Here is a 144,179-nt window from a genome sequence, read left to right on the forward strand (position 1 = left end):
GAGGTTTTGATAATTGTGCTATATCTATTAAATGATTATTATGTCTTTTCAATAAATTGCGCCTTGATTTGAAGTACTAAAGTGTATAGAGCATGTCAGTGAGGTCTGAAAATCCTGGAAAACCCACATTCTAGCGTGAATAGTATCCACATTTATGATAAATTATTAATATTGTTGTTATATAAAATTAGTAATACTACTAATAATAATAATTTATAATTAATAACCACAATTAAGCAGAAATAATCAAAATACTGTTACCATGCTACAACAGGGAATTCCATTGTAAAATCATATGCCTGTGGTCAAAAGCTTGTCGGTGCCTGTTATGGTGGCAGCCTAAGAACCTGTTGGTGAACAACAAGGGTGAGGGAAGCTGTGAAGCATGGTTCAGAACCTTGGATAGGTTCCAACAGGAATATTCCTTAAGTCTTTTTCTTTTTAAATGTCATAAATTGGGTACAGGAAACGTCCAATCAGGAGCAAGAGATGCTCCAATCCTAGGCATTTAATGTGGGTTTCCTAAAATCTGGTTAACGGTTTTGATATAAAAATTCCCATGACATGCAGTAAGGATGATTTCTGTCTAATGCGATATGACACATTAGCATACAAAGTAAATTTTTATCTCAGCATCATTATTTGTCAAAAAAAAAAGGATTTGTGTAACCTGCTGTAAGGATAGGTCATGCTCAGGCATTGTTGTCAACAACCACTAAATATCCTATATATTGACAGACCCGCTGGAACACATGTTTCTAACCAAGAAAATTTGTTCTTGGGGACTCTAACAAAGTCTATGATAATAGCGAAGGTTGATAATGATGTTGGAAATGAACCTACCTATGACAAGTTCCCTAAAATGATTAGCGATTTTCTTAAAACAACATGCATAACATTACGGTACTATACCAAATACGTTCAAGACTTTACATCAACCACATGCGGTCAACACTGTGTTTTTTCTACACCACATGGCTAAACGGTATAGTTATGAAGGAGCGATGTCCAAATATAGTTTTAATTTAGCAAAAAATGACAATATGATTTTAGCCTTTGTGAAACATTTATATCCATGTATTTGTAAGAACAAGTTGTTTATATGTACAACATGTTCAAAAATTAGAGATGTTTATTGTATAATATGGGTCTCTGTATAATGTAAAGCTGACAAATAAAAACAAAGATTTTCAACTCTGACTCATTTATTTACAAATATACATGTAACAATACTAAAACATCAATTGACAGTTTTCCAAGTAAACATCAATTACATCAGATAAAATAAAATAAATAACATTTAGAACTTTAACCAAACACTTCTGTCTAGAACTTGGAAGACAAATCTGCGGGTTTCAACATTCTTAACAGGTGTCTTTCACTGATGTAGCATAATCAGACTTTTTATTTTTTAACAAATTAATTTTGTCTAACATACTTGTTTGGTATGGTAGAAAGAGGAATGTTTAAAACAGCAAAAGCCTCTAGAAACGCATCCCAGCCCTGAGGTCTATGATCATCACTAACACTGTGTGCAGCTGTGATGCTTTTCACCTAGTACAGAATATGTGACACTGGGATTATACAGCCATTTAAATACTCCTGATTCATTCCATTTGATTTAGACATTGTATCTAAAACATACTGAACATCTGCTTCATGAATATACATTTCAAAGAACATTGATTATGGTATGTTTGTCACCAGTCTGATCAGTTTTCCTTATTAACAGTATCCGCAAGCGGTAATGACAGTGTTAAAGTGTCTCCTAAATCGCTATGTTTAGCAATGGTTAAATATCTCTGCCACTTAATCCTTCTCATGGGGGGGCTTAACAACGGTAGAAGAAAGCCCCCCTTTCTGATTATTTTCTTTTTCCGTGAAACACTGACATTTTTATCTGCAATAAATTTAATATAACCTATTTGACATATTGATCTATCAGCGTATTTTCAGAAAGTAAACAACTGGTGTATTTGAAAGCAGATCTTTCAGGAGGTTTTCAGGAGGCTTTGCTTATTAATCAAGTAAAAGGTGCCCAAACGGCTTACCTGATGCGTTTTGAAAATATGCCATCAAAAATTTGGTGTTGCCAGGGTACATCTGTCTACATAATACACAAACCTGATTGTTATCGCTAGAGTTTTTAAACAATATGAGATAGTTTGTGTTCAATCAAATTGTCATAGGAACTAGACATTTCTTGAAAAAACTAATTTTGCATTAGGTAAACGTCGCTTAAATTTCTATGATGTACATATTGTGTAAACACCTTTTCCACCTCGACATTATTGCTGGCGTCTTTTTATCAATCAATTATTAACAAACGATTTCCGTTAAGTGGTAAAAGTGTGTTGTCACATAGCAACGTTGGTATCTGTTGAACAAAAATAAAATTTCTTATCTTAAACATTTCATCATAAATGGGTTGCCAGCAGTCATATATGTATACTATGTTTTCAGTTTTTTTTAAATCAACTCATCAGAACGCTCAATCAACTGTTTTACAAAAGAAGTTTTTCTGGAATTTGATGGCCCCCTTATTACACATGAACATGGATGCTGTAATCAGTACTGGCCATCTTTAGTACCCATAAGGAAGTGTAGGCAACAGGACGTGTTTGTTGTACACAACTTTAAAACACTTCACTACTGACTTGTTTTTAAGTGTGAGGTCCTTTTTATTTCTCACAATGGCGTATGTGCGAGCAAGTATGTGTCAGCTACTATCACAATTCACCACATAATGATCAACAAGGTCAATAAGCGTGTCAAGTCTAATCACTTTCATGCATGTTTTACCGCCAGCTGTAAGATAAGCGTACGTATTAGGACCTCCCGAGCAGAACTCTGAAATGTAGTCACCACCACCAATCTTGTCTGTCAAATCGCGTAAATAAGGCCCCAGATTGGGTTCCCAGTCATCTTCACGAAAAACCTTTACCTTCACTGTCGGTGTCACTGTTCAACGATCTGTCCCTCAATTTATCCATTAGATTATACACTTCTAAACGGGCATGCACTGTTGTAAATGCGCAGAAGAATACATTAAAATGTCACGTGTCGGGCAGCTGTCTCCAGCGGAATAGCACCACTGAATCAACGCTGCGGTGTCGGACACAAATGAAAACTGTTTAACCTCATAGCCATCACCAAAGATGTGTTGTGAAAACTGTTCAGGGTCCATCAACACTTCAGACACAGGCAAGTTTTCCCTCATAGAGTTAGACCCCACAAACTGTTTAACAACAATTTGTTAATAGAGTGACATGCCTGGTTAAGACATATCTTGTCAGGATTCAGCTGGATATTTTTCTTTTCAAAATATTCCCTGATGTATTCAGCCCTCTCTTCCTCTGTGACAGCATGTGCTGGATAACCGCTGGCCTCCTGCTTGTATTATAAAACAGTCTTTACATACTCTCAGAACAATGTCTCTGAACTGTCTGGAAAGTGCCAAACCTTGTGGAATTTTGCAGCCACATACCCTTTCTCCACAGCCTTCACTAGTTCAATACTGGCCCATGCCTCTGTGCTAGATCTCTCTTCATCACTATGCATACATGTATGGAACTGGTTTTCCTGTTCTGCACATATACGACACAGTGGAAACATTAACTTGCCATTGCAACGGTATGGTAAAACGATGTAGGAGTTTTCTTGGTGGATGTACTGTTGAATATAGTAATCCTCAAGAGGTAGTCTTTTAAAAATATTTGGGGGTGACCTACTAGGCAATCTTTTCTGGCAGAAAGGATACAAACTGGTGAAGTCAAAATATCTAATAAGCATTCCTTTGCTTTGTAATACAAATTTATACGTGTTTGTTAAATTGTATGCATCTCTTGGTTTTCAAGAGTCTTTCAGGAGCTGTGTAATTAGACATGAATGTGACAACATCCAAATCATCCCTCTTAGCAACTGCCCACTGACTTTCCCACATTACTTCAACATCTAGATCATATGCTCAAACAAGCGCCTCCACCTTGGCATCAAACTGCTTTTGCATATCACCATACAACACCTTTGATGTAGGATGACCCAAGGCTTTTAGCACATCATCTTTTTCATACCTGTCCACATATTATGCACCAAACTTCATTTCTCTGTGAGTTAAGACGAGGTATACATCAACATCTCTTACACGCTTAACATACTCAAGCCATTCAAAAGAGACATAATAGAATGTTTTGTGTTGGTTGGAATGCTGTGTGTCAGTGCCAGCGTGTCTTTTGGTAGAAAAACGTGTTTTGGACACAGCCATACAACATGATGCTAAAGTCATATAATTAAACAGATCTAGCTTTGTACACACACACAGCTCCAGGGACCTGGAGGTTGTGGGTTCGATTCCCGCTCCGGGTGACTGTCTGTGAGGAGTTGGTGTGTTCTCATAAATATACAAATCCTTTTTGTATAAAAAGTTAAAAACACCATCGGAGACATTGTTATACCATTCGGCAAACTCTTTTCTGCCTGTGTCATTCATTGTGTCATAACCATAAAAATTCTTTTCAAGGTATGGGCTGAAGATAAAAATGTTCTTTTGGACCGTTCTCAAAGTATTTAAAATTTAGAAAATATCAAAAAGGTCCAAAATACACCCTCCCTCTTCAGGGAGGCGTGTTCGTTACGGAAGAGTCGCAGACACCAGTCGAGTGAAGTTCAAAACAAATCAAAGTATTTATTTAACAATACTGGATCCAGGAGAACCAATACATTGAGAACAGTGTAATACCCCTCCCAAGTAAAGCTATGACCTCTCAAGATCTGACTCCAACAGTTATACCCCAAATGACGTAAACCCTGCCGGTGAGGCGTTTTCTGGCTGATTAGCGTATATTAATATGCATAATTTCACGTGTTAGTACTCAGCTCTTCACGTGCAAGATTCAGGTGCATGTTGTGACCTTGAAGACATTCGTTATCCGGCCAGGCTGACAATGGGCCTCTCTTCCCAGCACTCCTCTCCCGAGAGACTAAAATTTAGGGAGTCAGAAATGCACTTCAAGGCCACAACATGCACCTACACATCAGCCCTCCGTGACCAACACTATGATTGATGTCAGTGTGTTAAAAGCCTGGAGTGCACATCTGTTCAAGGTTAGACGTTAAGAATTAAGAATGTGTAAATATCACGTGAGTTATCATGCCATAGAGTTAGCTTATAATATGTCTTTTAAGAGTAATTATCATATAAGTTAGTAGTGCAGGATCAAGCAAAATGTTTAACTACATGTGTAATACATAATGTAAATGCTGGTTAGTCATTCATATAAATGCATATAAGGTACAAGATTTCACACAATGAGTATGTAGTTATAAATGCTAATTTAACTAATCATCATTTAAGGATATTTGTCAACAAACATAAAGTAATAAAATTGTTTCCCACGACAGGGCCCACATAGTTCTCATTTTGTTTTCAATTTAATTTCTGTGGAAAATGTCATTTCTCAGAGCATGTTAGATTTAAGGCTAATGTTGTTTTAGCCAAGCGCATTGGAATGAATGAATATGAGTCTATGTAGCGTTGTTTATATGTTTCATTATACATGGTGTAAGAAATTACAGCATGGGCCCATATGTGACTGGCTTACCTCAATGCAATCAACAATATTAATATCAAAATAAAAGTTCCAAACCAGTGTGATGCCCCAGAGATAGGGTGACCATTTGACTTATTTAGCATATGAACAGACAAAACAGGAAGGGCACAAAGTGCTCTGAACATGAGCCCAAAAGACCTAATCAATATCAAAGGAATTAGAACTAGAGTGATATTTACACATGGACTGTATTCAGATACAACTTGCATCGCATCCTTCAGGAGGAGCTTAGAGTAAGGCAGTGTTGTCAATCAATATAAGCTGTGTTTTTCTATTACTCAATGTCCAGTCCAGCTTCACTGAACCCATTGTACATCACTGCATCTTGCAAATGCTTGAGATAATAAAGGTTTTCCATTTTTCATCAATTTTTGAGAGACGCCCCGTTTTTCATCTACACTCCATCGTATGATTTTGACAGCAATACCCGCTCTAGAAAACAATATTAATAAATATTAATAAATAATTATTCCAATAATAGAACATTTCTGTTTTTATGCTGCTCATAACAATAGTTGGACTTACAGTAATGTGAACAAGCATCACAATATTTGACAAGTCTGGGGTATTAGTGACACACCACATCTTGACACACATTACAACTATGATTTCTGACATTGGTGTAACCCGTATAACAAAATGCCCAAACATATGGCATGCCCATGAAAGCTTTCTACCAAGCTTTTTACCAAGTAATAATGATTGTCATGGAGGTACAGAAACACTGTCTTGGTGTGAGGTTTGTCTTTGGTTTGGTACTTACCAAACTTAACCCCAACAACTCGTGGAAAAAAAATATTTTAACACCATACTTATATTCAACACAAACAATATCATTAAACCCAAATTTATGGTCGCGCCTATAGCCAGTGTATGTCTGTATCTGTTCAGCTATAGATTCTAATGTGTTATGTGGATTATGTGGGTTTAGAAAAAGAGCAATGCAGATCACAAAACACAGATTGTTTGAGATGTTTGTTCATCGCTGGAATGTGGTGATACACTTTTGACCATCCCACAAACCTCATAAGCCAGAGAATCAAATCGATTAAATTTAACATCCCTTAAGTACTCATGAGGACTGCTACAAAATGTTATACCTTGCCGTTACTTCCTTGGCACAAAAACCAAATTGGTTTCACTAGCACTAGAACTAATGGTTGGTGTAACTGTAGAATCACTGTAGAGTCTGATTTACACACGCTGTAGATGTTTTAAAGCGGTTAGCCATAGAAAACCACCAGTGTCAACTTAAATACCACATGCAAACCCCATATGTTAGGGGATGTGCGGTTAGGGAGGAGAAAATGAGAGGATATGCCCATGTAAGGGCAACTGTACTGACCTATCATCTAAGTCATAAATCACAGGGTTATAAATCATTCACAGAGGTGTTTGACCAAAGGTGTAGGATATATACTACTCATGTGCATCCGGCTCTATGTAATGTGTTGGAGTTTGTCATAGTTTTACCATTATAGGGCTTCAAGCTCCACGGCACACACCTGTGTTCACTTTCTGTGCTTTGTTCTCATTGGCTATTGAAGGGACTCATTCAGCATTGAGTTGGTGAAGAGTTTACGCTATGCAAGTACGTTAGGTAAATTAAAATTTTAAAACTAAAAAAACAAACTTGTTTGATATGCTAATTGATATGCTGCGACTGGTCTGAAACACAATTTGGAGACAAAAAATCATATAAGTATTTTGTATTTAACACTACAATATTTAACATTCATTCATTCGTTCATTATCTGTAACCGCTTATCGCGGTGGGTCCAGAGCCTACCTGGAATCATTGGACGCAAGGCAGGAAAACACCCTGGAGTGGGCGCCAGTCCTTCACAGGGCAACACACACACTCACACATTCTCTCACACAGTCACACCTACGGACAATTGAGTCACCAATCCACCTACCAATGTGTGTTTTTGGACTGTGGGAGGTAACCGGAGTACCCGGAGGAAACCCACGCAGACACAGGGAGAACACACCAACTCCTCACAGACAGTCACCCGGAGCGGGAATCGAACCCTCAACCTCCAGGTCACTGGAGCTATATTCCTGCACCATATAAATGATATATGTAGCATGTTTTGATTACTGAGAATGTTCTGAAAATGAACAACTTCCTACTTACAAGTTTAGTAAAGTATTTAAAATTTATTTGAATGCCCTGATTGCTTTCCAATACACCAGACTGCTGTTATTAATTAAATACATTTTACTTCATGTGCTGAGTTTACAAATAACCTAAAGATAGAGTTGTGTCTCCTAAACTATTAACAATTAAAAATTCTGAGTCTGAGTTATTATTCTACATGTCTCTGGAACAGAACATGAGAAAAAAGAAGATAATCAATGTTGACTTGATATTTTCATGATGGAGAATGTTGTCTATTTTGCGTATGCAAAATCTACCATAAGCATTTAACAAGAATGAGGTATGGAGACTGAAGACATAGCATACATAATTTTATATTGTCATTTAACAATCCTGCACTCTCATACCCTGAAGATCAGGATATTGTCAAACTAGAAGATAACATTTTTATAGTATTTCTCACAAAATAACATTGCAATGTTTGCAATGTCTCATCCCCTGATGGAAATGAGCACAAACTGTATCAGCAAAATGCCCCTTCAGAGCAGAATAGAATCATTGGACAGAGTCACTGATGCAGACTCAAGTGGCCATTAAATTTAATAAAGTAAAAAAATTTGGTAATTCAAACAAACCCTAAAACCAATGATAAATGTTTGGCAGAACAAAAATGACAAGTGAGCAGAAACACAGTATGCCATCAAGCTACTCTCTAATAACTGTATGCTAATACACAGTTGACACTTCATGGAACCCAAAACTGTTTTCCTGTTTGCCAGTGACACCCAACAGAATCACATCAATACTTTATTCAACGTACTTATATTGAAGATTTTTGATTCATTTTAGACCAGAGAATTAAAGGGGAAAAACTATTTCCTTTTAATAAGGACAAATTGTTGATTGTTTTTAAATGTAATAGTAATGTAAAATGTAAAACTGCCACATTCATTTGGAAGGCTAAAGCTAATTTCATATTATCTTAGGACTGCTGCCGTTTAAGGAGGGCTACTGGCACCATGAAGGGATTCAATACACACAGGCCAGTTTCTACCCAACTGCTATTTTTTTCTTCTGGGTTTATTTCAGATGACTGGCTAGAGGTCACACTATCACTGGTAACTCAGTACTCATCTCTTGTCTTGATGGTACATTTGAATCACCATCATTCTGAATAGTCTTTTCAGCTGCAGTCTGTACGTTTTGGTTTTGTAAAGATGCACCAAGCTGCAGGTCTCTGGTCACTGCTAATAATAGATACCGTCTTCATGGGTGCTGCTGTCAGGTGTGTATGTACCTTAAGCAAATGGTGCTGCAGTTCCTTACAGTCCAGGAGAGTGAGCTCCTCAGTTAATGACACCAACAGATCCAAGACCACTGCACTCTCTGAAGTTAATAAAAAACAACATTTCAGTATATAACAGTAATATACATGAATATGTTAATTTATTTGATACATCTTCTTTTAGTTAGTTACACTTTGATTGATCTATCCAGTAAGTGGCAATGGTATACAGTGGGGCATTAAAATTTGTGAAGATTTTAAAATTGTCTGTAGTGTATATGAATATAACCAAAACATATATATATATATATACATACATATATATATATATATATATATATATATATATATATATATATATATATATATATATATATATATACAAACTTTAATCAGATGTGGTGCTTAAAGTAGATGAGACAAAATTATTACTTGTACAAGATGGTCTGCAATGTTTAAATAAAACAGGATGCAATAGTGTGCAAAATATTTAAAACCTAATTTTAATTGAAAATAATACAAACACTACATATCAAATTATAATAGAGAATTTATTTTTCTTGGAAAATATATGTCCATTTTGAATTCAATGTCAGAATGTGCTGCAGCAATTGACTTTAAGATGTAATCTACAGGGTGGGCCAATTATATGGGTACACCTTAATAAAATGGGAATGGTTGGTGATATTAACTTCCTGTTTGTGGCACATTGGTATATGGGAGGGGGGGGGGGGGATTTTCAAGATGGGTGGTGACCATGGTGGCCATTTTGAAGTCAGCCATTTTGGATACAACTTTTGTTTTATCAATGGGAAGAGGGTCATGTGACACATCAAACTTATTGGGAATTTCACAAGAAAAACAATGGTGTGCTTGGTTTTCAATGGAAACCTCAAGGCCAATGGATATACAAAATTGCTACATGATGATGTGTTTTCCTCTTTATGCACTGAAGCTAGCACATTCCCTGAGATTTTCCAGCAAGGTGGTGCACCACACATTATGGGTGTCAGGTCCGAGCATTTCTAGATGAACAGTTTCCTGGAAAGTGGATTGGTCATTGTGGGCCAGTTGAATGGCCCCCCAAGGTCTCCCGATCTGACCCCCTTAGACTTTTATCTTTGGGGTCATCTGAAGGCAATTGTCTATGCTGGGAAGATACGAGATGTGCAGCTCCTGAAACTATGGATACTGGAAGCATTTCTCCTGTGGTGTTGCTATCAGTGTGTGAAGAGTGGGAGAAGAGAGTTGCACTGACAATCCAACACAATGGGCAGCACTTGGACACATTTTATAAGTGGTCAAAGACTTGTAAATAACTCATGAAAGAATAAAGTTACGTTAAAACCAAGCCATTAAAGTTACATTAAAATCCAAGACGAATTGACGCTGTATTGGCCGCAAAAGGAGGCGCATCTGTGACCAAGACAGCAAGTCTTTGTGATCAAATCAAGTCAAGAGAGTTTTATTGTCAATTCTGCATATGTACAGGACATACAAAGGATTGAAATTACGTTACTCTCCTCTCCAAGATGCAGTAACATTTAACAAAAAATAGACTAAATTCAACTAAGCTAAGAATATAAATATATGAAAGTGAACAAACACAAGAAAAGTGCAGGACAACAGAAGACAAGTGGAGGACATCAAGTTCAAGTTCAAGAAGTTTATTGTCATTTCAGCAGTATACAGTGTTTACAGTACACAGTGAAACGAAATAGCGTTCCTCCAGGACCAAGGTGCTACATAAGACAATACACAACATTAAAGTGCGACTAGTGTAAAGCTAGTGCAACATGAAACAGTGCACACACATTAAAGTGCAAAGGACATAGAACACAAAACAATACACAACATTAAAGTGCAACTAGTACAAATCTAGAGCAACATACGATACCAGCAGCTCACTGATAGACATACATGAGTCAATGGGACACTGACTGAAGACAATAACCTGATTTGGAGGTAGGATAATGGATGTACAAGGCAGTGTAAACAATAGTGCAAAAAAATTGTAATAGAAGGAGGTAGGATACTGGATGTACAGGGCAGAGTAAACAGTAGTGCAAGATAATCGTATAACAACTAAATAAAGTGAACAAGTGCATACCTATTGAAAAAGTCACAGTTAGGTCTGATGAAGAGCTTAAGTGACAGTACCAATATAAACAGAGCCGGTGTAAACAGGAGTGCAAATACAGAGATTGAGTGCCTGCCTGATTTTCAAAGTCACAGTTGGGTATTGGTGGTAATTGATGAGGTTGCTGAGTAGGGTGTGTGGGGTCAGAAATGGAGGGGGGGGGGCTGTGGTTAGGGAGAGAGTTCAGCATTCTCACAGCCTGATGGATGGAGCTATCCCTCAGTCTGCTGGTCCTAGCCCTGAGACTATGCAGTCTCCGCCCTGATGGCAGCAGGCTGAAGAAGCTGTGTAGCAGGTGGGTGGGATCACCTGTCAAGCAGAGGGCTTTTCATAGGAGACGGGAGCTGTATAAGTCCTGAAAGCAGGGGAGAGAGGTACCAATGATCTTCTCAGTGCTGATCTTCTTGTAATGTATCAAGAGCCACGGTATCCAGGGTAATGTCAGCATACCACAAAGTAGGACGAAACACATCCAACAGGATTAACTGTTGACTCAAGAGGAAGCTGTCTGAAAGGGATGTTCGGGTGCTAACAAAAAACATAAAACCACGACTGCCCAAATCACGGCAGAATTAAATGTGCACCTCCACTTTCCTGTTTCCACCAGAACTGTCCGTCGGGAGCTCCACAGGGTCAATATACACGACCGGGCTGCTATAGCCAAACATTTGGTCACTCATGCCAATGCCAAACGTTGGTTTCAATGGTGCAAGGAGCACAAATCTTGGGCTGTGGAAAATGTGAAACATGTATTGTTCTCTGATGAGTCCACCTTTACTGTTTTCCCCACATCTGGGAGAGTTACGGTGTGGAGAAGCCCCAAAGAAGCGTACCACCCAGACTGTTGCATGCCCAGAGTGAAGGATGGGTGTGGATCAGTGATGGTTTGGGCTGCCATATAGTGGCATTCCCTTGGCCCAATACTTATGCTAGATGGGTGCATCGCTGCCAAATATATGAATATTTTTTATGTCTTATAAATCTTATTATATTTATTTATACAGGGGTTGGACAATGAAACTGAAACACCTGTCATTTTACATTTTAGCCTGGTGGCCAATCTTCATTAATTGCACATTACACCAGTAAGACCATGTGTATCCAATGGTTCAAACATTGTATCCTGAAGGCGGTGCCGTGTATCAGGATGACAATGCACCAATACACACAGCAAGACTGGTGAAAGATTGCTTTGATGAAAATGAAAGTGAAGTTGAACATCTCCCATGGCCTGCACAGTCACCAGATCTAAATATTATTGAGCCACTTTGGGGTGTTTTGGAGTGAATCAGGAAATGCTTCCTCCACCAGCATCACGTAGTGACCTGGCCACTATCCTGCAAGAAGAATGGCTTAAAATCCCTCTGACCACTGTACAGGACTTGTATATGTCATTCCCAAGATGAATTGACACTGCATTTCCCGCAAAAGGGGGTACTACACCATACTAATAAATTATTGTTGTCTAAAACCAGGTGTTTCAGTTTCATTGTCCAACCCCTATATATATATATATATATATTTTTTTTTTTCTCACCACCACACAGCAGGTATGATTTGGGTGGTGGATCATTCTCTGCAGTGACACTGATGCGGTTGTATTGTGTCCTTTCACTGTCCACTGTAGACACACCTACCATGCTGTTCCATTTTGTAGATGATGTAAAGTCAAAGACAGTAGCTCATCTGTGCACAATATAGAGTGCACAGCACTGATGAGTTTGACCCACTTGTACCAGCCCAGTACCAGATTATTTTGTTTTGTTTATTATTTATTATTATTATTATTATTATTATTATTATTATTATTATTGTTATTATGTTTTTATTAAAATTTATTTAAAAAGGTTAAATAACTAATGGAGCAATATGGTCACACATAATCAATATACTCAGTATGTATATTTCATAAATTTAATTAGCATTTTCATGCTCTTTTTGTTAGTTTTTTCTTTCTGTAAAACAGGATATTTCTAAAAACCAAAGCCTTTTGTGGTCATTTGGCATACATTATTATTTATTATTATTATTATTATTATTATTATTATTATTATTATTGTTATTATGTTTTTATTAAAATTTATTTAAAAAGGTTAAATAACTAATGGAGCAATATGGTCACACATAATCAATATACTCAGTATGTATATTTCATAAATTTAATTAGCATTTTCATGCTCTTTTTGTTAGTTTTTTCTTTCTGTAAAACAGGATATTTCTAAAACCAAAGCCTTTTGTGGTCATTTGGCATACATTTGTTGTTAAGAGTCAACAAGAGTAATGTAAAGTCATGTCAGTATTGGGCTTTCGTTGATTTTTCAGGTGCGTTAAATTTTATCACAGAAAACATTCGCAAATTTGATGCATTTGCTTTTAATGTAGGTTCACAGTTCTGGTTCACAACTTGACAAACACCTATGTAAATAAGTAATTCACATGCAGTGATTTTTATTAATATTAATTTTTTATATTTGGTTTTAAAAAGTTGAGAGTAAACGTGGGCTTACTAGGGGAATTATGCCACATTTTTCAACCACTGACAAACTGTACCTTTTATGGGTGAATGTAATATAGACAAGATTTGTGTATGTGGTTTTGCACTGTGTATGCTCTCACTGAACTCAGGTGTGGATTTTTTGTGTTGGGGATTCATAAGGGCCTGGAGAGAATTTCTCACACATCTTCTATATAGGATTTAGATCAACTACATTCACCAGCATCACGGCGAATCCCACTGCAATTTTTTTCAATAATCCAAATGTTATTCAACAGTTTTTTGTTTGTTTGGACAATGTTGTATAAAAGAGTTAATCTACTTAGTTAAAGGGGCTTATTTTATTGAACTATGGCCTGCCCTGTACTCAGTGTTTCTCAGATTAAGAGTGCTGGCCTGGATTATCTTTATTATTCTGAAAACCAAAATACATTGTGGGAACACTAAAAGGTATGTGTGTTCATATCTTATAGGACATATTGCCAAACAGAGTGGACTATGTTCATGAAACAAAACTGATTTACACTTTGTAGTGTAAGGTGTCACTTCCACACAGCTTTATGCTCCTGGAGTTGAGAGTTTAACCTTGGGTCACTGTCTATGAAGAGTTTGGTGTGTTGTCCCTGCTTGGGGGCCGTTCAATATTTGGTGGACTGGATGATTTGGTGGACATTCTTCAGCCAGCACTTGTCACAAGACAGCCAACGTGGTTATGTTGGTCACCCTGCCACGAACACCACGCCCAAGCTGATACCACAAGTGTTCGATGGGGTTGAGGTCAGGACGCTGGCAGGCCATTCAATCCTCTCCACTCCCATGTTCTGAAGGCAGTCTCTGATAAACCCCACTCTGTGAGGATGAGCATTGTCATCTTGGAGGATAGAGTTCTGTGCAAGACTTTGGAGATATGGGATTGCCACTAGTTGCAGAATTCCATCTTGATAACTCTCTTCATTTAGATTGCCTCCAATGATGACAAGCCTTGTTTTTCCAGTGAGGGAGATGCCGTCCCACACCATCACAATGCCTCCATCAAAATCAGCATAGCATTCTCAGCGTCTTCTCTACATTTTGATTCTACAATCGAACTGCCGTAGGCAGAATCTGGACTAATTGCTGAACATAATGTTTCTTCACATGTTCAGGTTCCAGTGCATGTGTTGCCTAAACCAGCACAAATGGCCTGATGATGAAAGGCAGTCATGGCAGGCCTCCTGGCAGCCTGATGAGACTGGAGATTGGCTGCGTGCAGTCTGTTCCAGATTGTCTGGGCGGAGAGCCATCGGCTATATGGTCCTGCAAGCCTTGACTGCAAATCTGTAGAAGCCTATGGTACCTAAGTGCTGACAAGGTGAGGAAACTGTCTTCTTGGGGTGTTGTCTTCTTGAAAACCCTGTCTCTGACATCCCCTGTTATATGGAATGGTACTGGCCTTCAATGGTACTAGGAGATGGTATTAGGACTCACTCCAAAAAATGCCACAGCTTGGTTTTGCGGAAAACCAGCTTGAAGTTGCCCTATCACACTGGCCCCATCCAGATTAATCAAACGTGGCATGCCAATTCTTGGAGCAGACACCTACTGACCAGTGTAGCAGGGCCCATGCTCACAGTTGCTGCCAATAAGGCACCTGATATGCAGCACCTGGGGATACCAGAAGCTCAAAACAAGTGTCAATAGCAATAGCAAAATAAGCTGTTTTGCAATGGCAGAGAATATTTAGCAAATTTTTCATGGGTGCAACCCACATATTCAACTCTACTTATCATCCCACAAATGCATGTTCCTTATATGTGGCACCATTGTGGGCACTTAACAGGCTTTCCAACGTTATAAGATTTATTGCCAAGAAGCATTGTTTCAACAAAAAATAATTTATATTTCCTTACTTTTTGAGTTTATATAAAATATTTTCCACGTTGCCTCAGTCCATCTAAAATGAGCTCAGGCCCAGAGAAAGTGACAATGTTTCTGGATCCTGTTTATATGGTTTCATCTTTGCATTTGTGAGTCTTATGCCTGGAGCACACTACACAATATTTTTGTCTTTCAGATTAGCACTAAGGGGCGGCACAGTGGCTCCAGGGACCTGGAAGTTGTGGGTTCGAGTCCTGCTCCAGGTGATTGTCTGTGAGGAGTTTGGTGTGTTCTCCCCGTGTCTGCGTGGTTTTCTTTTGGGTGCTCTGGTTTCCTCCCACAGTCCAAAAACACGCGTTAGCAGGTGGATTAGTGACTCAAAAGTGTCTGTAGGTGTGAGTGTGTTGACCTGTAAAGGCAACTGGTGCACCCTCCAGGGTGTATTCCCACCTTGTGTCCAATGATTCCAGGTAGGCTCTGGAAGACTCCTTCGCATGCTTGCACATCACACAGCAGTAGATGAGTGTAACAAATTTTTTCCTGTTTATAAACATGTTAAGTGCCTAAAGCACTAGCTGTATTTCACTGAACAAGCTAAAGTCCTTTTGTTGAACAGTTTTTGCAAAATAATATATAAAACTAACTAATAGCTTTTTTTAAAAAAAATCTCTGAATAAGGACTGGGATAAACAAATTAAAAGTGTGCTTGTGTACTGAGTTTTTACACATTTTGTTGGTGACAGCATTATACTGCCAAGCACACCATGACAGCTGAGCAGGACTGACAAAGGAGGCGGACGTAAACGAGGAATATTATTTAAACTAAGAATCAAAATAAACACAACACTTACAGATTGAATAAAGACAAAACTAAACAGAGTTAAACAAGGACAGACAGGGAAGAGCCATGAACCAGGGTAGACACATGTAAACAGAAAGACTGAGACACACAGACAGGACAAATGAGGAACACCTGCAGACAATAATGGGACAGAGGCAGGACTAAGGTGGGGCTCAGTATAGTTCTATACATTCATGTGGCTTTTGACTATAAAGCAGCTCACTAGCGTTTCAATCATTCAAAGCAGGACTCATATTTAGTGATTTTTACATTGATTTTTTATCATGTTTGGAAATCAAGTCTTTTTCATAATAAACATGGCTGACTATCTATGCATGTTTTTGTTATTCATTTATTTTTAGTGTACCCTTTACCAAAACACTATAGTGTGAAAAAAGGAATGAAGAAAGAAAAGGAATGTATCTTGCACAAAGATGCGTAACGTCGTGCATTGGACGACACGTGATGCAAAGAAACAGTTGGTGTCACATACATTGATCTAATTGTGTTTTAATTTAGCATATTTATCAGTCATAATACATTTAATTATATTTTTCAGACAGACGCTTCATATGTTCACTTTTTTGCTTGTCGTTGTACAATTGAAAATGAATCCTATTTTGTATAAACAGATTGTCAGTTATAAAACTAACTGTACATATCCCGATGGATATACTAAAGTGAAAAAAAACACTTTTTGGAAAAAGACTCACAATTATAAAATTGAAGGTGAGTTGACTCTCAGTTTCTATAGATTATACAAAGATTTTTGAAGCTGTTGTGCGTGTTTGAAGATGTCTTTGGCCTACAGCGATCTCGTACACTTATTTAGCCTATGTTTCAGCCTTATACATTGTAGTAATACTGTACATTTTAGACCATAAACAAATCAATAACAAACATTTTTAAGAAGAAACCTAATCAAAATTATCAAGAGCAATCAATACCTACCCAAAATATGTTTAATTTGTGAGAATTACTACCTGCCGTTTTTGGCCAAAGATGTTTCCCTCTGCAATTCCAATCAGTATTCATATTTCTTCAGACATTGACACATGGGTGAATTTTGACTTTGAATTTTTTTTAATGATAACTTCCTTAAACACTATATGAGATTTAGAACAACTACTAACTCCTAATGCATATAAACTGCATTATCACTATCACCTGCCTTGTACCTATAGTCGTTGTCCATTATCTCAGCCCCACTGACCTCACAGGAGCACTTTGTAATTGTGCAATTGGTCGTTGTACAGGCTGTAGTCCACCTGTTCTTCAGTGGCCAGGGCTGCTACAGGACCACTACAGAGCAGGTATGAATTGGGTGGTTTATCATTCAGTACTGAAGTGACACTGGCATGGTGGTGATGTGTTAGTGTGTGTTGCATAGGTTTTTTGGTTAAACTAACATGCACATATAATCGCATATACAAATCATTTAGCCATGTTTATTTAGAAAAAAACTGCTTTTTAATTTAACAAGAAAGTGCTGTTGAATAACAGTTGCATTTATACCGTAATGCTTGAAAGTTTATGAATCCTCCAGACATTTCTGTATTTTTAAATCTAAATCTGATTTTCACAAAAGTCCTAAAATTGATAAAGAGAACTAAATCAAAGTAATGAAGCATATTAGACATGGTCATTTATTAAGGACAATTATCCAGTATTACATATCTGTGAATGGCAAAATATGTGAACTTTTAGGGTTAGCAGATAATGTAAAGGTAAAACTAGAGTCAAGTTTTATTAATCAGTGGGATGGGAATGAGATGTGAGTGGGCACTCTGCATAATTTAAAGAAAGTCTGATTTGCACAACTTTTTTTGTGGAAGTGTATCATTACACAAACAAAAGAGATTTCTGAGTACATCAGAAGAAGGATTGTTGATGCTCATCAGGCTGGAAAATGTCTGCACTTTGCACAAGATCACATTCTAAAAGAAAATGCATGGGCATCTGTCTGTGAGTTGAATCTCAAGAGAATGTGGATCATGCAGCAAGACCATGACCCTAAGCACACAAGTCGTTCTAACAAAGAATGGTTAAAAACATAAAGTTTATGTTGTGGAATGGTCAAGTTAACATCCTGACCTTAATCGATATAAATCAAAATAAAAATGTGGAAGGACCTGAAGCAAAGTGTTCATGGGAGGAAAACAGAAAATTGAAAATAGAAATAAGTGCTAAAGGGTACAAAAATGTTCAAATACCACTGTTATATGGGATAAAACTGGACTATTGCATTAAAGAAAATAAACATTACTCCTAATATGTGAATTTACAAAGGTGCATAGTACATATTTAGTGAGTCTTACAACTGTTCCATGTTGATTTTGTTGAAAAAATTAGTATTCTGATTTAAGCGTTGACATGGTCCAGTATTCAATAAAGTGGCACAGTGTCAGGCCAGCCAAATGTCTATAAAACAAGAGGCAGAATACACACCTATTGTGGTATGTTTTCTTTCATATGTGGAGTCTATTATAGTGTAATAAATTGTATTTTTAATAACATGTTTAAAAATATAATTACGTTATTAACACAGTAAGGATATATTTTACTAAAAAGTAAAAGTATTAATCAAACACAGATACAGTTGCAAGAAAAAAAATCCTTAGGAATGACCTGGATTTGTGCATTGATGACAAATAAAATGTATTCTGAATATTATCTGTCACAATTATAAATTAATACAATACAACTAAATTACACACAACACTAACACTGAATTACACTGGCACATAAAACAATTGTATTGTCCATGTCTGTTATTGAAAATATTATGTAAATATCCACAGTGCAATACAAAGTAAATTAAACTCAGTGTTAATGACATCTCCAAGAGATACTTGGCAAAATGTTTCAATTAAATAGAGGAGATTGGTAGTGTGAACCATGCCTCAAAGGTAACAACACTGCACACCAAACTCTGAAGCATGTAAACTAAAACACATTGCAGGTAGGAATGGCCTAAAATTCCTCCTCTATGTTGTTCAAATTGAATTGAATTACATAACAATCAGACCACATTTTGTTAATACTAAAATAAATCTACCTAACTCCAGAGTGTTCAGTTATTTTTTTCTTGCAGTTAAATAAGGTATTCATAATCATATTACCCTTTGTCACATGTTAAGCATAATTCATGGAATGCAGCTCTACATATTTTTCATTGACATTTGGATATATGTGGTGGCACAGCAAGTAGTGTCACAGTCACACAGCTCCAGGGTCTGTGAGGAGATTGGTGTATTCTCCCAGTGTCCGCATGGGTTTCCTCAGATGGTCTAAAAACACATGTTGGTAGGTGGATTGGTGACTCAAAAGTGTCCATAGGTGCAGTGAATGTTGCCCTTTGAATGACTGGTGCCCTGCCTTGCTCCTGTGCTCCTGCCTTGCACCCAGTGATTATGGATAGGCTCCGGACCCACCATGACCCTGAACTGGATAAGCGGTTACAGATAATGAATGAATTAATCTGGAAAGTATCTTATCCTGAGCTATAAATGTATAGTTTTGTAGTTTATGTTTGCTTTGTTTTCTATGCAGATATAATCTACAAAGTCAAAGCTTGGAAAACTCCAGAACAAAGATTTATAATATTAAAAATCATACTTGTAATTTGGTTTTGTGTTTCACTTATTTAAGGTGGCCCAACCATTTGAATTAATTGCAATAGACCTTAAAAGCAAGCCAAAAGCAAGCATTTTGGATCCAACTTTTGATTTAAATGGGAAGAGGGTCATGTGACTTCAGACGTATTGGGGATTTCACAAGAAAAACAATGGTGTGCTTGGTTTTAACGTAACCCTCTTCTCCCACTCTTCACACACTGATAGCAACACCGCAGGAGAAATGCTAGCACAGGCTTCCAGTATCTATAGTTTCAGTTGCTGCACATCTCGTATCTTCACAGCATAGACAGTTGCCTTCAGATGACCCCAAAGATAAAAGTCTAAGGGGGTCAGATTGAGAGACCTTGGGGGCCATTCAACTGGCCCACGACGACCAGTCCACTTTCCAGGAAACTGTTCATCTAGGAATGCTTGGACCTGACACCCATAATGTGGTGGTGCACCATCTTGCTGGAAAAACTCAGGGAAGGTGCCAGCTTCAGTGCATAAAGAGAAAAACACATCATTATGTAACAATTTCGCATATCCAGTGGCCTTGAGGTTTCCATTGATGAAGAATGGCTCCACCATCTTTGTACCCCATATACCACACCATATCATCAAATTTTTTGTTCCAACAGTCTTGGAGGGATCTATCCAATGTGGGTTAGTGTCACACCAATAGCGGTTGTTTTGTTTGTTTGTTTTTTTTTTGTTTGATTTTTGTTTTGCCCTTTGTGCAAATTCAGTGTGCCAATCTGAGTCATCCTCATTGAGATGCAAGGGTGCCATTTGTGAGTAGCTAATATCCGCCGAAGGGATGTGTGACTGATGCCACTCTCCAGTGGCATGCGGCGAGTGCTACGCTGTGGGCTCTTGCTGAATGAAGCTAGGACAGCCACTGATGTTTCTTCATTAGTGACAGTTTTCATGCATCCACATTTTGGCAAATCCAATACTGAACCAGTTTTACGAAACTTGGCAAGCAGTTTGCTAACTGTATCATGGGAGATGAGTCTCGTAGGGTGTCTTGCATTGAAATCTGCCGCAATGACCAGGTTACTGCTATCACCAGACATCAACACAATTTCTATCCTCTCCCCAGGTGTTAACCTCTGTGACATGTCAATGGCTGTAAACAAAGAGAAACTTGTAAATAACTCATGAAAGAATAAAGTTACATTAAAACCAAGCACACCATTACATTGTGAAATTCCTAATAAGTTTGCTGTGTCACATGACCCTCTTCCCATTGAAAAAACAAAGGTTGGATCCAAAATGGCCAATTTCTACAAACCAGATTCCAAAAAAGTTGGGACACTAAACAAATTGTGAATAAAAACTGAATGCAATGATGTGGAGGTGCCAACATCTAATATTTTATTCAGAATTGAACACAAATCACAGATCAAACGTTTAAACTGAGAGAATGTATCATTTTAAGGGAAAAATATGTTGTTTCAAAAGTGCATGGCATCAATAAATCCCAAAAAAGTTGGGACAAGGCCATTTTTTACCACTGTGTGGCATCCCCCCTTCTTCTTACAACACTCAACAGACGTCTGGGGACAGAGACCAGTTTCTCAAGTTTAGAAATAGGAATGCTCTCCCATTCATGTCTAATACAGGCCTCTAACTGTTCAATCATCTTGGGCCTTCTTTGTCGCACCTTCCTCTTTATGATGCGCCAAATGTTCTCTATAGGTGAAAGATCTGGACTGCAGGCTGGCCATTTAAGTACCCGGACCCTTCTCCTACGTAGCCATGATGTTGTGATTGCTGCAGAATGTGGTCTGGCATTATCTTGTTGAAAATTGCAGGGTCTTCCCTGAAAGAGATGACGTCTAGAACCTGAACATAGTTCTCTGCATTAATGGTGCCTTTCCAGACATGCAAGCTGCCCATGCCACAAGCACTCATGCAACCCCATACCATCAGTGATGCAGGCTTCTGAACGGAGCGTTGATAACAACTTGGGTTATCCTTGTCCTCTCTGGTCCGGATGACATGGCGTCCCAAGTGTTCCATAAAGAACTTCAATTCGTGACTCATCTGACCACAGAACAGTCTTCCATTTTGCCACACTCCATTTTAAAAGACCCCTGGCCCAGTGCAAACGTCTGAGCTTGTGGAGCTTGCTTAGAAATGGCTTCCTCTTTGCACTGTAGAGATTCAGCTGGCAACGGCGGGTGGCACAGAGGATTTTGTTCACTGACAATGCTTTCTGGAAGTATTCCTGAGCCCATTCTGTTATTTCCTTGACAGTGGCATTCCTGTTTGAGGTGCGGTGATGTTTAAGGGCCTGAAAATCACGAGCATCCAGTAGAGTTTTACGGCCTTGACCCTTACGCACAACAATTGTTCCAGATTCTCTGAATCTTTTGATGATGTTACGCACGGTTGACGATGATAACTTAAAGGTCTTTGCTATTTTACGCTGGGTAACACCATTCTGGTATTGCTGCACTATCTTTCTGCACAACAACGGTGGAATTGGTGATCCTCTTACCATCTTGGCTTCAGAGAGACACTGACACTCTGAGAAGCTCTTTTTATACCCAATCATGTTGTTCATCAGCTGTTCATTATATGCTCAATTTCCTTTTTCCAGCCACTTATTGCTACTTGTCCCAATTTTTTGGGGATTTGTTGACACTGAAATTTTGAATCAACATATTTTTCCTTTAAAATGTTACATTTACTCAGATTAAACTTTTGATCTGTCATCTATGTTCTATTAAAAATAAAATATTGATATTTGCCATCTCCACATCATTGCATTCAGTTTTTATTCACAATTTGTTTAGTGTCCCAACTTTTTTGGAATCCGGTTTGTAAATGGCCGCAACGGTCACCACCCATCTTGAAAAGTTTTTCCCCCTCACATATACTAATGTGCCACAAACAAGAAGTTAATATCACCAACCATTCCCATTTTATTAAGGTGTATCCATATAAATGGCCCATCCTGTATTATCTAACAAAATGACTGGAAGCATACGCACTGAAAATCTGCTAAGGAAATCTGCAAAATCTGCTACAGAAGTCACTGACTGCTTGCTGAAATTTGTGTAACAATTTGAGAACCTAAAAGAATGCTTATTGACCAGGGGAAATAATTTGTGAATAATGTAAGTAATACAAGTTCTGTATATGTAAATACATAGTACTGGGAACATAAAAATGTTACTGTATATTTGCAGATATTTTTTTATTACATACAGCCCATTAAGGATTTGTAACCTAATATGAATAAATTCAGTTCTTTATAATTATAGCTGAACAGGCATGTTTGCAAAGTTTTACAAGTCAAAAGTTGTATCTGTGCACCATACCATCCACTGACCAACGATTTAGTAGAAAGAATGAATGGGGTAATCCAGAGGTATGATGTGAATCATTTTATTCAGCTGATTTCTTTTTATTTTCTGCATGTTGGTACTTGCCAAATATAATTATCTTTTATGATGTGGTTCCTTTCTGTACTACTCAAATAATTTGCCTGATCTTACAGATCAAGTAAAGTTTCAAAATATGAACAAACAAACATACATGAATATGGTTAATCTTGTAATTTAAGACTTAACAGAGAACTTTGCAAACTGGTTCAGAAGAAGCCAAAGGAATGGGATCTTGATGCTGTAATATTTGTTCTTAGAACCAAAAAACACATGACTACAAAGTACTTACCCAGCTTTCTCATGTATGGGGGAGAAGCACGCTGCTCTTCAGAGATCCTTGAACACTAAAGTGTTAGAATAAAATCTTTTGTATTTTAGCAATACAATTAAATATTGAATGCATAACATTAAATTCAGTTTTCTTAAAATCACAAATATGACCAACATTTATAAAAGTAAAATTATTTTTCAGATTGATAGCTGTGTAGAGGAGGTAGTGGCCACTGAGGATGTTTCAGTGTGTGCCCTAAAGCTGAATGAATTTCTGTCAAGTGCAAAATGAAACATTGAAAGTACTCAGGAGAAAATGAAGACATGGCAGGAAAAGTCATAACTACCCAGATTTCATGCGAGTTGACAGAGTATGGAGGCTGAATGTTAGAAGCCAGCAAAAAAAGGAAGCAAGTTGGATCCAAACTACTTGGGTCCTTTCACCATTACAAAATTAGATGGAAAATGTGTTGACCTAGAAGATGATGATGGGGTTACATTACCAAAAATTAATATTGATAATTTGCGGCATCATCAGAAAGACACTCCTCACATTCCCAACAAGCTGGAAAAATTCTCATGCTAGCAACAACAACAAAAAAAAAAACCTCCGAAGGAACACATGCCATTCCAGCCACCACAGTATATCTAGTCAATGCAGTTTCTCCAGTACCCTCCAGTCTCTCCTGGCTCTGCAGCTCCTTCAGTCTCTCCTGTGTCTGCATTGCCTTCAGTCTCTCAAGTCTCCAAAGCCTCTTCAGTCTCTCAAGCCCCTAGAAGCCCCTTCAGACGTATTCTCAAACATCAAGAACATATTTTTATTGTATGAAAATATCTTAATGGTAGAGAGCTGTTTAATAAGTTCAGTAGCTACAGTGATCTGAGATACTTTTGAAAAATTTCTTTAAGTGCTACATTCATTCATTCATTCATTATCTGTAACCGCTTATCCAAGTCAGGGTCACGGTGGGTCCAGAGCCTACCTGGAATCATTGGGCGCAAGGCGGGAATACACCCTGGAGGAGGCGCAAGTCCTTCACAGGGCAACACAGACACACACACTCACACACTCACACCTACGGACACTTTGGAGTTAAATGCTACATCAAAAGTGCTAAAATTGTTAGGTTAGTATTCCTCAGTCTTTTGGCATTACTCAGATTAATTGAATATATTGTTTAAAGTGTTTAAAATAAATATTTATTGTCCTTTCTGGAAATAAAATCTAAATCTGGGACCTACTGACCCTAAAATATGTTGCATTGCTCATGCAGTTTTTGTCAAAATATTTGGTCATATCAGTTGTGTACTTATCAAGAACTATATATTTCTCTGATGGAAAAGTCTTGTGCAGAGGGATGATAATAAAGATCTATTCTTGGGAAGTCTTTATGATCAACGGAATTACTCCATGGAACTAGTCAGAAATTACAATCCTCAGTGTGATATTAAAAGTGACGTGGCACAAATTGTCACGGTAGAGTATGCTAGGCATCCTCTCTATCTGCTCTTGGCAGAGGAACTTAATTTTGGAGGTTTTTACACAACCCTCCACACTTTGAAAAGTATGAACCGAGATGAGGATATTAATGCTTTCCAATGTACAGTTCCACCTTAAAAGACAATTAGCTTCTGAATATAAAGAAACCAGAGACAAGTGTTTCCACACAATCATAGAAGTTGCATTTAAATGTGTTATATGCTTCAAAGTTTAGAGTCACATTTCATTAGCTATGGTGAAACAAGATGAAATGGATAATTTGAGCTTTATTAAGGGTTCAGTTTGAATGTTTGAAAGTTCATCAAGCAGAGGTCATGCATTCTGACTTCCTGAGGGGACTAACTGTTCATTGAAGTGGAAGACTAGGTCTGGATGCTTTGTAGCCTTCTTCCAAATGAGAAGGGCATAAACCAGTCATGGCAGGTTTGTGTGAGGGCTGAGAAACACAGTCACATGAACAAAAATCTGTAGAAAGAAATCAACATACGTATGGCCATCACATTATGGCTCTCATCCACATCCGCATAGTTATATTACCAAATTACCCAAGTCATTGTATGAATTTATTACAGAGATAAGACAGTGTTATAAAAACACTCCCACAAGGTTCTGAACTCAGAAAAACTTTTGTTTCTTCTGTTGATGAATAAAACAGATAAGGTGAATTGTTCACACAGAATGATGAATCAGTTGTCCTCCTGGCTGATTCTGTTACACAGATTTTGTAACACAGAATTTTCTAACCAGTGCTTATACATGTTTCTGATTATGGAACACATTTTGTATCTCAAAATGCAATTTTGACAGCTTGTTTTATAGATACACTATAAAACACTGCCATTTAATCTGTTTTGGGCAACAGAAAAAAATAGTATTATTTTGCTCACGGTCACTGTAGAGTTATGTGTTTTATATTTATGTGCTTTGAAATAAAAAAAAATGTAGTCAGTAATTTGTGTATACGTAAGCTACTGTGTTTTTTGCTAAAACCGGCTTGGATCACCTTTGAAATCTTTTCAGCTTATTGCTTGTAAAAATATATGTTATAAACTCAGTCTACTGTCTAGCATTTTTGGTATCACCAAAATGCTGAGGACACTGAGGAGTACCATTAGACATTAGATGAAATCAAAACTTCATATTGCCTGTGAGAAGAAGAGGAGTGCTCTCTGATGATAAAATTTGTAATTAATTGGATGTGTTAAACACAATGAATGTTGTGGGGACACTGTAGGCACATTCTGAGACAGTGAAAAATGAAAACAAGGACATATTATCTACATATGTAAATAAGTAATTGATTTTTGATTTGTTCAGTAATATTTATATGCAATCCAACTTTATTTATATAGCACTTTAACACTCCCAAACACCAAAGTGCTGTACAAAAACTAAAGTACATAACAATATGTCACAGAATAAATACAAAAACAAATGCAGTCAACAAACTAGGTGATGGAAGCTAAAGAGAAAAGAAAAGGTTTGAGAAGTGAATTAAAAACAGACAGTGTGGATGCCTGTCTAATGTACAGGGGCAGACAGTTTCATAACTTAGGGGCTGCTACAGCAAACGCATGGTCGCCTCTAATCTTATAGTTAGTTTTGGGCACATTCAGGAGCAGCTGATCAGCTGCCCTGAGTGAGCGTGTGGACTTGTAGGGCTGTAACAGCTCTGAAAGGTAGGATGGGGCAAGACCATTTAGGGATATAAAAGTGAGTAATAAAATTTTAAAATGGACCCTAAAGTATATGGGCAGCTAGTGAAGCAAAGCTAAGACGAAGCTATATATGTTCTCATATATACATGTGCCAGTTAAGAATCACGCTGCTGCTGTAACTGGGCAAGATAGAACCCACTGACCCCCATGTACAGTGAGTTACAGTAATCCAGCCGAGTGGTAACAAAGGCATGGATTACGATCTCAAGTTGTTGTCTCGAGACAACTGGCTTTACTTTAGTCAGCTTCCTCCGATGAAAGAAGTATGATTTGACTACTGCTAATTTAATTTGACTGTCAAGCTTCAGTTCTGAGTCCATTATCACGCCCAGATTTGTGATAACGGGCTTGGTACCCCCAGAGACCATCACTTATATCTTATTTTTATTGAGTTTAAAAAAGTTACCCACCAACCAAGCTTTTATGTCCTCAAGACACTTCAGCAGAGGTCCAACCGAGAACTTGTTTCACATAGTGGCACATAGATTTAGTGGCACATAGATTTGGCTATCACCTGTGTAGCAGTGATGAGCAATGCCATGTTTACTAAGTATGGAGCCAAGAGGAAGTATGTATGCAAAACAAAAAGGGTAATTGTGGCCTGTGCAAAAGTTAAAACACATAAATAGCAAACATTTTGTTAAAGTGTGTTCCTCATAATACTGTTCCTTCTTAAAATGAAAGGATGTCTTGATAGTTCTAAACTGCAATAAAATTGTGAGAAAATTGTGTAAGGTGTCAAGAGGGTGTGGTATTGCATTACAACTGTGGACTTTACTACATCAATGAGACAGCATTCACAGTTGATGTAGATGTAGTTTCTCTGAAAATGAAACCCAGAGGATCATTTCTAGATCATAATTCTGTTACTGTGCTATAACTGAGGCATTCTTGTTGAGAATGTGAATTAAGTTTCGTTGATACAAGAGGACATTAGTATCATTTTGCATCTGGCATCTATGGCCTCTATTCAGAAAGCTTATTTTGCCATTTTGATATTCTTCACTCTTCTAATTTCAGGTAAGATCAATAATTAACTGATTACAATACATTCCATGCTTGTGTGTGCATCTTATCTATCTATCTATCTATCTATCTATCTATCTATTTTTTTTTCTATAAAGTAGTAGGTGTGAGTGAGTTTGAAGAGTGGGTTTAAGATTCTCCTTGGTTGATTTGTTAAATCAACCGCGAACATTATTTAAAATCATTATTTATTAACCTGTAAAACTAGGTTTTGGATGATAATTTCATATAATACGAACTGCCATGAGGAGAGATTTGGAAAAAGTTAAACCAAACATTCACACACAGACTATCACACTTACTGGAATAATGTTTTACTGGAATAAGGTTTTATTCTAATGTTGGGCATTATTACTTTGTTTGTTATTTAGCAAATAAACACTGCTCAGATAAATAGCTTTTTAATCCTCTGGGGTCTAAGGACATTTTCTCAACTTTTTGCAAATCTTCACTCAAATCTTAAATTCACATTTACATGCACTTTATCTCTATGATTTATTTATATATTTATTTAATACAATGAGTTAACTCAATTAACTCTTTTGCGTCTAAGGACATTTTCTCAATTTTTGCAAATTTTCTGAAATTCATCTTTAAAGTACATGGTTAAAGTACATAGTTATATTGCCCACATGTTTTGTATCAAAATGTTCCAAACAATCTCAGCTCACTCATTAAGAGATACCCATGTGACCTAGACCATTGTATGAAGAAATAATCTGTCTCTAACACTATAAAACCTAAATCCGATTTTAGTGAAAACATTTCTTTATTCATGTGGTTTAATTGTTTTGTGATTGAAATGGTTTTATCAGATTATTAGGTCACAAAAATAGGGGATTTTATTAATTAAATACTGTATAAATGTGTAATAAACATCTAAAATTAAATTTGGTAAAATCATTTATTAAGTAAAAGTGCCATCTCTCACTCTACAGGACAAAATGTGCATTCAACTTTGACCAAATTAAACATTAAATATAGCCACAAGCGGCAATTCCCAGGGTCCAAGCAAGTATTCGCTGGTAGAAGAACAACACACAAGCATATGAGCTTTCCAGAGATAGAAGTGGATGTTTGGGGAAGTTTGTGTAGTGTTTGTAAGGTGGTCCTTGGTGTTCTGTATGGAAGCAAATCTGTCTCATCAGACTTTGAAATATTACCACCTTTGAATTTGTAGCACTGAAATTTTTTTGCACTGAAATTATGCATCTGAATTTCATCTGTTTGGGGATCCTGAACATTAGAGTGAGAAACCAGGGAGCAATTCCAGAGGGAGTCCTGTGCTCTATGCTGTCTCTGTCATCCACTTTGAAATATTACCACCTTTGAATTTGTAGCACTGAATTTTTTTGCACTGAAATTATGCATATGATTGCTCTTGAATAAAACTCGTGAATTTTCAAGAACACGTTTTCACTGTTATTATTCAAGGTTAATAAATTCAGATAAAATAATTCAAGCTCAAACAATTCAAACAATATATCCGATGTTGGTCAAATTCGGTAGACGAAATTCAGATACCAAAATACGAGTTACAAAAAAATTCAGATACACATCCGGGACACCAAGGATGAGCAATCGATTCATTTGGTTCTTTTTCACCTTAAATGCTGCACTTATTGCATTTTGTCGCCGCTAGATGGCGAAATACAAACACAACTTCTATGCCGTGGAAAAACTACGTTTAGCTTCATTCCGCGGATATTATCTCTTTATTTTCAAAGTGTCTCAAAAATCTGAAAGGCTCACTAAAGACATAATATAACAGACTATTGATATCCTGAAGATGAATAAATTTTACTGTGGAAATATTTTGTAATGGCCCTGAGAACATAGCATGTGATGTGACAGAATGTGGAAACATGAACTTTTGAGTAAATGTCCTATGGCATTTTTATTTTTTTAATTGTCAGATTATCAAGAATCTGAAATTGATATTACAGAAGGTGTAGTACAAATATAATATCTCAATGTGCAGAGTTTAATTCATAAAGTTATTTCTAATATTATTATAAATATTTATATAGAAATATGTGTTTGTAGATTATTTATTTGTTGTAACAAAGTTTCTTGGCAATAAATCTTATACCGTTGGAGCCTGTTAATTTTCACATGACTCAGTTCATGTTTCCACATTCTGTCATATCACGTTATGTTCACAGGGCCCTTACAAAAAATTTCCACAGTAAAATTTCTTCATCTTCAGGATATCAATAGTCTATTATATTGTGTCTTTAGTGAGCCTTTCAGATTTTTGAGACACTTTGAAAATAAAGAGATTATCCACAGAAGGAAGCTAAACATGTATTTTTCCACGGTATGGAAGTTGTGTTTGTATTTTGCCGTCTAGCGGCGACAAAATGTCCTGTCAGAAACCATTTAAGGTGAAAGAGAAAATCCAAATGAATCCATTGCTCATCCTTGGTGTCCCGGCGCTGTGCTGTTAATTTTTTGTAACTCGTATTTTGGTGTCGGAATTTCGTCTACCGAATTTGAGCAACTTCAAATATATTATTTGAATTTTTTTTATCTGAATTTATTAACCTTGAATAATAACAGTGAAAACGTGTTCTTGAAAATTCACGAGTCCTATTCAAGAGCAATTATATTCAGATGCATAATTTCAGTGCAAAAAAAATCAGTGCTACAAATTCAAATGTGGTAATATTTCAAAGTGGATGACTCTTAAATTTCACCCTGGATTTTAAAACCTGTGTCCATTCACTGACTACACTGTTACACACACCTACCTTGTTGGTCCAACTGATAGATATAAAGGCAGAAACAGTAACTCATCTGTTGAATCACAAGTTGTGCTGATTGTCCTGTAGTCCTTCATCCGTGGACACAGGACACTGTCTGCTGGAGGACTATTCTCAGTCCAGCAGTGATGCTGAGTGCTTCAAAACTCCAGCACATGAATCATATCTGCTGTGTGGGTGCCCTGACCATTGAAGAACAGGGTGAAAGGGAGCAATGAAAGTATGCAGAACAAGAGGTGGACCCCTTTCTGTAATTTTAGACCTATAAAGTGCTCCAGTGGACAGTGAAACTGAAAACATGAACACTGAATGTAGAATAAGGAGGTGGTCATAATGTTAGGGTTGATTGCTGTAGATCTGCATTTATGTGTCTGTGTCCTCTGGCCCTCTCTGACTTGTAGGGGGAGGGGAAGAGAGAAGTGATAGTCTGTGTGTGAGGAGGAGATGGAAAGGTTGAGGGGGGATTCTGCATAACAGAGAGAAGTCTGCAGGCATAGATGAGATGTAATAGGCATATGTTTGATCAAGAACTAGTCCCTGGATAAGAACCCAATATGGACATATATGGTATCATAAGAATCTCAAGAAACTGAACTTTAATAATTATCAAAAAAAGGTGGACCTTTCATTACTATGTGATTGCAGCCTCTGCTTAAAATCTGCTGTGCAGCTTGCCTTCCAAACTTCGCACAAAAACACTGCATCTCTAGGTGGTGGTGTAATCAATAAAATACATATGCATGTCTAATTGTAGCGGCCCCTTTCTGTGCAATGTGGTCATATTTGGCACACTACTTCAGAGTAATGACATACACATGTGTACAAAGTTTTGTTTGATTTGGGCCGAGTTTGTTTGAGTTATAGCTGAAAGAGTGCATCGAGCCCTGCCTATGCACATTTATTGAATAACTGCTGCAACAGCATGTCAATATTTCAAACTTTTTTTGATAATTATTTACCTACAGTCTATACAGACTTCAAAAATACCGGTCGTATATTGCTAAGACAAATTTACATTTACATTTATGCATTTTTATGCAAATTTTCACATACCTGACTATTATGGATAAACGATGCATTTGTTGCCAATAGTTGTAATTGCAAAGTTGTAAGACACTACGCAGAGTATTCAGTAAAGCAAATTGCTTGTCGATATGATAATTTTTCACGGAGTTATTCCACATTTTCATGTTGAAAATTTATATTTCGCCCCCCTGTTGGTTATCATTATGAAAATTTTCTTGTGCTTAGGAAGTGCTGCCATAGACATAGCATGCAAGTCTCATGATGATAGGACCATGTTAAGGTCATGAAACAGCTGATGAAATTTGATCGGCTGATGGTGGCCATGTTTTTTGAATATGACATCATCATCATGGAATCTGATTCAAGGACATCACCCACTACATGCATACCAACTGGCATGTCAACTGGTGCTTACAGTTGCACAACCTAGTACTCATATCTTCCAAACTGTATAGGGATCAAGCATGTGAAGTATTGTAACATTCGGGGAAAGTGTTTGCGAGTTATATCTGTATATGTCTGATTTTTGGAACATGAGCTCCACCCCTGTATTTGGGCGGAGTCTGGAAGCCGAGCAGTGATGAAATTCCAACTTTTTTATATATATATATATATATATATATAAATATTGAAGTTCAGGTTCTTAACAAATTAGCTCAAAATCTGAGTAGGCGGAGCTTGCGGGTTCTTGAGGCTTTTTTGTAGGGTCTGACGTGAGGAATCAGGGAAAAAAAGAATTTAGTTTTTATGTCACACAGGGAGATACAGACATATAGCGCCTCCATCAGGCTGATCGGGCTGATTGTTTGTGCCTGAGTAGCAGTAGGGTTTACTTCCAGTTGACCAAACGGCAAGTCTGTAGGACCTATGGTTTGGTTTCGCGTTTCATCAGAGAAAAAGGAGAAGAAGAAGAAACGGAAAAAAGCAATAATGCTCCAGCACTTGCAGTGCTTGGACGCCTAATTATGTTACTGTGTAAAAAGTCATTGTCTGTCCATAAGTATATGCTTCATTGTGTAAAAGCTATAGCCAGCTATAACTTTGTTTTCCCCTTCGTCATGTGCATAAAACCCCTCGGTTTCTGAAGTTCCGTTCTCCTCGTCGCTGTTTTTCAAATGCGCCGCACCAACTTCAGCGCATGTAAACTTTTTCAAGCCATTTTTCCTACGTCGATTGAATAAAACATGGAGTGTAACTGAAGGGATGAGTAAGTCGTTAGTGAGTTCTTGATAGTCCATTGGTCAGTTTCAAACAAAAACACTGATGGACGCATGAATTCACCACTTACAAGAGAGATGCAGATGACGGACAAGTGAATCCACCATTTAGACACGGCCAGCACTTGCGTTATTTTGTTATGACCTCAAACTGCCTAGGGGAAAATAAGGCCAACAGCATCCCAACCACCAGACCAAGTCACAGAATCAATTCACGGGGGAAAAAGGTATTTTTTTTTTTTTTTACCCTTTTGAGATCCCCAAACTGAATAAAACTGATTTTATAATGGCCATTTGCGTCAGCTATTCAGTGATGTTAAAAAATAACTAACAACTCCAGGGGTGAGACAAAAACAAATCCAAAACTACTAAAAATAAACAAGATAAATTAACTCACCTTATTTCAAAAACAATATTACAACAACTACCCTGTCTGCCTACTAAAAAACCAGGAGAAAAGGTATCAAAACAAAACAAAAAAAAACTGAATTATTAACAATTTTGTAAAGGACATATATACAAGTTAAAGCTAACACACAAGTACTCTACACAGACAACAGACTAACAGTAACAGACTTTGTAACTGCGTTTGAGCAACTGCATACACGCAAAACTAAAATCAACAAATGTATTGGAATGCACAAATTTAAAACAACAACAATAATAATAACTTAAAATCACAAATGTGTAAAAAAAAAGATTTGCATTTGTAAATCAAATGTCATGAATGTGTGAATCAGTACCTCTCAAATGGCTTAAAATGTGCAAGAGCAAACATTTTTAAGGTTCCCAGTGTGACAGTGGGAGTTAGTGATGTGTCGGTCACGAACGAACCGGTTCAAAGAGCTGGCTATTGTAAGTGAACGATGAGAGCCGGTTCCCGTCTAAGACCGAGCCATTTTTTCTAAGGCTTATCATTCAACCAATTAGAGAACAACAAGAAAGCTCCAATCCTCCAAGCTGAGACACTTGGTTTTCCTGAATACCAATCTGCCTTCCAAAAAATAGTTGAAGAAAATGTTAAATCAGTTAAATGTTTGTTGACAGTTGTGGTTGTTTTAATCTCTACCGTTGAATGCTGTTGTTTTGCACTTTGCACTATTTATTATTTTTAATATTGAACAATAATATTTTGTCCATATAGTCATGTAAAATGTAGGTAATATTGTCCTGTAAAAGTGGAAATAAGTGGTAAAACAAAGAGCCATTTAGGAGCCGAAAAAGTTGGCTCTTTATGAAGAGCCGAGCCAAAAGAGCCGGCTCCCCAAAAAGAGCCGAAATTCCCATCACTAGTGGGAGTTTTTGAATGAGGTGGAAAAAATCCACACATTCGCATTCTCTGCTGCGTGTGCGGATCTCTTTTTGCAGTTGCAGATTTAAGATCCTGTTTTGACGGCCAATTGATGGACCAATAGGAAAGCATTAGCTGGACCAATCAGATCGTGAGGTTTGTTTAACCAATCAGAACATTGATTTGTTGCTGTCAGCCATAGCGCTTTTTTCCACAAAATGAACTCTGGTTCTTGAATTGGTTCTGTTCCTGATTCTTGGAACCTTGGTTCTTTCCAGTGAACCGCCGCGTTCCTATGGACAGCGGAGAAACGTAACCAAGAGCCGTGGTTCTGACCAACGCGCATGTCATCGCGCCTAACTTCACCAGAGACATAAAAACGGCCCGTGTTCCTGTTTTTTCCTATTATTTATTTATATGAAATGTTGTAAATGACCCTGTCAAGCTCCACTGGGCAATAACGCTGTATTTAAAGCTCTGAGCTCTTGGTTACGTTTCTCAGCTGTTCACAAGGTCAGCAGGACGGTTCTGAACTCAACCACAGCGTCCCCCATTCATGACGTATTCCTGTTCCCCCTCTAAATGTATAGAAACGCTGCGGTTTACTGGAAAGAACCAAGGTTCCAAGAATCAGGAACAGAACCTGTTCAAGAACCGGAGTTCTTTTGGTGGAAAAGCGCTATGGTTGACAGCAATAAATCAGTGTTCTGATTGGTTAAACAAACTTCGCGATCTGATTGGTCCAGCTAAAGCGTTCCTATTGGTCCATCAATTGGCCGTCAAAACACGGTCTTAAATCTGCAACTGCAAAAAAAGATTCGCACACGCAGCAGAGAATGCGAATGTGTGGATTTTTTCCACCGCATTCAAAAACTCCCACTGTCACATTTGGAACCTTAAAAAGGTTTGCTCTTGAACATTTTAAGCCATTTGAGAGGTACTGATTAACACATTCACGACATTTGATTTACAAATGCAAATCTTTTATTTACACATTTGTGATTTTAAGTTATTATTATTGTTGTTGTTGTTTTAAATTTGTGGATTCCAATACATTTGTGGATTTTAGTTTTACGTGTATGCAGTTGCTCAAACGCAGTTACAAAGTCTGTTACATTTGTGAGTATTGTTTTACAAACTCAAAATATTTTTGACCCTTTTTTGACTCCATATGTCTGTGCCATCAGTCCTCCCACTGCCCATACAAACAAGACCACTGGAACAACCTCTCCCTTCTGCCGTCATCTCTCCCCCTTTTATTGTTGGAGCACCACCCACTTCAGCCAATCAGAATACATCAGACTGAGTTCTGGGAAGATGACAGAAAGGGAAAACACACAACAAAAGAGGGCAGGACATAGGAGGGTTGTAACAATATATATAATATATAATATAATATATAATAAGCCAGTCTTAAGCTAATAAGCATTCGGTCGATATATTTTTTGCAAGACAGTTCCCTTTTAACAGTAAACAGTTTACATTAACTGTCTTTTAATTCATTAAATGCTTCCAAGGACTGAGGCACTGGATAGCTTATACAATGCACCAAATATTTGTTTTTCCTTTTTGTCATATTAACAAATATACCACAAAAAAACAATGTTTGTTAATGTCTCTAGAAGTTAGTGCAACAACAAAGAGCACCTCCACAACTGCCCAGGATGAAAGGACAACAACAAAGATCACGGACACAAATCCCAAGGGTGAAAGCACAACAACAAAAATCATGGACACAACTGCCCCGGTTAAAAGCATGATGACAAAGATCACAGAAACAACTACCGCAGGTGAAAGCACAACCACACAATTCACAGACACAAATGTCACAAGTGAAAGCACAACGACACAGAGCACAACAACATGGATAACAGATATAGCTGCCCAAGGTGAAAGTACAATGTCACAGAGCACAAAAACAAATGCACCAGGTGAAAGTACAATGACACAGTTCACTGAATCAACTGGCCCAGGTGAAAGTCCAACTACACAGAAAACAAGCGCAAATGCACCAAGTGAAAGCACAAAAACATGTAGCACGGACACCACTGCCCAAGATGAAAGCACAACAACACAGATTACGGACACAACCACCCCAGGTGAAATTGCAACAAAAAATATAACGGACACAACTACCCCAGGTGAAATTACAACGATGCACAACACAAGTGCCCCAGATAAAAGGACAACAACACAGATTACGGACACAACTACCCCAGGTGAAAGTGCAACAACACAGATTTCGGACACAACTACCCCAGGTGAAGGTACAACGACACCAAGCACAAGCACAAAAGCCCAAGATGAAAGCATAACAATGCAGATCACGGACACAAATACTCCAGGTGAAAGTGCAACAACACAGATTACGGACACAACTACCCCAAGTGGAAGTACAACGACACCAAGAACAAGCACTACTGCCCAAGATGAAAGCACAACAACACAGATCACGAACACAACTACCCAAAGTGAAAGTTCAACATCCCAGATCATGGACATAACTGCCCCAGGTGAAAGCACAACGATACAGAGCACAAGCACAATTGCACCAGGTGAAACCAGAACATCAAATAGCATGGACATAACTGCCCAAGATGAAAGCACAAGTACACATAGCAGAGACAGAACTACCCCAGGTGAAAGTAAAACGACACCAAGCACAAGCACAATTGCACCAGGTGAAAGCACAACAACACAGATCACGGACACAACCACCCCAGGTGAAAGTGCAATGACACATAGCATAGGCACAATTTCCCAAGATGAAAGCACAAGTACACAGAGCACAGACAGAACTACCCCAGGTGAAAGTAAAACGACACAGAGCACAAGCATAATTGACCAAGGTGAAAGCACAAGAACACTGATCACGGACACAACTACCCCAGGTGAAAGTACAACGACACCAAGCACAAGCACAATTGCACCAGGTGAAAAATCAACAACCCATACCATGGACACCACTGCCCAAGATGAAAGCACAACAACAGAGATCACAGACACAACCACCCGAGGTGAAAGTACAATGACACAAAGCACAAGTGCCCCAGATGAAAGCACAACAACAAAAAACATGGAGACAACAACTCCAGGCGAAAGTACAACGATACAGAGCACAAGCACAATTACACAAGGTGAAACCACATCATCAATTAGCACAGACACAACTGCCCAAGATGAAAGCACTACAACACAGATTACGGACACAACTACCCCAGGTGAAAGTACAACAATACAGAGCACAAGCACAATTTCACCAGGTGAAACCTCATCATCAATTAGCACGGACACAACTGCCCAAGATGAAAGCACTACAACACAGACTATGGAAACAACCAACCCAGGTGAAAGTACAACAACACCAAGTACAAGCACAATTGCAGCAGGTGAAACCACAACAACCCATACCATGGACACCACTGCCCAAGATGAAAGCACAACAACAGAGATCACGGACACAACCACCCAAGGTGAAAGTACAATGACACAGAGCACAAGTGCCCCAGATGAAAGCACAACAACAAAGATCACGGACACAACTACCCCAGGTGAAAGTGCAGCAACACAAATTACGGAAACAACTACCCCAGGTGAAAGTACAACGATACAGAGCACAAGCACAATTTCACCAGGTGAAACCACATCATCAATTAGCACGGACACAACTGCCCAAGATGAAAGCACTACAACACAGACTATGGAAACAACCAACCCAGGTGAAAGTACAACAACACCAAGCACAAGCACAATTGCACCAAGTGAAACCACAACCCGTACCACGGACACCACTGCCCAACATGAAAGCACAACAACAGAGATCACGGACACAACAACCCGAGGTGAAAGTACAACGACACAGAGCACAAGTGCCCCAGATGAAAGCACAACAACAAAAATCATGGACACAACAACCTCAGGGGAAAGTACAACGATACAGATTACAAGCACAATTGCACCAGGTGAAACCACAACATCAAATAGCACGGACACAACTGCCCAAGATGAAAGCACTGCAACACAGATTACGGACACAACCACCCGAGGTGAAAGTACATTTTCACAGAGCACAAGTGCCCCAGATGAAAGCACAACAACAAAGATAACGGACACAACTACCCCAGGTGAAAGTGCAGCAACACAGATTACGGAAACCACTGCCCAAAGGGAAAGTACAACGACACCAAGCACAAGCACAATTTCACCAGGTGAAATCACATCATCAATTAGCACGGACACAACTGCCCAAGATGACAGCACTACAACACAGATTATGGACACAACTACCCCAGGGGAAAGTACAACGACACCAAGCACAAGCACAATTGCACCCAGTGAAAGCACAACAACACATACCACGGACACCACTGCCCAACATGAAAGCACAACAGCAGAGATCACGGACACAACCACTCGAGGTGAAAGTACAATGACACAGAGCACAACTGCCCCAGATGAAACCACAACAACAAAAATCACGGACACAACCACCCGAGGTGAAAGTACAACGACACAGAGCACAAGTGCCCCAGATGAAAGCACAACAACAAAAATCACGGAGACAACTACCCCAGGTGAAAGTGCAGCAACACAAATTACGGAAACAACTACCCCAGGTGAAAGTACAACGATACAGAGCACAAGAACAATTTCACCAGGTGAAACCACATCATCAATTAGCACGGACACAACTGCCCAAGATGAAAGCACTACAACACAGATTACGGACACAACTACACCAGGTGAAAGTAAAACGACACCAAGCACAAGCACAATTGCACCAGGTGAAACCACAACAACACACACCACGGACACCACTGCCCAAGATGAAAGCACAACAACAGAGATCACGGACACAACCACCCGAGGTGAAACCACAACGACACAGAGCACAAGTGCCCCAGATGAAAGCACACCAACAAAAATCACGCAGACAACTATCCCAGGGGAAAGTACAACGATACAGAGCACAAGCACAATTGCACCAGGTGAATCCACAACATCAAATAACACAGATACAACTGCCCAAGATGAAAGCACAACGACACAGATCACGGACACAACTACCCCAGGTGAAAGTGCAACAACACAGAGTACGGACACAACTACCCCAGGTAAAAGTACAACGACACCAAGCACAAGCACAATTGCACCAGGTGAAAGCAAAACAACACATACCACGGACACCACTGCCCAAGATGAAAGCACAACAACAGAGATCCCGGAAACAACCACTCGAGGTGAAAATACAATGACACAGAGTACAACTGCCCCAGATGAAACCACAACAACAAAAATCACGGAGACAACTACCCCAGATCAAAGTGCAGCAACACAAATTAAGGAAACAACTACCCCAGGTGAAAGTACAACGATACAGAGCACAAGCACAATTTCACCAGATGAAACCATATCATCAATTAGCACGGACACAACTGCCCAAGATGAAAGCACTACAACACAGATTACGGACACAACTACCCCAGGTGAAAGTACAACGACACCAAGCACAAGCACAATTGCACCAGGTGAAACCACAACAACACATACCACGGACACCACTGCCCAAGATGAAAGCACAACAATAGAGATCACGGACACAACCACTCGAGGTGAAACTACAACGACACAGAGCACAAGTGCCCCAGATGAAAGCACAACAACAAAAATCACGGACACAACTACCTCAGGTGAAAGTGCAGCAACACAGATTACGGAAATCACTACCCCAGGTGAAAGTACAACGATACAGAGCATAAGCACAATTTCACCAGGTGAAACCACATCATCAATTAGCACGGACACAACTGCCCAAGATGAAAGCACTACAACACAGATTACAGACACAACTACCCCAGGTGAAAGTACAACGACACCAAGCACAAGCACAATTGCACCAGGTGAAAGCACAACAACACATACTACGGACACCACTGCCCAAGATGAAAGCACAACAACAGAGATCACGGACACAACCACTCAAGGTGAAAGAACAACGACACAGAGCACAAGTGCCCCAGATGAAAGCACAACAACAAAAACCACAGAGTCAGCTACCCCAGGTGAAAGTGCAGCACCACAGATTACAGAAACAACTACCCCAGGTGAAAGTACAACGATACAGAGCACAAGCACAATTTCACCAGGTGAAACCACATCATCAATTAGCACGGACACAACTGCCCAAGATGACAGCACTACAACACAGATTATGGACACAACTACCCCAGGGGAAAGTCCAACGACACCAAGCACAAGCACAATTGCACCCGGTGAAAGCACAACAACACATACCACGGACACCACTGCCCAACATGAAAGCACAACAACAGAGATCACGGACACAACCACTCGAGGTGAAAGTACAATGACACAGAGCACAACTGCCCCAGATGAAACCACAACAACAAAAATCACGGACACAACCACCCGAGATGAAAGTACAACGACACAGAGCACAAGTGCCCCAGATGAAAGCACAACAACAAAAATCACGGAGACAACTACCCCAGGTGAAAGTGCAGCAACACAAATTACGGAAACAACTACCCCAGGTGAAAGTACAATGATACAGAGCACAAGCACAATTTCACCAGGTGAAACCACATCATCAATTACCACGGACACAACTGCCCAAGATGAAAGCACTACAACACAGATTACGGACACAACTACACCAGGTGAAAGTAAAACGACACCAAGCACAAGCACAATTGCACCAGGTGAAACCACAACAACACAAACCACGGACACCACTGCCCAAGATGAAAGCACAACAATAGAGATCACGGACACAACCACTCGAGGTGAAACTACAACGACACAGAGCACAAGTGCCCCAGATGAAAGCACAACAACAAAGATCATGGACACAACTACCTCAGGTGAAAGTGCAGCAACACAGATTACGGAAATCACTACCCCAGGTGAAAGTACAACGATACAGAGCATAAGCACAATTTCACCAGGTGAAACCACATCATCAATTAGCACGGACACAACTGCCCAAGATGAAAGCACTACAACACAGATTACAGACACAACTACCCCAGGTGAAAGTACAACGACACCAAGCACAAGCACAATTGCACCAGGTGAAAGCACAACAACACATACTACGGACACCACTGCCCAAGATGAAAGCACAACAACAGATATCACGGACACAACCACTCAAGGTGAAAGTACAACGACACAGAGCACAAGTGCCCCAGATGAAAGCACAACAACAAAAATCACGGAGACAGCTACCCCAGGTGAAAGTGCAGCACCACAGATTACAGAAGCAACTACCCCAGGTGAAAGTACAACGATACAGAGCACAAGCACAATTTCACCAGGTGAAACCACATCATCAATTAGCACGGACACAACTGCCCAAGATGACAGCACTACAACACAGATTATGGACACAACTACCCCAGGGGAAAGTCCAACGACACCAAGCACAAGCACAATTGCACCCGGTGAAAGCACAACAACACATACCACGGACACCACTGCCCAACATGAAAGCACAACAACAGAGATCACGGACACAACCACTCGAGGTGAAAGTACAATGACACAGAGCACAACTGCCCCAGATGAAACCACAACAACAAAAATCATGGACACAACCACCCGAGGTGAAAGTACAACGACACAGAGTACAAGTGCCCCAGATGAAAGCACAACAACAAAAATCACGGAGACAACTACCCCAGGTGAAAGTGCAGCAACACAAATTACGCAAACAACTACCCCAGGTGAAAGTACAACGATACAGAGCACAAGCACAATTTCACCAGGTGAAACCACATCATCAATTAGCACGGACACAACTGCCCAAGATGAAAGCACTACAACACTGATTACGGACACATCTACCCCAGGTGAAAGCACAACGACACCAAGCACAAGCACAATTGCACCAGGTGAAGGCACAACAACATATACCACGGACACCACTGCCCAAGATGAAAGCACAACAATAGAGGTCACGGACACAACCACTCGAGGTGAAAGTACAATGACACAGAGCACAACTGCCCCAGATGAAACCACAACAACAAAAATCACAGACACAACTATCCCAGGTGAAAGTGCAGCAACACAGATTACGGAAACAACTACCACAGGTGAAAGTACAACGATACAGAGCACAAGCACAATTTCACCAGGTGAAACCACATCATCAATTAGCACAGACACAACTGCCCAAGATGAAAGCACTACAACACAGATTACGGACACAACTACCCCAGGTGAAAGTACAACGACACCAAGCACAAGCACAATTGCACCAGGTGAAAGCACAACAACACATGCCACGGACACCACTGCCCAAGATGAAAGCACAACAACACAGATTACGGAAACAACCTCTCGAGGTGAAAGTACAATGACACAGAGGACAACTGCCCCAGATGAAACCACAACAACAAAAATCACGGACACAACTACCCCAGGGGAAAGTACAACGACACCAAGCGCAAGCACAATTGCTCCCGGTGAAAGCACAACAACACATACCACGGACACCACTGCCCAAGATGAAACCACAACAACAGAGATCACGGAAACAACCACTCGAGGTGAAAGTACAATGACACAGAGCACAACTGCCCCAAATGAAACCACAACAACAAAAATCACAGACACAACTACCCCAGGTGAAAGTGCAGCAACACAAATTACGGAAACAACATCCCCAGGTGAAAGTACAACGACACCAAGCACAAGCACAATTTCAACAGGTGAAACCACATCATCAACTAGCACGGACACAACTGCCCAAGATGAAAGCACTACAACACAGATTATGGACACAACTACACCAGGTGAAAGTAAAACGACACCAAGCACAAGCACAATTGCACCAGGTGAAACCACAACAACACATACCACGGACACCACTGCCCAACATGAAAGCACAACAACAGAAATCACGGACACAACCACCCGAGGTGAAACTACAACGACACAGAGCACAAGTGCCCCAGATGAAAGCACAACAACAAGAATCACGCAGACAACTACCCCAGGGGAAAGTACAACGATACAGAGCACAAGCACAATTGCACCAGGTGAAACCACAACATCAAATAACACAGATACAACTGCCCAAGATGAAAGCACAACGACACAGATCATGGACACAACTACCCCAGGTGACAGTGCAACAACACAGAGTACGGACACAACTACCCCAGGTGAAAGTACAACGACACCAAGCACAAGCACAATTGCACCAGGTGAAAGCACAACAACACATACCACGGACACCACTGCCCAAGATGAAAGCACAACAACAGAGATCACGGACACAACCACTCGAGGTGAAAGTACAATGACACAGAGCACAAGTGTCCCAGATGAAAGCACAACAACAAAAATCACAGAGACAACTACCCCAGATGAAAGTGCAGCAACACAAATTACGGAAACAACTACCCCAGGTGAAAGTACAACGACACCAAGCACAAGCACAATTGCACCAGGTGAAAGCACAACAACACGTGCCACGGACACCACTGCCCAAGATGAAAGCACAACAACAGAGATCACAGAAACGACCACTCGAGGTGAAAGTACAATGACACAGAGCACAACTGCCCCAGATGAAACCACAACAACAAACATCACGGACACAACCACCCAAGGTGAAAGTACAACGTCACAGAGCACAAGTGCCCCAGATGAAAGCACAACAACAAAAATCACGGAGACAACTACCCCAGGTGGAAGTGCAGCAACACAAATTACGGAAACAACTACCCCAGGTGAAAGTACAACGATACAGAGCACAAGCACAATTTCACCAGGTGAAACCACATCATCAATTAGCACGGACACAACTGCCCAAGATGAAAGCACTACAACACAGATTACAGACACAACTACCCCAGGTGAAAGTACAACAACACCAAGCACAAGCACAAGCACAATTGCACCAGGTGAAAGCACAACAACACATACCACGGACACCACTGCCCAAGATGAAAGCACAACAACAGAGATCATGGACACAACCACTCAAGGTGAAAGTACAATGACACAGAGCACAAGTGTCCCAGATGAAAGCACAACAACAAAAGTCACGGAGACAGCTAGCCCAGGTGAAAGTGCAGCACCACAGATTACGGAAACAACTACCCCGGGTGAAAGTACAACGATACAGAGCACAAGCACAATTTCACCAGGTGAAAGCACAACAACATATACCACGGACACCACTGCCCAAGATGAAAGCACAACAATACAGGTCACGGACACAACCACTCAAGGTGAAAGTACAATGACACAGAGCACAACTGCCCCAGATGAAACCACAACAACAAAAATCACAGACACAACTACCCCAGGTGAAAGTGCAGCAACACAGATTACGGAAACAACTACCCCAGGTGAAAGTACAATGATACAGAGCACAAGCACAATTTCACCAGGTGAAAGCACAACAACATATACCACGGACACCACTGCCCAAGATGAAAGCACAACAATACAGGTCACGGACACAACCACTCGAGGTGAAAGTACAATGACACAGAGCACAACTGCCCCAGATGAAACCACAACAACAAAAATCACAGACACAACTACCCCAGGTGAAAGTGCAGCAACACAGATTACGGAAACAACTACCCCAGGTGAAAGTACAACGATACAGAGCACAAGCACAATTTCACCAGGTGAAACCACATCATCAATTAGCACAGACACAACTGCCCAAGATGAAAGCACTACAACACAGATTATGGACACAACTACCCCAGGTGAAAGTACAACGACACCAAGCACAAGCACAATTGCACCAGGTGAAAGCACAACAACACATGCCACGGACACCACTGCCCAAGATGAAAGCACAACAACAGAGATCACGGAAACAACCACTCGAGGTGAAAGTACAATGACACAGAGCACAACTGCCCCAGATGAAAGCACAACAACAAAAATCACGGAGACAACTACCCCAGGTGAAAGTGCAGCAACACAAATTACGGAAACAACTGCCCCAGGTGAAAGTACAACGATACAGAGCACAAGCACAATTTCACCAGGTGAAACCACATCATCAATTAGCACGGACACAACTGCCCAAGATGAAAGCACTACAACACAGATTACAGACACAACTACCCCAGGTGAAAGTACAACAACACCAAGCACAAGCACAATTGCACCAGGTGAAAGCACAACAACACATACCACGGACACCACTGCCCAAGATGAAAGCACAACAACAGAGATCATGGACACAACCACTCAAGTTGAAAGTACAATGACACAGAGCACAAGTGTCCCAGATGAAAGCACAACAACAAAAATCATGGAGACAGCTAGCCCAGGTGAAAGTGCAGCACCACAGATTACGGAAACAACTACCCCAGGTGAAAGTACAACGATACAGAGCACAAGCACAATTTCACCAGGTGAAACCACATCATCAATTAGCACGGACACAACTGCCCAAGATGAAAGCACTACAACACAGATTATGGACACAACTACACCAGGTGAAAGTAAAACGACAACAAGCACAAGCACAATTGCACCAGGTGAAACCACAACAACACATACCACGGACACCACTGCCCAACATGAAAGCACAACAACAGAAATCACGGACACAACCACCCAAGGTGAAACTACAACGACACAGAGCACAAGTGCCCCAGATGAAAGCACAACAACAAAAATCACGCAGACAACTACCCCAGGGGAAAGTACAACGATACAGAGCACAAGCACAATTGCACCAGGTGAAACCACAACATCAAATAACACAGATACAACTGCCCAAGATGAAAGCACAACGACACAGATCACGGACACAACTACCCCAGGTGACAGTGCAACAACACAGAGTACGGACACAACTACCCCAGGTGAAAGTACAACGACACCAAGCACAAGCACAATTGCACCAGGTGAAAGCACAACAACACATACCACGGACACCACTGCCCAAGATGAAAGCACAACAACAGAGATCACGGACACAACCACTCGAGGTGAAAGTACAATGACACAGAGTACAACTGCCCCAGATGAAACCACAACAACAAAAATCACGGAGACAACTACCCCAGATGAAAGTGCAGCAACACAAATTACGGAAACAACTACCCCAGGTGAAAGTACAACGATACAGAATACAAGCACAATTTCACCAGGTGAAACCACATCATCAATTAGCACGGACACAACTGCCCAAGATGAAAGCACTACAACACAGATTATGGACACAACTACACCAGGTGAAAGTAAAACAACAACAAGCACAAGCACAATTGCACCAGGTGAAACCACAAAAACACATACCACGGACACCACTGCCCAACATGAAATCACAACAACAGAAATCACGGACACAACCACCCGAGGTGAAACTACAACGACACAGAGCACAAGTGCCCCAGATGAAAGCACAACAACAAAAATCACGCAGACAACTACCCCAGGGGAAAGTACAACGTTACAGAGCACAAGCACAATTGCACCAGGTGAAACCGCAACAACACATACCACGGACACCACTGCCCAACATGAAAGCACAACAACAGAAATCACAGACACAACCACCCGAGGTGAAACTACAACGACACAGAGCACAAGTGCCCCAGATGAAAGCACAACAACAAGAATCACGCAGACAACTACCCCAGGGGAAAGTACAACGATACAGAGCACAAGCACAATTGCACCAGGTGAAACCACAACATCAAATAACACAGATACAACTGCCCAAGATGAAAGCACAACGACACAGATCACGGACACAACTACCCCAGGTGACAGTGCAACAACACAGAGTACAGACACAACTACCCCAGGTGAAAGTACAACGACACCAAGCACAAGCACAATTGCACCAGGTGAAAGCACAACAACACATACCACGGACACCACTGCCCAAGATGAAAGCACAAGAACAGAGATCACGGACACAACCACTCGAGGTGAAAGTACAATGACACAGATTACAACTGCCCCAGATGAAACCACAACAACAAAAATCACGGAGACAACTACCCCAGATGAAAGTGCAGCAACACAAATTACGGAAACAACTACCCCAGGTGAAAGTACAACGATACAGAGCATAAGCACAATTTCAACAGGTGAAACCACATCATCAATTAGCACGGACACAACTGCCCAAGATGAAAGCACTACAACACAGATTACGGACACAACTACCCCAGGTGAAAGTACAACGACACCAAGCACAAGCACAATTGCACCAGGTGAAAGCACAACAACACATACCACGGACACCACTGCCCAAGATGAAAGCACAACAACAGAGATCACGGACACAACCACTCGAGGTGAAAGTACAATGACACAGAGCACAAGTGTCCCAGATGAAAGCACAACAACAAAAATCACAGAGACAACTATCCCAGATGAAAGTGCAGCAACACAAATTACGGAAACAACTACCCCAGGTGAAAGTACAACGACACCAAGCACAAGCACAATTGCACCAGGTGAAAGCACAACAACACATGCCACGGACACCACTGCCCAAGATGAAAGCACAACAACAGAGATCACAGAAACGACCACTCGAGGTGAAAGTACAATGACACAGAGCACAACTGCCCCAGATGAAACCACAACAACAAAAATCACGGAGACAACTACCCCAGATGAAAGTGCAGCAACACAAATTACGGAAACAACTACCCCAGGTGAAAGTACAACGATACAGAATACAAGCACAATTTCACCAGGTGAAACCACATCATCAATTAGCACGGACACAACTGCCCAAGATGAAAGCACTACAACACAGATTATGGACACAACTACACCAGGTGAAAGTAAAACAACAACAAGCACAAGCACAATTGCACCAGGTGAAACCACAAAAACACATACCACGGACACCACTGCCCAACATGAAATCACAACAACAGAAATCACGGACACAACCACCCGAGGTGAAACTACAACGACACAGAGCACAAGTGCCCCAGATGAAAGCACAACAACAAAAATCACGCAGACAACTACCCCAGGGGAAAGTACAACGTTACAGAGCACAAGCACAATTGCACCAGGTGAAACCGCAACAACACATACCACGGACACCACTGCCCAACATGAAAGCACAACAACAGAAATCACAGACACAACCACCCGAGGTGAAACTACAACGACACAGAGCACAAGTGCCCCAGATGAAAGCACAACAACAAGAATCACGCAGACAACTACCCCAGGGGAAAGTACAACGATACAGAGCACAAGCACAATTGCACCAGGTGAAACCACAACATCAAATAACACAGATACAACTGCCCAAGATGAAAGCACAACGACACAGATCACGGACACAACTACCCCAGGTGACAGTGCAACAACACAGAGTACGGACACAACTACCCCAGGTGAAAGTACAACGACACCAAGCACAAGCACAATTGCACCAGGTGAAAGCACAACAACACATACCACGGACACCACTGCCCAAGATGAAAGCACAAGAACAGAGATCACGGACACAACCACTCGAGGTGAAAGTACAATGACACAGATTACAACTGCCCCAGATGAAACCACAACAACAAAAATCACGGAGACAACTACCCCAGATGAAAGTGCAGCAACACAAATTACGGAAACAACTACCCCAGGTGAAAGTACAACGATACAGAGCATAAGCACAATTTCAACAGGTGAAACCACATCATCAATTAGCACGGACACAACTGCCCAAGATGAAAGCACTACAACACAGATTACGGACACAACTACCCCAGGTGAAAGTACAACGACACCAAGCACAAGCACAATTGCACCAGGTGAAAGCACAACAACACATACCACGGACACCACTGCCCAAGATGAAAGCACAACAACAGAGATCACGGACACAACCACTCGAGGTGAAAGTACAATGACACAGAGCACAAGTGTCCCAGATGAAAGCACAACAACAAAAATCACAGAGACAACTATCCCAGATGAAAGTGCAGCAACACAAATTACGGAAACAACTACCCCAGGTGAAAGTACAACGACACCAAGCACAAGCACAATTGCACCAGGTGAAAGCACAACAACACATGCCACGGACACCACTGCCCAAGATGAAAGCACAACAACAGAGATCACAGAAACGACCACTCGAGGTGAAAGTACAATGACACAGAGCACAACTGCCCCAGATGAAACCACAACAACAAAAATCACGGACACGACCACCCAAGGTGAAAGTACAACGACAAAGAGCACAAGTGCCCCAGATGAAGGCACAACAACAAAAATCACGGAGACAACTACCCCAGGTGAAAGTGCAGCAACACAAATTACGGAAACAACTACCCCAGGTGAAAGTACAACGATACAGAGCACAAGCACAATTTCACCAGGTGAAACCCCATCATCAATTAGCACGGACACAACTGCCCAAGATGAAAGCACTACAACACAGATTACAGACACAACTACCCCAGGTGAAAGTACAACGACACCAAGCACAAGCACAATTGCACCAGGTGAAAGCACAACAACACATACCATGGACACCACTGCCCAAGATGAAAGCACAACAACAGAGATCACGGACACAACCACTCAAGGTGAAAGTACAATGACACAGAGCACAAGTGTCCCAGATGAAAGCACACCAACAAAAATCACGGAGACAGCTAGCCCAGGTGAAAGTGCAGCACCACAGATTACGGAAACAACTACCCCAGGTGAAAGTACAACGATACAGAGCACAAGCACAATTTCACCAGGTGAAAGCACAACAACATATACCACGGAAACCACTGCCCAAGATGAAAGCACAACAATACAGGTCACGGACACAACCACTCGAGGTGAAAGTACAATGACACAGAGCACAACTGCCCCAGATGAAACCACAACAACAAAAATCACAGACACAACTACCCCAGGTGAAAGTGCAGCAACACAGATTACGGAAACAACTACCCCAGGTGAAAGTACAACGATACAGAGCACAAGCACAATTTCACCAGGTGAAACCACATCATCAATTAGCACAGACACAACTGCCCAAGATGAAAGCACTACAACACAGATTACGGACACAACTACCCCAGGTGAAAGTACAACGACACCAGGCACAAGCACAATTGCACCAGGTGAAAGCACAACAACACATGCCACGGACACCACTGCCCAAGATGAAAGCACAACAACAGAGATCACGGAAACAACCACTCGAGGTGAAAGTACAATGACACAGAGCACAACTGCCCCAGATGAAACCACAACAACAAAAATCACGGAGACAACTACCCCAGATGAAAGTGCAGCAACACAAATTACGGAAACAACTACCCCAGGTGAAAGTACAACGATACAGAGCACAAGCACAATTTCAGCAGGTGAAACCACATCATCAATTAGCACAGACACAACTGCCCAAGATGAAAGCACTACAACACAGATTATGGACACAACTACACCAGGTGAAAGTAAAACGTCACCAAGCACAAGCACAATTGCACCAGATGAAACCTCAACATCACATACCACGGACACCACTGCCCAACATGAAAGCACAACAACAGAAATCACGGACATAACCACCCGAGGTGAAACTACAACGACACAGAGCACAAGTGCCCCAGATGAAAGCACAACAACAAAAATCACGCAGACAACTACCCCAGGGGAAAGTACAACGATACAGAGCACAAGCACAATTTCACCAGGTGAAACCACAACATCAAATAACACAGATACAACTGCCCAAGATAAAAGCACAACGACACAGATCACGGACACAACTACCCCAGGTGAAAGTACAACGATACAGAGCACAAGCACAATTTCAACAGGTGAAACCACATCATCAATTAGCACGGACACAACTGCCCAAGATGAAAGCACTACAACACAGATTACGGACACAACTACCCCAGGTGAAAGTACAACGACACCAAGCACAAGCACAATTGCACCAGGTGAAAGCACAACAACACATACCACGGACACCACTGCCCAAGATGAAAGCACAACAACAGAGATCACGGACACAACCACTCGAGGTGAAAGTACAATGACACAGAGCACAAGTGTCCCAGATGAAAGCACAACAACAAACATCACAGAGACAACTACCCCAGATGAAAGTGCAGCAACACAAATTACGGAAACAACTACCCCAGGTGAAAGTAAAACGACAACAAGCACAAGCACAATTGCACCAGGTGAAACCACAACAACACATACCACGGACACCACTGCCCAACATGAAAGCACAACAACAGAAATCACGGACACAACCACCCGAGGTGAAACTACAACGACACAGAGCACAAGTGCCCCAGATGAAAGCACAACAACAAAAATCACGCAGACAACTACCCCAGGGGAAAGTACAACGATACAGAGCACAAGCACAATTGCACCAGGTGAAACCACAACATCAAATAACACAGATACAACTGCCCAAGATGAAAGCACAACGACACAGATCACGGACACAACTACCCCAGGTGACAGTGCAACAACACAGAGTACGGACACAACTACCCCAGGTGAAAGTACAACGACACCAAGCACAAGCACAATTGCACCAGGTGAAAGCACAACAACACATACCATGGACACCACTGCCCAAGATGAAAGCACAACAACAGAGATCACGGACACAACCACTCGAGGTGAAAGTACAATGACACAGAGTACAACTGCCCCAGATGAAACCACAACAACAAAAATCACGGAGACAACTACCCCAGATGAAAGTGCAGCAACACAAATTACGGAAACAACTACCCCAGGTGAAAGTACAACGATACAGAGCACAAGCACAATTTCAACAGGTGAAACCACATCATCAACTAGCACGGACACAACTGCCCAAGATGAAAGCACTACAACACAGATTATGGACACAACTACACCAGGTGAAAGTAAAACGACATCAAGCACAAGCACAATTGCACCAGGTGAAACCACAACAACACATACCACGGACACCACTGCCCAAGATGAAAGCACAACAACAGAAATCACGGACACAACCACCCGAGGTGAAACTACAACGACACAGAGCACAAGTGCCCCAGATGAAAGCACAACAACAAGAATCACGCAGACAACTACCCCAGGGGAAAGTACAACGATACAGAGCACAAGCACAATTGCACCAGGTGAAACCACAACATCAAATAACACAGATACAACTGCCCAAGATGAAAGCACAACGACACAGATCACGGACACAACTACCCCAGGTGACAGTGCAACAACACAGAGTACGGACACAACTACCCCAGGTGAAAGTACAACGACACCAAGCACAAGCACAATTGCACCAGGTGAAAGCACAACAACACATACCACGGACACCACTGCCCAAGATGAAAGCACAACAACAGAGATCACGGACACAACCACTCGAGGTGAAAGTACAATGACACAGAGCACAAGTGTCCCAGATGAAAGCACAACAACAAAAATCACAGAGACAACTACCCCAGATGAAAGTGCAGCAACACAAATTACGGAAACAACTACCCCAGGTGAAAGTACAACGACACCAAGCGCAAGCACAATTGCACCAGGTGAAAGCACAACAACACATGCCACGGACACCACTGCCCAAGATGAAAGCACAACAACAGAGATCACAGAAACGACCACTCGAGGTGAAAGTACAATGACACAGAGCACAACTGCCCCAGATGAAACCACAACAACAAAAATCACGGACACAACCACCCAAGGTGAAAGTACAACGACACAGAGCACAAGTGCCCCAGATGAAAGCACAACAACAAAAATCACGGAGACAACTACCCCAGGTGAAAGTGCAGCAACACAAATTACGGAAACAACTACCCCAGGTGAAAGTACAACGATACAGAGCACAAGCACAATTTCACCAGGTGAAACCACATCATCAATTAGCACGGACACAACTGCCCAAGATGAAAGCACTACAACACAGATTACAGACACAACTACCCCAGGTGAAAGTACAACAACACCAAGCACAAGCACAATTGCACCAGGTGAAAGCACAACAACACATACCACAGACACCACTGCCCAAGATGAAAGCACAACAACAGACATCACGGACACAACCACTCAAGGTGAAAGTACAATGACACAGAGCACAAGTGTCCCAGATGAAAGCACAACAACAAAAATCACGGAGACAGCTAGCCCAGGTGAAAGTGCAGCACCACAGATTACGGAAACAACTACCCCAGGTGAAAGTACAACGATACAGAGCACAAGCACAATTTCATCAGGTGAAAGCACAACAACATATACCACGGACACCACTGCCCAAGATGAAAGCACAACAATACAGGTCACGGACACAACCACTCGAGGTGAAAGTACAATGACACAGAGCACAACTGCCCCAGATGAAACCACAACAACAAAAATCACAGACACAACTACCCCAGGTGAAAGTGCAGCAACACAGATTACGGAAACAACTACCCCAGGTGAAAGTACAATGATACAGAGCACAAGCACAATTTCACCAGGTGAAACCACATCATCAATTAGCACAGACACAACTGCCCAAGATGAAAGCACTACAACACAGATTACGGACACAACTACCCCAGGTGAAAGTACAACGACACCAAGCACAAGCACAATTGCACCAGGTGAAAGCACAACAACACATACTACGGACACCACTGCCCAAGATGAAAGCACAACAACAGATATCACGGACACAACCACTCAAGGTGAAAGTACAACGACACAGAGCACAAGTGCCCCAGATGAAAGCACAACAACAAAAATCACGGAGACAGCTACCCCAGGTGAAAGTGCAGCACCACAGATTACAGAAGCAACTACCCCAGGTGAAAGTACAACGATACAGAGCACAAGCACAATTTCACCAGGTGAAACCACATCATCAATTAGCACGGACACAACTGCCCAAGATGACAGCACTACAACACAGATTATGGACACAACTACCCCAGGGGAAAGTCCAACGACACCAAGCACAAGCACAATTGCACCCGGTGAAAGCACAACAACACATACCACGGACACCACTGCCCAACATGAAAGCACAACAACAGAGATCACGGACACAACCACTCGAGGTGAAAGTACAATGACACAGAGCACAACTGCCCCAGATGAAACCACAACAACAAAAATCATGGACACAACCACCCGAGGTGAAAGTACAACGACACAGAGTACAAGTGCCCCAGATGAAAGCACAACAACAAAAATCACGGAGACAACTACCCCAGGTGAAAGTGCAGCAACACAAATTACGCAAACAACTACCCCAGGTGAAAGTACAACGATACAGAGCACAAGCACAATTTCACCAGGTGAAACCACATCATCAATTAGCACGGACACAACTGCCCAAGATGAAAGCACTACAACACTGATTACGGACACATCTACCCCAGGTGAAAGCACAACGACACCAAGCACAAGCACAATTGCACCAGGTGAAGGCACAACAACATATACCACGGACACCACTGCCCAAGATGAAAGCACAACAATAGAGGTCACGGACACAACCACTCGAGGTGAAAGTACAATGACACAGAGCACAACTGCCCCAGATGAAACCACAACAACAAAAATCACAGACACAACTATCCCAGGTGAAAGTGCAGCAACACAGATTACGGAAACAACTACCACAGGTGAAAGTACAACGATACAGAGCACAAGCACAATTTCACCAGGTGAAACCACATCATCAATTAGCACAGACACAACTGCCCAAGATGAAAGCACTACAACACAGATTACGGACACAACTACCCCAGGTGAAAGTACAACGACACCAAGCACAAGCACAATTGCACCAGGTGAAAGCACAACAACACATGCCACGGACACCACTGCCCAAGATGAAAGCACAACAACACAGATTACGGAAACAACCTCTCGAGGTGAAAGTACAATGACACAGAGGACAACTGCCCCAGATGAAACCACAACAACAAAAATCACGGACACAACTACCCCAGGGGAAAGTACAACGACACAAAGCGCAAGCACAATTGCTCCCGGTGAAAGCACAACAACACATACCACGGACACCACTGCCCAAGATGAAACCACAACAACAGAGATCACGGAAACAACCACTCGAGGTGAAAGTACAATGACACAGAGCACAACTGCCCCAAATGAAACCACAACAACAAAAATCACAGACACAACTACCCCAGGTGAAAGTGCAGCAACACAAATTACGGAAACAACATCCCCAGGTGAAAGTACAACGACACCAAGCACAAGCACAATTTCAACAGGTGAAACCACATCATCAACTAGCACGGACACAACTGCCCAAGATGAAAGCACTACAACACAGATTATGGACACAACTACACCAGGTGAAAGTAAAACGACACCAAGCACAAGCACAATTGCACCAGGTGAAACCACAACAACACATACCACGGACACCACTGCCCAACATGAAAGCACAACAACAGAAATCACGGACACAACCACCCGAGGTGAAACTACAACGACACAGAGCACAAGTGCCCCAGATGAAAGCACAACAACAAGAATCACGCAGACAACTACCCCAGGGGAAAGTACAACGATACAGAGCACAAGCACAATTGCACCAGGTGAAACCACAACATCAAATAACACAGATACAACTGCCCAAGATGAAAGCACAACGACACAGATCATGGACACAACTACCCCAGGTGACAGTGCAACAACACAGAGTACGGACACAACTACCCCAGGTGAAAGTACAACGACACCAAGCACAAGCACAATTGCACCAGGTGAAAGCACAACAACACATACCACGGACACCACTGCCCAAGATGAAAGCACAACAACAGAGATCACGGACACAACCACTCGAGGTGAAAGTACAATGACACAGAGCACAAGTGTCCCAGATGAAAGCACAACAACAAAAATCACAGAGACAACTACCCCAGATGAAAGTGCAGCAACACAAATTACGGAAACAACTACCCCAGGTGAAAGTACAACGACACCAAGCACAAGCACAATTGCACCAGGTGAAAGCACAACAACACGTGCCACGGACACCACTGCCCAAGATGAAAGCACAACAACAGAGATCACAGAAACGACCACTCGAGGTGAAAGTACAATGACACAGAGCACAACTGCCCCAGATGAAACCACAACAACAAACATCACGGACACAACCACCCAAGGTGAAAGTACAACGTCACAGAGCACAAGTGCCCCAGATGAAAGCACAACAACAAAAATCACGGAGACAACTACCCCAGGTGGAAGTGCAGCAACACAAATTACGGAAACAACTACCCCAGGTGAAAGTACAACGATACAGAGCACAAGCACAATTTCACCAGGTGAAACCACATCATCAATTAGCACGGACACAACTGCCCAAGATGAAAGCACTACAACACAGATTACAGACACAACTACCCCAGGTGAAAGTACAACAACACCAAGCACAAGCACAAGCACAATTGCACCAGGTGAAAGCACAACAACACATACCACGGACACCACTGCCCAAGATGAAAGCACAACAACAGAGATCATGGACACAACCACTCAAGGTGAAAGTACAATGACACAGAGCACAAGTGTCCCAGATGAAAGCACAACAACAAAAGTCACGGAGACAGCTAGCCCAGGTGAAAGTGCAGCACCACAGATTACGGAAACAACTACCCCAGGTGAAAGTACAACGATACAGAGCACAAGCACAATTTCACCAGGTGAAAGCACAACAACATATACCACGGACACCACTGCCCAAGATGAAAGCACAACAATACAGGTCACGGACACAACCACTCGAGGTGAAAGTACAATGACACAGAGCACAACTGCCCCAGATGAAACCACAACAACAAAAATCACAGACACAACTACCCCAGGTGAAAGTGCAGCAACACAGATTACGGAAACAACTACCCCAGGTGAAAGTACAACGATACAGAGCACAAGCACAATTTCACCAGGTGAAAGCACAACAACATATACCACGGACACCACTGCCCAAGATGAAAGCACAACAATACAGGTCACGGACACAACCACTCGAGGTGAAAGTACAATGACACAGAGCACAACTGCCCCAGATGAAACCACAACAACAAAAATCACAGACACAACTACCCCAGGTGAAAGTGCAGCAACACAGATTACGGAAACAACTACCCCAGGTGAAAGTACAACGATACAGAGCACAAGCACAATTTCACCAGGTGAAACCACATCATCAATTAGCACAGACACAACTGCCCAAGATGAAAGCACTACAACACAGATTATGGACACAACTACCCCAGGTGAAAGTACAACGACACCAAGCACAAGCACAATTGCACCAGGTGAAAGCACAACAACACATGCCACGGACACCACTGCCCAAGATGAAAGCACAACAACAGAGATCACGGAAACAACCACTCGAGGTGAAAGTACAATGACACAGAGCACAACTGCCCCAGATGAAAGCACAACAACAAAAATCACGGAGACAACTACCCCAGGTGAAAGTGCAGCAACACAAATTACGGAAACAACTACCCCAGGTGAAAGTACAACGATACAGAATACAAGCACAATTTCACCAGGTGAAACCACATCATCAATTAGCACGGACACAACTGCCCAAGATGAAAGCACTACAACACAGATTATGGACACAACTACACCAGGTGAAAGTAAAACAACAACAAGCACAAGCACAATTGCACCAGGTGAAACCACAAAAACACATACCACGGACACCACTGCCCAACATGAAATCACAACAACAGAAATCACGGACACAACCACCCGAGGTGAAACTACAACGACACAGAGCACAAGTGCCCCAGATGAAAGCACAACAACAAAAATCACGCAGACAACTACCCCAGGGGAAAGTACAACGTTACAGAGCACAAGCACAATTGCACCAGGTGAAACCGCAACAACACATACCACTGACACCACTGCCCAACATGAAAGCACAACAACAGAAATCACAGACACAACCACCCGAGGTGAAACTACAACGACACAGAGCACAAGTGCCCCAGATGAAAGCACAACAACAAGAATCACGCAGACAACTACCCCAGGGGAAAGTACAACGATACAGAGCACAAGCACAATTGCACCAGGTGAAACCACAACATCAAATAACACAGATACAACTGCCCAAGATGAAAGCACAACGACACAGATCACGGACACAACTACCCCAGGTGACAGTGCAACAACACAGAGTACGGACACAACTACCCCAGGTGAAAGTACAACGACACCAAGCACAAGCACAATTGCACCAGGTGAAAGCACAACAACACATACCACGGACACCACTGCCCAAGATGAAAGCACAAGAACAGAGATCACGGACACAACCACTCGAGGTGAAAGTACAATGACACAGATTACAACTGCCCCAGATGAAACCACAACAACAAAAATCACGGAGACAACTACCCCAGATGAAAGTGCAGCAACACAAATTACGGAAACAACTACCCCAGGTGAAAGTACAACGATACAGAGCATAAGCACAATTTCAACAGGTGAAACCACATCATCAATTAGCACGGACACAACTGCCCAAGATGAAAGCACTACAACACAGATTACGGACACAACTACCCCAGGTGAAAGTACAACGACACCAAGCACAAGCACAATTGCACCAGGTGAAAGCACAACAACACATACCACGGACACCACTGCCCAAGATGAAAGCACAACAACAGAGATCACGGACACAACCACTCGAGGTGAAAGTACAATGACACAGAGCACAAGTGTCCCAGATGAAAGCACAACAACAAAAATCACAGAGACAACTATCCCAGATGAAAGTGCAGCAACACAAATTACGGAAACAACTACCCCAGGTGAAAGTACAACGACACCAAGCACAAGCACAATTGCACCAGGTGAAAGCACAACAACACATGCCACGGACACCACTGCCCAAGATGAAAGCACAACAACAGAGATCACAGAAACGACCACTCGAGGTGAAAGTACAATGACACAGAGCACAACTGCCCCAGATGAAAGCACAACAACAGAGATCACGGACACAACCACTCAAGGTGAAAGTACAATGACACAGAGCACAAGTGTCCCAGATGAAAGCACACCAACAAAAATCACGGAGACAGCTAGCCCAGGTGAAAGTGCAGCACCACAGATTACGGAAACAACTACCCCAGGTGAAAGTACAACGATACAGAGCACAAGCACAATTTCACCAGGTGAAAGCACAACAACATATACCACGGACACCACTGCCCAAGATGAAAGCACAACAATACAGGTCACGGACACAACCACTCGAGGTGAAAGTACAATGACACAGAGCACAACTGCCCCAGATGAAACCACAACAACAAAAATCACAGACACAACTACCCCAGGTGAAAGTGCAGCAACACAGATTACGGAAACAACTACCCCAGGTGAAAGTACAACGATACAGAGCACAAGCACAATTTCACCAGGTGAAACCACATCATCAATTAGCACAGACACAACTGCCCAAGATGAAAGCACTACAACACAGATTACGGACACAACTACCCCAGGTGAAAGTACAACGACACCAGGCACAAGCACAATTGCACCAGGTGAAAGCACAACAACACATGCCACGGACACCACTGCCCAAGATGAAAGCACAACAACAGAGATCACGGAAACAACCACTCGAGGTGAAAGTACAATGACACAGAGCACAACTGCCCCAGATGAAACCACAACAACAAAAATCACGGAGACAACTACCCCAGATGAAAGTGCAGCAACACAAATTACGGAAACAACTACCCCAGGTGAAAGTACAACGATACAGAGCACAAGCACAATTTCAGCAGGTGAAACCACATCATCAATTAGCACAGACACAACTGCCCAAGATGAAAGCACTACAACACAGATTATGGACACAACTACACCAGGTGAAAGTAAAACGTCACCAAGCACAAGCACAATTGCACCAGATGAAACCTCAACATCACATACCACGGACACCACTGCCCAACATGAAAGCACAACAACAGAAATCACGGACATAACCACCCGAGGTGAAACTACAACGACACAGAGCACAAGTGCCCCAGATGAAAGCACAACAACAAAAATCACGCAGACAACTACCCCAGGGGAAAGTACAACGATACAGAGCACAAGCACAATTTCACCAGGTGAAACCACAACATCAAATAACACAGATACAACTGCCCAAGATAAAAGCACAACGACACAGATCACGGACACAACTACCCCAGGTGAAAGTACAACGATACAGAGCACAAGCACAATTTCAACAGGTGAAACCACATCATCAATTAGCACGGACACAACTGCCCAAGATGAAAGCACTACAACACAGATTACGGACACAACTACCCCAGGTGAAAGTACAACGACACCAAGCACAAGCACAATTGCACCAGGTGAAAGCACAACAACACATACCACGGACACCACTGCCCAAGATGAAAGCACAACAACAGAGATCACGGACACAACCACTCGAGGTGAAAGTACAATGACACAGAGCACAAGTGTCCCAGATGAAAGCACAACAACAAAAATCACAGAGACAACTACCCCAGATGAAAGTGCAGCAACACAAATTACGGAAACAACTACCCCAGGTGAAAGTAAAACGACAACAAGCACAAGCACAATTGCACCAGGTGAAACCACAACAACACATACCACGGACACCACTGCCCAACATGAAAGCACAACAACAGAAATCACGGACACAACCACCCGAGGTGAAACTACAACGACACAGAGCACAAGTGCCCCAGATGAAAGCACAACAACAAAAATCACGCAGACAACTACCCCAGGGGAAAGTACAACGATACAGAGCACAAGCACAATTGCACCAGGTGAAACCACAACATCAAATAACACAGATACAACTGCCCAAGATGAAAGCACAACGACACAGATCACGGACACAACTACCCCAGGTGACAGTGCAACAACACAGAGTACGGACACAACTACCCCAGGTGAAAGTACAACGACACCAAGCACAAGCACAATTGCACCAGGTGAAAGCACAACAACACATACCACGGACACCACTGCCCAAGATGAAAGCACAACAACAGAGATCACGGACACAACCACTCGAGGTGAAAGTACAATGACACAGAGTACAACTGCCCCAGATGAAACCACAACAACAAAAATCACGGAGACAACTACCCCAGATGAAAGTGCAGCAACACAAATTACGGAAACAACTACCCCAGGTGAAAGTACAACGATACAGAGCACAAGCACAATTTCAACAGGTGAAACCACATCATCAACTAGCACGGACACAACTGCCCAAGATGAAAGCACTACAACACAGATTATGGACACAACTACACCAGGTGAAAGTAAAACGACATCAAGCACAAGCACAATTGCACCAGGTGAAACCACAACAACACATACCACGGACACCACTGCCCAAGATGAAAGCACAACAACAGAAATCACGGACACAACCACCCGAGGTGAAACTACAACGACACAGAGCACAAGTGCCCCAGATGAAAGCACAACAACAAGAATCACGCAGACAACTACCCCAGGGGAAAGTACAACGATACAGAGCACAAGCACAATTGCACCAGGTGAAACCACAACATCAAATAACACAGATACAACTGCCCAAGATGAAAGCACAACGACACAGATCACGGACACAACTACCCCAGGTGACAGTGCAACAACACAGAGTACGGACACAACTACCCCAGGTGAAAGTACAACGACACCAAGCACAAGCACAATTGCACCAGGTGAAAGCACAACAACACATACCACGGACACCACTGCCCAAGATGAAAGCACAACAACAGAGATCACGGACACAACCACTCGAGGTGAAAGTACAATGACACAGAGCACAAGTGTCCCAGATGAAAGCACAACAACAAAAATCACAGAGACAACTACCCCAGATGAAAGTGCAGCAACACAAATTACGGAAACAACTACCCCAGGTGAAAGTACAACGACACCAAGCGCAAGCACAATTGCACCAGGTGAAAGCACAACAACACATGCCACGGACACCACTGCCCAAGATGAAAGCACAACAACAGAGATCACAGAAACGACCACTCGAGGTGAAAGTACAATGACACAGAGCACAACTGCCCCAGATGAAACCACAACAACAAAAATCACGGACACAACCACCCAAGGTGAAAGTACAACGACACAGAGCACAAGTGCCCCAGATGAAAGCACAACAACAAAAATCACGGAGACAACTACCCCAGGTGAAAGTGCAGCAACACAAATTACGGAAACAACTACCCCAGGTGAAAGTACAACGATACAGAGCACAAGCACAATTTCACCAGGTGAAACCACATCATCAATTAGCACGGACACAACTGCCCAAGATGAAAGCACTACAACACAGATTACAGACACAACTACCCCAGGTGAAAGTACAACAACACCAAGCACAAGCACAATTGCACCAGGTGAAAGCACAACAACACATACCACAGACACCACTGCCCAAGATGAAAGCACAACAACAGACATCACGGACACAACCACTCAAGGTGAAAGTACAATGACACAGAGCACAAGTGTCCCAGATGAAAGCACAACAACAAAAATCACGGAGACAGCTAGCCCAGGTGAAAGTGCAGCACCACAGATTACGGAAACAACTACCCCAGGTGAAAGTACAACGATACAGAGCACAAGCACAATTTCATCAGGTGAAAGCACAACAACATATACCACGGACACCACTGCCCAAGATGAAAGCACAACAATACAGGTCACGGACACAACCACTCGAGGTGAAAGTACAATGACACAGAGCACAACTGCCCCAGATGAAACCACAACAACAAAAATCACAGACACAACTACCCCAGGTGAAAGTGCAGCAACACAGATTACGGAAACAACTACCCCAGGTGAAAGTACAATGATACAGAGCACAAGCACAATTTCACCAGGTGAAACCACATCATCAATTAGCACAGACACAACTGCCCAAGATGAAAGCACTACAACACAGATTACGGACACAACTACCCCAGGTGAAAGTACAACGACACCAAGCACAAGCACAATTGCACCAGGTGAAACCACAACAACACATACCACGGACACCACTGCCCAAGATGAAAGCACAACAACAGAAATCACGGACACAACCACCCGAGGTGAAACTACAACGACACAGAGCACAAGTGCCCCAGATGAAAGCACAACAACAAGAATCACGCAGACAACTACCCCAGGGGAAAGTACAACGATACAGAGCACAAGCACAATTGCACCAGGTGAAACCACAACATCAAATAACACAGATACAACTGCCCAAGATGAAAGCACAACGACACAGATCACGGACACAACTACCCCAGGTGACAGTGCAACAACACAGAGTACGGACACAACTACCCCAGGTGAAAGTACAACGACACCAAGCACAAGCACAATTGCACCAGGTGAAAGCACAACAACACATACCACGGACACCACTGCCCAAGATGAAAGCACAACAACAGAGATCACGGACACAACCACTCGAGGTGAAAGTACAATGACACAGAGCACAAGTGTCCCAGATGAAAGCACAACAACAAAAATCACAGAGACAACTACCCCAGATGAAAGTGCAGCAACACAAATTACGGAAACAACTACCCCAGGTGAAAGTACAACGACACCAAGCGCAAGCACAATTGCACCAGGTGAAAGCACAACAACACATGCCACGGACACCACTGCCCAAGATGAAAGCACAACAACAGAGATCACAGAAACGACCACTCGAGGTGAAAGTACAATGACACAGAGCACAACTGCCCCAGATGAAACCACAACAACAAAAATCACGGACACAACCACCCAAGGTGAAAGTACAACGACACAGAGCACAAGTGCCCCAGATGAAAGCACAACAACAAAAATCACGGAGACAACTACCCCAGGTGAAAGTGCAGCAACACAAATTACGGAAACAACTACCCCAGGTGAAAGTACAACGATACAGAGCACAAGCACAATTTCACCAGGTGAAACCACATCATCAATTAGCACGGACACAACTGCCCAAGATGAAAGCACTACAACACAGATTACAGACACAACTACCCCAGGTGAAAGTACAACAACACCAAGCACAAGCACAATTGCACCAGGTGAAAGCACAACAACACATACCACAGACACCACTGCCCAAGATGAAAGCACAACAACAGACATCACGGACACAACCACTCAAGGTGAAAGTACAATGACACAGAGCACAAGTGTCCCAGATGAAAGCACAACAACAAAAATCACGGAGACAGCTAGCCCAGGTGAAAGTGCAGCACCACAGATTACGGAAACAACTACCCCAGGTGAAAGTACAACGATACAGAGCACAAGCACAATTTCATCAGGTGAAAGCACAACAACATATACCACGGACACCACTGCCCAAGATGAAAGCACAACAATACAGGTCACGGACACAACCACTCGAGGTGAAAGTACAATGACACAGAGCACAACTGCCCCAGATGAAACCACAACAACAAAAATCACAGACACAACTACCCCAGATGAAAGTGCAGCAACACAAATTACGGAAACAACTACCCCAGGTGAAAGTACAACGATACAGAGCACAAGCACAATTTCACCAGGTGAAACCACATCATCAATTAGCACGGACACAACTGCCCAAGATGAAAGCACTACAACACAGATTATGGACACAACTACACCAGGTGAAAGTAAAACGACACCAAGCACAAGCACAATTGCACCAGGTGAAACCACAACAACACATACCACGGACACCACTGCCCAACATGAAAGCACAACAACAGAAATCACGGACACAACCACCCGAGGTGAAACTACAACGACACAGAGCACAAGTGCCCCAGATGAAAACACAACAACAAAAATCACGCAGACAACTACCCCAGGGGAAAGTACAACGATACAGAGCACAAGCACAATTGCACCAAGTGAAACCACAACATCAAATAACACAGATACAACTGCCCAAGATGAAAGCACAACGACACAGATCACGGACACAACTACCCCAGGTGAAAGTGCAACAACACAGAGTACGGACACAACTACCCCAGGTGAAAGTACAATGACACCAAGCACAAGCACAATTGCACCAGGTGAAAGCACAACAGCACATACCACGGACACCACTGCCCAAGATGAAAGCACAACAACAGAGATCACGGACACAACCACTCGAGGTGAAAGTACAATGACACAGAGCACAAGTGTCCCAGATGAAAGCACAACAACAAAAATCACGGAGACAACTACCCCAGATAAAAGTGCAGCAACACAAATTACGGAAACAACTACCCCAGGTGAAAGTACAACGATACAGAGCACAAGCACGATTTTACCAGGTGAAACCACATCATCAATTAGCACGGACACAACTGCCCAAGATGAAAGCACTACAACACAGATTACGGACTCAACTACCCCAGGTGAAAGTGCAACGACAACAAGCACAAGCACAAATGCACCAGGTGAAAGCACAACAACACATACCACGGACACCACTGCCCAAGATGAAAGCACAACAACAGAGATCACGGACACAACCACTCAAGGTGAAAGTACAATGACACAGAGCACAAGTGCCCCAGATGAAAGGACAACAACAAAGATCACGGACACAACTACCTCAGGTGAAAGTGCAGCAACACAGATTACGGAAACAACTACCCCAGGTGAAAGTACAACGATACAGAGCACAAGCACAATTTCACCAGGTGAAACCACATCATCAATTAGCACGGACACAACTGCCCTAGATGAAAGCGCTACAACACAGATTACAGACTCAACTACCCCAGGTGAAAGTGCAACGACACCAAGCACAAGCACAAATGCACCAGGTGAAAGCACAACAACACATACCACGGACACCACTGCCCAAGATGAAAGCACAACATCAGAGATCACGGACACAACCACTCAAGGTGAAAGTACAATGACACAGAGCACAAGTGCCCCAGATGAAAGGACAACAACAAAGATCACGGACACAACTACCACAGGTGAAAGTGCAGCAACACAGATTACGGAAACAACTGCCCCAGGTGAAAGTACAACGATACAGAGCACAAGCACAATTTCACCAGGTGAAACCACATCATCAATTAGCACGGACACAACTGCCCAAGATGAAAGCACTACAACACAGATTACGGACACAACTACCCCAGGTGAAAGTACAACGACACCAAGCACAAGCACAAATGCACCAGGTGAAAGCACAACAACACATACCACGGACACCACTGCCCAAGATGAAAGCACAACAACAGAGATCATGGACACAACCACTCGAGGTGAAAGTACAATGACACAGAGCACAACTGCCCCAGATGAAACCACAACAACAAAAATCACGGAGACAACTACCCTAGGTGAAAGTGCAGCAACACAAATTGCGGAAACAACTACCCCAGGTGAAAGTACAACGATACAGAGCACAAGCACAACTTCACCAGGTGAAACCACATCATCAATTAGCACGAACACCACTGCCCAAGATGAAAGCACAACAACAGAGATCACGGACACAACCACTCGAGGTGAAAGTACATTGACACAGAGCACAAGTGTCCCAGATGAAAGCACAACAACAAAAATCACGGAGAAGACTACCCCAGATGAAAGTGCAGCAACACAAATTACGAAAACAACTACCCCAGGTGAAAGTACAACGATACAGAGCACAAGCACAATTTCAGCAGGTGAAACCACATCATCAATTAGCACGGACACAACTGCCCAAGATGAAAGCACTACAACACAGATTATGGACACAACTACACCAGGTGAAAGTAAAACGACACCAAGCACAAGCACAATTGCACCAGGTGAAACCACAACAACACATACCACGGACACCACTGCCCAACATGAAAGCACAACAACAGAAATCACGGACACAACCACCCGAGGTGAAACTACAACGACACAGAGCACAAGTGCCCCAGATGAAAGCACAACAACAAAAATCACGCAGACAACTACCCCAGGGGAAAGTACAACGATACAGAGCACAAGCACAATTGCACCAGGTGAAACCACAACATCAAATAACACAGATACAACTGCCCAAGATGAAAGCACAACGACACAGATCACGGACACAACTACCCCAGGTGAAAGTGCAACAACACAGAGTACGGACACAACTACCTCAGGTGAAAGTACAACGACACCAAGCACAAGCACAACTGCACCAGGTGAAAGCACAACAACACATACCACGGACACCACTGCCCAAGATGAAAGCACAACAACAGAGATCATGGACACAACCACTCGAGATGAAAGTACAATGACACAGAGTACAACTGCCCCAGATGAAACCACAACAACAAAAATCACGGACACGACCACCCAAGGTGAAAGTACAACGACACAGAGCACAAGTGCCCCAGATGAAGGCACAACAACAAAAATCACGGAGACAACAACCCCAGGTGAAAGTGCAGCAACACAAATTACGGAAACAACTACCCCAGGTGAAAGTACAACGATACAGAGCACAAGCACAATTTCACCAGGTGAAACCCCATCATCAATTAGCACGGACACAACTGCCCAAGATGAAAGCACTACAACACAGATTACAGACACAACTACCCCAGGTGAAAGTACAACGACACCAAGCACAAGCACAATTGCACCAGGTGAAAGCACAACAACACATACCATGGACACCACTGCCCAAGATGAAAGCACAACAACAGAGATCACGGACACAACCACTCAAGGTGAAAGTACAATGACACAGAGCACAAGTGTCCCAGATGAAAGCACACCAACAAAAATCACGGAGACAGCTAGCCCAGGTGAAAGTGCAGCACCACAGATTACGGAAACAACTACCCCAGGTGAAAGTACAACGATACAGAGCACAAGCACAATTTCACCAGGTGAAAGCACAACAACATATACCACGGACACCACTGCCCAAGATGAAAGCACAACAATACAGGTCACGGACACAACCACTCGAGGTGAAAGTACAATGACACAGAGCACAACTGCCCCAGATGAAACCACAACAACAAAAATCACAGACACAACTACCCCAGGTGAAAGTGCAGCAACACAGATTACGGAAACAACTACCCCAGGTGAAAGTACAACGATACAGAGCACAAGCACAATTTCACCAGGTGAAACCACATCATCAATTAGCACAGACACAACTGCCCAAGATGAAAGCACTACAACACAGATTACGGACACAACTACCCCAGGTGAAAGTACAACGACACCAGGCACAAGCACAATTGCACCAGGTGAAAGCACAACAACACATGCCACGGACACCACTGCCCAAGATGAAAGCACAACAACAGAGATCACGGAAACAACCACTCGAGGTGAAAGTACAATGACACAGAGCACAACTGCCCCAGATGAAACCACAACAACAAAAATCACGGAGACAACTACCCCAGATGAAAGTGCAGCAACACAAATTACGGAAACAACTACCCCAGGTGAAAGTACAACGATACAGAGCACAAGCACAATTTCAGCAGGTGAAACCACATCATCAATTAGCACAGACACAACTGCCCAAGATGACAGCACTACAACACAGATTATGGACACAACTACCCCAGGGGAAAGTCCAACGACACCAAGCACAAGCACAATTGCACCCGGTGAAACCTCAACATCACATACCACGGACACCACTGCCCAACATGAAAGCACAACAACAGAAATCACGGACATAACCACCCGAGGTGAAACTACAACGACACAGAGCACAAGTGCCCCAGATGAAAGCACAACAACAAAAATCACGCAGACAACTACCCCAGGGGAAAGTACAACGATACAGAGCACAAGCACAATTTCACCAGGTGAAACCACAACATCAAATAACACAGATACAACTGCCCAAGATAAAAGCACAACGACACAGATCACGGACACAACTACCCCAGGTGAAAGTACAACGATACAGAGCACAAGCACAATTTCAACAGGTGAAACCACATCATCAATTAGCACGGACACCACTGCCCAAGATGAAAGCACTACAACACAGATTACGGACACAACTACCCCAGGTGAAAGTACAACGACACCAAGCACAAGCACAATTGCACCAGGTGAAAGCACAACAACACATACCACGGACACCACTGCCCAAGATGAAAGCACAACAACAGAGATCACGGACACAACCACTCGAGGTGAAAGTACAATGACACAGAGCACAAGTGTCCCAGATGAAAGCACAACAACAAAAATCACAGAGACAACTACCCCAGATGAAAGTGCAGCAACACAAATTACGGAAACAACTACCCCAGGTGAAAGTAAAACGACAACAAGCACAAGCACAATTGCACCAGGTGAAACCACAACAACACATACCACGGACACCACTGCCCAACATGAAAGCACAACAACAGAAATCACGGACACAACCACCCGAGGTGAAACTACAACGACACAGAGCACAAGTGCCCCAGATGAAAGCACAACAACAAAAATCACGCAGACAACTACCCCAGGGGAAAGTACAACGATACAGAGCACAAGCACAATTGCACCAGGTGAAACCACAACATCAAATAACACAGATACAACTGCCCAAGATGAAAGCACAACGACACAGATCACGGACACAACTACCCCAGGTGACAGTGCAACAACACAGAGTACGGACACAACTACCCCAGGTGAAAGTGCAACGACACCAAGCACAAGCACAATTGCACCAGGTGAAAGCACAACAACACATACCACGGACACCACTGCCCAAGATGAAAGCACAACAACAGAGATCACGGACACAACCACTCGAGGTGAAAGTACAATGACACAGAGTACAACTGCCCCAGATGAAACCACAACAACAAAAATCACGGAGACAACTACCCCAGATGAAAGTGCAGCAACACAAATTACGGAAACAACTACCCCAGGTGAAAGTACAACGATACAGAGCACAAGCACAATTTCAACAGGTGAAACCACATCATCAACTAGCACGGACACAACTGCCCAAGATGAAAGCACTACAACACAGATTATGGACACAACTACACCAGGTGAAAGTAAAACGACATCAAGCACAAGCACAATTGCACCAGGTGAAACCACAACAACACATACCACGGACACCACTGCCCAAGATGAAAGCACAACAACAGAAATCACGGACACAACCACCCGAGGTGAAACTACAACGACACAGAGCACAAGTGCCCCAGATGAAAGCACAACAACAAGAATCACGCAGACAACTACCCCAGGGGAAAGTACAACGATACAGAGCACAAGCACAATTGCACCAGGTGAAACCACAACATCAAATAACACAGATACAACTGCCCAAGATGAAAGCACAACGACACAGATCACGGAAACAACTACCCCAGGTGACAGTGCAACAACACAGAGTACGGACACAACTACCCCAGGTGAAAGTACAACGACACCAAGCACAAGCACAATTGCACCAGGTGAAAGCACAACAACACATACCACGGACACCACTGCCCAAGATGAAAGCACAACAACAGAGATCACGGACACAACCACTCGAGGTGAAAGTACAATGACACAGAGCACAAGTGTCCCAGATGAAAGCACAACAACAAAAATCACAGAGACAACTACCCCAGATGAAAGTGCAGCAACACAAATTACGGAAACAACTACCCCAGGTGAAAGTACAACGACACCAAGCGCAAGCACAATTGCACCAGGTGAAAGCACAACAACACATGCCACGGACACCACTGCCCAAGATGAAAGCACAACAACAGAGATCACAGAAACGACCACTCGAGGTGAAAGTACAATGACACAGAGCACAACTGCCCCAGATGAAACCACAACAACAAAAATCACGGACACAACCACCCAAGGTGAAAGTACAACGACACAGAGCACAAGTGCCCCAGATGAAAGCACAACAACAAAAATCACGGAGACAACTACCCCAGGTGAAAGTGCAGCAACACAAATTACGGAAACAACTACCCCAGGTGAAAGTACAACGATACAGAGCACAAGCACAATTTCACCAGGTGAAACCACATCATCAATTAGCACGGACACAACTGCCCAAGATGAAAGCACTACAACACAGATTACAGACACAACTACCCCAGGTGAAAGTACAACAACACCAAGCACAAGCACAATTGCACCAGGTGAAAGCACAACAACACATACCACAGACACCACTGCCCAAGATGAAAGCACAACAACAGACATCACGGACACAACCACTCAAGGTGAAAGTACAATGACACAGAGCACAAGTGTCCCAGATGAAAGCACAACAACAAAAATCACGGAGACAGCTAGCCCAGGTGAAAGTGCAGCACCACAGATTACGGAAACAACTACCCCAGGTGAAAGTACAACGATACAGAGCACAAGCACAATTTCATCAGGTGAAACCACAACAACATATACCACGGACACCACTGCCCAAGATGAAAGCACAACAATACAGGTCACGGACACAACCACTCGAGGTGAAAGTACAATGACACAGAGCACAACTGCCCCAGATGAAACCACAACAACAAAAATCACAGACACAACTACCCCAGGTGAAAGTGCAGCAACACAGATTACGGAAACAACTACCCCAGGTGAAAATACAACGATACAGAGCACAAGCACAATTTCACCAGGTGAAACCACATCATCAATTAGCACAGACACAACTGCCCAAGATGAAAGCACTACAACACAGATTACGGACACAACTACCCCAGGTGAAAGTACAACGACACCAAGCACAAGCACAATTGCACCAGGTGAAAGCACAACAACACATGCCACGGACACCACTGCCCAAGATGAAAGCACAACAACAGAGACTACGGAAACAACCACTCGAGGTGAAAGTACAATGACACAGAGCACAACTGCCCCAGATGAAACCACAACAACAAAAATCACGGAGACAACTACCCCAGATGAAAGTGCAGCAACACAAATTACGGAAACAACTACCCCAGGTGAAAGTACAACGATACAGAGCACAAGCACAATTTCACCAGGTGAAACCACATCATCAATTAGCACGGACACAACTGCCCAAGATGAAAGCACTTCAACAGAGATCACGGACACAACCACTCGAGGTGAAAGTACAATGACACAGAGCACAAGTGTCCCAGATGAAAGCACAACAACAAAAATCACGGAGACAACTACCCCAGATGAAAGTGCTGCAACACAAATTACGGAAACAACTACCCCAGGTGAAAGTACAACGATACAGAGCACAAGCACGATTTTACCAGGTGAAACCACATCATCAATTAGCACGGACACAACTGCCCAAGATGAAAGCACTACAACACAGATTACAGACTCAACTACCCCAGGTGAAAGTGCAACGACACCAAGCACAAGCACAAATGCACCAGGTGAAAGCACAACAACACATACCACGGACACCACTGCCCAAGATGAAAGCACAACAACAGAGATCACGGACACAACCACTCAAGGTGAAAGTACAATGACACAGAGCACAAGTGCCCCAGATGAAAGGACAACAACAAAGATCACGGACACAACTACCTCAGGTGAAAGTGCAGCAACACAGATTACGGAAACAACTGCCCCAGGTGAAAGTACAACGATACAGAGCACAAGCACAATTTCACCAGGTGAAACCACATCATCAATTAGCACGGACACAACTGCCCAAGATGAAAGCACTACAACACAGATTACGGACACAACTACCCCAGGTGAAAGTACAACGACACCAAGCACAAGCACAAATGCACCAGGTGAAAGCACAACAACACATACCACGGACACCACTGCCCAAGATGAAAGCACAACAACAGAGATCATGGACACAACCACTCGAGGTGAAAGTACAATGACACAGAGCACAACTGCCCCAGATGAAACCACAACAACAAAAATCACGGAGACAACTACACTAGGTGAAAGTGCAGCAACACAAATTGCGGAAACAACTACCCCAGGTGAAAGTACAACGATACAGAGCACAAGCACAACTTCACCAGGTGAAACCACATCATCAATTAGCACGAACACCACTGCCCAAGATGAAAGCACAACAACAGAGATCACGGACACAACCACTCGAGGTGAAAGTACATTGACACAGAGCACAAGTGTCCCAGATGAAAGCACAACAACAAAAATCACGGAGAAGACTACCCCAGATGAAAGTGCAGCAACACAAATTACGGAAACAACTACCCCAGGTGAAAGTACAACGATACAGAGCACAAGCACAATTTCAGCAGGTGAAACCACATCATCAATTAGCACGGACACAACTGCCCAAGATGAAAGCACTACAACACAGATTATGGACACAACTACACCAGGTGAAAGTAAAACGACACCAAGCACAAGCACAATTGCACCAGGTGAAACCACAACAACACATACCACGGACACCACTGCCCAACATGAAAGCACAACAACAGAAATCACGGACACAACCACCCGAGGTGAAACTACAACGACACAGAGCACAAGTGCCCCAGATGAAAGCACAACAACAAAAATCACGCAGACAACTACCCCAGGGGAAAGTACAACGATACAGAGCACAAGCACAATTGCACCAGGTGAAACCACAACATCAAATAACACAGATACAACTGCCCAAGATGAAAGCACAACGACACAGATCACGGACACAACTACCCCAGGTGAAAGTGCAACAACACAGAGTACGGACACGACTACCTCAGGTGAAAGTACAACGACACCAAGCACAAGCACAATTGCACCAGGTGAAAGCACAACAACACATACCACGGACACCACTGCCCAAGATGAAAGCACAACAACAGAGATCATGGACACAACCACTCGAGATGAAAGTACAATGACACAGAGTACAACTGCCCCAGATGAAACCACAACAACAAAAATCACGGAGACAACTACCCCAGATGAAAGTGCAGCAACACAAATTACGGAAACAACTACCCCAGGTGAAAGTACAACGATACAGAGCACAAGCACAATTTCAACAGGTGAAACCACATCATCAACTGGCACGGACACAACTGCCAAAGATGAAAGCACTACAACACAGATTACGGACACAACTACTCCAGGTGAAAGTACAACGACACCAAGCACAAGCACAATTGCACCAGGTGAAAGCACAACAACACATACCACGGACACCACTGCCCAAGATGAAAGCACAACAACAGAGATCACGGACACAACCAGTCGAGGTGAAAGTACAATGACACAGAGTACAACTGCCCCAGATGAAAGCACAACAACAAAAATCACGGAGACAACTACCCCAGATGAAAGTGCAGCAACACAAATTACGGAAACAACTACCCCAGGTGAAAGTACAACGATACAGAGCACAAGCACAATTTCAACAGGTGAAACCACATCATCAACTAGCACGGACACAACTGCCCAAGATGAAAGCACTACAACACAGATTACGGACACAACTACCCCAGGTGAAAGTACAACGACACCAAGCACAAGCACAATTGCACCAGGTGAAAGCACAACAACACATACCTCGGACACCACTGCCCAAGATGAAAGCACAACAACAGAGATCACGGACACAACCACTCGAGGTGAAAGTACAATGACACAGAGCACAAGTGTCCCAGATGAAAGCACAACAACAAAAATCACAGAGACAACAACCCCAGATGAAAGTGCAGCAACACAAATTACGGAAACAACTACCCCAGGTGAAAGTACAACGATACAGAGCACAAGCACAATTTTACCAGGTGAAACCACATCATCAATTAGCACGGACACAACTGCCCAAGGTGAAAGCACTACAACACAGATTACGGACTCAACTACCCCAGGTGAAAGTACAACGACACCAAGCACAAGCACAATTGCTCCAGGTGAAACCACAACAACACATACCACGGACACCACTGCCCAAGATGAAAGCACAACAACAGAGATCACGGACACAACCACTCAAGGTGAAAGTACAATGACACAGAGCACAAGTGCCCCAGATGAAAGCACAACAACAAAAATCACGGACACAACTACCTCAGGTGAAAGTGCAGCACCACAGATTACAGAAACAACTACCCCAGGTGAAAGTACAACGATACAGAGCACAAGCACAATTTCACCAGGTGAAACCACATCATCAATTAGCACGGACACAACTGCCCTAGATGAAAGCGCTACAACACAGATTACGGACACAACTACCCCAGGTGAAAGTACAACGACACCAAGCACAAGCACATTTGCACCAGGTGAAAGCACAACAACACATACCACGGACACCACTGCCCAAGATGAAAGCACAACAACAGAGATCATGGACACAACCACTCGAGGTGAAAGTACAATGACACAGAGCACAACTGCCCCAGATGAAACCACAACAACAAAAATCACAGACACAACTACCCCAGGTGAAAGTGCAGCAACACAGATTACGGAAACAACTACCCCAGGTGAAAGTACAACGATACAGAGCACAAGCAATATTTCAGCAGGTGAAACCACATCATCAATTAGCACGGACACAGCTGCCCAAGATGAAAGCACTACAACACAGATTATGGACACAACTACACCAGGTGAAAGTAAAACGTCACCAAGCACAAGCACAATTGCACCAGGTGAAACCTCAACAACACATACCACGGACACCACTGCCCAACATGAAAGCACAACAACAGAAATCACGGACACAACCACCCGAGGTGAAACTACAACGACACAGAGCACAAGTGCCCCAGATGAAAGCACAACAACAAAAATCATGCAGACAACTACCCCAGGGGAAAGTACAACGATACAGAGCACAAGCACAATTGCACCAGGTGAAACCACAACATCAAATAACACAGATACAACTGCCCAAGATGAAAGCACAACAACAGAGATCACGGACACAACCACTCGAGGTGAAAGTACAATGACACAGAGCACAACTGCCCCAGATGAAACCACAACAACGAAAATCACGGAGACAACTACCCTAGGTGAAAGTGCAGCAACACAAATTACGGAAACAACTACCCCAGGTGAAAGTACAACGATACAGAGCACAAGCACAATTTCAACAGGTGAAACCACATCATCAATTAGCACGAACACCACTGCCCAAGATGAAAGCACAACAACAGAGATCACGGACACAACCACTCAAGGTGAAAGTACAATGACACAGAGCACAAGTGTCCCAGATGAAAGCACAACAACAAAAATCACGGAGAAGACTACCCCAGATGAAAGTGCAGCAACACAAATTACGGAAACAACTACCCCAGGTGAAAGTACAACGATACAGAGCACAAGCACAATTTCAGCAGGTGAAACCACATCATCAATTAGCACGGACACAACTGCCCAAGATGAAAGCACTACAACACAGATTATGGACACAACTACACCAGGTGAAAGTAAAACGACACCAAGCACAAGCACAATTGCACCAGGTGAAACCACAACAACACATACCACGGACACCACTGCCCAACATGAAAGCACAACAACAGAAATCACGGACACAACCACCCGAGGTGAAACTACAACGACACAGAGCACAAGTGCCCCAGATGAAAGCACAACAACAAAAATCACGCAGACAACTACCCCAGGGGAAAGTACAACGATACAGAGCACAAGCACAATTGCACCAGGTGAAACCACAACATCAAATAACACAGATACAACTGCCCAAGATGAAAGCACAACGACACAGATCACGGACACAACTGCCAAAGATGAAAGCACTACAACACAGATTACGGACACAACTACTCCTGGTGAAAGTACAACGACACCAAGCACAAGCACAATTGCACCAGGTGAAAGCACAACAACACATACCACGGACACCACTGCCCAAGATGAAAGCACAACAACAGAGATCACGGACACAACCACTCGAGGTGAAAGTACAATGACACAGAGCACAAGTGTCCCAGATGAAAGCACAACAACAAAAATCACAGAGACAACTACCCCAGATGAAAGTGCAGCAACACAAATTACGGAAACAACTACCCCAGGTGAAAGTACAACGACACTAAGCACAAGCACAATTGCACCAGGTGAAAGCACAACAACACATACCACGGACACCACTGCCCAAGATGAAAGCACAACAACAGAGATCACAGAAACAACCACTCAAGGTGAAAGTACAATGACACAGAGTACAACTGCACCAGATGAAACCACAACAACAAAAATCACGGAGACAACTACCCCAGATGAAAGTGCAGCAACACAAATTACGGAAACAACCACCCCAGGTGAAAGTACAACGATACAGAGCACAAGTGCCCCAGATGAAAGCACAACAACAAAAATCACGCAGACAACTACCCCAGGGGAAAGTACAACGATACAGAGCACAAGCACAATTTCAACAGGTGAAACCACATCATCAACTAACACGGACACAACTGCCCAAGATGAAAGCACTACAACACAGATTACGGACACAACTACCCCAGGTGAAAGTACAACGACACCAAGCACAAGCACAATTGCACCAGGTGAAAGCACAACAACACATACCACGGACACCACTGCCCAAGATGAAAGCAAAACAACAAAAATCACGGAGACAACTACCCCAGATGAAAATGCAGCAACACAAATTACGGAAACAACTACCCCAGGTGAAAGTACAACGATACAGAGCACAAGCACAATTTCAACAGGTGAAACCACATCATCAACTAGCACGGACACAACTGCCCAAGATGAAAGCACTACAACACAGATTACGGACACAACTACCCCAGGTGAAAGTACAACGACACCAAGCACAAGCACAATTGCACCAGGTGAAAGCACAACAACACATACTTCGGACACCACTGCCCCAGATGAAAGCACAACAACAGAGATCACGGACACAACCACTCGAGGTGAAAGTACAATGACACAGAGCACAAGTGTCCCAGATGAAAGCACAACAACAAAAATCACAGAGACAACTACCCCAGATGAAAGTGCAGCAACACAAATTACGGAAACAACTACCCCAGGTGAAAGTACAACGATACAGAGCACAAGCACAATTTTACCAGGTGAAACCACATCATCAATTAGCATGGACACAACTGCCCAAGGTGAAAGCACTACAACACAGATTACGGACTCAACTACCCAAGGTGAAAGTACAACGACACCAAGCACAAGCACAATTGCTCCAGGTGAAACCACAACAACACATACCACGGACACCACTGCCCAAGATGAAAGCACAACAACAGAGATCATGGACACAACCACTCGAGGTGAAAGTACAATGACACAGAGTACAACTGCCCCAGATGAAACCACAACAACAAAAACCACGGAGACAACTACCCCAGATGAAAGTGCAGCAACACAAATTACGGAAACAACTACCCCAGGTGAAAGTACAACGATACAGAGCACAAGCACAATTTCAACAGGTGAAACCACATCATCAACTAGCACGGACACAACTGCCAAAGATGAAAGCACTACAACACAGATTACGGACACAACTACTCCTGGTGAAAGTACAACGACACCAAGCACAAGCACAATTGCACCAGGTGAAAGCACAACAACACATACCACGGACACCACTGCCCAAGATGAAAGCACAACAACAGAGATCACGGACACAACCACTCGAGGTGAAAGTACAATGACACAGAGCACAAGTGTCCCAGATGAAAGCACAACAACAAAAATCACAGAGACAACTACCCCAGATGAAAGTGCAGCAACACAAATTACGGAAACAACTACCCCAGGTGAAAGTACAACGACACCAAGCACAAGCACAATTGCACCAGGTGAAAGCACAACAACACATACCACGGACACCACTGCCCAAGATGAAAGCACAACAACAGAGATCACAGAAACAACCACTCAAGGTGAAAGTACAATGACACAGAGTACAACTGCACCAGATGAAACCACAACAACAAAAATCACGGAGACAACTACCCCAGATGAAATTGCAGCAACACAAATTACGGAAACAACGACCCCAGGTGAAAGTACAACGATACAGAGCACAAGTGCCCCAGATGAAAGCACAACAACAAAAATCACGCAGACAACTACCCCAGGGGAAAGTACAACGATACAGAGCACAAGCACAATTTCAACAGGTGAAACCACATCATCAACTAACACGGACACAACTGCCCAAGATGAAAGCACTACAACACAGATTACGGACACAACTACCCCAGGTGAAAGTACAACGACACCAAGCACAAGCACAATTGCACCAGGTGAAAGCACAACAACACATACCACGGACATCACTGCCCAAGATGAAAGCACAACAACAAAAATCACGGAGACAACTACCCCAGATGAAAGTGCAGCAACACAAATTACGGAAACAACTACCCCAGGTGAAAGTACAACGATACAGAGCACAAGCACAATTTCAACAGGTGAAACCACATCATCAACTAGCACGGACACAACTGCCCAAGATGAAAGCACTACAACACAGATTACGGACACAACTACCCCAGGTGAAAGTACAACGACACCAAGCACAAGCACAATTGCACCAGGTGAAAGCACAACAACACATACTTCGGACACCACTGCCCAAGATGAAAGCACAACAACAGAGATCACGGACACAACCACTCGAGGTGAAAGTACAATGACACAGAGCACAAGTGTCCCAGATGAAAGCACAACAACAAAAATCACAGAGACAACTACCCCAGATGAAAGTGCAGCAACACAAATTACGGAAACAACTACCCCAGGTGAAAGTACAACGATACAGAGCACAAGCACAATTTTACCAGGTGAAACCACATCATCAATTAGCACAGACACAACTGCCCAAGGTGAAAGCACTACAACACAGATTACGGACTCAACTACCCAAGGTGAAAGTACAACGACACCAAGCACAAGCACAATTGCTCCAGGTGAAACCACAACAACACATACCACGGACACCACTGCCCAAGATGAAAGCACAACAACAGAGATCACGGACACAACCACTCAAGGTGAAAGTACAATGACACAGAGTACAACTGCCCCAGATGAAACCACAACAACAAAAATCACGGAGACAACTACCCCAGATGAAAGTGCAGCAACACAAATTACAGAAACAACCACCCCAGGTGAAAGTACAACGATACAGAGCACAAGCACAATCTCAACAGGTGAAACCACATCATCAACTAACACGGACACAACTGCCCAAGATGAAAGCACTACAACACAGATTACGGACACAACTACCCCAGGTGAAAGTACAACGACACCAAGCACAAGCACAATTGCACCAGGTGAAAGCACTACAACACATACCACGGACACCACTGCCCAAGATGAAAGCACAACAACAGAGATCACGGACACAACCACTCGAGGTGAAAGTACAATGACACAGAGTACAACTGCCCCAGATGAAACCACAACAACAAAAATCACGGAGACAACTACCCCAGATGAAAGTGCAGCAACACAAATTACGGAAACAACTACCCCAGGTGAAAGTACAACGATACAGAGCACAAGCACAATCTCAACAGGTGAAACCACATCATCAACTAACACGGACACAACTGCCCAAGATGAAAGCACTACAACACAGATTACGGACACAACTACCCCAGGTGAAAGTAAAACGACACCAAGCACAAGCACAATTGCACCAGGTGAAAGCACAACAACACATACCACGGACACCACTGCCCAAGATGAAAGCACAACAACAGAGATCACGGACACAACCACTCGAGGTGAAAGTACAATGACACAGAGTACAACTGCCCCAGATGAAACCACAACAACAAAAATCACGGAGACAACTACCCCAGATGAAAGTGCAGCAACTCAATTTACGGAAACAACCACCCCAGGTGAAAGTACAACGATACAGAGCACAAGTGCCCCAGATGAAAGCACAACAACAAAAATCACGCAGACAACTACCCCAGGGGAAAGTACAACGATACAGAGCACAAGCACAATTTCAACAGGTGAAACCACATCATCAACTAACACGGACACAACTGCCCAAGATGAAAGCACTACAACACACATTACGGACACAACTACCCCAGGTGAAAGTACAACGACACCAAGCACAAGCACAATTGCACCAGGTGAAAGCACAACAACACATACCACGGACACCACTGCCCAAGATGAAAGCACAACAACAAAAATCACAGAGACAACTACCCCAGATGAAAGTGCAGCAACACAAATTATGGAAACAACCACCCCAGGTGAAAGTACAACGATACAGAGCACAAGCACAATTTCAACAGGTGAAACCACATCATCAACTAACACGGACACAACTGCCCAAGATGAAAGCACTACAACACAGATTATGGACACAACTACACCAGGTGAAAGTAAAACATCACCAAGCACAAGCACAATTGCACCAGGTGAAACCTCAACAACACATACCACGGACACCACTGCCCAACATGAAAGCACAACAACAGAAATCACGGACACAACCACCCGAGGTAAAACTACAACGACACAGAGCACAAGTGCCCCAGATGAAAGCACAACAACAAAAATCACACAGACAACTACCCCAGGGGAAAGTACAACGATACAGAGCACAAGCACAATTGCACCAGGTGAAACCACAACATCAAATAACACAGATACAACTGCCCAAGATGAAAGCACAACGACACAGATCACGGACACAACTACCCCAGGTGACAGTGCAACAACACAAATTACGGAAACAACTACCCCAGGTGAAAGTACAACGACACCAAGCACAAGCACAATTGCACCAGGTGAAAGCATAACAACACATACCACGGACACCACTGCCCAAGATGAAAGCACAACAACAGAGATCACGGACACAACCACTCAAGGTGAAAGTACAATGACACAGAGTACAACTTCCCCAGATGAAACCACAACAACAAAAATCACGGAGACAACTACCCCAGATGAAAGTGCAGCAACACAAATTACGGAAACAACCACCCCAGGTGAAAGTACAACGATACAGAGCACAAGCACAATCTCAACAGGTGAAACCACATCATCAACTAACACGGACACAACTGCCCAAGATGAAAGCACTACAACACAGATTACGGACACAACTACCCCAGGTGAAAGTACAACGACACCAAGCACAAGCACAATTGCACCAGGTGAAAGCACAACAACACATACCACGGACACCACTGCCCAAGATGAAAGCACAACAACAGAGATCACGGACACAACCACTCGAGGTGAAAGTACAATGACACAGAGTACAACTGCTCCAGATGAAACCACAACAACAAAAATCACGGAGACAACTACCCCAGATGAAAGTGCAGCAACACAAATTACGGAAACAACTACCCCAGGTGAAAGTACAACGATACAGAGCACAAGCACAATCTCAACAGGTGAAACCACATCATCAACTAACACGGACACAACTGCCCAAGATGAAAGCACTACAACACAGATTACGGACACAACTACCCCAGGTGAAAGTACAACGACACCAAGCACAAGCACAATTGCACCAGGTGAAAGCACAACAACACATACCACGGACACCACTGCCCAAGATGAAAGCACAACAACAGAGATCACGGACACAACCACTCGAGGTGAAAGTACAATGACACAGAGTACAACTGCCCCAGATGAAACCACAACAACAAAAATCACGGAGACAACTACCCCAGATGAAAGTGCAGCAACACAAATTACGGAAACAACCACCCCAGGTGAAAGTACAACGATACAGAGCACAAGTGCCCCAGATGAAAGCACAACAACAAAAATCACGCAGACAACTACCCCAGGGGAAAGTACAACGATACAGAGCACAAGCACAATTTCAACAGGTGAAACCACATCATCAACTAACACGGACACAACTGCCCAAGATGAAAGCACTACAACACAGATTACGGACACAACTACCCCAGGTGAAAGTACAACGACACCAAGCATAAGCACAATTGCACCAGGTGAAAGCACAACAACACATACCACGGACACCACTGCCCAAGATGAAAGCACAACAACAAAAATCACGGAGACAACTACCCCAGATGAAAGTGCAGCAACACAAATTACGGAAACAACTACCCCAGGTGAAAGTACAACGATACAGAGCACAAGCACAATTTCAACAGGTGAAACCACATCATCAACTAGCACGGACACAACTGCCCAAGATGAAAGCACTACAACACAGATTACGGACACAACTACCCCAGGTGAAAGTACAACGACACCAAGCACAAGCACAATTGCACCAGGTGAAATCACAACAACACATACCACGGACACCACTGCCCAAGATGAAAGCACAACAACAGAGATCACGGACACAACCACTCAAGGTGAAAGTACAATGACACAGAGTACAACTGCCCCAGATGAAACCACAACAACAAAAATCACGGAGACAACTACCCCAGATGAAAGTGCAGCAACACAAATTACGGAAACAACCACCCCAGGTGAAAGTACAACGATACAGAGCACAAGCACAATCTCAGCAGGTGAAACCACATCATCAACTAACACGGACACAACTGCCCAAGATGAAAGCACTACAACACAGATTACGGACACAACTACCCCAGGTGAAAGTACAACGACACCAAGCACAAGCACAATTGCACCAGGTGAAAGCACAACAACACATACCACGGACACCACTGCCCAAGATGAAAGCACAACAACAGAGATCACGGACACAACCACTCGAGGTGAAAGTACAATGACACAGAGTACAACTGCCCCAGATGAAACCACAACAACAAAAATCACGGAGACAACTACCCCAGATGAAAGTGCAGCAACACAAATTACGGAAACAACTACCCCAGGTGAAAGTACAACGATACAGAGCACAAGCACAATCTCAACAGGTGAAACCACATCATCAACTAACACGGACACAACTGCCCAAGATGAAAGCACTACAACACAGATTACAGACACAACTACCCCGGGTGAAAGTACAACGACACCAAGCACAAGCACAATTGCACCAGGTGAAAGCACAACAACACATACCACGGACACCACTGCCCAAGATGAAAGCACAACAACAGAGATCACGGACACAACCACTCAAGGTGAAAGTACAATGACACAGAGCACAAGTGCCCCAGATGAAAGCACAACAACAAAGATCACGGACACAACTACCTCAGGTGAAAGTGCAGCACCACAGATTACAGAAACAACTACCCCAGGTGAAAGTACAACGATACAGAGCACAAGCACAATTTCACCAGGTGAAACCACATCATCAATTAGCACGGACACAACTGCCCTAGATGAAAGCGCTACAACACAGATTACGGACACAACTACCCCAGGTGAAAGTGCAGCAACACAAATTACGGAAACAACTACCCCAGGTGAAAGTACAATGATACAGAGCACAAGCCCAGTTTCACCAGGTGAAACCATATCATCAATTAGCACGGACACAACTGCCCAAGATGAAAGCACTACAACACAGATTACGGACACAACTACACCAGGTGAAAGTAAAATGACACCAAGCACAAGCACAATTGCACCAGGTGAAACCACAAAAACACATACCACGGACACCACTGCCCAAGATGAAAGCACAACAACAGAGATCACGGACACAACCACCCGAGGTGAAAGTACAACGACACAGAGCACAAGTGCCCCAGATGAAAGCACAACAACAAAAATCACGGAGACAACTACCCTAGGTGAAAGTGCAGCAACACAAATTACGGAAACAACTACCCCAGGTGAAATTACAACGATACAGAGCACAAGCACAATTTCACCAGGTGAAACCACATCATCAATCAGCACAGACACAACTGCCCAAGATGAAAGCACTACAACACAGATTACGGACACAACCAACCCAGGTGAAAGTACAACAACACCAAGCACAAGCACAATTGCACCAGGTGAAACCACAACAACACATACCTCGGACACCACTGCCCAAGATGAAAGCACAACAACAGAGATCACGGACACAACCACCCGAGGTGAAAGTACTATGACACAGAGCACAAGTGCCTCAGATGAAAGCACAACAACAAAGGTCACGGACACAACTACCCCGGGTGAAAGTGCAGCAACAGAGATTACGGAAACAACTACCCCAGGTGAAAGTACAACGATACAGAGCACAAGCACAATTTCACCAGGTGAAACCACATCATCAAATAGCACGGACACAACTGCCCAAGATGAAAGCACTACAACACAGATTACGGACACAACTACCCCAGGTGAAAGTACAACGACACCAAGCACAATTGCACCAGGTGAAAGCACAACAACAAAAATCACGGAGACAACAACCCCAGGGGAAAGTACAACGATACAGAGCACAAGCACAATTGCACCAGGTGAAACCACGACATCAAATAACACAGATACAACTGCCCAAGATGAAAGCACAACGACACAGATCACGGACACAACTACCCCAGGTAAAAGTACAACTACACCAAGAACAAGCACAATTGCACCAAGTGAAAGCACAACAACACATACCATGGACACCTCTGCCCAATATGAAAGCACAACAACAGAGATCACGGACAGAACCACCCCAGGTGAAAGCACAACAACACAGAGCACAACTACCCAAGGTGAAAGTGCAACAACCCAGATCACGGACACAACTACCCCAGGTGAAAGTCCAACGACACAGAGCACAAGCACAATTGCATCAGATGAAAGCACAACAACACAGAGCACGGACAGGACTACCCCAGGTGAAAATGCAACAACAGAAATCACGGACAGAACTACCCAAGTTGAAAGTGAAACAACACAGATCACGGACCCAACTACCCCAGGTGAAACTACAATGACACAGAGCACAAGCACAATTGCACCGGGTGAAAGTACAACAACACATAGCATGGAGACTACTGCCCAAGATGAAAGCACAACAACACAGATTACGGACAGAACTACCCCAGGTGAAAGTACAACAACAGAGATCACGGACAGAATTCCCACAGATGAAAGCACAACAGAAACAACTGAAACAACTACACTAGATGCAGCCACAACCGCTATCTTGGAAACAACTACATTAATCACTACAAAAACTATGTCTACCACAAAATCACCTATACAGTGTGAAAATGGTGGAATCCCAGATTCAAACCTAAATCGCTGCCTCTGCCCCCCCGGATTCACAGGAACAGTATGCAACACTATCGAAACTGAAATAAAAGCTCCAGGTCTGTAGGATTATATTTTCCCATACTTTGTCTTTTTTTCTTTTTTTGAGGCTATATTTGAGTCTTGGACTAAATCTTGATTGAGTGTAGTTTTTCCCTCTCTAAATTGCTCAGACAATTAGGTTTTGCTAGTTTTGCAGAGAATTCACTTATTTATGAATATTGTGTTCAAAATATATTAGAAATGGCATACAAATTAATATAAGCATGAACGAATGGAGATAAACTATTAGTGGAAAATAAAAATTTAACTACTCCATATGATTTATATTCTATGATTAAAATAATATTTAACTTTTTTTCTTTAATATTTAAATCACAATTTAATATCCCCATTTAATCATCTTCCTCTTATCTTTCAGATGTAATTGAAAGGTCTGCCATTGCTGAAGTAGAAGTGAAGAAAGCTTACATTCCTGAATATACAAATGTATCCTCAAGTGAATATATAAATTTCGTAACCGACTTCAAAAACCAGGTAAGTTTTGAAGACTTTATTTTTAACCACCCAAATGATTTGGAAAGTAGTTCCAAACATAAATCTAATTACAACTGCTGGAATGTGACACATGTAAATGTGTAAGTACATTTATTTTTAGTAGTCATTTAATGGTTCTCAATGAAAACTAATGAAGGTCTAAGGTTCCCCAGCCTACAGTTTATATATTTGTGATATTTTCTTAAGTTAGGTTTGTTCCGTCTTGTGTGAATGCTCAACTTGTACCTGGATCTGCTACTGGGTTTCACAATAAATACTTGTACTGGTCTGAACTAAACTTCCATACTAGTGTCTGTATTAAACACGCACTGTGATCTGCACAAAACATCCATACAGTGATCAATTGTAAACATGTAATGGGGTCTATATTCATACCATGATCTGCACTAAAAACCTGTAATGAGGTCAACATTTAACTCCCATGGCAGTTTGCATTAAACAACCACACTGCAAGCCACATTTAATCCCTGGATTGGGGTTGGAAATCAACACATACTGAGGTTTAAATGTATAAAGGGTTTGACCTAAACACCTGTACTTATGTCCACACTAACCGCCCATACAAGGGAGGGCAAAATATCAAGAATCTCCATCAGCTTACAAACAAACCATTGATCTGTAACCTGCTGGTGGCAACACATTTTTGTGATGGTTCACTTAAAGACCACAAAGCCAGAGCATTATTTTCTCCTTTAACCACATTAGCAAACTCTTCACGTAATCTTCCTGTTTCAATATATATTTCTTCAAATATGCTCATACATACAAGTTGTTGGCAAGTGATATTAAAGCAAATACATTTAATTTTGAAATATAGGCTTATATTGTTGGCCAAGTATTGATTATTTTTCATGTTGTATTGCCACAAAATTGTAAAAGATGAACTTTCATAATAAATAATAATACAAATATCATAAAAGATAATAATTTTTTTTACAGATGACACCATTCTACAATTCCAGTATCAAGAACTTTATAAAGATCTCAAATGTAACACTCAGGTATATATGCTCTCATAATATATGATAATAGTATTAATCAGTAATATCAGAAACAATGTTACATGTCTTTTATAATTTTTTTTAAATCTGGTCTTTTTAACAGTGAAGGAAATCTTATCAGCCGTAGAAGGCACAGCAGGAGGACTGAGAGGGCAAATTCAACTGAAACAAGGTGATCTTCATATCTAAATACAAAACCATTTCAGAGCAAATAAATATTCTGTTCAACAGCATACTGAGCAGAATTATTAAAGTGTATGTAAACCCTCTCTAAGTGTGATAATAAATGCACACTGTAACCCACACCCTAGGATTAAAGCTAGAGAGGATCACATACAATTAGAAGAGCTCAAGACCTGGATACGCTTGCTACTAAACAATAATTGTGGGCAGCGGCATTAAAAAAAAATTCTGAGAATAAATTTGGAATAATTCTGAGATTAAAGAAAACATCAGAGAAATAAATCAGAATTATTCCAAGAATACAGTCAGAATGTTTTGCTGCACATATAATGAGGCAGACACAACCATTTGCAGTGTAACTGAGGAACGCAGTGTATTGTTGAAGTCATACTATGATATAGATTTCAGGAGCAACCAATGTTAAGCTGTTTTGTGGCAACATCAGTTGTAAAAAGTGCTATGTAAATTAATTTTGATTGTTTCATTGCTTGAATAAATACTCAGGCCTCTGGTACATGACCAGATTGTTATTCGTATTTGAACACTGAATATTTGCACAATCTGAATTGTGCAAGAACCTGTTTATTCAAAAGCTGGCATGCAGTTTCACAGGATACAATTAGAATAATCATGAAAATGATGGATCCAGAAGAAATCATGTCATGTGGATGGAAGCGTATAATAAATAATTCTGTTCACTTCACTTGACTGCTTCTTTCATGGCATACAGACTAGAGTCTCCCTGTCTAAATACAACAACAGATAATAACCCAAACAATGTTTCTCTAAATATTCTGACTTTATTCCCTGATTTTTTTTTCTTGTAATTGTTTTTTAATTTCATCTCAAAATTATTCTGACTTTATTCTCAGAATATTAATAATAATTTTATTATTATTATTAATATTATTGTTATTATTATCAATGCTGTGGCCCTAACCCTTCATCATACAAACCAGTCATCTCAATTAATGCCAAAAATTTACTCGCTATTTATTCAGGAAATCAACATTATGAAAAGGGCAGACCACAGGGGAGTCCATTAGTATCCTGCCTCAACTCAAATCATAAGCATATAGCATTAGCATATTAGCAAGTAGGCATTTGAATGCTAGCATAGCATATTTGTATTAGCATGTTAGCATAGCATTTCAGCATTAGAAAGTAGGCATTTACATGTTAGTATAGCATATTAGTATTAGCATGTAATTCAATTCTGCCAGTAAGGAAATACAGAATCCAACTAGTGACTTGGGGTCTTGAGCTTGGACATTAGTCTAGTGAGGATGATGGTGTTAAATGCTAAACTGAAATCGATGAAAAGCATTCTTGCCCTCCAGGTGGTTGTTCAGTGCAGTGTGCGTTGCCATCGCTATTGCTTTATCAGTACAACGGTTTGCCCTGTAAGCAAATTGGTGAGAATTTAAAGTTCTAGGATGATGGTTTTGGTTTTGAAGCAGGTGGGAACAACAGACAGTGCCAAGGAAAGTTTGAAAATGTCTGTGAAGTTGGCAGCCAGCTGGCTGGCACATGCTCTTAAGAAACTCCTTGGGATGCCATCAGGTCCAGCGGCTTTGCATGTGTTGACTCTTGACAGGGCTCTTCTCATCTCATCTGTGGACGGTGTCTATACCGTTTCTTCTGCCTGTGGAGCTTCAGCTTCATTGGTTAGTTGAGCTTGGTTGGTCTCAAAACGGGTTCAGTTAGGAGGGAAGTGTCTGTGGAAGGTGGCTTTGCTTTTGTAGTCCGTCACTATCTGGATTCCCTACCATATGAACTGAGGGTCTGAGTTGTTGGAGAAGTGAGCTTGGATTTGCGTGCTGTATTTATTTTTTTAAGCCCTGATACCAGCCTTCAGGTTGTGCCTGGCTGATCTCTGATCCTCTCTCTTACGAGATCTGTAGGCTGCATCACATGCTTTGAGTGTGGACCTCACTGTTCAGCCATGGTTTTTGGTTTCGGAATAGTGTGAATGTTCTTTGTCTGGACCACATCATCCACAAACTTTCTGATGTTTATTCATTTATATCCATCTGAGAGCCTGTGCTGGTAGATGTTTTAAACATCGCCCAGTCTGTGCATTCAAAACAGTCCTGCAGTGGGCAGTCTGCTCCCTCTAGCCACACACATACTGTGTGTACTGTGGCATTGCCACGTTTCAGGAGCAGTTGGTATATTGGTCCCATGGGCAGTGGGATGTGGAGTAGTGGAGTGGCACTGCTGGAACACTGTATGTTTGTGTAGACCAGATCCAGTGTGTGTTTCCCTCTCTGGTCGGATAGGTCATGTGCTGGTTGAATCTGAGGAGGGCTGTTCTGAGGTCAGCCTGATCGCAGCCTCCAGGTGGAGGGACTGTTGTTTGCTGACTGTGGCATCTACCTTTGCTAGTGCTGGCTTAGCTTCGCTTTGTGGGGGATGTATACAGACACAACAATGACCACTGTGAATTCTTTCAGTTGATAAAATGCTCTGCCATCTAGAACTCCAGATCAGGAGTGGTCCAAATCCAAAATTTGCTGTGTTGTTGCGCCACACATTATTTACAAACCTGCAGTCCCCCTGCCTTTGTTTTTAGCGAGCCAGTTTTTTTTCTAATGAACGAATATTTGCCACTAGTATGCTGAGTAGTGTGATCAACTTTAGCTGCTTTAGCCTAGCCTTTAGCCCGGTGCGTCATTGCATAAAACCACCAGGTTTCCTCGCAGGGAGAAGCAGCAGACATAGCAGAGATGACACCTCTCTCTTACCTTTAGGGATATACTTGCTGTTTGTCCATGCATTCATGTAGGCAACCATCTGCATCATGAACGTAACTTTTTACATACATATGTGCTACACTTGTAACTGGAGGCTTCCACTAGAAGGCAGACCAGACAAAGACCCGGGTAATTGTGGACTTGGCTCTCATACAGCCATCTTCAGAACTTTCTGCCAATGTGATGCTGTTGATCACCTGCACTGACATCTACCGTTTATGAGTGTAGTGCACTTTATTTTCTGAGGACATGCACAACCTATGCACCAAACAGAGGCAGGATATAAGGATATTTCTACCCTTAACCAAACACACTGAAAATATAGTACTGTAAGAATATAGTATAGTAAGGTGCTTCACCCCCCACCCTAGAGTTTGGTCGTAACCAAGCTCCTTATGAAAAGGGGTTCTGATAAAAATAAAAAGTTGGTTAAAACATATGTGCCAGTTTTTACAGTCATATATTTAGGCAGATGTTTTGTTGATTTCCATACATCCAGGGGTGATCAGTTGACAGGTCAGCACCACTCTTCACCTTAGTGTCCAGAAAATATGGCCGCAGGTCTTACCATATGACTATAAACTCAATCATCACAATTCAGCCTAGGGTATTCCTGATTCAACCTGTACTTAGGGACACACCTATGCTCAAATATGATTAGTTATGGATAAACTGTGATGAGCATAGAAATCCAATAATTGAACACCACTCAGGTTCAGATCGGGGAGGCCATTCCTCCCAATCATACCATTCCATGTCTCACTGTCATTGCCCATGTGAGCGTTGAAATCCCCCAGCAGAACAATGGAGTCCCCAGAATCTCCAAGTAGGTTGGTTATTCCAAACTGCTGTTTGGTGCATAAACACAAACAACAGTCAGAGCCCGCTCTCCAACCTGAAGGCGCAGGGAAACTACCCTCTCATTCACTAGGGTAAACCCCAACCTACAGGCACTGAGGCAGGGGCTATAATTAAGCCCACTCCCACCCTACACCTCTCACCATGGGCAACTCCAGAGTGAAAGAGTATCCAGCCCCTCTCAAGGAAATTGGTTCCAGAGCCCATGTTGTGTGTCAAGGTGAGCCCAACTATATCTAGCTGGTACCTCTCAACCTTGTGTAACAGCTCAGGCTCCTTTCCCACCAGAGAGGTCACATTCCATATACCGAGAGGCAGTTCTAGTAACTGAGAATCAGAACGCCAAGGTCCACGACCTCGGCTGCTAATCAATCCACATTACACCAGACCCCAGTTACTAACTCATCCACAGGTGGTGAGCCCATGGGAAAGTGGACAGACATTCGCCAAGGAGACCCCTTCCCTAGGCCAGGCTCCAGGGTGGGGCCGCAATAACCCTATTCCAGGCAAGGGAATCTGTTTCCTTGCTGTTTTCTTCTTTATGGGGTCTCTTGGATCACTCTTTGTCTGGCCCATCACGTAGGACCAATTTGCCTTGGGGGACCCTACCAGGGGCTATTGCCCCAGGCAACATAGCTCCTAGGCTCATGCAGGCAGGCAAACCCCTCCACCACATAAAGGTGGTGATCCAAGTATTGGTTTGGTTGATTTTGTTGCACATATTCTTCTGAATCATTATTTTAAAAGCATAAGACAAACAGGAATTGTAATAAATATAGTAATGTCTATTTACAAAAACTTGGAAATTTATGTATATGTTTATTATGCCCAGTAAACACTGTTGCACTTATTAAGTAAATAATGAATACTAAACATGATTTTCTTTCCACATACCCATTGTATTCTTTTTTTTTCTAGTGTTAATGTAAAACATGATATTATTGTGGGAGTTCAAAATGACATATTTGCTGATGACTACAATCAGGTCTTACAGCAGGTGAAAGATGCTCTTGAGACAGTACAAAACTGTTCATTAGGCAATGGTAAGTTCCATCTACTTCATGTGTTATTAATTTGCTGATATCCAAAATGATGTTGTTAGGTTGATATAAATCTCAAACTCTTATTATCTCTATTCTAGCCTGTCCAAACCTCACTATTACTGCTGTGAATATCTCATCAACTGAACTGGATGAAAAAGGTAATCTTATAAACCAATGCATTTATTATCTGGAATCTGACACTAAAAAATAGGTAATTCTTGAGAATGTGTATTTGGTTGTAATTAAGTTGTAATTGTAAATCATCTTTGTTTCTTTGCTTCTTTGTTAGAGTTCTGTAACCAAGCTGCAGCCTTGTTTCCTGAAGATTTCAAGATATATTACAGTCCTGCAAATGTGTCAGGCAAATTGACATGTGTGACTGCATGCCATCAAAATCATCCTTATCCAAAACTATGTATGAACAGAGGCGCGTGTGCAGTTTCCAAACATGGTCCAGCCTGCTAGTGGGTCCCTTTTTCTTGTGTTTATGAAGACAAAAATTTGTGACAATATTTTGTGATAAAATTGGATATATTCTTATTCGTAGTGCAGTACATTTTATATACAATACACTGCAAGAATTAGCTTAATTTAGATTTTGTATGTGAGGCACGGTAACGCAACAGGTAGTGTCCAGGGTCCTGGGGTTGTGGGTTCAAGCCTCACTCTGGGTGACTCTCTGTGAGGAGTTTGTTGTGTTCTCACTGTGTCCGTGTGGGTTTCCTCCCACGGTCCAAAAACACACTTTGGTTCTGAGTAGGCTCTGGGCTCACTGCGACCATGAACTGGATAAGCAGTTGCAGACAATGAATGAATGAATAGATTTTGTATATTATATATGTATAATATAGATTGTAATATATAAAACAGAAAATTTGAAAATTAAAATTTTAATTTTATGCAAATAAATTATTCCTGTTTGTGATGAATAAACCAAGACTTTCTGCATTCTAGTTGCCTTCACACAGATGCAAACTGGTACCTTGGAGAAAACTGCAAATTCCAAATTAATAAAGTGGGTGTCTATGCTGGAATGGGAGTTGTTGCTGTGGTTTTGGTGTTGACAGTAGCAGCTGTGACAGCCTACAGTTGTATCAATCAAAGGAACAAGAAAAGGTAAAATGCCTTGCATATCCAGGTTTAGAATAAACCTGTTGATACACTCTGTCCATTATAAACATGAGCATTTACATATGTGTAAGCTTAAAATACTTGTAAGAGATGTATCTATCCAAATAGATGTAAGGGTTGCATAACAATTCTCTCATGACCCATCATGACTTTTCCTCTTTCTTCTATCAAACTCCATAACATAGGAATAAAGACAACAAACAGAATCTAGTGAATCAGTGGCTAGAAGATGACTTTGAGTGGCCCCAATCACGTAGACCAAACACGACTTATTCAGGTACCAACATCATATTTCACCACATTTCTAACATGAAACATGAATTTAATCACAGTTCAGAAACATACATGAGAAAGTTAAATAATGTTGTGCACAATAACTATGGTCCATGTTGAAATTCTTTAATTAATTATGCCAGAGCAAAGCAAATAGTGCATCTGTTATTAGGAACTAGATATTCTGACCACAGTGAGGGTGGTCCCAATAATCACTCTTCTGTGTTTCAGCAGCTACTTTAACATATGAAAATCCATCGTACTCAGATGAGAACTTCTACAGGAATCAAAGTAACAGAACATTAAGACCCTCCAATCCCCTCCCACCCACCTCTGCTCAGCCAAGATATCCAGCTGAATATCTTCACAACAAACACCCTGTGAGTAATATTAAATAAACATAGCACAAAAAATAAGGAATCTTGTGTTTGGTAGATCATTTCTTTGTTATAATAATGCTTCTTTGCAATAAATCGTATATCATTGGAAATCCTGTTAATTTCCCTTTTAAATGGTGCCACATTTGTAAGGAACATTGATTTGTGGGATGAGCAGTAGAGCTGAGCATGTGATTTGCGCCCAAGAAAAATTTGCCAAATCCTCTCTGCCAATTCGAAACAATTCGCTTATTTTGTGTGATGGTGTGGGACGGTATCTCCCTCACTGGAAAAATGAGGCTCGTCATCATTGGAGGCAATCTCAGTGCAGAGATAATGAGATGAAATTCTGCAACCAGTGGCAATCCCATATCTCCAGTCTTGGACCAAACTTTATCCTCCAAGATGACAACCATCACCCTCACATAGTAGGGTTTAATTCAAATGAGTCAATGGCAGAATAAGCTGTTTGGCATTGGCAGAGAGGATTTGGCAGATTTTTCATAGATGCAACCCACATACTCAGCTCTACTGCTCATCCCACAAATGCATGTTCCTTACAAATGTGGCACCATTTAAAAGGGAAATTAACAGGATTTCCAACCCTTTAGGATTTATTGCCAAGAAGCATTGTTACAACAAAGAAATAATCTACCAAAAACAAATTTCCCAACTTTTGTGCTAAGTTATTTATAGATAACTTGTCTATATGCTTTAAAGCCCCTGGGAACCCATTTAGAATTTTTTTTGTGTATAATTCTAGACTTGGGTGTTATGTGAAATGTTCAGCAAAGTTTAAATAAAAAACACAAAACAGAAATTTGATAAGTCTCTCCTCAAAAATGACTCTCAGAGAACGGTGTAGGCATGGCCCAATACTAATGACCATAGTGACACGTTTACTAGTGTGGCCACTATGTTGGCTGTACTGCCAACCATGTGGGTCTGCCTTCCCCGCTGCTACTCTGCTCTGTGCCACAGCCAAGTGCGGCTGATATCTCCGCTGATTCGCCGTTGAACAAGCCGACAGAATGTTGCTGCTATATCTGCTGTACTCAGATTTAATCCATTCATGCTCATTCTGTATTGTTTTGTGTTCTGATTGCTGTTTATGTCTTTCACTCCCTCCCCATAACTTGGTGAATAGATAGCTAGCTTGTTTACTAATGGCTCCTAAACTTTAGCTCATCAGGCTCTTAGACTCAGAGAGGAAGTGTGGCTATGATAGCCTTGTGATTGTTCAGGGTATTACTGACATAAGTGTTACCCACTTTTAAGAATGCCCATTCTACATCGAGAGGAGAGCAGTATTGGTCATTTTTGAGGAGAGATTTATCATATTTCTGTTTTGTGTTTTTTAATTAAACTTTGTAATGGCTGAAATCAGATATTTTGCGGCTAGGTGGGGAGAACTAAAATGAAAATAAGTAAATATGTTTTAAACAAGAACTGTGCATACAACACTATCATGAATAACAAAAACTGTGTTTCCCAACAGGTGAGAATCAGCAGACCTCAAATATGCAGTTCTTTTGACGTTTGATATGCTCAGCCATAAGTACAAGACTGTTTCACCAAAAATGCAATTCTGTACCGTCAAAGAGTATTTAATGAATGTATTTATTTATTTATATGTTGAAAAATTCAAGTTACTTATACAATCAATATGAATGATCAACTCCACACATTACATGATTCTGCTCTAGTCAATGACCTTAGTTGTGAGGTATTTTACAAGTACAATTTTACAATTTTTCAGTGCAAATTTTGTGGATGTCTTACTGAAGAAATTACCCAATATATTTAGGGTGAATCACTGGCTTAATGCAGTTTGCTGTACTTTGTAGTAGCAGAGCTGATGATGCTTGTTTTTAAATACAATATTTTGTATTTCTGGAGGCACTGCTAAAGCAAGACAGAACATTGTGAAATACCACTGCATAAATGATCTGAACATGGCTCAAAAAGAAATTGCAGCTTAGCAAAAATAAATAAATAGCAATTGGTTCAGTTCACCTACAAATATTTCGCATTGTTTCCTGAGCTGACTTACATTATACATTAAGATCAGTGTTTTTCAGTTCCACAACTAAAAACCTACAATCCTTTCAAGTAACCCCAAGGATCATGAAATTACACACGCTTTGTATATTTGGAGCATAAATCTCAAAATAATCTCATAAGGATTTCCCCCCAGTTATTTGTCAGTGGCAATTCCACTCCCTTAGCTAGGAGTCCACCAATCATATACAATGCCGCAGTTTAAATATAATCACCAGTGATTGCTTTGACCACAGCCACACATTTATAGATAGAAAATATATATTTTTTAACAACACTGATGTATAAAAAGTGTCTTATTGTTCTTTAAATTACAAGATAAATAAAAAAATATATAGAACATTGTTTTGATTGTAGTAAATTACTGAAAATGTTTATTAAAAAAATGAACCACTTCCTACTTACAAGATTAGTGAAGTATTAAAAATGTATTTGAATGTACTGATTGCTTTCAACACACCAGACTGCTGTTAATTAAATATGTTTTACTCCATGTGCTGAAGATTATAGTTAACAAATAACCTAACTTTGTGTACAGTTGTGTATCCTAAACTATGAACAATTACAGATTCAGAGTCTGAGTTACTATTCTACATGTCTCTGGAACAGAACATGAGGAATAGAAGATAATCAATGTTGACATGATATTTTGATGATGGAGAATGTTATCTATTATCTTATTTTGCATAGACAAAATCTACCAAGGATTTTTAGTAAGGATGAGGTATGGAGACTGAAGACATACATAATTTTTATAGTTATTTAACAATCACTGACCCCTCATACCATGAAGATCAGGATTTTGTCAAACTAGAAATTTAAAATTACAAACCGTATCAGCAAAGTGCCCCTTACAAGCAAAATGGAATGATTGGACAGAGTCACATTTGTTATATATCTCTGTAGAACAGAGCCTCATGGTTGTGTCCATTTGCCTTTGTAACAAGGGGGTTATGGCTTGCAATCCTACTATAAAACTTCTTGAGAAAAGTTTGATCACATCCTGCAAAGGCATTCTCAGTCAGCTGCTCATCTATTTATCTTTAAATATCAGTATTCAAAAAACATTTCCTTCCTATTTTACTGTGCACCTTTCAGGAAACACAAATTATTATATATATATATTTTTTTTTTTCCAGTTTCTTCATTTAACCTGTCACTCGACTATAGGTTGTGTGTGGGAGAGGAATATTGGTAATATTATACTGTTCTCATTTTCTATATATAGCTCTATCTTAGAGAAGTGTAACAAAATTAATAATGCACTGAACAATTTTCTGAAGAATCAAAATAAGTTATGTAAGAGTTAAACCCCAGAACTTAACACAAAAAAACAAGACAGGGTAGCATACTTGATGCAAAGATTGTCAGTTACAATATCAATGTTTAATATATACATTTATTTAATAAAGTAAAAAAATATGTACTTCAAACAAAGCCTAAAACCTATGATAAATGTTTGGCAGAACAAACATGACAAGTGAGCAGAAACAAAGTATGATACCAAGCTACTCTCTAATAACACAGTTCACTCCTCATAGAACCTGAAACTGTTTTCCTGTTTGCCAGTGACACCCAACAGAATCACATCAATACTTTATTCGACGTACTTATGTTGAAGATTTTTGTTTCATTTTAGACCAGAGAATTAGAGGGGAAAAACTATTTTCTTTACATAAGGATAAATTGTTGACTGTTCTTAACTGTAATGCTAGGACATATAAAAATCACCTGCCCGATTCATTTGGAAAGCTAAAGCTAATTTCATATTATCTTAGGACTGCTTCTGTTTAAGGAGGGCTACTGGCACCATGAAGGGATTCAGCACACACAGGCCAGTTTCTACCCAACTGCTATTTTTTTCCTCTGGGTTTATTTCAGATGACTGGCTAGAGGTCACACTATCAGGCACTGGTAACTCAGTACTCATCTCTTGTCTTGATGGTACATTTGAAACACCCTCATTCTGAATAGTCTTTTCAGCTGCAGTCTGTACATTATGGTTTTGTAAAGATGCACCAAGGTCTTCAGCAGCTGCAGGTCTCTGGTCACTGCTAATAATAGGCACCGTCTTCACTGGTGCTGCTGTCAGGTGTGTATATACCTGAAGCAGATGGTGCTGCAGTTCCTTACAGTCCAATAGAGGGAGCTCCTCAGGTAACGACACCAACAGATCCAAGACCACTGCACTCTCTGAAGTTAAAAAAATAAAAAAGTAACACATTTCAGTATTTAACAGTAATATACACATATTATAAAATATAATAATATTATAAAATATTTTAAAAAAGCTTAATAAGATGTTGTGCTTAAAGTAGATGAGACAAGATTGTTACCTGCTCATTTGTTTATTGAGAAATATTTACCAATGTGATAACTCCTAAATAAAGTCAGGATGTTGTGCAAAGTGTAAATAAAACTGGATGCAAAAATGTGCAAAATTTTAAACCCTGAATGTAATTGAAAATAATACAAACACTACATATCAAATTATAATTGAGAATGTTTTTTCTTGGGGAATACAAGTCCATTTTTAATTCAATGTCAGAATATGCTGCAGCAATTAATTTTAAGACAATCTATTTTATATATAATCAAACCACTTATTACATGAAAAACAACTTAAAGCAGGGTTTAGCCAAGAAGACAGTTGAGTAGTTTCTTTTAAATAATAACTAAATAATAATCTTATCCCCAAAACACAAACTAAAAATACATACCCATTGCTGTTAGAGCCAGACAGTTTTTTTGTTTGTTCATGTTGTTCAGGAAGAGGTATATCTTCTCAAAGTCTACTACACACTCCTTCTCCATTGATCTTTGCTGCTCAGAGTGTCCACTTGGGTTCTGTTTTTCCTGCTGATTAGAGTTTGATATGACTGCAGCAGTAGACACACTTCTTGTAGTAGGCAGTAAGGGTGATGGTTTTGAGACTGTAGGATTCTGGATGCTTGTAGTCTGAGAGATGTTTGATTTGGGGGTGCTAGGGATGGATGGTTTAGCAGATGACTGACCTGCCAAACTACCTTGCTTCAAACAAACAGAATTATTCTTGTTTCTGGAAATGGAAGAGGGTGGAATCGGGGAAGAAGTTACCATTCTGTTTTTGACAGAGATGGTTGGAGTGCCATCCATCCCTGGAGACATTATGGTTGGTTTACAAGTTCCACCAGGTAGGACTGTCCCGGGAGCAGGACTAGAAGTCGGTCCAGATTTAGGGTGTGATGTCAGCATGGGTACAGTGTTTAAGTTGCTGGCTACAGGGCTTAGAGTACTGATGGAACGAGGAGGATCAGAATATAGTCGGCTCTGAGGTTCTGTGCCAGCAATCACAAGCATCTGATGATGATAGATATGTAAATGAAATTCAATGAAAAATTATTGAGATACACATACACAATATTGCAGTGTAAATACATGCTTTCTAGCTATCCTCAGACATGTCAGATAAGATATTACAAAAATATCAACTATTATAAGGTGTACAGATATAATTAAAACATTCTCTGGCCCTTCTGTCTTTTTATGGTAACTGTTGTTTGGAATTATGAAAGACAATTGTAATTTTAATCAACATATATATATAAATTTATATTTTATCTAAAAGTAATCGAGTTTTAAAATTTAAATTTTTTAATTATACTAATATACACACACACACACAAATGCTGGTTTATTTCAGTAATTTCAAGTATTTATTTCATTTAATTGGATGATTGTAACTGACAACTAATAATAAGCCCAAATTCAGTATCTCAGACATTTAGAATATTACTTGAGACAAAAAAAAAAAAAAAAAAAAGGATTTTTAGAAATGCTGGCCAATACTGAAGTATGAACATGAAAAGTATGAGCATGTGCAGCACTCAATACTTAGTTGAGGCTCCTTTTGCCTGAATTACTGCAGCAAAGCAGTGTGGCATGCAGTTGATCAGTCTGTGGCACTGCTCAGGTGTTATGAGAGCCCAGGTTGCTCTGATAGTAGCCTTCAGCTCTTCTGCATTTTTGGGTGTGGTGTATCGCATCTTCACAATATTCTATATTCTTTGGGGGTAAGGTCAGGCGAGTTTTCTGACCAATAAAGAACAGGGAGACCATGGTCCCTAAACCAGGTACTGGTAGCTTTGGCACCGTGTGCATGTGCCAAGTCTTGTTGGAAACTGAAATCTGCATCTCCATAAAGTTGGTCAGCAGCAGGAAGCATGTAGTGCTCTAAAACTTCCTGGTAGTTGACCTTGGACCTCAAAAACACAGTTGACCAACACCAGCAGATGACATGGCACCTCAAACCATCACTGACTGTGGAAACTTTACACTGGACCTCAAGCAACATGGATTCTGTGTCTCTCCTTTCTTCCTCCAGACTCTGGGACCTTGATTTCCAATGCAACATTTACTTCCATCAGAGAACATAACTTTGGACCACTCAGCAGCAGTCCAGTCCTTTTTGTCTTTAGCCAAGGGGGGGGGCGGTTTTGACACTGTTTCTTGTTCAAGAGTTGCTTGAGACAAGGAATGCGACAGTTGAAACCCATGTCTTGCATACTTCTGTGCGTGGTGGTTCTTGAAGCACTGACTCCAGCTGCAGTCCAGTCTTTGTGAATCTCCCCCACACTTTTATATGAGTTTTGTTTCACAATCCTCTCCAGGGTGTGGTTATCCCTATTGCTTGTACCACAACTTTCTACCACATCTTTTCCTCCCCTTCACCTCGCTATTAATTTGCTTAGACACAGCTCTGTGAACAGCCAGCCTCTTTAGCAATGACCTTTTGTGTCTTGCCCTGCTTGTGTAAGGTGTCAATGGTCGTCTTTCGGACAACTGTCAAGTCAGCAGTCTTCCCCATGATTGTGTAGCCTACAGAACTAGACTGAGAGACCATTTAAAGGCCTTTGCAGGTGTTTTCAGTTAATTATTTGTCTTCAATATTGAACCTTTTCTCAATATTAAAATTTTCTGAGATTTTGAATTTGGGGATTTCATTAGTTGTCATTATAATCATCAAATTAAAAGAAATAAACACTTGAAATATATCAGTCTGTGTACACCTCTGTGTGTGTGTGTGTGTGTGTATGTATATATATATATATATATATATATATATATATATATATATATATATATATATATATATATATATATATATATATATACGAGCTTACAAACTTTCTGAGATATGAGCCGTCACTTGGTCGAGTTATGAGATCTGAGTTAGTGGCGAGTGCATTTACGCCACCCTCCACTAGATAGCCCAGCAAGTGTTCAGTTCACTTGAATATCTTGCTGTGCAAACATCTCGTCTTATTGTGTGGTGTCTTATAGTGTTAAGGTTTTTGTAGCATTGTAGCATTAAGTGTGTAGCAAGTAATTTAAGTGATAAAGCGTCTAATCTTCAAGGTAAATACACTTAACAGAACCAGTTTATTTCTTTACATTCTCTTTTATTATGCATTATTATTTTTTTATAAATAATTTTTTTATTTATAAAGTACATTTTTCTTATTTAAACAAAACATATCACACATGGGTTTTTGAGGGGTTAGAATGGATTAATTAAATTAATTTTAATGGGGAAAGTTTATTTAATATATGAACAAATTGAGTTACGAACTTGGTCACAGAATGAATTAAACTTGTGTATATATACAAATTTTCCCCAAATGGGAGAACATAACATACCTGAGAAAAAGCAGAAGATATTGTTTCCTCATGGATGCCAGCCATTTTCTGTGCAAGTGCAGCCCATTTCTCAATTGGTGTTTTGGTCCTTTGTTCCTCTTTTTTCTGTTGATGGACACCTTGGTACACTTGACGCACCACACGAGTCTTTAAATACTTTATAAGGTTCTGAATCTAAAAACAAAACAAAAAAAAAAAAAACAAACAAAAACTATTTGTAATTGTGTTTTCTTAGATAACACTTTATGTAATAATTTTACTTATACCTTAAGACACTAGGGAGTCCAGTAATTTCAGGCAAATCTTAATTTTTAATTTATAAAAAGATGTCTTTTACACTGACCACAATTTTACAATTATGCACACACACTGCTGGTGGATGGATGTTCATTTAGCACAAACTCATACCTCTTGCAGGGTACGTCGAGGCAATTTTTTTCGAAGTGCTAAGAGATCCAGCTCTGTCCATACTTTCTGCTGCTGTTTAAGACCACTTAGAAGAAGCTGTATTTCATACTTGTGCCATCCACGAAGGGAACGCCGTTTTTGCTCAGGAACTTTTAAGGGCAAAAAACGTGATGGTAAGTTTTGACGACGAGATGGAGGCTTCATATTGCCTGGAAAACAGATGTGCCCTGATCACATTATGATCTAGGAAAACAGGACAATGTTAAATGAACTATAAAGGGAGTAGTAGTTTTAAGGCACAATTTTATAGTAATAAACAACAACAGTTACTTAAATAAAATTAATATAAATTTAAAATCAAATATGCAATCAATCGATCAATAAAAGTACACATTTTAAAGTAAATGATTTCGGATAACCGGTAGGGTGACAAATTCATCCTGAACATGGCATTTTATATTAATCCCCTGAATGAACATATACAAACACAAATTATATATATATATATATATATATATATATATATATATATATATATATATATATATATATGAGTTAAATATGTACAGGATTTTGTAATTTAATTTATTGTGTCCTTAATATATAAAAAATATATATGTGCATGTGTCAGGAAAGTTTAAATATTAATATAATATCTCTAAAGGTATTTATTATAAATAAAGTCATCATATAATGGAATTACGTTCAGCATATATTAATCAGCATAATTTTTATTATATTTTAGATTAACTTAAATTTTGTTGGAAAAAAAGCGAGAAATTAAGTGGGTCATCTGTCTGTTCCGTATGTTTTCATTAACAACATGTTGAAAATAACAATTTAAAGGAGTAAATCGCATCTAGCCGTGGCCCCTTTGCTGAAGTTATTGAAATTCCGTTCCAACTTAAAATGGAGCAGCAGTTACCGCGCCTCCTGTTCCGTTACAGGTGGAAAATGAAATCACAATGACAAGACGGTGAATAAGCCACTCTTAGCTGATATGAATGTTCTCGAGTTAAAATATGAAGATTGAACCACGTTTTAGGGAAAGGTAGTCTAGACACGTCGCAGCGGAGAGAAAAAACCAGACCTTAGACACGCTCAGTAAATCTCTATCAAAACCCAGTCTCTCAGCACGGTGGGGTATACTCTGAAAACATATGAGAACACCATAGATCTTCCTTAGGTCAGCTATTACCTGGTGAAGATGGGGAAAAAAACTTGAAATCAGTTTAAATGAGAACATCACGAACTCTTCTTCTGGTAGAACTGCTGTTACTGTTTTGCAACGGAAACCTGGAAAGGCCAAAACTCCTTGGGCCAAAGCGCGTTTAGAAGAGTTGCTTGTACATCTCGTTGCCACTAGGGGGTAGAAATAACTGTAGAGAAATTTTTAAGTCTTTTTCAAACTCTCAGCGAAGGCAGAGCACAGTTTTAATACACTTTAATACACATTGATAAATTAATTGAGGTTTTGGGTCAAATTTGCACAGAAGCTAAATTTTCCATTTAAATCAAAACATTAGTTTTTTTTGTTTGCAAAATGGAACAAAGTCCAAATTAAGTCTATTTTTTTCCAGTCAAACATCACTGGTTGGATTGAAATGAAATGTAGCCACATCACAAGGAATTTGCTGTAAAATCTGTACTGTTGTGGTCCTCTTTGAAAGGCACACAGAGGTGCAAGTGAGTACCCGTTTGAGTATCAAAATCAGAAATGGTACACATCTTACCATCTCGTTTTTCTTGGAGACCCAAGCAATAGTGGAATGCAATATTGCTGTAGGGGAGACACAGCAGGTAGTGTCACTGTCACACAGCTCCATGGTCCTGGGGTTGTGGGTTCAAGCCCAGTTTGGTGTGGTCTCTGAGTTCTCCCCGTGTCAGCAGGGATTTCCTCCAGGTGCTCCTATTTCCTCCCACAGTCCAAAAAAGCATGTAGGTAGGTGGTCTGGCTACTCAAGTGTCCATAGGTGTGAGTGAATATGCGAGTGTGTGTCGCTCTGTGAAAGACTGGCACCCCCTCCAGTGATTCACCCAGTGATTGATGTGTAGGCTCTAGGCCCTCCGTGAACCTTCACTGTATAAAGACAATGAATACATTTAGGCATTAAATGTATTAATACCTACATTTAAATCATGAGAAGGGCCACAGGATCCCACTTGTTGTCCATGGTTGTGGTCCAAGGGTTTAGAAGCCCTGAACTAGGGCCACAAGGACACCAATCAGGCTATTCCTGAGCATTACTTTTGGAATATAGGCCCTTTACCTGAGGCTAAGTAAAATTAAATTTTTTTCATTTGTGAATGAAAATTTTGTTCCCTGCAGCTGTATCTTGTTCACTACCCTGTCCAGTCTATATTTTGTAGCTTGTCTTCAGTTTTTGATTCAGAAATAGCCTTTGGGGGCGCTGCAGTCTCCTCCAAAAAGAGTTTAACTGATACATACACAATCTAGGACATCCGTTAGACCCATAATACACATATAGGTCAGGTTATATTACTAGTTAAAGAGAAAGCAACTAAATCATTTAATAGTCTATACTAAATTCTATGTAATGGCTAATAGTAATAAAAATGCGCATGTTATGTAGCAATGCATTTTCAGGTTTACAGACATCAAATATTGTATTGTACTATTTAAAATAATGGTTAGATATAGGATCCTGAGCAAACTGAACCTTGGGGATACTTAAATTTAAGTTTATCTCTCAAGAGAGATAATCCATTTTTTTGTATTTAAGATGGGATAAGATAAGATACTTCTTTGATCCTGACAAAATTTTACATTCAGTAATAAGAATTAATACAGTGGGTATGTAGAAATGGATTACAGTACGTATGTGGGGATTACGAAAGTACGGACGACCATAAGAAATAAAGTGAAAATAGTAGATTTTGCACTAGAAGCACAATAAGTGATAAAACAAACCAGCACAAGTGAGATATAGCAATATACATGAGTATGTAAATCATATAAGAGCAGCATAAGTATTTGTAATGGTAATTTTTATATGTCTCTGTTGAAAGACCCTGTTTGCTTGTTTTGTCTGTATATTAATTTCTAATTGTCAACAGAACTCACAAACTAAGTGTATGTTAGGTCAGTTCAAGGTCAGTGCTTGATCAGAAAAAAATATTTTGTCCTTCATCTTATATATCAAACTGGCATGTCTCTAAGGAACTAAGCTTGCAGGAACATTGAGTGATTATCTTATTGTTATGACTTATAAAATACCTATATAAACTCTCTGTGAAGACATCTTCTTTGTCCACATTCACATAGTGCTCTGTGCTATTGTATGTTGACCACCTTAAGGTTAATAAACTACTTTCTGATTGCAAATGCCCTGTTAGATTTCAATTCTTAATACTTGTACTTATTTTCTCCGCCACAATTTGGCATTGTCGGCAGGATGTCTTGAAGAGCGGGACCATTTCCATTGAAAAGGGACTGATCACACCCTGAACCCCATCTCACCTGTTTGAGGAACGGGACATGGACAGACCTCCCATCCCTGACGTGCTGAAATCGGGAAAGAACCTGGTGGTAGAGTTTTTCTTTTTTTTTCAGAATTCCCTGGTAAGTATCTTGCATGTCAGAAGTAGTTTATATGTGTGACAGCTGTAGAATACCGTCTTTGTGAAGGTATTCAATTCTTGGTCATTCCAAGAATCTCAGAAATGGGTCAAGGTAATTCAAAAGGAGGGAAAGGGATCCCTGTCCCAGCCCCAATAGTGCATTGCAATGAACCTCCTTTTAGTGAATTAATAGAATGCATGAAACAAAGGGAACCAGATAGCTGCATTCAATTAGATGAGTGGGTAAAATACTATCACTTTCCCCCGAAGGGACACTAAATATAAATTAATTAGTCAACTTTAAACAACAATTACAAGTTAAACAATACAGGTATGATAAAGCTGAAAAACATTGTAATAGTAACAATAAATAAATGAATAAATAAATAAACCTGAGAATTTAATTTCCAGTGGACGCCAAATTGGCATGCTTATGGGAGATGGAGACAGGCAGCACAAAAAGAGGCAGACAAAACAAGGCCCAGGCGTGTATCCCACACCCAAAAATAAAGAAGAAAAAAAAAGAAAAGAAAAGGAAACAGTTATCTGTGGTCAGTTTTTTGAATTTGCAAAAAGAATCCCTGGATGACTGACCTCCTCCTCCTTCTCCACCTTCTCCTCCCAAGCCAATAATGATGCAGATGAAACAGCAGAAGAGGGAGAAGAGAATGCTGGCCATGAAGTCGTTAGCAACCCTCCTCTAACCTCAGCCACTGAAAACTCAACCCAATAGTAAAGGTAGAAGGGATGAAGATGAAAGGAATCCTCCTCCACCAGAAAAAGGATGAAGAGTTTGAACGTTTTCAGCAACATGCTAAAGTCCTGGAGGAGCAAATCAGAGATTTGAAGAAAAGAAGAAAGAAGCAGAAAAAAAGCAGTGGAAAGAGCTCCTCCCACTGCACTGCCTCAGGAAAGCCCAGAGGGACCAAGCACCTCACTTCAAATGCCGAGTATCCAGGTGATGGGACCTAATGTGACAGATTATGTTTTCAGACCATGGACAATGGAAGATGCGGAGGGAGGACTGAAGTTTGTAGTCAAGCTGAGGCTTTTTGTGAATGACAAAGGCATGTGCACACAAGATGAAACGGGAATGGACTAATGTACAAGGGAATCTTCATTTTCCCCAAGACATACAGTATGGGGGGCACCCTGGATCATCCTATCAAGTCAACAAATAGGCTTGCCTTTTGATCACCTACCAATTGATTTTATTGAATTACCACCATGTCTGAAAAAAGAAATATGTGCTTGTGATCACTGACATGTTTTCAAAATGGGTAGAAGCTTACCCCACTACTCACCAAGATGCAATAACAGTAGCAAAAATACTGTTGAAGGAAATTTTCCCTAGGTTTGTTGTTCCTAGGAAAATCTCATGTGACAATGGGCCATCATTTGTTAGCAAAATTTTGATACACATCAGAGAAGTAATTGGCATGCCACTACATAAACACGGTGCCTATCACCCTATGAGTGCAGGGGGGGTAGAAAGAGCAAATGGCACAATAAAACAAAAACTGATCAAAGTGTGTCAAGAAATGGGGCTAAATTGGGGTCGTCCAGGATGAAACTCTCCCCTTTCGAGATAATGTTTGGCCATACGATAAACTCAGAAAATATTGACTGCCATGTAAGATATTACAGCATGGATCCAAATGTGACTGACTTACCTCGCTGCAATCAACAATATTAATATCCTAATAAATGTTCCAAACCAGTGTGTCTTCCTAGAGATAGGGTGACCATTTGGCATATTTAGCATATGAACAGGCACAGCAGGAAGGACCACAACAGCTCTCACTGTGGGACCAGAAAACCTAATCAATATCAAAGTAAGTTTATTACTGAGTAATAAACAACCATCACAGATAAAGGGAATTAATCTAAACATGAAGGTGACAGAACTCTATTACTATATACTGAGTTGGAACTTGAGTGGTATTTGCACATGGGTTGTATTCAGACACAACTGACATCACATCCTTCAGTAGGAGCTTAGAGGAAAGCGCTATTGTCAATCTAAGCTGTGTTTTTCTACTACTCAATGTTCAGTCCAGCTCCACTGAATTCACGGTATGTCATTGTATCTTGCTACTGGTTTTCCATTTTTCATCAATTTTAGCGAGACGTCCCATTTTTCCTACAGCCATGAGGAGAGATTTGGAAAAAGTTAATCCAACACATTCACGCAAAATATGACACTTACTGGAGTAATGTTATTTGTTTTTTTCTAATGTTGGGCATTACTTGTTGTTTGTTTGTTTTTTAGCAAAAAAACAATATTGTAAATGTATAGATTTTTTTTTACTGGCTTGTACCTAGGTGTTAACAGAAACATATGAATAAATATACTGATTTGAAAGTAGGATTTTATTGATTTTAAGCTTCAGACAATTCTGCTTTCATCAGAACACTCAGCTGTTGTTTCTTTAATCTTGATACATAGACATAACATGGAATGCTCTAGCTGTATTTGATTTAAATGTGCATATCCATTTCAATAGCATATGCTACATTAAGAAGAAAAAGAGAAAGAAGAAGTATATGAAAATATACAGCTGTGGATGAATGATGTACTTTTGGTTCTTAATTCTTAATATATGTTGTTCTTGTGGATAAGTGCACATATGAATCAAGCAAATTTAATCTATTAATGTTTTACAGTATTCAGGTTTCAAGGAACATTTCCCAGAGCTCTGGACCCCTTCATGAAACCTGACAGGATGAAGCAGTTACAGAAAATGAATGAAAACTAATTTCACTTTTCTCATTGTGAAAAGGTCAAAATGCTTGCATTTGAATATTGCTTTGCTGGATTAATAGTGGTGCTAAAAATATTGGACACACTTTAATTACTTGTTAGCCACATTAGCCTCATAGCTAAAGAAGCAAATGCCACTGAACATGTCCTTGCTGACGTATGAGGTACGGGGGGGTGGGGGGGGGTGAGTGTCAATTTTAATTTCTCTGTGGACCATGCCATTATGGTTGTACTGGTTTTCAAACCTTCTTATAGTTAAATGTCTTTCTTCTGTTACGAAGGTAATATGATTACATGATTTGTAAATGGTTTGTTAAAGTAACATAAAACCTATTGATGCGATGAAAGTGAACCTTATTTGGTCATGTTTCTTTTATCAGGAGGAAGGATAGGCCAATCAGAAGCGTGCTCAGCCGCAACATCCTCAGGAGGGAGAACGGGAGAGAGAGAGAGAGAGAGAGAGAGAGCGAGTGTGTGTGCGCTTGAATGACGTTCGAGGGGTCGTTGCCCACTGATTCTCTGGGGGAGGGGAATGAGGGCGTGGCTTAGAAGTGATCGTCTATATTGAGAGGTTGAAGCTGTTGGGGTTAAATTTTCTCTCATCAGCTGAGTGTGTACGCGCCGACTGCGTCCTGCGCTCATTCTGCACCTGTCTGTCTCTCTGTCTGCCAGCCTGTCTGCGTGCCTGAAGACCTGTCTTCATCTCCGCTCCTGCAAACGTCCTTCCAGGCGCCCTTTTGAAGGTGGGTAAAATTCCACCAACATTCCGGCTCATCCACTGTCTCTGGAACCTCGGTGTCACATGCCATATCCAAACTCTCCTTCGCTAGCTTAGGGACACAATGAATGTTTCAGTGTGATGACATTAATCTGTATCTGGGTTTTTATGTGACCTGGGCGTTAGATGTTAACCCGATTTTGCACCTTTCTCATTTTCTCTTTTTGGGTAGCTCTGAATACATTCATTCATAGAATTTCTCTGTCTCTCTCTGTATACCCCTCAACCTCACAACGGCCATTTTGTCTGGCGCGATTATAGGACTTCGCACAGATTCAAAGAAAATGGTCAAAATGATCAGAAACTGCATGTTGAATTTCTGACTTGAATTTATCTAGGTCATGCTTAAAGAGTGCGCAGTGGCTGAACTGGGGCGCAATTACAAGGAGATGGCGCTCACAAAACCGCCCTCTTTTGAGTTTATCCATTGATGACTGTGGGTACAAGGCTTTGTGCAGTCTCCCATGAACAACACGTACGCATTTTACCCATCTCTGCGGAATGAATGGGAAAATTCCCATCTCTGCGCATTACACATAGCCATTATCATGGAGCTTTAATTAATAAAACCTGATCATTTCCACAATGGTTTAAGCCTTGGCTAGCAGCTGGTTTTGGGGGGCAGGCCAGATGCAGGTCATGCACGAGCAGGAGGAGGAGGAGGAGAAGGATGCTTTGAGCTATAACTCATGATACCTCAGTCTTGTCCATTATATACAGCAGAGTTATGTAAAGCCTTTACTGATTTGCAGTGCATTTCTGAAACAGAAAATGAAGCAATGGGCAAATAGAATCATATATATTTTCCCTGGTATAATTTCATTGTGTGTAAGCTGTGTGTGTTTGAAAGACAGAGAGAGAGGTGAATTTATAGATTCAGTGCACACAAATATGTATGTCAAAAGCATAATCAGGTTGAAGACTCAAGTGTAAGTCAACATTCAACACTGTTTTTATTAACCTAATTTGAAAAGGAAAAATGCATATAAATGTCTAAAATGTCCTAGAAAAGACAATTTATGCTTCCATTTTAATTTCCATTATAAGTATCCTCCCTTTCTATTGTATACTATTAGATATTCCCAGAGTGACAGTATGCTAAAATGTACTGTTTATGATTTAGGATGTTTGCCATCACTGTGCATACGTCCTGTAAATTCAGTTATTGCATTCAATTATTGTATTTTAGAGCAGTTCTTAAAGGTAATCCAATAACAATAAACCAAGTGGTGACAGTTCATATATAACATATATCATTGTTGTTTAATATATTTCTTTTAAATGTGTTCAGTATCACTGAAAAGGACAAGCACTGTACTTCACAATAATCAACATAAGAAAATAAGATTAAAACATGGGCTGCTCCCAGATGAGCATGACATAATTTCTCCAATACAGCACCTTGGCACTATGTTCCTGCATTATCCAGTTTTGAGGGGACACTCCAAGATTAATGGGCTCTGGGTGAATGCAGAATGCTGCAGTGATGGAGGGTAGGCACCAGGGTCGTGCTTGGCCAGTTTTTATGACCCTTACTTTTGGTGCAGCTCAAAATACTGCAAAGTCATTTAGACCATCAGGTCATAACCTGCACACTAATCAACAATAAGAGTGTGTGTTAGCGATCTAGCACTGTTATTTTCAGAGCAAATAATGCTTTTTAACAGAAACATGCATCTATATTTATGTAGAAAAAGATGCCAAGATAATATAATATATACATTTTTGCGCAATCCAAACTCAACACATAGGGATAGGGCCAAAATATGGGCTACTTGAGATGATGCGTCACAAGATGTCTTGGTTTCATATATAACCAAAAAGTAACCTGATTTTTAAGAGGGGGAGAAAAATAAAAGTAAATAAAAAATTTCCCAAATGTGTCTTCTCTACATATAGTTCCATTTTGGAAGTTGTATTTTTAAAAGTGTTTAAGAAGTAGCTGTTTCTTCACAATCCTGTATCCTACACACTTAAAACTGATGGTTCTTGTAATACTTCAGTGCTGTAGATGATTTTATATTGATCATTTTAGAGAAGGGTTCTGTATGGCACCAAAAACTGTTCTTCTATTGTAACAAGCTTGACATTGTAACAATAGAAGAACCTTTTTGGTGCCATATAGAACCCTTTTCTCAAAGATGCTATATAGAAGCAGCTATTGCACAGTATCTATTAATCTGAGGAACTCCACGATGCAAACAACCATTTAATCATGCAAAAGGTTCTTCAAGCTTTATGGGTTCTTTAAGGACCATTTCCTTTACTAAAACTCTTTGTGGGCATTAATTGCATATGTGAAACTATGGATTGTAACAGGGGTGTTAAAAGTCCTAGAAAGAACATGTGTGCTCTGCTGGCACACATGTTCTATGTTCATGTGGCTAAATGAGACTGAATGATATATATATTTGAATCTACTGGTGTTAATGATTTTAGGTGAAAGAGCATTAGCTATAATGCCCTATTCCATTGAGAAACCCAGAAAGAAACTTAGTAATGGATTCCAATAAAGCAAGAGGCTCTGCATTTGAATTTTCAAAAGCTGCTTGTAAATGTTTTCAGTGGAAACTTGAGTCTTATCCTGTTGGGCAGTTCCTAAATCTCCAGTTTTCAAATACGTGGTTATTACAGGCATTAAGAAGCTGAAAAAAAAGAACAAGGACTTTATTTTTGGACAGAGGGGTACATTTGTGGTCTGCATGCATAATCTGTTTTAATGATTCTTACATAAACAAGGGAGGAAGCCTGTGATGCTGTGCTGTTGGCTGTAAACAGAGATCTGTTTTTCTGAACAAGTGCAGCAGAAAGATGGAATAGTAAGTGATAAAATAAAATGAAAAGAAAAGATGCATTACTACATGCAGGCATTTTAATGTATAATGCTATTTAATATTTTGGGATCTATTCTTTTCCCATTTCACAGACATTTTAATCCAAAATAATATTAAGTATCATTTCCTAAGCTATGTTATATTATAAATCTTAATCTTACCTGAATTATAGAGAGATTTAGAACCCAGATGGATGTGAACTGTGAACTCAGGGAGGGATCACAGAAATGGGGAGAGTGCCAATATCCAGCATCATTGGGTATTAACCATGACTGAAAAATATTCAAGTTACATAAATACACAACAATAAACGAGAGAGAGAGAGTGAGATGGAGAGGTGTGTGTGTGGGGGGTGGGGTACACTGTCCATTCTCTAAGCTTCACTGACCAAACAGTAGCACTTCTACAATTAGAGTGTATACTCTGCATACATTGTTTACCTTCTTTCACCTCTTTCTTCAGTAGTCTGAACCTTCACAGGACCGCAATAGAGGTCTGATTGGTATGTGGTATGATTGGTGTGGTGGATCATTCTCAGCACTGCAGTGTGTTACTGTGTGTTGTGCTGGTATAAGTTTGATCAGACACAGCAATGCTGCTAGAGCATTTAAAAGCTCTCAGTGTCACTAATGGACTGAGAATAGCCCACCAAACCAAAATATCCAGCATCCTGTGTCCACTGGTGAAGGACTAGAGGACGTCCAACACACACTGTGCAGCAACAGATGAGCTGCTGTCTCTGACTTTACATCTACAAGGTGGATCAACAAGGTAGGTGTGTCTAACAGAGTGGACAGTGGGTGAACACAGTGTTTAAAAACTTCAGCAACACTGCTGTATCTGATCCTCTCGTACCAGCACAAAACACACTAACACCACCACAACATCAGTGTCACTGGCAGCACTGAGAATGATCCACTGCCCAAATCATACTTGCTCTATGGGGGTATTGGCCATTGAAGAACAGGGTGAGAGTGGGCTAGCAATGTATTCAGAGGAACAGATGGACTACAGTGCGTAATTGTAGAACTACACAGTGCTGTGTGATCAGTGGAGCTGAGAAAACACTCAGTGAATGTACAGACATTTTCTCCCTTATTTAACGTTTGCGTTTTATTTTTCTTTCTATATATTTTCTCTACCAGTTGTTTACCCTTTGTGTTAATAATATTTTAAAGCTTTAACTGTATATTCAGGGCGGCACGGTGGCGCAGCAGGTAGTGTCGCAGTCACACAGCCCCATGGACCTGGAGGTTGTGGGTTTGATTCTCGCTCTGGGTGACTGTCTGTGAGGACAGTTGGCGTGTTCTCCCTGTGTCCGCATGAGTTTCCTCCGGGTGCTCCGATTTCCTCCCACAGTCCAAAAACACATGTTGTTAGGTGGATTGGCGACTCAAAAGTGTCCGTAGGTGTGAGTGTGTGAGTGAATGTGTGTGTGTTGCCCTGTGAAGGACTGGCACCCTCTCCAGGGCATGTTTCCACCTTGCGCCCAATGATTCTAGGTAGGCTCTGGACCCACCGCGACCCTGAATTGGATAAGCGGTTAAAGATAATGAATGAATGAACTGTATATTCATTCAAGCCCCGCTCCGGGTTACTGTCTGTTAGGAGTTTTGTTTCCTCTAGGTGCTCCGGTTTGCTTCTTAGGGTACAAAAAACACATTGGTAGATGAATTGGCTACTCAAAAGTGTCCATAGGTGTGTGTGTGTAAGTGAATGTGAGTTGCTCTGTGAAGGACTGGTGCTGGCTCCAGGGTGTGTTCCCACCTTGTGCCCAGTGAATTCAGGTAGTTTCCGGACCCACCGTGATCCTGAACTGGTTACAGAAGTGGTTACAGACTATGAAGGAATGTATATTCATACTTTTCTACTCTTCTATATTTGGTAGTGAGAAAATTATTTTGATAGTGAGCAAATGGAAGTGAGAAACTAAATGGATAACTGATACTAAATGTTATAATTTCCTTTAGTTATGAATATGATTTAAGAAATTAAAAACGTAATGCTCTTTTAAGTAAACTATATTATCCTTTTTATTTTTTCTAGTCAAATTCTATCTATTTATTACACATATGTATTTATGAGCTTCTAGATCTTTGATTAATGATGATCAATCTTCAACTTGTTTTCTGGGTTTGTTGTGTTGAAGAGATACTATATAATTTTTAGGTTAATGTAAAATGTATGATACTGAAAAATTCTGAACTGTGGCAAAATTGTACAATTGCAGAAATAGCCATCATTCATTTAATTTAGTTTTTGAGTTAATGTGACACTGACACAACTACACAAAGGCCCTAATGTGATTCAGTTCTTACAGTGTTGACAGGAGACTGATGCTGTCAAATCTACCACAATGATCTTTTCACTATTTTGTATTAACCAGATTTTTGATAGACTCTAGGTAGTGTCTTTAACAAGATTTTAGTACTCTTGAAAATTACAATTACAAGCCAATAAACTCAGAGATCTTATATTCTCATATTCGTCACACACGTCAGTTAATAAAGATGTTGAGTTGTACAGGTGTTGAGTTCCACAGGTCACTTAAGCATCATTGCTGGTCCTACTGAGTGGGAATATTCATATAAATAATTTATGTTAAGTAATTATTTATCATAAGAAATAAATTATTAATGTGTCATTTTCCAATCCCTGAACAACAGGTGCATTTCATCTTAATATGGCACTGAAGCCATTATTCACTTACTAATCGGACAGAATTTGATAAATAATGGTTTCAGATTTCCTGGTAATATTTTTGAGCCAAATGAATTTGAGGATAATAATGATCACAGACAGTGGGACAGAGGACAGCACAGTAATTAGGTCAAATGAAAGAGACAGACACAGCAATTGATTAGGCTCAAAAGAATGATCTGACATCTAATCAGTCAAAATGAACCAGTGCAAATAGAAGGGCAAATGAAGGACTTAAAGTGAGTCACGTGTGCATCAGGAAAATCAAATTGCATTGTCAGTAAACAAAGCATGAATGAAAACTTTTGTTGCGCTCAGAAACAAGCATCATAATCCCTTTGTCTTTTGGCTACACCTAAATAAGCTGTCCAGGAACATGCTGATAGGCAATACTCCCATCACATGCTCACAAATAAGTAGGCTACCATAATCCCATTGTTTCTGCGCAGCATTCAGATAATCTGTCAGAGAACATTGATGGACTTTTCTCTCATTTGGACATGGATGGAAAAATACAAGAGTGTTTTTTGCCTAGTCTACCCTGGGGGCCAGACAGTGTTTTCTCTGGGGCCTGTCCATCGTTTTGCTCCCACTGTGCAGATATTTAGATCCAAAGTCTTTCAGTTGGTTCAATCCCTTCCACTCCTCTCTGCCCATGCATGCATGCCTGCACACATCTGCCTGCCCATCCGCTCTACCTTTTCTCCGATACCATTCTTGTATATCTCACCCCATTATCTTCCTAGGCCTGAAAAAATGTGTTTGTTTTCTGAAGGGAGCCAGGCCTGAGAGGCTGAGTGGGAATTCGAATGGGGATTAAGGGTTCTGGCAACTACAAATGGAGATGTGAAAAGAAGAGCAGGGAGAATTTGGTTATGGTTGCCAGTTGCCAGTGGTCATGCCAAATTGATGTAAACACAAGTGGTCATGCCAAATTGATGTTAACAGTAGGTCTCTCATGACCTTGAGATGTAATGACCACTTTGTTTGATCTTATAGTTTTTTGTAATATTTTTTTCCCCCAGTAATCACCCTTTTATTTCTTCAGCAATAAGGATGAAGATTGAGAACAGCCTGCCTTGCCAACACCTCCCTGAGGTGCATTCTCAAACTGGACTGCATTTCACTGTGGCCACTGAGGAAGACTTTGATGACATCATGGCCATGAGCCAGGATATCTATGGGGGCCTAGATTACCTTCCGACCCGCTATCAGTCTTGGCTGCAGGAGACAAACCGCACTGTCATCCTGGCTCGCAAGCAAGGCAAAGTGGTAGGATCATCTACAATTAAAACATTCATATATATTTTAACATTATATTTTACCTACATTTTTTATGTTTCTTCTGGAAATAACTTTCCAATGTAAAAAAACTAAATACTAGAATTGTTTTTCCTTCTCCATAGATAAGATATTTCAAAACATCTTTAAAACAAAATGAGGTATAGCCACTAACATGCCTGCAACTATTTTTCCCAGATTGCACTTGAGTCAGTGTGTGTTATCGATGATGGGGAAACTATGCTGGTGGAGGGGCTTCGTGTGGCCCCTCAGGAGAGGGGGAAAGGTGTGGCAGGAGTGCTCCTCCGCTACTGCTCTCAGCTTGTGAAGTCCAAATACCCTGAAGTTAAAGTATGTAGACTGACCAGAGATGACCGTCTGGGCCCTAAGGATTTCCAAAAGTACAGGCTGATCACAAAACAAGTAAGAACACTAGATTACATTTCTCAACAACAAGTGTGCCACATTGCCTTTGCAAAACATTTTAAACACCTTACTTTATTAGGCACACCTACTTTGTATCTACAGTTTTTGCCTATTTGAAAAGGCCCACTTACCTCAGTCAGCAGTTTCTGGCAACTGCACACTTTTGAATAGATACTTTGGATTATCCCAAGTCAACATCACTGTACAGTAGAGAATTTTCTTCTACCAATATGGTACCTGCTAAATTATGGGTCTTAGTGTGTACTGATCATTCATAAATAAGCTTAATTAAAGTAGATAAATTATGCAGAGCACGAGAAAAACTAATATTTGTAATTTTTTTCCAACTGCGCCCTGCCAATATATGGAACATGGGTAAATGCTGGTAGATACAAGCTAGGTGAACTTAATAAAGTGGCTAATTAATGCATACAGTGAATGTAAATTCTCCTTTAAAATCTCAAAACATTTGACGAAAATCTGGTGTTTCAGGGTCACAGGTAGGTAATGTTGAGCCCATCCTCCATACTTTGAACATAAGTATTATTTATACCTGATTGTATGGACAAGGCAACATTCGCTCATTCCATTAAACCCCTGTTTCAAGGCAATCCTTCTGGTCCGCTTCCGTGCAGAAGATCTAAAGCTACGGCTTGCTGATCTTGGGCTGAATGTGGGTATTACAGGGGATGGCCTGCCCCCTGTTAACTTTCCAATGCATTTGGAACCCTCAGAGGTTCACCAGCTCTTCTTGAACAGAGGGTTGATGCAAGATGTTCTACCCAATGCCACCATTGTACAGGACTGGCAGCCATTCAAGCCTCTGGCCAGCAACATGGCAATCCTGCTGAAAAAGGATATCGATTGGATGGTGGATGACATCACCTGCCCATCCATGGTCAGTCTGTGCACCTTCCCCTTCCGTGTGCCCATTGGTGATGACTGGTACTACCTCAACATAGATATGTTTGGCAAAGATCTGAATCTGGCTGTCCAGCAACTCCTGAAGCACCTGAGACGCCACACCAACATTCTGAATGGTCATGTGATGTGCCAGGTGTTTCTGGACCCACCACTGTGGAAGCCCATGGCTGAATTCTTCAAGGATACTCTGAAAGTTGAGCTGGTGAAAGAGTATACTGAGCAGTGTGTTGTGGAGTCTGATGTTTAGCAATGGAAGGGATGGATGTGGCTAAGAACGATCATATGAAGACGGCCCTCTCCTCACATCCAGACGCCAAAATACAGTAGAGACTGGAAGAGCTTTGACATCTCTCCAATGGTTTCTTTTCATAACTTGCCCCAGAACAAAACGTTAACCAGCTAGAGATAACAACAAGGACTAAAAGGTCCTCATAGACTAATTGAAAATACTTGAAGTCTCATAGTTAGTTTAACAATGCCTCTCGTAAGGATTCAATTGCAAAAAATGAAACAACACAGTTAAAAAACAAATTACAGATACAACTTCATATGCAACAGTGTTAGAAAGTTTAAGCTACATAACTTATTTCAGTATGCAGTACAGTGTGTGATTTACATATGCTGAGTTGCAAATAAGACTGCACAATCTTTAAGGCACTTTATGATAATCTAAATGGAATATCTCACTATTGATTGTGGGATGGTTGCTTTAGAGACTATTTTGTCTGAATGTTGCACTGTAGCTGCCAATGTTGAGGGTAAAACAGTATTTTATTGCATCTCATTTTTACTTGCAGTATACCCTGAAGGAAATCTAAAATACTTCAGTCATATTGTGATTAATATCATTTAGTTTGAAGTGATTAGTATTTCCTCAGGTTACGATAAAGCTTATCTCATTAAAAATAAATCTACAGTTCATTTGTAAGGTTAGCGAATAATCTTCCTTCAGCGTATTTACTGTTTTCCTCCAGAAATGCTTTGAATCTAAATGCACAGTAGCTTGATGTCAGACAGAGAAACTTGCTCATAATTACAGTCTTAAATGTTTGCTTTATTTTATGCACTTGACCTTATTTGCTAGTATTATTGTGGCATCGTTATATATATTTGATATATTTGACAGGAACTGGAAATATAAAGATTATATTAATAATTTTATTAAAACAAATGCACTGTAGATGAAATGTGCAATGTAGTGTACACAACATTTCTAATATAATTTGCTAGATTATTTGTGATATGATTTAGGGCATATTATGAGAAATCCATTAACATTAGTTTTAGGTTTTTTTTGACAGGTGATTTATTTCTGTAATTATTGTGCAACTACCTGAAATGCTGAATGAAACGAAGAGGAAAGAAATAGAATTCAGGAATTGACAAGCTAACTATTAATGACAAGCTATAGACAAGCTATCAGTGGGCAATCCAATTGAAAGGATCTAAACAGCACCTAAACATTTTTTGACCTATGAAGATCCACGTGAGATACTGGACCTAGAAGACTTCCAGTTTTATAATGCACAAACAATTTTGGTACCCTAGTGACTGCAACAGTTCATTCCAAAATAATTGACCTCTCTGTCTTCAGTCGACTCAGGGGACACAACAATCTTATCAGAACAAAATATTTTGGGAAAAATTTTAAATGACAGCCACATTCATTTTTTGATTCAGCAAAGGAAGATGAACACAGTTTTCATCAGTTTATCATCAAAATAAAATATGAAGATCATTAACTAACATTTCCAATATTTGGAACCTCGTCAGAAATATAGAGCCGAGATTGAGAAAAGAACGGTCACTCTGTTGCTAGCCCAAATTCAAACGAGTCTGCCTCTGGAAAAGCATGATGGATGCAACAGTAAACAAAACCCGTGCTGAGACTTTATAATTTGTATGAGATACACTGCAAATTTGAGTCCATGACTGGCCCTGCAGCTGAGAAATGAAGAGATGGAGAGCATGAAGTAAACCAGCACAAATGAAAAAAGAAGATGGTTGCCATATGAAGAAGGTCCTCTACCCTGAAAAGATCGATGTTCCAATATATTCCACCAAATTCTGAAGAAATTATATATCACCTCTCCCTGCATTACTAAGATTGGGTTACCAAAATTATAACCCCTAAAATAATTATGAAAGGCTGTGAGCTAAGCAGGACAACCCATTAAAGTATCCATACTGGCCATTCTGTCAAGTTAAAGTTTGCAGTATATCTGATGGGCTAAGAATGAATGAAGGCTATATCTGATGTCTATTTAAAGTAATTACCAGACCCGCAGTTATATTACTTATAAACCTTTTGGTCCTGCTAATATATGTTGGTTATAATATTATGGCCTGAAGTATTAATTCTGAAAGTGCATTTTTATTTTCATCGACGGTCACTGTCTTTTGTATGCTAATAATAACAAAATGGCCAGAATGGTTCACAATGTCTTAGTCCTTTGGGAGTGCCTAACACAAAACATGGTTTCTTATCCATGTTTACAGTATACAAATCTATGAATATTTGAATTTCCCATTTCCCATTAATGTTCAGCAATTTTTAGCAACTCCTCCCAAAGCCCATAGATATTTTTATGCTGGTGGTGGGACTTTTTCTTTCTCTCTACAACCACTGAGGAACAGGAATTCTCATCTTTACCATCACTTGGACTTTACTGTTCGATGCTTGTAGTGATATTTAATATACAATGTCCTTAATGAATTGTGGGTACCTTGCCACTGAAATTCAAAAGCCAAGTAAGATTTTGAGCTCTTATCTTTTAATTAATTATTTATATTTTCATCTTGTTTTATTTTATGCTGCTATATCAGATGGCTGATCTGTACTTAAACATTAAAGATCAAAACTAGCTTGCAATGAACAAATCTGCTGATTTACAGAAACATGATTCTTTATTCTGCAGATACTTAGAAAAAGCCAAAACTGATTTGTACATTCATTTGTATGGGGCTCAAAATCTTATCGACACCACATACCATATCTATCTGTAATCTGTAGTATTTTAAGTTGAATTTAAACTTTCTTCATTTGTTAAAGTCACTTAATGGTAAAATGAAAAGCAAAGTTTGTTGCAAATCTATTTTATGAGGCTGGACAGCAGCTATTTTTTTGGGGTTTGTGGGATGTTGTTATATATTTTCTGCATGTATTTTGTCTGTCTAAGGACAAAGAATTTACAGCATGTACATTGGGTGCTTTAACAGAGGAAATTAGTCTGATTACAAATTTATAGTAAATCAACACTGTATTGTATAAAATAACTGGAAACAAAAAATTGGAAACAAGTCGACCTCAAGGTCATATTTTTAAAAACAAAATTGTATTATATTTACATCATACAATCTCTCCCTCCTCTTCAAAGCACACAACATACTGGTTAAAAAAGAACATGTATGTTTCTTTTTTTCTAACTTTATTTGTATATGGTATTGAACATGGTACATGGTGCAAATTATGGGTGTCAACAAAGTTGGGTATGTTAAGGAAGATATATTTAACTGTAATAGCTGCTTAAAATTAAAAAGAATCTTGCACACTTAAGCTCATTACAGTCCTCAAGGCTGAAACACTGAAAATTAAACTAAGCTTATAGGTGTCTAGTGTGCAGTTTTCTTTTTATACATTATTTATTATGCTTACATAATGTCCATGTCAGTCTACAACATGATGTACATTCATTACAGTGAGCAGAAAATGTCTCATGTCAGAGCTAATTTGGCAACCAAACACTAAGTTGAAATAACAAATCTTATTAATTAGTCTAAAAAATTCTCATTGTTTAGAAAATCTGTTCTTCCACGTTTCTTTTCTTGTTTTTATTTTATGTTTTTATTAGTCCCAGACCTCCCTTGTGATCTCACTACATCACTTCTCTTAATTTGTAAAGCAAAAGAGGGCATTTAACCTATCAATACACCACCCACAAAATGTTTATTTTGTTGCAAAAGTTGTTGAAAAAGCTTTACAGAATATTTACATAATTCCCACTTAATCTAACAAGGATCTGTAGTGCCCAATTATGGAAATTTATTTAAATTGTTTTATTTATTATGTTTCTTTGTTTCAAATGTATTTTAAGTTAGGTCAGGTATATTTTTCATGTATTATTTTCATGTTATCAGGCTTGATGGAAAAATCATTGTCATTTTTTCTTCAGTTTCAACAAGCTACAACATCATAGTGCTGGTCTATAGCATAGCATTAAGAAGTGTAAAATTCGGCTTTATTCAGTGGTGAAGTGAGATTTTTGCCAGATTTCTGTAGAGCTTGTCCAACAATGTAACATTTGCTATGTAAGAATGCATTTGTGGGTGAAGTCTGAATATGTCGGGTGAGTGCACAATGAACCACAGAACATAGAGAGTTCTTAAGGTTGTATTTTGACTGCCTGTCAGGCATATGTTGTACATTGGTCAGGCATATGTAAAGTCACCCCATCGCTAAAAAAGGCTTTAGATTGCAGACAGAGCTGAAAGTCATAGCCAGGCTAATGCGATGGGCAGGTGGTAAGTGTAAGATGGGAGAGATCATGTTACGAAAGGACATTGTGCAGTGGATGTAACAGAATATAATATAATCCTAAATGGAATAAAGGAAGATCTTGCAGGAATGCCTGACCTTGTTTCATGACTAGTGGTGACATGCTGTTTAGGACAGTCATGTCGTTGAAATCTTACAATTAGACTTTATATAAAGTTTTTAATTAATTTTTGCAATATGTTATTTTCTCATGTGAGATTGCCTGAGTTTAAAGTTGTGTCAGAGGAGTGGAATGTGACCAGACAATCATTTTAATAGAACACACACAAACGCATAGAGTGTCCTGTCGTTCCTCTCAGGCTGAATGAAACAAGACCTAGTGAGTGCTCTTTAGTGTCACCTTGCAGAAAAAGACCTCATTCATGTCCCTCACCTTCAACCTGAACCTAACCTAACCTGCCCCTCTGGAGGACTGGATGGAAAGAGTGAGCAAGGGAGGTCAAAAGAACAGATGCTATTATGCTAATGCTGCCCTCATTGCCGGTACACTACAATTGACATTCATTATTGAATGCATCTATTTGGTTCATGTTTGGGCTCTATTTCTTAACCAAGTATTTGTTTGCAGTGTATTGTACTGTTACTTTATGAGCGTTGGTAAAAGAAATGAGTATGTAACCATAAGAAAGCTTTGACCCCTTTAACTTTTAGAAATTCTGCAACTGCAACAAGACATGGCTGCTGTCTCTCCTTTATTTCCTGTAATGCTGTAAGAACACTGTTCTTTTACTACATGACACTCAGACTTATGGAATTTTGTCTACCTATTTTCCTGTGCTGTATTTGGAAATGATTTGCAGCTGGATGCCAGTGCATGTTTTTTTAGATCATGTTATGTGAATGACAAATCGATTTCAGATTGGACTAAGGTACAAACTTATACCCTTCATATATATATTATAATTAAGGCTGCACTGTGGGGCAGGGTCCAAAAGGCAACATGACACCTGCATAACTGTTCTAAACCAATATATAAATATATATTCAAAATGAATTTGTACACTTTATGTGTATATATTCATAACTTAATATTTTAATAGACATGCAAATTAATTAATATAATTGGACTAAAATATATGGCAAAATGTGTTTCCTTACCTAAAATGTATCCTTAAAGGTGACATGAGGGTACCACCCCAGTATAATTTTAATATCGTTTTAGGGAGTATGTCCCCTAGATGTTTTGAAAGTTTTTGCACCCATTATACTTGTTGGAAAAAGAAAATAAATATAAGTAAATGTTTAAGCAGATTTCATTCAGCTATCACAATGGGCTTATATAGGTTTCAATGTTTCCTTATGTACGCAGCCCTACAGAAAAGTGTTCCCTTTTACTGTCACTACATGACTAAACACTACAGCATCTTTGAAATTAAGTGCATGCACTGTGGCAGCCTAAGCACAAGAATTCAGAGTACTACTGTAATAATTCTTCTGTACCAGTCATGATCATATATTGTTCTACATAACTGCTCCTCAGCATGGTTGTTCCTCTGATTTTATAGACACATTTTTAGGTGTACATCTTAACAGTTTTATATCAGGTACATTTATACCACTGCAGTGGCTTGTCCAAACTTATATTAGATCATACCAAAGACTTCAGTTAAAGACTTAAGTCGAAGGTTTAACTTGGACCCCATGTGGCCCTGTCACTAATCTGCTCTGTTTAAGAGCAAGCAGGATAGATGCCCTTGTTAAAAAAAAAATTAATTTAAAAAAATCTGTCTTAACTGTAAGGCAACAATGGCAATAACTGATGTGCCTGGTTAAGATGTTTGTGATCTACCTGAAAGATATTGGTTTAGTTTCACGGGCAGAGATATAAAGTCTACACAAAATCTGAATATAGCTTTTCACTTGAATGGAAAATATCACTGTTCAAACAAAAATTGAATTAGTTATATTATAGTAATTTTAATGACTTTTAACTTTAAATGTATCCATTTATTGTGAGAATCCTATACAACATAACAAGCAGCAGCTTAAAAAATGACACTATAGTCTAGGTCTAAGCTTAATCTCTGCCCAGGAAACATAGCCAGAGACTTTTCACAGACATGGACATTGCCATCATAATGTCAGCATTTATTTGACATCTGTGCTACTTATAAGGGTCCAACTATATGACCATGTTCTGAATGAGCCAATGCTGTATGTGTCCTAGATGATTGGATTTGGGGGTAATGAGCACACCAGCTCCTATCACTATAGCAGGAATCACTTGCCTCTGTAAAGTGGGAGTTTGAGTGTCTGTGTAGCGCATTCTCTTGATGCAATGGTAGCTGTTGAGGTTTTCTTTCTTTACATTCACTCTCACCACCTTAAAATTTAAATGTTATATGAATTTATGTAGTATATTAATTGTTATATTTGAAGGTTATTTAAAAAGACCATTGGTCTTTAAAAAAACATGCAGTGCAATATATTTTTAGAAACAAAATTGGTTCCACAAGTGTAATTCATGCATTAGTAAACAACAAGGTTTACAACAAAAAAATAGGTAGCATAAATCTTAAATAAATTATGGTGAGATTTGCTTTAGAAAACTCAACGCATTACTGTTTATCAAGGGGGTGAATATACAGTTCTAATGCCATTCAGAGGCATTATGATATAATTATTTGTCTGTAACCCAACAAGTCTGCTTATTGTTAAGCAGTGATTTTGAATGAAATTAAATGTATTTTGTTATTTTTATTTGTTATTTTGTTCTTTTTCAAAATTTGTCAGATATGCAAAGGTATTTTAAATACAGTATGTTTTTTAAAAAACCTTTCAATCCCTGAGAGATCTTTGGGATGTGTATGTTGTGTGAATGAGGAGTGGGGGGGGGGGGTGAGGGGTTGACAACGGGCATGTGGCTAGGTTAACACTAAGCAAAATAATTTCAATATTACTCTTATATTCTTCATTTTCTCAGATCTATTAACATGTGACTAAACACGTAAAGCAAGCATTAGAGTAATACCAGTGTGGGGAGTTATATTTAGGTTTACCATCATTCATTTTAATAAATCACATGCCTATATTAGATGGCATAAACACATACACATTTTAGACATTTTACTGTAATCCTCACAGGGGAAACAATATACAATTTCTTTGGTGTGAACCTAGCCATATACACTTTTTGAAAGCTGTATAATTCTACACTTATAATTGTTCAAAAGGGTAGTTATAACAATAACATTTTATTATTTTCCTGCTTGTGTTATATTAATATTGTATAGTGCTGTAATTGTCTGCATATAAACATACCTCTTAATTTATATACTTGAGAAGTAGTTTAAATAGGAGCATTGGACATTTTAATGAATATTAATCAATGTTAAATATACAAGTAAATGTAACACCATTAAGAGAGAAAAACAGCAGCACAGATAAGCTTTGTAAATTGTACATAATGTGGAAACCCAGTCTGTAAGCCTCTGCTGCTAATTCATAGGTGTCACAGGATAAAACCTTTCAGGACAGAACAAAAGCATTCCTGCAGTGGTTCAAAATTATGGACTGTTTTATTTTCCAAAATTATTTGTTGACTTTATTTGTTTTGCATCTAATTTTTAACCCCTTCTTCTTTAAGTTTGTTTCTGCAAGGTGTTTTAAAAGAGAAAACAATGGTAGTGCATGTTGGACTGTAAAGATCCATTTGTTTAACTTACACAATATTTCCACTTAAAGAACAACAACGATTTTGAAATGAAATTTTATATATTTACAACAGCTAAGCAAATAGCCACTGAGACCTCTGTTACATTGTGTTTCTAATATATTACATGCGTTAAAATAAGTTGTGTCACTTTAATATACTGCACCAATTTATTTGCAGCATGCAATATATTCAAAAAATCCAATTTTGTCCACTTCCTCTTTTAGTCATGTATGAAAACACATGGAAGAATTTAATCTCCATACTTAACACATTCTAAGAATAAGTGCTGGATTGTTGTCACTGTTAACTTCGCAAGTAATAATGCTTAAACTCATTACTGGGTTCATACACATACATTATATGCCACAGTTATTTTTACTTTTCTATTATTTTAACATCCAGAATTTTTTTTTTAAATTTTCATTAAATTGTGATTAAAAAGGCATGTACATGTTACAAATCATCCCTGTCTGAACAAAACCCTATATTTTCATATTTTGTTGTTTTTGCTTTATTTATAAAATTTTAAAACGGTAATTTCAATGCATGAAGAATGGTCCAATAAAAATGGTCCAAAATCACTTACATACATAATAAAACATTCATACATTTGCTTCCATTAAAAGTTCAAAATATTTTTGTTTCTCTTGAAAAGTAATCATTTTGGAAAAGAGGTTTTGTTCGGATAGTGAAGATATGCTAAAATAAAGACTGTCATAAAGTTCATAAAGTACTGTCATCCTAAAGTTTAAGGGTATCAGATTTGACATTTATATTACACACTTCCACTAATGTTAAAAACTATAGCGTTTATCCAAATCATTAATGAAACTTTATAAGTTAAATATAAATAGTTCTATATGAACAACAACCCAGTAAAATCTATTGCATGTGTTCTGTAAAAGCATGGGGCTTTGAAAATGAATTCCTGGTAATCATCATGAAATCTGTTTGCTGTTCTGTTGATAGATGTTTTTGTATAGAATGCAGGAGTATTTGTCATAATTAAACTGAGGGTTTTCAGGATGGAGTAAAGGGGATGCTGTTCCCCTAAGAGTAGTAACAGTCCGGGTGTATTGAGCAGAGTGAATGATCAATAGCTTATGGTTTCATTCCAGGCTAACAAAATATGATTGCTGTTACTATTTTTATTTTTACTTTTTATTAGAAACCTATAGTGTTTGTAAATGTTATTTGTACTGTTACAAAGGTTTTTAAGAGCATATTAAGCCCTTGTTCTAAATATTTAGAGAACTGCGTGTTTAAAACTGCTTATTTGAGAGAAAAACATGCTCTGTGCAGCTTGATTAGTTCTTAAAGCCACAATCAGGGATTTTAAAATCAAAAATTATTTATGGAATATTCTACAACAAGACATTTGGAAACATATTATTTTGCTGAAATTCAATGACAGGTGTATATTTAACACATGGACTGATCTACTATTATGACTCAAAACTGGCCAAATATTAAATATGTAATATTTTTTAATCAACTTGGACATACCAAAAATTTAAAAAGAAAATTGTGTCAACCGATCCCTGATTGTGGCATCAAACAGGGGTTTTGCTTGTTTTCCATCATGTCTGTAGCACTCATCTTTGTAAATGTAGCATCCACAGAGGCTAATGGATGACTTTGTACGAAAAAACCATTGGTGAATAGTTGCCGTTTTGTTTAACAAATGGCATTGTGTAAAGAACTGGAGCGTTTATTGCTGCTTGCTGTGATTGCAGTGTGGCATACTGACGAGCACCACACAATGTTTCCTTGTAGCATAGCATGGCAATGTTAACCTTAGTCTGTGCTGATAGTGAACCGTTTGAAGTAGGTTTTCTTTTAAATGGCCATGAAACTAATCTTAGTACAGAATTCATGTGTGTACTTAATTTGTGAATTGTACTGAGCCACCTAACAATAAACAAAGAAGAAAAGAAAAATAAACAAAGAAAAAAAAAAGGAAAGAAAAAGATCCTCCCCCACAAAAATACATTGCTCATGCAAGGCTTACTCCTCATTTAGCACACATTAATGAATTTGAACAGTGAGAGGTACATCTATGTAGTGGTCATTTATTCTTCAGTATTTTTTAAAAAACTTCATTTCATCCTTTTCCCTGGGTTTTTCACAGAAATATAGTGATGTCCTTATCTTCCTACTGGTCTTTATTTGTATTACCTAACATACATTTAGTATGACAACAGACATAGTTTAGGTCATGTAAAGGATGTATATAAGGAATATTAATGGTTTTTGGTGGTTTCTGCATTGGGCTAACAGTCAGTTGTCAGTGGAGTACTTATTGATCACTACATACATTTATTGGCATTCCACAATTGAGTTAAAACATTACAATGGTATTTGCCAGAGGGCAGTTGATTCCTAGAACTGAATTTTCCAAAACGCAGATGCCTGGAAAAAACAATACTGACACATACTAGGGGCTAAGTAAAATATCTTACAAATAAGACACTATTCATCATACAATGACCAGCAGTGACATATTTCATTTTAAAGATAACTGAAATTAAAAGAGAAAATTCTTAAAAATGAGGAAATATAAGTTTCTTGGGACTTTCAAAATAGGTCCTGGAGGACAACTGTCCTGAATGATTTCCTGTTTTCCTGCTCTAAATCTCCAACTCACTTCATCACAAAAAAGGTCTATTAACAACTTGATGAGGTGAATCAGGTGTTAAGAGCAAGACAGATACTAAAATATCCTTGCTATCCAAGTAATTTTTGAGCATTTATATTGGTCCATTTCACACAGAAGGTAAAGTCCAAATGGTGTGCTGAGAAGTAAATACATTTTTTGGACAATGATGGTATGAATGGCAAGTTATACTATCTGGGATCGGGACTGGGGATTGTCATAGACGTAGAATCTTTAATTAATGATAAGAAAGAAATAGATAGAACAACAAGCGCACACACACACACACACACACACACACACACACATATATATATATATATATATATATATATATATATATATATATATATATATATATATATATATATATAATCAGTCGGCAACAAATGGAGAATGTGAGTAACTGGTCAGATCAACTTGTCTGGCGTAAAACAGGTGCTGCAGCTAACACTGACCCTTCATTGCAGACCTCTGATCTTTCTACCCTTCTATCTAAAGGTACACATGAGTGTTCTTTAAACTGGTGTCATATTCAGGACTAGTTTTTCATTCTAGTGTCCCAAGGAATATGCAGGTTTTCTAATTAGTACTTCTTGTGTGCATCGACGTTCCTAAACACCACATCTGTGATTCTGTAAAATATAATTTATACAGTGCCAAAAGAGGTATTCTTTGAAGCAAAGCAATAGAAGAACTATTTTTGATTCTCTAAAGAACCCTGCAATGTTTTTAACTGAGATTTTAAAAAGAACCATTGAAGAACAGTTCTTCTGGCACTAGTCCAAAGGACCCCCTCCCTTATTTGCCCTTTTCGCCTTTTTTTAAGGAGTGTACAGAAAGACTCTTGGGTATGATCTGAACGGAATTACTTATCATCACATTTCATACACTTTGCAAAACAGATTTTTCTGTTTTCCTTATGACTTTGCTAAGGCCTGTACAAACTGAATTGAATGAATAATATTTAGATTTAAAAAGGTTAAAATATTAAATGAGCACTTTCGCATTCAAACTGAACCATTTACTGCTTGAGTGAAGATACACAAATCAGAGATTGTGTTCAGACACATGATCATTTTGGATCCTAGGAGGCCCTCAGTGTGCAAATTCCACAATGGGAAATGTAATGGGGTGGTTCTGTAACCAAAGGTTTAATATAATACAATCCAGCATTACTTTGCTCAACAAACTCCATTTTCCATGGCTATGTTTCCAAAATGTGTACAGCTTTGATGAAGGAATATATGAGGGGTCTGACTTGTATACAATTGAGTTAAAATAGACTAGAGATAAAAATGGATTAAAATGAACTTGAGCTTTAAAGCTTATCTTATTCATTTCATTGCCCTCTGGCGCACACTCCATGAAACTCCAGGGACTTATTTTAACACCACAGCTTAGTACTAATATGTTCATTTGAAACAACCAGTGATATGAGTAATATATTTGACAAGAATGAACGCTCCTTTGGTCCTGCCAGTCAAATCAAATCCTGGACGTTCACAGCACAGGACAGTTTAAGTTTCCTTTTTGTATCACAAATTCAGCTCATAAATAACAAACCAGAAGATTAACCCATACCATTTTCTATAGGTCTTGAAATATATTCATCCACGTTCATATGGAATGAGAAAGTGAATGTATATTTGTGAAAAAACAGGTGTTTCCAAAACCTAATTAAAACTATGAACAGACATAGTGTAATTAGGGTCTTCAAACTACCATGCAAGACCTGTCAGGCCAGTCAGATTAAAAGCTGTCACTTTTGAGAAAAAGGAGCAAATCGACTGTTGCTTCAGATCTGAAAACATTCTGTCCATTCTTTCACTGTGAGAAGACAACCCAAATGGATCTGAAAGCATGTGGAGCTCTCAAGTGATATTGAAATAATAAAACTGGTACTGAATAGAAAAACATAAAAATGGAAGTTAGCACTAGAGCACTAGTCTTGTTAGACACTGAATAAAGTTTGTGGACTGATGTTTCTCAACTTGGAATTGGTACTTGTAATTGCATTTTGAGAAATAGAAAATGCAACAAAAGGGCATAGACAAAATATCCCTGTGGATAAAACTGGAATAGATGTTCCAAAAAAAGAGGAAGTTTTTGTAAAAGCAGGCAGGCACAAACACTGAAAAGTTTGGTATTACATTGATTTACATAATTATATTTATTTATTGATATTACATATATTAATGTTTAGATGGGAAATTAAAGAGTGGTTTCCTGAATTTCGAGAGTAGTGTAAGTTGTTGGTGTTTTGGTATCTGAATATGGTTTGCTTTAATGCCATTAACGGAAGAAAACATAAAAAAAACATTCAAAAGTCTCAAAATGTCATACCCTGGTATGTTCAGAGTATATATGGAGGAATACAATATGATGCTTTTGAAAATTTTATGATGCTTTGGGTGATAAAAATTAAAAAATTTAAAATGGTAAAGATTTCCCTACTCAAATACACTATACAAATACACATTTAAATAATGAATTTAATTACTGTTGATAGTAAACAGATTAAATTGATAAATGGGCAACAAAATTTCTCATCATTGGCAATCACCTACATGATTTATTTGTGCAGTTTACCCAAAGACACCTCATACACTTCAGGGCTTGTGTGTGTGTGTGGTGGGGGTGAGGTTAAGGAAGGGTAAAATGAGGATGGAAGGGAGTTGAGCTGGGGGTTGAGCTGGCTTAAAGACACCAGCTGGCTTTGTGTTATCCTAGGCAACCATGCCAAGTACATAACAATACAAACAGAGAGAGAGAGAGAGAAGCACTAAGCTACAGAGAGGGAGAGGGAAGGGGGAAGTGAAAGAGAGTGAATGAGAGAGAGGGGTAGTAGAGGATAGGAGTTGTCACAGAATAAAAGTGAGTTATGTAATGTTTTTCCCTTCTCTGACCCTTTACCCACTCCCCCTTTCCGTTTAACTACTGGCCACTCAGAATAATTAAAAGATGAATGAATTTCATTTACGTTTGTAAGGATTTGGCTTTCTCTGTATTTTGGTTTAATGACTGTGTGCACTTGAGGCTCACAAACTCCAGCAGCTTGTCTAAATATTTCTGATGAGTCCATCAAATACAACTGAGAATAACTGAACACCTGCTTCAATTAAATTATTAAGAATTTAGGACATACAAAGCCCTAACATGGGCGGACCTTTGCTTATATTTGAGTAGTGACCTAGAAATAGTACCTTTTTTATTTTTACTGATTGTTTGTTTTAGTTTTTTTTTTTAAATATAAAACCTTTTTTCATTATTTCAAGGTTAAACTGCAAAATGTATAAGAATTTTAATAAGAATCTTCTAAGCCTAAACAAAGAATATAATCCAAAGCTGAAACTCAGAAGTATATGTTTATAAGTATGAAACGATAAAGAAAAAAAATGTGTTAATAGATTATCAAGTAAATAATGTAAATATAATATAATGTGTAGGGATTAAAGCTGCAAAGAGGTATTCTTAGGACACTTTAAGCATATACACATGAGAAATAAGACATAGCTGCATCACTACTTGCCATTACATTCAGACATCATCAGCAGAGACTGTAGAAAAGCCAGACTATATCCACATAAGTAACAGTCACGAGAAGTAGTGTGAAAGCGCTTTGTGTTTGCTTAACACTGCGACACACCGTTCTCACAGTAAGATATCCTGCAGTCACGACACATACACAAGCATGCGCACACACACTGCTCTCCTGTATCCTACTCTCCTCTGGAATGGACAGATGGGCTATGGGGGATGGGAGGCAAGAGAAAGGGAGAGAGGATGAGAAAGAAAGAAATAAATGTGGGAGTTGAGGACAGAATGAAGAAAGGAAAAATATTCAATATACTAATTCATATAATAATGGTATTAAAACTCAGCTATGAAACATATTTTTAGGTTCATTGCTATGTCCAAATGTTAAGTAACTTTGATTTTATTAAATGTTAATAATATTCTACAGGGCTGATTATTTCAAACAAATGCTGATTTTTCTGACCCCCAAGAAAATGACTAAAGGGCCATTATTTTTAAACTTGATTTTGTGTGCATTTTTAAAAATATTATGTAATTATATTGTACAAAACATGAAAACAAAACTGCCACTGTGAATCCAATCCATTTTGATTTATTATTTATTTGTTGTATTTTTTGCATAGAAATTATAAGGAGTGTTTGACTGGGGCTGCTTTTTTTTTGGTATGATTTGGGGACAGAGATCAAGTTACTTGTAATTTTAATTACTCTAAATGTTTTTATTATTCTAAATGGTACAGATAGGATGGAAAACTATACATTTAAAAATGAAAGGCATTTGTTCCTTGGCCATTTAAAGCAACACAAATGGAATAAGTGGAGCTCAAAAAAAAAAACAGAATATGGAATCATGGGTGCATGCAGAGCATAAATGCCTCCCATTCTCATCCCACTTAATTCCAGAGGACTTTTAGTTTTGGTAGGGGTTTCCATGAGAGACACTTCAGGGTGGAAACAGGATCATGTGAGCAATGCTGTTCAAACGTGCACTATTCAACGTTTTGCCACCAGGATTCACACTAGAGCATCAGTGCCCTTCCATTCAGCCCTTCGCTGTCATGTTTTCATCTTCTCAGAGCTCTAAGGGAAAAGGCTGGAAGTAACATTGACTCAAACTAAGCTCTTAGTATTCACAACAAATTAAAAATATTGGTAACAGCTAACCTTATCCTGCCAGTCTAAATATTTCTGATGAGTCCATCAAATACAATTGAGAATAACTGAACACCTGCTTCAATTAAACTATTAAGAATTTAGAACATACAAAGCCCTAATATTGCTTAAATTTGAATAGCTTGAGAGAAAGGAGGCAACAAGAAAAACACAATAAGCTATATGCACTGAGGAGAAGGAATATGGGTTTAGTATCATGTTCTAGGCTTATAGCAGCACTAAGTGTTGTCCATGTCAAATGTAGTTATTACATGTAGTTTGCCTTTATTGTTGTTGAAGTTGTAGTGGAACTTTTATTAGAACCAATGTTCTGTCTTTTATAGTTTGAGAGCAAATGCAGCATTTCTGAAATCACTGAAGATGACACACCCCAGAGGAGTCAAAATAATGATGAACAGACGGTTGTGGAGAATGGGAGTGGAGGAAATGGCAGGTGATATAGTTAAAACTTTGCCTGTGTAATGGAGACACACTGTACACTGTAAACTGCTGGACTAGCTAGAGTTGATGACGCTGTTTTTTTCCATGACTGCTAAGGCTGTACTATAACGAATGGCAGAAGAATCTTACTGTAAACCTTCAAATAAAATCAAAGTTTATCTGTCACATACATAATTATACATGGTACACCTTGCAGTGAAATGCTTTGACGACTATCCACACACGTTAACAAAAATAAGAGTTAAGGAAATAGGAAATATAAAACAGAAATAGAATAAAATAAAATAAAATAAAATATATAGACATTCTCAGAATAAAAAAATACTAAACTAAAAATAATTAAAGCTAAAACTGTACGACAAAGACACAAGAAATATAAAATTATAAAAAGTATATAAAGAGAGCTGTGGGTATGACATGTTAAAGTGCATAATGTGCATCTGAATGTGCAAATTAATGAAGTGCAAAAAAGTGAAAAATGTGTGCAGTAAGAACAGTTAACACTCCTGTATGTGGTGTAATGTGTGAGCTGGATGAAGTGTGGGTTTAGACCTGGTTCAGATTCTGAATAGCCTTTGGAAAGAAGCTCCTCCTCATCCTCTCTGTGTTCGGTTTCAGGAAGCGAAAAAGCTTTCTTGATGGCTTGCATGATGTGCTCAGCCAAGCCTACTACTCCCACTGAACACTACCTTGTTAACTGAACGCTGGGAGAGAATCCGTTCACACTGTTTCACGCAATTCTCGCTGCATGTTCTGGGGCTTTAGGGCTACTTATGTTGGGTAAAATGCATTTTAGTCTACAATCTCAACCAACAGCATTAGTGCAGTGTCAGCTGTGGTGGTGTACTAAATGAATTACTAAGCGAGCTCCATAGGTACTAAATGTGACATGGAATCCTTGCAGAGAGCTGATTGGCCAGAGAGAGCACAACTCGTAAAATTGTGCTGTGGTTTTCTGAAGAGTTTTAAACTCTCATTGGATTATTGGCCGACAAAATATTGTCATTGAATGTTTGGTGATCCAAAGGTGAGTGTGTCCACAGTGTCTCAGTGGCCTCTCTTAAATTAACATAAATTAACACTTACACTTAAATTAACACCCATCTTAGTGTGTGAGGGAGAAGGCAGGTCAGAAAACAAATATTAATTCTTTTAACTTCTCTACCTCTCAGACCAGAACGTACAGTTCTGGCCTTGGAAAACATTCTAGTAAAATATAAGGCTTTCCTGCAGAAACAAACACATTGAAAGCTACTAGTACATACAGTAGCTGCCAAATTGGATCAGGGGTGTAGTGCAATCCACAAAATGTTTTGGGCTGTGGCCCTCGGCTACCATCTACGGCCCCAAGGACACAGCAACCCTCCTCTTCCCTACTACACTCACCGCTCAAGGAGTTAGTTAAAGTTGCCTCGATGAAGCTCAGCCTGGTGAATGATCTGTTAAACAAAACTCCCCTACAGCTTACAACAACTCAAAGAAAAAGGCTGTCATCAGATAGGCAACTTTGCTCTCTATCTCATGGTCAATAAGAGCTTCGCCCACCTTCTTCCAATGAAAGGCAAGAGGCCACCTCAAATAATCAGACAGGTTGATACTTATTGGGTCCATGCTGCTTTAGTGATAATGTCAGCAATCCATGTTTTCAAAACAAACTTGAACCCTGCACACTTATCACTTTGCTTATCACAACTTATCACCTTGCACAATTTAGACTTCTTGCTTTTAACAGAAACCTGGCTGGATAACAGCACCAGTGCTGCTGTCCTTTTAGAATCCACTTCCCAGGCTACAGTTTTAATAGTGTACATATATGTCTACACTGAGAATGTAAGTGCCATACACAGTGACACAGACAATAGCCCAAGATGCTCAAGTGGTGCTGACCTGTGAGTGTGTGCATCACTTGGAAGCTCTTTAGCAGTGAAAGACCATTTAGTGTAGGAATGTGCTGACGTAATGATCCTCTGATGAATGACAAGCCAACACCAGTTTCCAAGAAAATACTGACTCCTTGATCTTCAATTATTCCCCTAACATAGGGTGTCCATGATGTTGTCTCAGGTGCTGACCTTTATGTGTGAAGGTGGGCCACAGTATGTTTAGCTTCAGATTGGCCCTCATCTCTACCATCCATTTCCCAAGTGCTCACTATCAGCAAACTGTACATGGCATGCTTGGGGAAGCTGTGGACTAGGGGAACGGCCTTTGTAAAATTCCTCACCACTTTGCCGATTATACCTGGTATGTGGGCTGCCATCACCCCTAGTGTAATGACTCAAGGTACCCTGGGCTGACTCAGAGTCCTCATATCTATGGGCTCTCCTGCTAGGGCTAAAGCCGATCAGTGTGTTCTCTCTATGAAGGTTTCTCATAGCTCCACTTGTGAGACTGACTTGGAATAGGGCTTTGAGAGAATCGACTATGACGGTGTAGGAAAAAATGGGACGTCTCTCAAAAATTGATGAAAAATGGAAAACCTTTATTACAGTAAGCAGTTGCAAGATACAAAGATGTACCATGGGTTCAGCGGAGCTAGACTGAACATTGAGTAATAGAAAAACACAGCTTATATAGTTTGACAATACCGCCTTCCATCTCAGCTCCTCCTAAGGAACACAATACACATGGAACCCTGTCATCTGTGAGGAACTTAATGTGTATTGAGTTATATCACCTTCATGTCTAGACTAGTTCACTTTGTCTGTGGTGGTTGTTGATTACTCAGTAATAAACTTCCTTTGATATTGATTAGGTCTTCTGGTCCCACAGTGAGAGCTGTTGTGGCTCTTCCTGCTTTGCCTGTTTATATACTAAATATGCCAAATGGTCAACCTATCTCTAGGAAGACACACTGGTTTGGAACATTTATTATGATATTAATATTGTTGATTGCAGCAAGTTAAGCCAGTCACATTTGGGTCCATGCTGTAATTTCTTACAACGGTCACCAGAGCAAGAGGTAAGTCATCCTCTGGTGTAGAGCTCATCAAATGTTCTGGAATGCTGACAACTGGGATGTGTAGTTTAATGGTCATCCCTATCTCTCTCTGCTGAAGGTGATCTCTGTTGATATGCGACAATATGGTCAGGAGACTGAACAGGGTAAGTCTGACATGACTTTGCCTGGGTCAGCAACGCTACCACTGATTGAGTTTTGTCAACCTTCAAAGTTAGATCATTAAGCCGGTCTACTAGCCTGTCATTAGGAGAGGTTGCAAGGCTATGGACAGAAGCAAAAATGGGTGGAAAGATGTGATAAACATAAGTCACTAGATGTGATTGACAAAAGTCATGGGACACTGAAGGTGTGTTTTCATTCACTAGCTACTTTAATAGCTTCCTCAAGAGTGATCACACCAAACTCGAATAGCTTAGCTTGTAGCACACATTCCAGCAATGAATGGCCTCAAATTTTCTCCTTTGATAGCAGTCACTTCATAATCTAGGAAAGCTTGATGCACAAGACGTGTTAGCAGCATATTACCTCCAACAGCTCATTGCCAAGACGAGGTCTTGCATTCAGGTATGTTGGAATCGTCTGGCCCACTAAGAGAAGCTTATGTTGCCATCTCCATTTAAATTGTGTGGTAAAACAGATTTTCAGTGTACAGTAGGGGTTGTCAGTGTATCCTGAGACATATCTAAAAATACTGATTTCAGTGCAAAACTTTGTTTCTCTAGTCTAGCAATGTTTTTTACCTTCAGGACACTTCTGAAGCCTACTGTTGGATTGAGGTGTTGGTTGAGGTTGTCAGTGACCTTAAACAAAGTATAAGAGAATCAGAATAAAATATAGAATTAATATGAAATTAATCACTTTCCAACACTACCAACGAATTGTCCAAGAATTTATGAGGTAAGTGACTCTACGTGCCTTATGTTGCTGGGCACATAAAGTCCTCATGTATTACTGCTGTAAGTTTTAGTCACAGGAATAGAGCTGAAGAAGTCCTTCGCGCAGTATATATTCGCCCACAGGGTGTCGCCAGGAGACCACTCAAAAACTGCCTTAGTGTTAACCACTAAAACTGGGGGAGCCCACTCCACCATACAAGGCTGAGAAAGAAAAGAAAAGAAAAAAACTAAATAACAAATAAATAGAAGTTGCAGAAAAACCGTTGAGGGGCAGTTTGGATACGGACTCAAGTCTCATGGTGAAAAATATTTAGAGACTTAATTTGTTCCCTCAATTTAGTAATTCGTTCCTTCAATTTAGTATTCCGTTCCCTCGATTTAGACAGACATGACACAGGCTATGTTAGGACACACGTTTGATCCCTCCTGTCCATTTCCTATTTACACGTTACAACCATGTTTTAATAGACGGAAACATTAATAGTCCAGGTCGAGGAGAGAGTGAATGAAGACAGAATTCTGAATCCGACGGGACTCGTTTTTAACTGAGCATTCAGCTGGAGGCGGGTCAGTGGGCTTCTGTTGTGCTGCACATAATAGGCAATGTTAGGTTCTCACTAGCAATAATGAACTCACTAGGTGTGTAAAAGTGTTGTTTTTATTTATTTTATTTTATTTTTTCAAAAATCGGGGTCACAAATCCCCGAAGTGTCATATTATCACGCAATACCCCATTACATTGAATGAGGTGTCAAATGAAATCTGAGGGTGCCCTCTTGTGGACGATTTGAGGTATTGCCTGATTTCAATTTCCTCGGTTTAGGCTTAATTCTGTCCACAAAAGCCCCGTTATGTTTTATTTTATTTTGTATGTGGTAATCGATAAATAAATTTAATAGCAGGCCATTTTACTGAATAATTTGCTTGAGAATGAGATGTGATTTTGGCCGCTGTTATGTGCAGCACAGGAGCCCACTCTCCCGCCTCCAGCTGAATGCTCAGTTAAAAACGTGTCCAAAAATTGAACATTTTTAAAAATTCTGCCTTTATTCACGCTCTCCTCGACCTGGACTGTTAATGTTTCCGGTTGTAATGTTTTTGTTGAAACGTGTAAATAAGGAATGGACAGGAGAAATTAAACGTGTGTCCTAACACATAGCCTGTGTCATGTCTAAACTGAGGGAAGAATTACTAAACTGAGGGAACGAATTAAGTCTCTAAATAAAATTTATTTCCAGCATGAGATTTTAGGGACTCCGTAGGAACTCTTCGGGAAAAGAAACACAACCTCACATATTTGTTTGGCATACACATCTATGCAGGCATAATATAATGTGGGAATTTAGGCTTAAAATCAAATAAGTGAATCTGTTAAGTGTTGCAAACAACACAGGCCAGAGTTCACTGGCTTTGAGGCAATGTTTTTAATTCTTCTTCTGCTTTGAGGGAACTTTGCAATTGGAAGTAAACTAATAAAATGTGACCTTGTCGTTAAACTAAGTGCCTGGGATGAGTAACAGTGCTCAAAACTGTGCACCTATTCATTAGACAGTAAAAGTAAAAAAAAAAAAAAAAACAAAGAAAGAGAAAGCATTTTTCCAAAGCAAAGGCAAAGCTATTGGAAGCCATACACCAGTGCAATTCTGCAGTCCCTAAAGCTCAAAAGATTGATGTCCTTGCAGCAAGTGATCCAGATGAAAATGTGGTCTGGCCTTTGGAGGTGTTAACAAATAGATATTCTATATGGTAAATTGGACCTGATGAGGTGAACATTTGATGATTATGGATATTCTTTATTACATCTTCATTTACATGCTATTAAAATGCTACAGACAGATGTTGTTGGCGTAGCAATCCAGCTGTAACACTGACAGTATCACTGACACTACAGTCACTGGTGAGTCGTCCTTTTGTTAGTGTTCACAACAGAAAGTATAGCATAGGAAAATATAGCATAACTAAACTGTGCACAGATGTTTAAATTATACAACAGCAGCTCTGTTTTGCTTTTTTCTATTTCCACAAAGTAAAAAAAAAGTCTTCTGCATGAATGTGCCTTCTGTTAAGACTTATTTAAAAAAAAAAAAAAAAATTATATATATTTTACACTTATTTAACAATAAAATACATAATTATTTGACCAAGATTTTTCTGATGACACATGCTTGTTAACCAGCATCAGGAAGAAGACAGCATTCTGATAAAAGAAATGACTCATCAATCTACCTTTGTGGAGTTTCACTGAGTTTGAAACTCTTCAACAATCAAATTCAACAAACAAATGAAGGCATCAAGACACAGTAAAACTGTTACAAAAAAGACAGATTGTTATTAATTACTAGAGTTACAATTGTGGTTCATTGTACATCTCTGCAACATTGTAAAAATATTATGTCTATAAGAATGGCTCTTTCTAAATAACCATAGGCCTGTTACAAATGGTGGAGAAGCGGTAAAGAAAATGTATGTATGTATGTTACAAATGGTACATTTATATGTGACATGCAACACAAAAAAGGCATAATTTCAATGAATATGTTACCATTGCTTTTAATCTTTCAGTGTTATTATTATTTGTCAGTTGAGATTCTGTAGCTGTCTGTGCTACATGTAAACCATTGATCTACACTTCTAATTCTGGACGTCCACAAACCTAAATTCAGCATTTTATGTAGCCTACTCAAAACTAGGGCTGAATTAGTTTGACCAGATGAGGTTGTGTAATTTGTCAGGAGTTCACTGGTTAGTTGGTACAGGATATTCTATGTATATGTAAGGGTTCAAACAGGGGCCCAGTTGCCCAACCCCAGCCAGCAGAGGGAGACATGGAGCCAACACACCTTAGTTAAGAGAAATCAGCAGCACCTGTTTCTCTCCTACTTAAGGAAAGCCAACACACACCTCAGTGCTCAGTCTTGGGTATCTCTTTTCAAAAGTGCCACACAAGTCTAGCCGGTAATTTTGGTAAAGTCCCTAGAGCAGCGGTCCGGTACCGGGTCGCACAGAACGTTTGATTATTTTTTTGTTGTTGTTGATTATCAGTCTAAATGTTGATGTTTTATTTTGAAAAGTGACTTCTGTGCGGAATGACGCACAGACGCATACGTGCGTAACCCACGGATGGCGAAAGAATGGATCTGCGACCCATTTGTAAACAAACCTGGTGAATGGAGCCTGTCCGTGCTAGAAGAGGATCAACTGCTGGACATTGCAAATGACGGTGGCCTTAAAAGTATGTTTCAAACAACAACTGTGCCAGTGTTCTGGGTTAAAATCGAGGCAGAATAACCCTGAGATCGCCCAGAACGCATTGAAAGCCCTGCTTCCATCTCCAACCACCTATCTTTGTGAAGCAGGATTTTCTGTAGTGACCGCAACCAAAACGAAACTACGGAACAGACTGAACGTACGGAACACACTTCGGATGTCACTGTCTCCCATTATTCTGAGATGGGACCGGCTCGTTGCAGATAAACATGCTCAGGGCTCTCACTAATTGACATTATTATTATTATTATTTGATTGACGTGTCCACCCTTTTATAGAGAAATGACCAGTAATGTCACTTGAATCGAGTTTAGTTTATTATAATTATTTCTTATTAGAAAGGATTTTCGTTCTAAAATAAATATTTTCGTTTACAGAGATGTTGTTGATTATTAATTTATGAACAAAAGGTTGTTTGTCTGTTGATGTTTGCATTTGACATAAGACCACTGCGGATGATTTATTATTAGATTACGTCATTAACGATTATCGAGCAAGGCCTGAGCATATGAAGGCCGGTCGGTGAAAAAATTTTTTCTTAGATGAAACCGGTCCGTGGTGCAAAAAAGGTTGGGGACCGCTGCCCTAGAGTGTTCTCCTGGGTCTCTCTCCTGTGAAATCTTCTTGAGTCTTTTGTTCTTTGTTTATCTCTGTTGTATCGTAGCAATTAATTCACTTAACAACCAATAAACGGAGGGAGGCTTGAGTTCAGGTTCTCACACTGGTTCCTTTTTTACTGAGGTTGTTTTTCCTTTATATAAACTACAATATCCAAGCATAGAACTAAAATTGCCTGGTACAGGACAGAATGCCATAAGGGTCAAAATGCATGAACAATACACAACATATTCCTTCCCCTTTACCTTGAATGCCACCACTAATACAAATATTTCCTAGTTTTATTTATTTGAACTAAATACAATCCCAGTACTGAACACTAGGGAAAGAGGGCTGACTACCTCAGTTCCCGGCTGAACCCTGGGGATTATTCTGCCCCAACGGTGTGGGTTAGCCACTAGAATAAATAGTCTCTCAGGTGGTCGTCTGATTCTAGAGGGATAACGACGTCCAGTAGGCTCAGATGGTACATTCGCAGATGGATGGGTAGAAGCATCCGGCTCTAAGACAGGTGTTGGAGAATGAGGGCATATCTGGTTCCGGTCTTTATCCAACTCTGTTGATTGATTTTCAGAAGGTGGTTCCTGGTTAACACAGACATCAGGTAAAAAGTCAAATGATTCCACCTTAAGTGTGTCATCACTGGCTTTTGCTGAAGACAACAGTTGGTCTACATGTCTTCTCCAAATCACATTGTCTTGTATTTGAACAGTATAGGAAACAGGACCAGTTTGTGTAACTACTGTAGTTGGAACCCATTTTGCACCCTTGCTGTAATTTCGTGCCAGAACACTCTCACCTTGATTGAAAACTCTTTGCTTTGCTATGTCTATCCACTTGAGTTCTCTGTTGTGACTGTACCACTTGTCTTGTGCTTGGTGGTCTCAGGAGGTCCAATCTAGTGCGGAGCTGTCGGTTAAACATGGCAAATGCTGGAGTAACCTTTGTAGTGGCATGTGTGGTGTTTCTGTATGCTAACAGAAATGTGTTAAGTCAACGGTTAAGAGAACCATTGCCTCGAGATGAATAAAGAGCTTGTTTCATCGTCTGGACAAATCTCTCAGCAAGCCCATTCGTTGCTGCGTGATAAGGTGCTGATCGTATGTGCTTGATTCCATTTGCATTCAAGAAAGACTGGAATTCTTCCGACAAAAATTGCGATCCGTTATCACTCACAAGCTGATTTGGCAATCCAAAACGACTGAAGATTGACCTGAGTGCCTCAATGGTTTTCTCTGCCGTTGTGCTTTTCATCACTGCCACCTCTGGCCACTTGCTATGAGCATCCACAACAATAAGGAACATGTGATCCTCTAGAGGCCCAGCATAATCTATATGGATTCTCTGCCATGGCTCATCTGGAAAGTCCCATGGATGTAGAGGGGCTAATTGTGGCACATTTCTCTGTTTCTGGCAAGCTACACAAGTCTTTGCGTTCTTCTCTATTGTTGCATCTAGCCCAGGCCACCAAAAGTAGCTGTGAGCAATCTCTTTCATTCTCACAACTCCACAGTGTCCTGAGTGAAGTTCTTCTAACACCTGGCATCTCAGTGATGGTGGTATTACCACTCGAAAACCCCACAGCAAACAACCAGCTTGAACTGTGAGCTCATTTCTTCTGAACAGATAAGGCTTTAGACTTTCTGTCATCTCTCCTCTTCTCCCACAAGAGACAATGTCCAGCACTTCTGACAGGACTGGGTCAGTTCGTGTGCACTTTCGCACTTGCGCTGAAGTCACTGGAGCATCAGGCACCTCTTTAAAATAGAAGATTTCTGCTTGTTGGTGTTCTGCATGCTTTATGGGCAAGGGAAGCCTAGACAAGCCATCAGCATTGCAGTGAAATTCAGACCTCCGGTACTTGATGTCATACATATATGCAGACAATAATAAGGCACATCGCTGCATGTGGCTGGCTGCAAGTGATGGAATGCCAGCCTGGCTACCAAAGATTGAAATCAGTGGTCTATGATCAGTAAGCAGAATGAATTTGCACTTGCACATTTGGTGGAATTTCTTGACACCAAATACAATTGCTAGGGCTTCACACTCAATTTGTGCATAGTTGCTCTCCGCTTTACTCAGGGTCCGTGATGCAAAAGCTATTGGTCTTTCCTCCCCATTTGGTAGAATATGGGACACAACAGCACCCACCCCATAGGGAGATGCATCGCATGCCAACTGAATCGGCAGAGAAGGGTTGAAGTGTGTGAGGGCCTTTGACTCAGTTAAGGCTACTTTTGCTTCATTAAAAGCCTTCTGACATCTGTCGGTCCATTTCCACTGTCTTGACTTAGCTAGCAATTCATGAAGTGGACGCAGTATGTTTGCCAAATTTTGCACAAACTTTGAATAATACATCAGTAATCCTAAGAAGGATCACAACTGGCTCACATTTTGTGGTAATGGAGCATCAACAATTACTTTGACT

General features: G+C 40.5%; 3 protein-coding genes across 4 annotated transcripts; 2 read left to right on the forward strand and 1 right to left on the reverse strand.

The window, feature by feature from the left end:
* The first annotated feature begins 46,391 nt into the window (after nucleotides 1-46,391).
* Nucleotides 46,392-92,092, forward strand: LOC136706666 (mucin-2-like). The gene is made up of 19 exons (XM_066680261.1): nucleotides 46,392-47,112; nucleotides 49,213-49,620; nucleotides 49,909-50,258; nucleotides 52,575-52,878; nucleotides 55,190-55,272; nucleotides 55,977-56,580; nucleotides 61,243-61,373; nucleotides 62,004-62,352; nucleotides 62,537-62,598; nucleotides 62,688-62,802; nucleotides 63,877-64,038; nucleotides 65,585-65,772; nucleotides 66,087-66,222; nucleotides 69,979-70,140; nucleotides 71,623-71,952; nucleotides 72,655-72,774; nucleotides 74,593-74,699; nucleotides 75,117-75,252; nucleotides 91,992-92,092. Exons 1-19 carry the CDS (start codon nucleotides 46,392-46,394, stop codon nucleotides 92,090-92,092), a joined length of 4,569 nt encoding a protein of 1,522 aa, XP_066536358.1.
* Nucleotides 92,093-98,018: 5,926 nt separating this feature from the next.
* snapc2 (small nuclear RNA activating complex, polypeptide 2) lies at nucleotides 98,019-104,052 on the reverse strand. Of its 2 annotated transcripts, none has more exons than XM_066681724.1 (5): nucleotides 103,895-104,052; nucleotides 102,697-102,939; nucleotides 102,289-102,462; nucleotides 99,330-99,948; nucleotides 98,019-98,802 (listed from the first exon to the last, which is right to left on the reverse strand). In XM_066681724.1, exons 2-5 carry the CDS (start codon nucleotides 102,898-102,900, stop codon nucleotides 98,384-98,386), a joined length of 1,416 nt encoding a protein of 471 aa, XP_066537821.1. In that variant the 5' UTR covers nucleotides 102,901-102,939; nucleotides 103,895-104,052; the 3' UTR covers nucleotides 98,019-98,383. The 2 variants fall into 2 exon arrangements, with proteins under 2 accessions (XP_066537821.1, XP_066537820.1); XM_066681723.1 differs by having other exon boundaries at nucleotides 102,697-102,905; nucleotides 103,895-104,045.
* Nucleotides 104,053-109,519: 5,467 nt separating this feature from the next.
* nat16 (N-acetyltransferase 16) lies at nucleotides 109,520-128,411 on the forward strand. The gene is made up of 4 exons (XM_066681480.1): nucleotides 109,520-109,785; nucleotides 116,403-116,626; nucleotides 116,834-117,058; nucleotides 117,669-128,411. The coding sequence occupies exons 2-4, from the start codon at nucleotides 116,411-116,413 to the stop codon at nucleotides 118,230-118,232; spliced, it is 1,005 nt and encodes a 334-aa protein (XP_066537577.1). The 5' UTR covers nucleotides 109,520-109,785; nucleotides 116,403-116,410; the 3' UTR covers nucleotides 118,233-128,411.
* The last annotated feature ends 15,768 nt before the right edge of the window (nucleotides 128,412-144,179 follow it).

This window comes from Hoplias malabaricus, chromosome 9 (assembly GCF_029633855.1).
Source record: "Hoplias malabaricus isolate fHopMal1 chromosome 9, fHopMal1.hap1, whole genome shotgun sequence".
In the NCBI taxonomy this organism is placed as follows: domain Eukaryota; kingdom Metazoa; phylum Chordata; class Actinopteri; order Characiformes; family Erythrinidae; genus Hoplias; species Hoplias malabaricus.

Coding starts and splice junctions, on each gene's coding strand:
- LOC136706666 (XM_066680261.1), top strand. CDS start 46,392: ATGGACACAACTACACCAGGTGAAAGTAAAACAACAACAAGCACAAGC. Junction 62,803..63,876: donor CACGGAGACAGCTAGCCCAG/GTGAAAGTGCAG, acceptor CAATTGCACCAG/GTGAAAGCACAACAACACAT. Junction 65,773..66,086: donor CACGGACACAACCACTCAAG/GTGAAAGTACAA, acceptor ACACATACCACG/GACACCACTGCCCAAGATGA.
- snapc2 (XM_066681724.1), bottom strand. CDS start 102,900: ATGAAGCCTCCATCTCGTCGTCAAAACTTACCATCACGTTTTTTGCCC. Junction 102,463..102,696: donor CTCGACGTACCCTGCAAGAG/GTATGAGTTTGT, acceptor TTTTGTTTTTAG/ATTCAGAACCTTATAAAGTA. Junction 98,803..99,329: donor TCTGGCTCTAACAGCAATGG/GTATGTATTTTT, acceptor TTTTAACTTCAG/AGAGTGCAGTGGTCTTGGAT.
- nat16 (XM_066681480.1), top strand. CDS start 116,411: ATGAAGATTGAGAACAGCCTGCCTTGCCAACACCTCCCTGAGGTGCAT. Junction 116,627..116,833: donor CTCGCAAGCAAGGCAAAGTG/GTAGGATCATCT, acceptor TATTTTTCCCAG/ATTGCACTTGAGTCAGTGTG. Junction 117,059..117,668: donor ACAGGCTGATCACAAAACAA/GTAAGAACACTA, acceptor CCCTGTTTCAAG/GCAATCCTTCTGGTCCGCTT.